Source organism: Bufo gargarizans, chromosome 2 (genome assembly GCF_014858855.1).
Source record: "Bufo gargarizans isolate SCDJY-AF-19 chromosome 2, ASM1485885v1, whole genome shotgun sequence".
NCBI classification, from domain to species: Eukaryota; Metazoa; Chordata; class Amphibia; order Anura; family Bufonidae; genus Bufo; species Bufo gargarizans.
Genome location: NC_058081.1, coordinates 181404757 through 181524467, shown reverse-complemented (window position 1 = coordinate 181524467; position 119711 = coordinate 181404757). Strand labels below are relative to the sequence as shown.

The following is a 119711-nucleotide window of genomic DNA, read 5'->3' as shown; positions in this document are numbered from 1 at the left end:
GACTTAACTAAAGCTTAACTTGTGGCGGCTGTTAGACCATCGTGTACATAAGCTTGCTAACACATTGTGATGGACTGGGTGTCAGCCAGTAGCTGTGACCGCACTGTTTGTCAACCGATAAATGCAAATTCTTCAATCTACTAAAAATGGTAACTGCACGTGACATTGCACAAAGCACTGCTTGTAGGACATACATGCTGTGATTGTGCCGCATGTTGCCTAACTGCTGCAGCCCCTTCTGTCAAGCATGCAGTTTCATCTTCACCATGTTACTGTTCCTCCTGTCATTCTGGTAGATGAATGAGCAGCTGGAACCTAAGATCACGGTTTTCATAAGATGTTGTATCGAAACAGGACATGTCCACATCGTAAATGGAGTTCTTTGGACATGTCATAAATGGTTATTTATTGGAAAAGATTCAGTGAAACTTGAAATTTACATCTCTGCTTTTTCTGCATTCAGTAGTACACAGGGGTGTCCTAACAATGACTGCCCCCTGTATAAGTGTATATTCAGAGATAGCCGTCAGTCACTGATAATTGTACACAGGAGCTGTCTTTAACCACTTCAGCCCCGCTAGGTGAAACCCCCTTCATGACCAGAGCACTTTTTACACTTCGGCACTACACTCCTTTCACCGTTTATCGCTCGGTCATGCAACTTACCACCCAAATGAATTTTACCTCCTTTTCTTCTCACTAATGGAGCTTTTATTTGGTGGTATTTTATTGCTGCTGACATTTTTACTTTTTTTGTTATTAATCAAAATGTAACGATTTTTTTTGCAAAAAAATGACATTTTTCACTTTCAGCTGTAAAATTTTGCAAAAAAAACGACATCCATATATACATTTTTCGCCAAATTTATTGTTCTACATGTCTTTGATAAAAAAAAAATGTTTGGGCAAAAAAAAAAAATGGTTTGGGTAAAAGTTATAGCATTTACAAACTATGGTACAAAAATGTGAATTTCCGCTTTTTGAAACAGCTCTGACTTTCTGAGCACCTGTCATGATTCCTGAGGTTCTACAATGCCCAAACAGTAGAAAACCCCCACAAATGACCCCATTTCGGAAAGTAGACACCCTAAGGTATTCGCTGATGGGCATAGTGAGTTCATAGAACTTTTTATTTTTTGTCACAAGTTAGCGGAAAATGATGATGATTATTTTTTTTTTCTTACAAAGTCTCATATTCCACTAACTTGCGACAAAAAATAAAAAATTCTAGGAACTCGCCATGCCCCTCACGGAATACCTTGGGGTGTCTTCTTTCCAAAATGGGGTCACTTGTGGCGTAGTTATACTGCCCTGGCAATTTAGGGGCCCAAATGTGTGAGAAGAACTTTGCAATCAAAATGTGTAAAAAATGACCGGTGAAATCCAAAAGGTGCACTTTGGAATATGTGCCCCTTTGCCCACCTTGGCAGCAAAAAAGTGTCACACATCTGGTATCGCCAGAATGCCAACTTTGTATAAAAAAATGGGAAAAGTTGCCTTTTGCCAAGATATTTTTCTCACCCAGCATGGGTATATGTAAAATGACACCCCAAAACACATTCCCCAACTTCTCCTGAGTACGGCGATACCAGATGTGTCACACTTTTTTGCTGCCAAGGTGGGCAAAGGGGCACATATTCCAAAGTGCACCTTTCAGATTTTGCAGGCCATTTTTTACACATTTTGATTGCAAGGTACTTCTCACACATTTGGGCCCCTAAATTGCCAGGGCAGTATACCTACGCCACAAGTGACCCCATTTTGGAAAGAAGACACCCCAAGGTATTCAGTGAGGGGCATGGCGAGTTCCTAGAATTTTTTATTTTTTTGTCACAAGTTAGCGGAAAATGATGATTTTTTTTTTTTTCTCTTTTTTCCTTACAAAGTCTCATATTCCACTAACTTGCGACAGAAAATAAAAAATTCTAGGAACTCGCCATGCCCCTCACGGAATACCTTGGGGTGTCTTCTTTCCAAAATGGGGTTACTTGTGGCGTAGTTATACTGCCCTGGCAATTTAGGGGCCCAAATGTGTGAGAAGTACCTTGCAATCAAAATGTGTAAAAAATGGCCTGCAAAATCTGAAAGGTGCACTTTGGAATATGTGCCCCTTTGCCCACCTTGGCAGCAAAAAAGTGTCACACATCTGGTATCGCCAGAATGCCAACTTTGTATAAAAAAATGGGAAAAGTTGCCTTTTGCCAAGATATTTTTCTCACCCAGCATGGGTATATGTAAAATGACACCCCAAAACACATTCCCCAACTTCTCCTGAGTACGGCGATACCAGATGTGTCACACTTTTTTGCTGCCAAGGTGGGCAAAGGGGCACATATTCCAAAGTGCACCTTTCAGATTTTGCAGGCCATTTTTTACACATTTTGATTGCAAGGTACTTCTCACACATTTGGGCCCCTAAATTGCCAGGGCAGTATAACTACGCCACAAGTGACCCCATTTTGGAAAGAAGACACCCCAAGGTATTCAGTGAGGGGCATGGCGAGTTCCTAGAATTTTTTATTTTTTTGTCACAAGTTAGCGGAAAATGATGATTTTTTTTTTTTCTCTTTTTTCCTTACAAAGTCTCATATTCCACTAACTTGCGACAGAAAATAAAAAATTCTAGGAACTCGCCATGCCCCTCACGGAATACCTTGGGGTGTCTTCTTTCCAAAATGGGGTTACTTGTGGCGTAGTTATACTGCCCTGGCAATTTAGGGGCCCAAATGTGTGAGAAGTACCTTGCAATCAAAATGTGTAAAAAATGGCCTGCAAAATCTGAAAGGTGCACTTTGGAATATGTGCCCCTTTGCCCACCTTGGCAGCAAAAAAGTGTGACACATCTGGTATCGCCGTACTCAGGAGAAGTTGGGGAATGTGTTTTGGGGTGCCATTTTACATATAACCATGCTGGGTGAGAGAAATATCTTGGCAAAAGACAACTTTTCCTATTTTTTTATACAAAGTTGGCATTTGACCAAGATATTTTTCTCACCCAGCATGCGTATATGTAAAATGACACCCCAAAACACATTCCCCAACTTCTCCTGAGTACGGCGATACCAGATGTGTGACACTTTTTTGCAGCCTAGATGCGCAAAGGGGCCCAAATTCCTTTTAGGAGGGCATTTTTAGACATTTGGATCCCAGACTTCTTCTCACACTTTCGGGCCCCTAAAAAGCCAGGGCAGTATAAATACCCCACATGTGACCCCACTTTGGAAAGAAGACACCCCAAGGTATTCAATGAGGGGCCTGGCGAGTTCCTAGAAATTTTTTATTTTTTGCATAAGTTAGCGGAAATTGATTTTTTTGTTTTTTTTCACAAATTCTCACTTTCCGCTAACTTAGGACAAAAATTTCAATCTTTCATGGACTCAATATGCCCCTCAGCGAATACCTTGGGGTGTCTTCTTTCCGAAATGGGGTCACATGTGGGGTATTTATACTGCCCTGGCTTTTTAGGGGCCCTAAAGCGTGAGAAGTCGTCTGGAATATAAATGTCTAAAAATGTTTACGCATTTGGATTCCGTGAGGGGTATGGTGCGTCCATGTGAGATTTTATTTTTTGACACAAGTTAGTAGAATATGAGACTTAGTAAGAAAAAACAAAAACAAACAAAAAATTCCGCTAACTTGTGCCAAAAAAAATGTCTGAATGGAGCCTTACAGGGGGGGGGGGGGGGGGGGGTGATCAATGACAGGGGGGTGATCAGGGAGTTTATATGGGGTGATCAGGGGTTTATAAGGGGTTAATAAGTGACGGGGGGGGGGGGGGGGTGTAGTGTAGTGTGGTGTTTGGTGCGACTGTACTGACCTACCTGAGTCCTCTGGTGGTCGATCCTAACAAGAGGGACCACCAGAGGACCAGGTAGGAGGTATATTAGACGCTGTTATGAAAACAGCGTCTAATATACCTGTTAGGGGTTAAAAAATTCGGATCGCCGCTGGCAGGCTGGAGATCCACTCGATAACCTTCCGTTCCTGTGTGCGCGCGTTCACAGGAAATCTCGCGTCTCGCGAGATGACGCATATATGCGTGACTGTGCGCAGGGCTGCCACCTCCGGAACGCGAATCTGCGTTAGGCGGTCCGGAGGTGGTTAAAAAGGAGTTTATTCTTTTTTCTTCAGATTCCGGTTTCATCTCTTCACCAGTAACACTATAGGTCCCAGGTCTCCCCACATCAACATCTAGTTGGACGCAGGGCATGTGACTACTGTGGCCAGTGAGCAGCTGCAGCAGTCATGCACACTGCTTCAATCGGGTTGTTGGCAAGGGGAGACCTGGGCAATGGAGCTGAAACCCAGATACTGGGATTGGATCAGACCCACAGTGTGTAGAAAGAAAAAAAAAACATAAAAAGGTGAACACCTTTAAAAGGGGTATTCTGGTTATTCCCTATCCACAGTATAGGGGAAACTTTAAGATTGGTGGGGGGGGTCTTACAGCTGGAACCCTCAACGATCACAAGAACAGAGGGCTCCCTGAAAAAAATAAAGCGGCTGGTCAGGCATGTGCCCGGCTGCTCTATTAATTTCTGTGAGAGTTCCGGAGACTGCAGAGTAGAGCGCCCAGCTATTTCCGACAGGTCCTATAGAGAGAAATGGAGAGGCCCTGTTCTCGTGAGGGTCCCAGCCACAGGACCCTCACTGATCTAATAAGTTATCCTTTATTCACAGGATGGGGATAACTAACATAACTGGAATGCCCATTTTAAGTTTTGTTGAATCTTTTCCGAAAACAAACTATATCTCAATCTGTTCAGCTCATCCTGCTCTATATACCTGCAGATTGCACTGCATTTTGTGATAAGAGGATAGGTCATCAATATAAAAACCCCTTTAAAGAGAATCCTAGCAAGTGAATAGGAAGGAGCCATCCCATTGAAGGGACCAGTGGAGCTGCGGTTGTGACAGCGAGCAAGTAAACAGTGAAGAGAAGGCAACCCTCGTACAAGTGCTTTTCAAACAGCTGGTCGGTGGGGTCCGATCTAATATGTATAATCTATCCTTAAAAAAAAAAAAAAAAAAACACCTTTAAGTATACTCTAGAACAGGGGTAGGCAACCTCCGGCACTCCAGCTGTTGTGAAACTACAACTCCCAGCATGCATACTTGCTCTGCTCTTCTAAGAACTCAAATAGAAATGAATGGAGCATGCTGGGAATTGAAGTTTCACAACAGCTGGAGTGCCAAAGGTTGCCGATCCCTGCTATAGATTATCAGTTTGGTACCAGTCCAGAGTAAAGTTATATGAGAGTGAAGAGTGCTGGCCTAATAACTCCAGCTGCATCTGCATTCTACGTGGTTCTGTTTTATGTGCGTTCACTTTTTAGTTACTCTGTTGTTGGTGCAGCTGTTATATGCAGCCCAGTGTCATGGACAGACGGGATTTTTTTTCCCTCACTCTTGTCATTGGATGTAAAACACTGGACAGCACTACTGCATATCCGATCCAAAGACACAAGATGTACACCTCTTATGGTCAAGAACACAAGCAGGAGGCCTGAGGCTAGAAGATAAGTGCCTTCTAATCCAAGTCAGGATGGGAAAGAAACAACCTACATAAGATAGCCAGAATGGTACACCTGTCCAAAAGAAAATCTGTAATGAAAATGGCAACGTCACAGCATTTTCATTGTAAATGGGGGTCTTGTATGTAATAACTGCACAGGAAGCTCAATAAATGAGGCACAAATTATAGAGTCCATACACAGGTTCGAACGAACAGGAGACAGAAGTGTGCTTGGATCTAGAGACATTCAATCAATATCTAGAACAAGGGATGCAAGCCAGCCGCCACCAAATAAAACTTCTGACATGGTTCTATGAAATATCAAGTTTTCTTTTTGTTTTAACAGAAGATTCCTGCTTTTTGCATTACATTTTCACAATTATCTAACTTAGTACTGCAGTACTATAGGTGGCACACATTGGCGCTTGTGTATAGGAACTAGGCTAAGGATACTTTCATTTGGTATTAAGATCCGGCAGAGGATCCCAACACCGGAGTTAAACAGATCCGTTTTCAATTTTGCACATCAGGATGCATCCGTTCTGTTAGGATGCGCTTGTGTGAAATCAAAACTGTAAAAAAAAATGCATCTCTGACTAAATAAATTTTTTAGGCTCTGTCATCATTGACTTATTTATGAACGGACGCAAAACGGAATGCTGCCAGAATGGAAGACATACTGATGCATCATGAACGGGTCTCTTTCCATTCATTCAGAATGCATGAGGACTAAACCAAAACGTTTTTTTTTTTCTGGTATTGAGATACAGCAGAGGATCAAAACAAAACATCAACCCAAGTGTGAACGTAGCCTAAGAAAAAAAGAGATGTTGATCTTGTCAGATAATGTTATCTTGCATTAGGACAGGGCTTAAAGGGAACCTGTCATCAGGATTTTGCGCATAGAGCTGGGGACATGGGCTGCTAGATGGCCACTAGCACATCTGCAATACCCAGTCCCCATAGCTCTCTGCGCTTTTATTGTGTTAAAAAACAGTTTTGATCGATCTGCAAATCACCTGATATGTGTCCTGTAGCCAGAGATGAGTTAAGCGGAAAGGAGCCCAGCACAGCCCCACGTCCTCCGAATCTCCTCCTTGCTGGCGGACGTCACAGAGCTGGAGCGCCGAAGTCTCGCGATGCGCAAGCGTATTTCGTTCCCTGTGCTGATGCCAGCATAGGGAATGAACATGATGCCGACACTGCGCATGCGCTAGCTCGCGCATCGCGAGATTTCAGCGCTCCAGCTCTGTGACGTCAGCCAGCAAGGAGGAGATTCGGAGGACGCGGGGCGGTGCTGGGCTCCTTTCCGCTTGACTCATCTCCGGATACAGGACTCATCAGGTAATTTGCATATCGCTCAAAACTGTTTTTTAACACAATAAAAGCGCAGAGAGCTATGGGGACTGGGTATTGCAGATGTGCTAGTGGCCATCTAGCAGCCCATGTGCCCAGCTCTATGGCCAAAATCCTGGTGACAGGTTTCCTTTAAACTGACAGCTACTGTGTCACACCTTGATTCACCATAGCCTGATGTAACAGAGCATGCACTGCCGTCACAGTCTGATCAATCATGGGCACACAAGACGACCGCTGGTTACTTTCTTGCATGGCATACACCACTCTAGGTCCTAATCAACAGGGTCCAAACCTAAATGCTAGCACCTTTTATTTATGTTCACATGGTTTACATTTAAAGGTGGATTTTGGCATGTATTCCACACCATTGTGTCCAATGTTAATCCACATTGTTGCTCATACAGATTGGTATTTTTCCCCAAGGAAACTAGGCCAGGTAGCCAGACATGGACTAGCCCCATTGAATGGGGCTAATCTGCAGTTAGATCCACGACATGACAAACTATAATCTTCTGTCTCAGATTCTGCGACAAATACATGTTGGATGTTTCTTGTGTACTTTAAGCCGAATGAAATAGGTGTGGATAGTTTTCTTGTAGGCATGCATATATTTGCAGTGGTGTGGAATGTGTTGCTCATTCTATGATTGCCCTCTTTTGTAAGGCAAAGTGTTGTGATGTGCACAGGGCCAAAGGACAATGAGCAAATGGATTCATTCATTTCTTAGAAGAATTACTTACAGTTCATGCACAATTTGAAATAATTGCCTTTCAGTCAGAGCTGCCATTGATCAACTAAGTCTTTAATAAAAACAAGGAATCCGTTTCTAACTGGCATTTTAAATAAGTCACATCTATCCTTTAGTAAGCAGTCAATGCAGAGAGTACCAAAATTAAAACTCCTGTTAACTAACATTCGGAACTATATACAACTTTTAATTTAAAAATGTAAAGGCACTTCTACACTTCTCTACAATTAACAGTGCACATCATGTTCATTTTACTCCTGAATCGGATGCAAGCAATGGCGATGATGTGGGCCAAAGATCTTTTGGAGAAAGTAAGTTAAGCTGCAGGATTCCTTCCGCAATTACATTACACTCTCCCAGAGAAAAGCAAAGTCTTTGTAGAAAGTAACTTGTAAATTGTCCTTCCCTTAAAGAAAAAAATAACGGAACAGAAGTGTAACATAGTGCAGATATTCCTACGGCAAGAAATCTACAAAAATACAAATTAATAATAGTGATCCTATCCCTAAGCGCATAGACTAGCTTTTTTTTTTTTAAGAAATGGATCTGTTAGATACTGTACGATTATACTGCTTTATCCACGGAATTGTGCGTAAATCTGAAACCTGTCATTTTAGAATATGTGCGCAAAAAAAAAAGTCAGTGTATGGCTAGATAAACAAATTGCAGCATATTGGACTTCCTGTTACCCCTTAAATAACCCTCAATCTTCATTGGCAAGAGTTTCAGTGGACAACCAAATTTTGGCACCATTTAAAAATTTGCTTAACGGTGTGCCTAGTATACTGCGGCGACAGAGATTCCCAACAGGTGAAAAAGGGAAAGAGGAGGAAAGAAAGTCCAAATTCTCGTAACTACTTTGTAAGTCGTCAGCTCGGAAAAACATTCTGCCTTGTTCACTTTCGGGAGATGTGGCATGCGACAGCGGGAAGCGCCGGTACTGACGCAGACTTGCTTGCAGCATTTCAATCTCATCAGCTAGCAGGGAGATTTTGTGAAAGGCAGTGATGAAACCACCATGGTTAATCTGTGCCTCGGGAATCCAGCGAAGGTATAAGAGTTTCCACAGTTTAATGTGAGGACTATTCAGCCTTGGTACGATCACTCCATGCAAGTCCACTGGCTTAGAAAAAATGTTTGTGATATACAGCTGTAGTCCATTGTTCTGGATTGCTGGAGCCTGATGCACCAATTCGGGTCGTAATCTCAGTATCAGAGAGTTCCTGCGTGGCATTACCTCTGGTTGACTGATGATCCCATTCTTCAAAGAAGCAGGCATTCCCCGCAAGGTAGAACTATAGCTTTTCTGTAGAGAGAAGGGAAAGTATGATCACACAAGACTTCTATCTACTTGCTCCTTAAAAGTATATTCCAGATAGAAAACCGTAGTTTGGTGAGGGCAGCCGTTACCAAGGTGTTCTAGCTTTCATACATTTGCAGAACTGATGGCTAGCTTATTGGATTCAAGGGACCTCATATGCAGCCTCCAGCAACTTTACTGAGGCAAAAAAAGCCACTAGCTCTTCCAATACAACAGAACATAGCAATAAAATAGTACTTAAAAACCTGGGCAAATTTCCATAATTATTAAAATGGAGCTACCCGAGTTACTGAACATACCAGAGCTGTAAAATATTTAACGGTGCAATGCAAGTTTTCAAGTTGCCCAAGCAAATAAAAATGGCTGCATGTCCAGGAGATATTGCCAAAACAGTGCCCTCATCTATGACATCACCCGGTGCTCTGCAGCTTTACCTCATACTTGCTGTTCTGACGCCCCTTCTGCTCCATTTTAGCTGCCTGAACCTGCATTTGGACCAGAAACAAATGAAATTAAAGAGAGTTGAGGTCCAACTTCAGCTAGTAGCTGCAGAGCACTGAATGATGTCAGAGAAAAGCCTATAGTGTACAGAGCCCCTTGGATTCTAGCATTTGGGGGATCAGAGTGATACAATTAAAGGGGTTCTCTGGCATTTATTATTTACCCCCCTCTTCCTGAATATGAGAGCTTTGTAAAAGGACATGAGAAACAAGTCGCAACTGGCGCAGCAGCTTCATAAATATGGCGTTTGATCCCAGCCACAAGAAAACTGGTGAAAATACACTGACAAACCGCCCCCTGGTTTTGGTTGGAGTAACAAGAGGTTTTCTCTTTACCAAGAGATCATTTCTTACAGGGGATGGCTTTTCAGAGGTAGAAGATAGCCAACAGTAGTTGCTATTCATTGCATCTTCATTTTACCTTTGTTCTCTTGAAACTTTTTGTAATTCCATTCTGCATGCTGGGCACACTCTTCCCAATATACAAGGGGTTATTAAATAGCGCACGATCCTTCACCGAAAACTGCAGCGACCAATTCCACACAGATGGAAATTTCAGTCCCTTTTCGTCTCCTAATTGAATATTTTTACTAATTGCAAATTCCTAAGGAAGAGAAGAATAAAAAGCAAAGTGGAAAATATAATAGAGATGAAAAAAAATGAATCCAGCCAGCAAAGGAGGCAATATGGACAATCAGAATACATTAGTAAGTGCCTTGGATTAACGTTATCTACATGATAAATGCCACTTGCTGAGGCAAGACAACCCCTTTAAAGGCATCTGGCAATTTAAACAATATAGGTTAGTTTTCTGGTTGCCACAAATACATCCATGACAGATCTCTGTGGCCATATATTAAATACTGCAGTTTTTATGATACTTTTGCTTACAAAACAGGAAAAAATGCCAATATCTCTGTAACAATAGCTGCTTTTGCAAAAATGACAACAGGAAGCGTAGCGATGTTTGTGGTCAGATGAATCAGCTTCTTGGAAATTCCTCAGGGTTTTTTTTTTTTAACATACTCACAAAACTACAGTTATCTTTTATTTTTAATAAGTGCTTTGCCAAATCACTAAGGGTTTCTGAAGAAATGGCACAAACTCAGCAATGTACATACCCCAGGTAAAGCGCAACTTGTATACCTATATGGACCCACTAGGCTACCCACATTTTGGCCACCAGTCATGCTAATATCAATACTTAGATGGCTGGGTTGGACTAGACAATCACGGTGATTATGGCAAGATCAGATCTGTATGAGCGAGATTCATTTGACCACATTACCATTTAGATGCAGCAATACAGAATCATCTATGCACTTCACATAATTTTGAAGCTGCCCATATAAAACAGACTGTTATTGCGCCAGACTGACACAATCATGCATGCTTGGCTCAGACAAAGATGCATTTTCAAGGGAATGGTAGAGGGGCCTCCATACACATGGCCAGCTTTAGACATCTTGGCTTTGCTGCTCAAGTAGAAAGCAGCCCTATTTTTTGTTAAAAGGCAAACTACACAAACTGTACTGCAATGCACACTGGTATCCTCGGCACAACCCCGGTATCACACCGAGCCATCTGAGAAATCCCAGATATGGTGTATACTTACAGTGCTCTGCTGAACGCGCTGGTGGGGACAGTTGAACAGAAATGTCCCAAACAGTGAAATGCAAGTGCTGTCATGTAGCACAGCTAAGTAGGTTTCGGTAAACTGGAAAGCTGCCGGGTATTGCTTCAGGAGCTGCCACACGCAGTCCAGGAACAGCACAAACAGTGGGCACTGGGGAAGAGAAACACATGTTCAAGAACATGGCAAGAAAGCCTGACAAAGCAGTGCACATCTAGGCTAGTAAACGGAGGTAGTTTTTATCCGCTAACCTGTCACTGCTATCGTTACATGCCATACAACTGCTATGTATGCACACAGCCATATTACAGTCATAAGACTGCATTCTAGTGCATGGGGCCTTTATGGTACCTCGTATGCCTTCCTTTCAGATTCCATACATATTACTACTACAAATATATGTATAGACGTATTCTCCTTCTAAGGTAGAAAAACTCACTAACAAGACACCTGATGGAGCCTGTTTGCCAGCAAAGTCCATATGACAGCCATGTCCCAGCATACAGGCTAAGTGCACATGGCTGTGTGCGGGCCTCAGGTCTCCCATTGTGTACTAAGTAGTCACTTTACAGTATAAGATCTAATGCACACGAATATGTGTCGGCTGGGCCGGTACTGCAGCCCACAAAAGCCACGTCCACAATATACGGGCCCTGGCTCTTTGTGCCCCACATCACGGATGTAGACTCATTCACTTTATTGGGTCCGCAATCCGGAAGGTGTGGTGCGGAACAGAGGCAAGGAAAACCCACAGAAGCACTACAGAGTGCTTCCGCAGGGTTTCTCTTCATGCCTCCGAACCGCAAAAAAAATAAATCGCGTTGAATGGGTCTGCATCAGTCTGTGGAAGCCGTACAGATTGCGGTCCCCAATGCACGGAACAGCCGACCTGACATGGCCACACTCTCAGTGCTTCCTTGCATTGTTCTCTGTAGATGGATGATTCCTTGAGAACATAAAGTTAAGTGGCTCTTAGGTGGTCACGGATAACAGAAGCGAGAACCATTCTAAAATAACCAGCTCTTTACTACCTTCATTTCAGTTTTGACCGATTTGTCCTTTACAAAACTGGGAACACAAATTCACAAGAATACTTTTGCACAAGGAAAAGACTCACAGTGCACAGGCCAGCACAGTGCACACTGCTATCTCTGCTTGCACCATTTTTTATGTACATGAAAGTACAGAAATGCTTTTCGACAGCTACAACCTTGCAGATATGCCATGTGTGCCTGTGGGTCTCATGTCTGCAGTGCTGCCATTACACAGAGCACAATGTGCAGGACAAAGCCAAACTAAATATTTATGGACATGTCAAAGCAATAATGAGCAGGAATAAAGCTTCTGTAAGAAATGCTTGTGTGTTCGAGAGAATGTAACAGTGTTAGTGCTGGGAAAAGAGCTGGTTATAACCCTGGATGAAGAAGCAGAGGCCTGAGACGAGAACACTGCATTGATCTGGTCCAGACAGTCAGACTCCCCTCTATTTGTGCTAACGCTTAGCATTTAAAATTCAGAAGTGCAGTAATTTATGACATGTAATTAACATGTGTATTGGATATTATTAATAGAGCCAGATTTATATTATAGCACTTAAGCGGGCAACTTGAGACAATGATCGCCCACATAGCGGACATTCAGACACCAGTGGAATCATTTGTCAGTAAATGATTAGCCAAATTTGGGCAATTATGCAATAAACATGCAGGTTCAGCCAACAACAGCCAAATTTTTTGGCAGATAAAGAGTCGGCCATAGCAAACTGTTGCTCTAGTTTTAAAAGTCAGCCCAAATCTGTCCCACTTTTCTCTCGAGTATGGACAGCTCTAAGGGTCCATTCACACATCCGGATCCGCAAAACACGGACAGCGGCAATGTGCATTCCGAATTTTGCAGACCGCACATTGCCGGCACTAATAGAATATGCCTATTCTTGTCCGCAATTGAATAGGACATGTTCTATTTTTTTTCAGGAACGGAATTGTGGACCCGGAAGTGCAGGTCCGCAATTCCGTATCCAGGCAGCACATTGTGCTGCCCCATAAAAATGAATGGGTCCGTAATTCCGTTCCTCAAAATACAGAACTAAATTGCGGACGTGTGAATGGACCCTAAAGCTGACAACTAGAGTTAAGCGAACCTGCCTTTTGGCAGGTTCAAGTTTGGGTTTAAGTGAATTACACAATGGATTCCGTTCTCACAGAATCCATAACGTAATTCAATGCTGACATGCCAAACAGAAAGCCTTTAGAGAGACATTCCGTTTTGCATTCAGTCATAATACAACTGAACCCTCGGAGCTGGCCATACACTTGTATTATGTGGCATGCCGGCATTGAATTACGTGATGGATTCGGTGAGAACGGTATCCATAACGCAATTCACTTAAACACTGAACCCGCTCAACTCTACTGACAACCATGGATTGTGACTACAGTCGGACATATATGTCAAGTACTGTAGGCTGAATACTGCCTCACGCTACAGTACATTATTCAATACCATAAATGCCCCATAAAATATTAGATGTATAGCTCAAACATGGTTGTCATTGCCTGTGTGCACATCAATAAGTTAGCAGGGGCCAGAACCAAAGATAATTCAATAGTAACACTGGTACTTTACCTCCTTCTCAGATTTCCTCAAGTGGTTGCACCGATCAAGAAATGGATATCCAGCCATAACCCACTCCTTCTGGATCAGACTCTGAAATCCGACAATAGTCCTGAAGTGCGGGTCCAACATCAATTGAACAAGAGAAGCCACAAGGCAGCTGAGATCCCTGCCGTCCTCCTCTATGAACACAAGATGAATATTTATACTACTAAATTTATGTAGAATATTTAAGCATACATAACACCTATACAGTAAACTGTTGAATTAAAAAAGGAGCTGTCTAGTGAATACAACATCTATATTCCATAATAGGGCATATAGACTATCATAGGTGAGGTTCTTTCACTCACAACAACCCCTCTGAGCTAGAATGGAGAGTCCCTCTGAAGGGCAGCTCACATTCTGGTGGCATCAAGCCATTCATGTTTGTGAACAGACTAAGGCCAACCCAATGAGATGATCACAGAGGTGGCTCCAAACAAAAAGGGGTTGTGTCTTATAAGACAACACCTTTAAAAGTATTGTATAAAGGGAAGGACACTGGGGTGAGGACACCATAGACCCTACAGTTTATACTGCTTGAGATGGGCCTAGGTTCAAAATTAAAGGTGCCCATAAAACTTCAGTAGCTGTCGGCTGACAACTATGTTACTCCCAACTCTCCCATGGTACAGTTCATCCATGTTCTGTAAATAGTGAGAGGGACACATGCCACAAATAAATTATTGGCTATTTAAATGCAAAATTCCAGATCCTTCCTTCACTGAAGACATCTTTTGGAGGAGAATCAGAAAGTTCACATAGACATAAGATAGTTTACCACTCCTACAGAAATTGTCAAGTTCGGCCAACTTATGTGTATGGGAGCCTACCGCCTACCAAAAGACATTTTGACGGCTGGGGGCCTACCAAAAGACATTTTGACGGCTGGGGGCCTACCAAAAGACATTTTGACGGCTGGGGGCCTACCAAAAGACATTTTGACGGCTGGGGGCCTACCAAAAGACATTTTGACGGCTGGGGGCCTACCAAAAGACATTTTGACGGCTGGGGGCCTACCAAAAGACATTTTGACGGCTGGGGGCCTACCAAAAGACATTTTGACGGCTGGGGGCCTACCAAAAGACATTTTGACGGCTGGGGGCCTACCAAAAGACATTTTGACGGCTGGGGGCCTACCAAAAGACAATTTGACGACTGGGGTCCTACCAGAAGACATTTTGACAACTGTGGTCCTACAGAAGACATTTTGATAACTGTGGTCCTACAGAAGACATTTTGATGACTAGTGACAACTGCTATAAGTAGTCACTTAGTAAATATATAAATGTGTAACTGCTGAGTGAGTATGAGCTAGTTAAAAAGAGCGATAATTCTGGAAAAAAAACCTTTAAGGGCTAAATAAATATAAGTACAGATCTCTGGGAAGCACTGTATGTATATCACTGTAAAAGTACCCAGGGGGCAACACCCTTATAATTAAGACACACAGTTCCATAATCAAGTCCATCCCTCAGTTACGGGCAGACATAACGGCAGCTTGGAAGGGAGCTGGAATTTAAATGATTTGGCTGGAGATGCAAAACACTTTCACCAAAATAGTCATTTTCTGACTCAACAGCTGGAAAACCCGCACTAGTCAGCTGACTTGGCATGTGGAGGGGATGAGTCACCAAGACTATCAGCAGTTCTAAGGGGAATCCCTCTTTATTCAGCACGGAGGTCTGATTCCCTTCACTGCAGTATCAGATGCTCTCCTAGTTAATACCACTAAAGCCATACCTATGTACATATGAGATTATAATTTTTTTTTAAATTAAAACTGCAGGGGGAGCATTATAGTGAGGGGGGTCACTTAGCGGGCATTACTAACGCGAGGGGGGTCACTTAGGGTGCATTACTAACGCGAGGGGGATCACTTAGGGTGCATTACTAACGCGAGGGGGCACTAAGAGGGCAAACATACTGAGTAAGGGCACTAAAGGGGCATAACTACTGTGTAGAGAAAGGATTAGCAACCTCCTGCACTCAAACGTGTTCAGAAACTACAACTTCCAGAATGCTTCATTCACTTCTCTGGAAGTTGGAAGAATCCCCAAGCACATTTGCATGCTGGGAGTTGTAGTTTCCCAGCAGCTAGACTGCCAAAGGTTGCTGATCCCTGGTGTAGGGGTTCTAATGCAGCATTCTACCATGTTGGGGCACCTAGGGGGCATAACCACTGTGTGGGGAGTCCACTCATGAGATTTGCACTAGGCCCATTAATATATTAACCACTTCAGCCCCGCTAGCTAAAACCCCCTTAATGACCAGGCCACTTTTTACACTCCTGCACTACACTACTTTCACCGTTTATCGCTCGGTCATGCAACTTACCACCCAAATGAATTTTACCTCCTTTTCTTCTCACTAATAGAGCTTTCATTTGGTGGTATTTCATTGCTGCTGACATTTTTACTTTTTTTGTTATTAATCGAAATTTAACTATTTTTTTGCAAAAAAATGACATTTTTCACTTTCAGCTGTAAAATTTTGCAAAAAAAACGACATCCATATATAATTTTTTCGCTAAATTTATTGTTCTACATGTCTTTGATAAAAAAAAAAATGGTTTGGGTAAAAGTTATAGCGTTTACAAACTATGGTACAAAAATGGGAATTTCCGCTTTTTGAAGCAGCTCTGACTTTCTGAGCACCTATCATGTTTCCTGAGGTTCTACAATGCCCAGACAGTAGAAAACCCCCACAAATGACCCCATTTCGGAAAGTAGACACCCTAAGGTATTCGCTGATGGGCATAGTGAGTTCATAGAACTTTTTATTTTTTGTCACAAGTTAGCGGAAAATGATGATTTTATTTTAATTTTTTTTTTTTCTTACAAAGTCTCATATTCCACTAACTTGCGACAAAAAATAAAAAATTCTAGGAACTCGCCATGCCCCTCACGGAATACCTTGGGGTGTCTTCTTTCCAAAATGGGGTCACTTGTGGCGTAGTTATACTGCCCTGGCAATTTAGGGGCCCAAATGTGTGAGAAGTACTTTGCAATCAAAATGTGTAAAAAAAAATGGCCTGTGAAATCCAAAAGGTGCACTTTGGAATATGTGCCCCTTTGCCCACCTTGGCTGCAAAAAAGTGTCACACATCTGGTATCGCCGTACTCAGGAGAAGTTGGGGAATGTGTTTTGGGGTGTCATTTTACATATACCCATGCTGGGGGAGAGAAATATCTTGGCAAACGACAACGTTTCCAATTTTTTTATACAAAGTTGGCCTTTGACCAAGATATTTTTCTCACCCAGCATGGGTATATGTAAAATGACACCCCAAAACACATTCCCCAACTTCTCCTGAGTACGCGATACCAGATGTGACACTTTTTTGCAGCCAAGGTGGGCAAAGGGGCACATATTCCAAAGTGCACCTTTCGGATTTCGCAGGCCATTTTTTACACATTTTGATTGCAAAGTTCTTCTCACACATTTGGGCCCCTAAATTGCCAGGGCAGTATATCTACGCCACAAGTGACCCCATTTTGGAAAGAAGACACCCCAAGGTATTCCGTGAGGGGCACGGTGAGTTCCTAGAATTTTTTATTTTATGTCGCAAGTTAGTGGAATATGAGACTTTGTAAGGAAAAAAGAAAAAAAAAAGAAAAAAAAAATCATTTTCCGCTAACTTGTGACTGTAACGGCACCGTTTCAGCAGACAAGGGGTTAAAATCCGTTTAGGCGATATGCCCCTTTCCGAGAGACAGGCACAGCTACTGCAAAACACCAACCTCCCGAACTGGATACAAAATAGCACTCCAAGCTGGAACCTCGCGGATAGCTGCCGGCAGACGAACAGGAAAAGCGTATCCGTCAGCTTACACTCCTGGCAATCAGGGAATCCCCCCAATAACGAGACAAGGCTCTGTCTTGAGGGTCAGCAGTGATCTGACTGTACTTCAAGTACAGCCTCTTTTATTGATAAAAACCAAACAAACATAGTACTGCCCACAGGGTTTTGAAATCCAACCAATCAGTAATTCACAACACACACAATGTAAATACAGCAACCAATCGTTCCCGCCCCCTAGAGGACCAGAAGGGAGACTGCGACACAGGACAGATACAACATATCCCCACAATGCATCATGGTTTCCTCCTCTCGGCCTGGGAGACGACCAAAGACAATCTAATTATCTCTCAGGACAAAGGGGAGATCACCAATACACATGTGGAGACAACAGGACAGACATCACCATTTAAACACACAATGGGACAATGGGACAATAGAACCACACCCAGCATATTCCTCCCAAGCTGACAAGTTACACTTATTATAAGTTGTTACAACTTTGTGAGGTTACATTGTCCATACATATAACTTAAATCTATTTAAACAGTATAACTTGGGGGACAAACCTATCCAAAATTCACTGGAATAGGTTCAGGGGTTCAAAAGTTAGCATGGGCCATAATCCTGAGGCAAGAGGCCTTCAAACAGCCCCCTCCAAAATCCAGTGGCGAGGTTGGTTTCGCCACACATTCCTCCCCCTCCTCCCCCCCCCCCCCCCCCCCCTCCCAGGGAAGACTAACCAGATACCTGACCTCACGCCGGTCGGTACCTGAGTTAGTCTGGCAGCCCACCCACAACCAAATACTGGACCTGCTGAATTTCGTAGCCTGTCTCTGTCCAGTGAATCCACCAAGATTATATTGGTAGCTGGTACTCCCGGTCTCTGAGTTGCTCCCTGGCTTGGAGTGGAGGTTGCTTTGTGGGCAGGGATCAGCGGTACTCTGCCCTGGTGCCAGCGTTACCACGGAAGAAGCCTGGTTGGAGTCTGGTTGTTGGAGGGGGAAACCGACTGTCTCCCCTTTGGCTAAACAGCCCTGTTGCTGGGGGACAGGACCGACTGTCCCTACCCCCTGTGCTGTAAGTGCAGAGACCACGGTCCCATCTGCACTGTTGTGGGGCTTACTGTCTCCCCCTGGTGCGTTAAGCTGCCGCTGGGAAGAGGGGGTAACGTGCTCCTCTCCCATACATACTTCCAGCCGCTGGGGAGGGCGACCGACCGCCTCCGCTCCCAATACAGTGTCCTGCTGCTGGGGAAAGGAGACTGGGCTCTCTATTCCCTGTAGGACACTCTGCCTCTGGGGGACAGGACCGACTGTCTCTGCCCCCTGTAACTCCGCCTGCCGCTGGGGAGGGAGGACGTTGCTCTCCTCTCCCTCCACTTCACACTGCCTTCCCGGCATATCACTCTGCTGCTGGGGGGCAGGAACAACTACCTCTGCCCCCTGTAACTCAGCCTGCCGCTGGGGAGGGAGGCCGCTGCTCTCCCCTCCCTGCACTTCACACTGCCGCTGGGGAATGGAGACTAGGCTCCCAATTCCCAAAAAATTATGCTGCTGCTGGGGGGCAGGAACAACTACCTCTGCCCCCTGTAACTCAGCCTGCCGCTGGGGAGGGAGGCCGTTGCTCTCCTCTCCCTGAATTTCACACTGCCTTCCCAGCATATCACTCTGCTGCTGGGGGGCAGGAACAACTACCTCTGCCCCCTGTAACTCAGCCTGCCGCTGGGGAGGGAGGCCGCTGCTCTCCTCTCCCTGCACTTCACACTGCCGCTGGGGAATGGAGACTGGGCTCCCACTGTCCCGCAACCGTAACTTCCGATGGAGGTCCACCCAACGTGGCAGCTGACCGTCACCTTCTGCCCGGTATAGTAGGGTCTTAGACACTAGACTCCTCACGAACTTCACATACTTCTCAGCTGGATTGGGTCCGAAGAAGTTCAGCCGCAACCACATCATACGGTCAAATTCCTCAACAGAGTATCTGTACTCCACTGCTGGTTCCATCCTGGTGCTTTTAGGGTCGCTGTACTGAGACTGTCTCCTGTAGCTGTCCTTCTGGCTGTAGGAACGATCCCGCTGCTTGCCACCAATGTAACGGCACCGTTTCAGCAGACAAGGGGTTAAAATCCGTTTAGGCGATATGCCCCTTTCCGAGAGACAGGCACAGCTACTGCAGAACACCAACCTCCCGAACTGGATACAAAATAGCACTCCAAACTGGAACCTCGCAAGTAGCTGCCAGCAGACGAACAGGAAAAGCGTATCAGTCAGCTTACACTCCTGGCAATCAGTCTCCAACAGCATACAGGGAATCCCCCCAATAACGAGACAAGGCTCCATCTTGAGGGTCTAGCAGTGGTCTGACTGTACTTCAAGTACAGTCTCTTTTATTGATAAAAACCAAACATAGTACTGCACACAGGGTTTTGAAATCCAACCAATCAGTAATTCACAACACACACAATGTAAATACAGCAACCAATCGTTCCCGCCCCCTAGAGGACCAGAAGGGAGACTGCGACACAGGACAGATACAACATATCCCCACAATGCATCATGGTTTCCTCCTCTCTGCCAGGGAGACGACCGAAGACAATCTAATTATCTCTCAGGACAAAGGGGAGATCACCAATACACATGTGGAGACAACAGGACAGACATCACCATTTAAACACACAATGGGACAATAGAACCACACCCAGCATATTCCTCCCAAGCTGACAAGTTACACTTATTATAAGTTGTTACAACTTTGTGAGGTTACATTGTCCATACATATAACTTAAATCAATTTAAACAGTATAACTTGGGGGACAAACCTATCCAAAATTCACTGGAATAGGTTCAGGGGTTCAAAAGTTAGCATGGGCCATAATCCTGAGGCAAGAGGCCTTCAAACAGCCCCCTCCAAAATCCAGTGGCGAGGTTGGTTTCGCCACAGTGACAAAAAATAAAAAATTGTGGCGTAGTTATACACTTGTGGCGTAGTTATACTGCCCTGGCAATTTAGGGGCCCAAATGTGTGAGAAGTACTTTGCAATCAAAATGTGTAAAAAATGGCCTGCGAAATCCGAAAGGTGCACTTTGGAATATGTGCCCCTTTGCCCACCTTGTCTGCAAAAAAGTGTCACACACCTGGTATCGCCGTACTCAGGAGAAGTTGGGGAATGTGTTTTAGGGTGTCATTTTACATATACCCATGCTGGGTGAGAGAAATATCCTGGCAAAAGACAACTTTTCCAATTTTTTTATACAAAGTTGGCATTTGATCAAGATGTTTATCTCACCCAGCATGGGTATATGTAAAATGACACCCCAAAACACATTGCCCAACTTCTCCTGAGTACGCGATACCAGATGTGTGACACTTTTTTGCAGCCTAGATGCGCAAAGGGGCCCAAATTCCTTTTAGGAGGGCATTTTTAGACATTGGGATCCCAGACTTCTTCTCATGCTTTAGGGCCCCTAAAAAGCCAGGGCAGTATAAATACCCGACATGTGACCCCACTTTGGAAAGAAGACACCCCAAGGTATCCAATGAGGGGCCTGGCAAGTTCATAGAATTTTTTTTTTTTGCATAAGTTAGCGGAAATTGATTTTTTTTTTTTTTCTCACAAAGTCTCACTTTCCGCTAACTTAGGACAAAAATTTAAATCTTTCATGGACTCAATATGCCCCTCAGCAAATACCTTGGGGTGTCTTCTTTCCAAAATGGGGTCAGTTGTGGGGTGTTTGTACTGCCCTGGCATTTGAGGGTCCTCGCAATCATTACATGTATGGCCAGCATTAGGAGTTTCTGCTATTCTCCTTATATTGAGCATACAGGTAATGAGATTTTTTTTTCCGTTCAGCCTCTGGGCTGAAAGAAAAAAATGAACGGCACAGATTTCTTCATTCGCATCGATCAATGTGGATGAAAAAATCTCTGCCAAAAAAAAAAAAATGGAGGGGAAAGGCGTCTGCCAGGACGATACGGCGATACCAGATGTGTCACACTTTTTTGCAGCCTAGATGCGCAAAGGTGCCCAAATTCCTTTTAGGAGGGCATTTTTAGACATTTGGATCCCAGACTTCTTCTCACACTTTCGGGCCCCTAAAAAGCCAGGGCAGTATAAATACCCCACATGTGACCCCACTTTGGAAAGAAGACACCCCAAGGTATTCAATGAGGGGCCTGGCGAGTTCATAGAATTTTTTTATTTTTTTTGCATAAGTTAGCGGAAATTGATTTTTTGTTTGTTTTTTTCTCACAAAGTCTCACTTTCCGCTAACTTAGGACAAAAATTTCAATCTTTCATGGACTCAATATGCCCCTCACGGAATACCTTGGGGTGTCTTCTTTCCGAAATGGGGTCACATGTGGGGTATTTATACTGCCCTGGCTTTTTAGGGGCCCTAAACCGTGAGAAGAAGTCTGGAATATAAATGTCTAAAAATGTTTACGCATTTGGATTCCGTGAGGGGTATGGTGAGTTCATGTGAGATTTTATTTTTTGACACAAGTTAGTGGAATATGAGACTTAGTAAGAAAAAATAAACAAAAAAATATATATATATTTCCGCTAACTTGGGCCAAAAAAATGTCTGAATGGAGCCTTACAGGGGGGGTGATCAATGACAGGGGGGTGATCACCCATATACACTCCCTGATCACCCCCCTGTCATTGATCACCCCCCTGGTAAGGCTCCATTCAGACGTCCGTATGATTTTTACGGATCCATGGATACATGGATCGGATTCGCAAAACACATGCGGACGTCTGAATGGAGCCTTACAGGGGGGTGATCAATGACAGGGGGTGATCAGGGAGTGTATATGGGTGATCACCCCCTGTCATTGATCACCCCCCTGTAAGGCTCCATTCAGACGTCCGAATGATTTTTACGGATCCATGGATCGGATCCGCAAAACACATGTGGACGTCTGAATGGAGCCTTACAGGGGGGTGATCAATGACAGTGGGGTGATCAATGACAGGTGGTGATCAATGACAGGTGGTGATCAGGGAATATATATGGGTGATCACCCGCCTGTCATTGATCACCCCCCTGTAAGGCTCCATTCAGACGTCCGCATGTGTTTTGCGGATCCGATCCATGTATCCATGTATCCGTAAAAATCATACGGACGTCTGAATGGAGCCTTACAGGGGGGTGATCAATGACAGGGGGGTGATCATGGGTGATCAGGGGTTTATAAGGGGTTAATAAGTGACGGGGGGGGGGGGGGGGTGTAGTGTAGTGTGGTGTGGTGTTTGGTGCGACTTTACTGAGCTACCTGTGTCCTCTGGTGGTCGATCCAAACATTGGGACCACCAGAGGACCAGGTAGCAGGTATATTAGACGCTGTTATCAAAACAGCGTCTAATATACCTGTTAGGGGTTAAAAAAAAAAAAAAATCACATCTCCAGTCTGCCAGCGAGCGATCGCCGCTGGCAGGCTGGAGATCCACTCGCTTACCTTCCGCTCCTGTGAGCGCGCGCGCCTGCGTGCGTTCACAGGAAATCTCGGGTATCGCGAGATGACGCGCCGATGCGTCCAGGAGGAGTAAATTAACCACCTCCCGGACGCATCGGTGCGTTAGGCGGTCGGGAGGTGGTTAAAGGGAGTCTGTCACCTCCATATGGCCATATACAGCGCTTACATGGCTCTGTAGCACACCTATACAGGATTGTATAGGTGCAAATGAGCACTCGCAAGTGCCCAGGGGCGGCTTTCAGTGTGTAAGTGCCCAGTCTGTTCTGCCTTCTTTTCACTTTACTCCTCCCCAGTCTCTGCCTTTGCCCTATCGAAGAGACAAGAGACTTGGAGGGCGGCACAAAGGCAGAGACTGGGGAGGAGTAAAGAGAAAAGAAGGCAGGGTAGCCTGGGCACCTACACACTGAACACTCCCCTGGGCACTTGCGAGTGCTCATTTGCATATGAATTAAACGTCGTCTTTCCTGCTGGTGAAAGTCTAAAGACAAAGGTACCGTTACAATCCTGTATAGTCGTGCTACAGAGCCATGTAAGCGCTGTATATGGCCATATGGAGGTGACAGACTCCCTTTAACACAGTCCTGCCAGTCTATTATAAAGTGAAATAATATGAAAATGAGAGACACAGAGGAAAATACAATTATATCAGGTCACCTTGTATGACAACCGAGAGATGCTTGGAATCCATGACGTAAACAAGTTCCACTGCTTGCTTCAAAAACACCCTGCAAAAGGAAAAAAATTACCTACTGGGTTTATTTTATAATTACGTTTCTACCATCGCCATGTAGTGATATTGCTTTAGGCCACTGTCACAGTCAGTTTTTTTCGTCAATATTTGATATTTGTAAGGCAAAACCAGGAGTGGAACTTACAGTATAAGTAATAATGGAAAGATTTCTGATGCAATACACTGACCATGTGAAAATGCCCTTTGACAGAATTGTATTACATAAATATATCAATGGCAGGAAAATATTGCATCATATTAACACCTATTCACATAAGACACTATGGCAAATTGTTTATGCGTCATTTTTTTGTTTTAAAGTCCAAAAAAAACACAATTGCAGCACAGCTTCCATTTTTAAGAGCACCATAAACACATAAAAGCTGTGCTGTGATCAGTTGCTACAGGCAAGAAAGACAGTTTTTGTTTTAGACATCTTCACAAATCTACATGTGTTTCATCTCAGGATCATAATTCTACCTTTAAAGGGTAACTCATGTTTTCAGTGCCCTGAAGGCTGTAGAGGGCAAATGGCTGAAAAGGTTTACTAAAAAACAATTGCAAAATGATCCACCGTCTTTAAACAGAGACAATAATGAGTGCAGTTCCTGGGAGGGTATAGGTGCACAAGCCCTCCGCCTCTTCCCATGTGGCGGCAGTCCCCAGCCGCCTGGCACAGCTGGCGTTAGAGTCCTGCAGCCTGCAATTAGCCTCTGAGAAAGTACAGTTTTAGTCTTTACACATTAAATATTTTGAAAGCTTGTTCCTTCACATAGTTCTGTTACTAGCTGGCTCTCTTAACCTTTAGCTACTGGTAAATGCCAATCATGTAAAAAAAAAAAAATCGTACCTGACAAACTCCAGCCAGCGTGTGCTTTCGAGGGATGAAAACCATCGCTCTTCTGTTTCATCAAACGTTTCTATAGAGAAGACATAGTAATGGTATTTTATTACTATTCATATATAATGGGTCTGATATCGGTATGACCGGTGAATTGCTGCTGTACTCTAAGCAGACCAATGAGGTCTAATGAACAACACACGTAAAATAGGTACAATGTTTCCATCAGTGACATCTCTGTACGACCGCCGCTTGTCTGCACTACATTCTACCGGACGCACAGGAAACTGCCATGTGCTTATTACTGGATCCATTAAGATCTGGAAAATCTTATCATGAAATGTAAAATCTTGAAAATTAAAGTTGCCCATAAACCTTAATTAACAATTGCTGAATCTGACAATGTTGATGGAACCCCGTTTATGAGAGTGATCCCACTCCCCCCTGATGGCAGAAGTCAGGGTTAGGAGAGGTTTGAGCAAGTTGGACATTTCATGGACGATAAGTCGCTGCCAGGTGTCTAGCGGCAGCTTATTCCAATGTTCTCACCGACAACACATGCCTGCCCGGCATGAATCGAGCATGTATGTGTACTGTGTAGTCAGAGGATATAGCCATCATCCAAAAAGGCAACTCATTGGCCAGCCACCTGACGAAGATACGTTGTAAGAAAAAAGAAAATCTGCAGGTGCTGATTCTACAAAGATGAGCTTTATGCGGCAGATTTTTCCACAACAGAACAGGACGGTAATTTATTTGGGAATTATGAATGGCGACATTCTGCTACATGAAATCCGTATAAAAACATTTTTTGCGTTATGTTCCCCTGCAGATTTAATATTCTTCAATGTAACAGAACGCAGATATTGACATTTCATCCTTATAGGATAACAAAGAGGATGTCTTTAGGGTGCAGAAAATTCTGCAACGTGTGAGGGCATCCTAAAGGGGTTGTGCCAAGTTTTAAATTTATCCCCTATTTGCTGGGACCCCCACTAATCCCAAGGATGGGATTCCTGTTCCCCCGATCTGATGGAGCAGTGGGACGGCCTGAGATAAAGAACACTGCTCGCCTAATTCTGGCGTTCTCCGAGAGAATGAATGTAGCAGCAGGGAGAATGCCAGACTTGCTGCTCCATCAGATCGGGGAAACAGGACTCCTATTCTCAGGATTAGTGGGGGTCCTATCGGTCAGAACCCCACCAATCAGTTATACCCTATCTTGTGGATAGTGGATAACTTCTAAACTAGGCACAACCGCTTTAACCCCTGCGTTCTCTTCAAGATTTCTACAAGACTGATGAAAGGTGACGACAACTATATTATTTGCATCCTTTTAATCATTCATTTCAAGGTTTAGAGTTCCTTTATGGCTCCTTTCACACTTGCATTTGGTACGAATCCTTCATGGATCTGCACAGGCGGATCCGTTCAGATAATAAAACAGTCTGCATCCGTTCAGAACGGATCCGTTTGTATTATCTTTAACATAGCCAAGACTGATCCGTCTTGAACACCATTGAAAGTCAATGGAGGACGGGTCCGTTTTCTATTGTACCAAATTGTCAGTGAAAACGGATCCGTCCCCATTGACTTACATTGTGTGTCAGAACGGATTAATTTGGCTCAGTTTCATCAGACGGACACCAAAACTTCCATCTTCAAAAGCAGAATGGAGACTGAACTGATGCATTCTGAGCGGATCCTTTTCCATTCAGAATGCATTAGAATGCAAACGGATCTGTTTTGGACCGCTTGTGAGAGCCCTGAACGGATCTCACAAACACCCGTCAACTATTCATATTCGTTTGTAGAAGGTAAACTGTGTACTAAGAATAGTTTTGTAGAGGGCAGCTGTCTACATCTAGCAGACAAGGTAGTCTAAGTCATGACATGCTAGGTTTTACTTTAGGCCGAGTTCACATCACCGCACTTTTTTTCAACTGTTCTGCTCTGTTAGAGGAGAAGAACAGAAATCATGGAAGTGCTGAATATAGTACATAGCTCCTTAGACTACATTGACTACAATAGAGCCCATTTACTTTACTTTCGGAATCCTGTTTTCTTACAGAGCCAAAAAGTCCTGCACACAGGAATGTTTCATTCAGTCTTCAACCGAATCTGCGGCAGAGGCTCGAACTCGCCTTCAATGCATCAATATTGAGAGTCTTGATCTATTTTGCAACAACATAGCAATGGCTAAAACACAAAATGAACACTTCCGCCACTGTAAAGAAACACCCATCTCGTGGTATGAGCTACTTTGCCAACTCTTTTTCCCATGGAGCATTGCCTAAAATTAGTCACCATACAGCTATTTGTGTCTTTACTATGAAATAGTGGCCCCCTGAGCAAACACTGCGATTAGCTAATGTATGCCCAGCATGAAGCTCTATCCCAGGGCCTCCTCCTGTCCTCAGTGCTGTGGATCATCACATCACCAGGGTGAGTTTCATCCTCTGGGAGCAAACAATGAAGGGTCTTACTGAATAACTACAAGTTAAACAAGTTCTAACAAAGAGGAACTGATGCAAAAACGTCATTACAAAATTACATAACTTTCCGTTATACAATGAATGACTTTATCAGCCGAAGCCGGAAAACCCCTTAAATCCGATTAAATAATTGTTCTGCCTTTACCGAGCACTCAATAACTATGTGGCAATGTCCTAGAACCGGTTCATTCTTGACTGCACTTAATACATCATTCCCCAATGTGTAATTATACTGACATTTACAGCCATTGATATGACAAGCGCCCATACAATGAATCCTATAAATGTCACTATAATTAGCTGTATAATCCAGAAACATCAACCTGTAAATGGTCAATAATTATGTTCAGAGCTGTGGATCTGCCTAGCCGCTAGACATGAATAGTCATGTCGGCACCTGATATTTTCCTGATCACTGGTGGCAAACTTAAAGGGGTTATCCAAACCTCTAACTGGTCTCCCTGTCCCAGCCTCGGCCTACTTTCCACAGCCCTGCCTTCCTAAATGTGCAACACAGCTTACTAAGGTTAATGTTAAATGCTTCCCTGTAGTTTATCTGCTGCCAGTACTAGCAGCCATGCATTCCTCTATGTTCCCAGCACCTCTCTGGTTAGTGCAGGTAAGACAATGAGAGGAGCAGGGCTGCGGCATTTAGCGCCAACAGTAAGTGTACTATGCTCCTGCATACTTACTGTCAGCACTGAGAGATGCAGCCCCACTCCTCTCCGTCTTCTCAGTGCGTCTCTGGTTAGCGCAGGTAAGACAATGAGAGGAGCAGGGATGCAGCATTTAGCGCCAACAGTAAGTGTACTATGCTCCTGCATACTTACTGTCAGCACTGAGAGATGCAGCCCCACTCCTCTCCGTCTTCTCAGTGCGTCTCTGGTTAGCGCAGGTAAGACAATGAGAGGAGCAGGGATGCAGCATTTAGCGCCAACAGTAAGTGTACTATGCTCCTGCATACTTACTGTCAGCACTGAGAGATGCAGCCCCACTCCTCTCCGTCTTCTCAGTGCGTCTCTGGTTAGCGCAGGTAAGACAATGAGAGGAGCAGGGATGCAGCATTTAGCGCCAACAGTAAGTGTACTATGCTCCTGCATACTTACTGTCAGCACTGAGAGATGCAGCCCCACTCCTCTCCGTCTTCTCAGTGCGTCTCTGGTTAGCGCAGGTAAGACAATGAGAGGAGCAGGGATGCAGCGTTTAGCGCCAACAGTAAGTGTACTATGCTCCTGCATACTTACTGTCAGCACTGAGAGATGCAGCCCCACTCCTCTCAGTCTTCTCAGTGCGTCTCTGGTTAGCGCAGGTAAGACAATGAGAGGAGCAGGGATGCAGCGTTTAGCGCCAACAGTAAGTGTACTATGCTCCTGCATACTTACTGTCAGCACTGAGAGATGCAGCCCCACTCCTCTCCGTCTTCTCAGTGCGTCTCTGGTTAGCGCAGGTAAGACAATGAGAGGAGCAGGGATGCAGCGTTTAGCGCCAACAGTAAGTGTACTATGCTCCTGCATACTTACTGTCAGCACTGAGAGATGCAGCCCCACTCCTCTCAGTCTTCTCAGTGCGTCTCTGGTTAGCGCAGGTAAGACAATGAGAGGAGCAGGGATGCAGCGTTTAGCGCCAACAGTAAGTGTACTATGCTCCTGCATACTTACTGTCAGCACTGAGAGATGCAGCCCCACTCCTCTCCGTCTTCTCAGTGCGTCTCTGGTTAGCGCAGGTAAGACAATGAGAGGAGCAGGGATGCAGCGTTTAGCGCCAACAGTAAGTGTACTATGCTCCTGCATACTTACTGTCAGCACTGAGAGATGCAGCCCCACTCCTCTCAGTCTTCTCAGTGCGTCTCTGGTTAGTGCAGGTAAGACAATGAGAGGAGCAGGGCTGCAGCATTTGGCGCCAACAGTAAGTGTACTATGCTCCTGCATACTTACTGTCAGCACTGAAAGCTGCAGCCCCACTCCTCTCCTACTTAAAGTCAGCAGCCCGCCTTCCCTCTCTCTTACCTGTGCTAACTAGAGACACACGGGGATGATAGAAGGGAACGCTGGCTGGCCGTGATTGGCACTGACGGCAGATAAATGGCAGGGTCACATTAGCCCTGGTAAGCTCAGTTACACGTTTAGAAAGGCAGGGCCCAGTCCAGCTGAGAAGCCTCTGCATCATACAGTTATCCTGCATCCTTAACATTCAGTAGAAAGCTGAAGACAGATTCTGCTTTGCTAATAGCAGACTTTACATACAGTTTTCTACTACAAGTATTACCTACCATATTTCCCTGATAAAACATATTCTAAAAAACACTAACACTCACCGTCGCTACAAATTAAAAAAAACATGAAATTACACTTTAGACCCCAAAAAAATAAAAATAAATGTATTTATGCCAAGTGCAAAGGGACATTTTAAAATGACCAGTTTCAGATCCTTTTTCTTTGTATGTTCTTCCCTTTCCATTTACTTCCGATTTGCTTCTTCTCCCTTTAAGCTAAACCATTGCCTACAACATCTTAAGGCACGCATCATGCATAGGACAGCAGAAGATCAAGGGTATTGTAGTCTTTGGTTAGAATATTACTACCAAGCACGCTCTGGAGCAGGATCAGGTTGCCCAGGGCCTCTACTGTCCGATTCCATCTACTCAGCAGATTGCTGTGCGGTGAAACAAGTCACGCTGAACAAACCTGTGTATAGTATTGCAACTGAATAGAGGAGCTAAATGCCCTGATGAAAACAACCTGGCACAGCCACTTGTGAGGCTTTACAGCAATAAAACACTAACAATCAACCTCTCTGTGACCACCCTGCAATCGATATACATCCATGCATGCTCCACCGGAGGACAAATTATGTTCTACCCCCCAGGACATTCTCACTCTAAATACACAAGTAGTGGGAACTACACTGCCGCCATAATAAAGCACATAATGCTGTATAAATATTTGCTCTACCCTCAAAGACAACATATAAATAGGCTTTTAGGAAGAATTACTGGCACTTAGAAGCGGTAATTCCAAGAAAGTACTGCTGAGGACAGCTGGGGAAGAACACAGCAGCACACAGAGATAACAGCTCTTGCAGATGAGGAAGCTAAAAACTTGTCAGTGTACCAGCCGCAAAAAAAATAAAGGATGATTTTTTTTATTTTAAATAGCTAGCACAGGGATGTGCTGCTTTTATCACACCGATTCACTTTAAAAGGGCCAATTTTGCAGAAAAATCTAAATTAAATAATGCAGGTTGCATTTTTTCTGTGTGGAAAACAGCATTTATGAATTGGTCCCATGACTACAAAGCCCCACCAATCTCAGCTTACCAGAGCAGCTTGGGCACTTCTGCTACTGCTCTACGGCTTCTGTATTTAGAGGGACCAAAAAGTAGAGGAAAAGTGAAGTGCTTTTGAGGTATTATTTATTTTATTAATTTACATAATTTTGAGCCTTTTTTTAATGTAATCAGCTGGACAACCACTTAAACAAGCTTTTCCAACTTTTAGATATTAATGACTTCTCTTTTGGATAAGTCATCAATATCAGATCGTGGGGGTTTGACGTCTGGCACCCACACAATCAGCTGTTTTGGGCAGCCTCCAGCACCAGATGGCAGAAGGCTCTGTCCACTGTGTAGTGGTCATGATGGCCTATTGCATCTTAGCTCCCATGCCCTTGAATGGGAGCTAAGCTGAAGTATGCCAGCAAGGCAACAAGGGGTGAAGCCACCTGCTTCTAGCTCCGTCCAGTTACGTTTCTGGTGAAGGCTTCAAACAGCTGATCGGTGGGGATGCCAGGTGTCAGACCCTCACCGATCTGATAACCTATCCGGAGGAACTACATTTCTAAGATTTATCTGCAAAATTTGCTTGCGCCTGTAGCCAGATCAGAGCAGTGAATATGAAAACAAAACCCTTGGCAGTCTGTCATCTGGCTTAAAGAGGACCTTTCACCGCCCCCAACATGCCTGTTTAATAGCTTTGTGCATTCCCCATGTAGTAATTCTGGAACATTTATTCTTATGGCTCTATGTTGTGCTATTCCTTTATTATTTCTACTAGAAGTTATTAATGAATTGCTAGCAGTCTGCAGTAAGGGTACAGAGGGGAGGTAACAAGTTGGAGGGGTGTACCTGCACAGACTCACTCTATCCAATTAGTACTGCCATTTTTAGACTGTGCAGGTACACCCCCCCCCCCCCCCTAACTGGTTACCTCCCCTCTGCCCCCTTACTGCAGACTGCTAGAAATTCATTCATAGCTTCTAGTAGAAATAATAAAGGAATGGCACAACATAGAACAATAAGAATAGATGCTGCAGAATTCTTATTACATGGGGAATGCATAAAGCTATTAAAACAGGGATGTCAGGAGTGGTGACAGGTCCTCTTTAAGGCTATTTAACTGTAGTCTGTAAAATAAGCTCAATAAGCAAACTAGAGACTGTCAGAAATAGATGTCTATCCAATAGAAAGTCAACTAGTGTATGTATATTGAGGAATATCAAACATCATTAAAATAAAATTATAAAAGCTTTGCTCACCATTCACACACAGCTGTTTGAGTTTTGCAAAAGCAGTCTGAATATCTTGAAGAGATGGGAGACCATGATCCAAGTCACATTTGTAAACATCGCTCCTTAAAGGGTGACTACGAGTGATTCCACCACATATTCTATGCAAGAAAGGTAAAATATTTTAGAAAATAATGAAGTGTACGTGTAACAGAGTGGGATGTAGCTGCGCAAGTCTGGTTCCACTCACCTCTGGTCAATCTTGCGTTGCTGTAACAGGTCCTTGATGCAGGACATCCTAACCAGTGCACTGCCATTAGAGTGATTCCAGCACCACATCTGTAGAAAACAAAAGTTGCATAATGTCAACATATCTTCCGGTAGGAAGCTGGAGTCAATAACTTATTTTAAAGATTACTTTTACTTTTTAAATTTAATGGTTATAAAATAGGTTCACGTTCTTGCCGGAAATAGGTGTCAATTGGTACATACTTACTGGCATACGTCTTCCAAAAAATGAATATGAATACTGCTTAAGATCAGTGTCCGCTAGAGACGAAGGGACGACAAAATATTCTGGAAGGCTACAATGAGATACAAATATTCCAAAATTAGCTGCTATTAAATAGGATCTCGATCAATTCCAAAACCCCAGAAATTCTGTTATTAGATGTCATTAAATGTTTTAAAGCAATTGGCAGTGCTTCTAGCATAAAAACACCTCATTTTTTGTTTCCATGTGTTCCCCCTTAGTGGCGATGCTGCTGCTAATCTGTGCTGCTGGGGTGGGCTCTGGACAGAATTAGTTTCCTCCCCCCTATGGAACCTGACAACATAGTCCCTACTTACTTTTCCCTGTAGTCTTCTCAACTATACAGCCATGACACTTCAGAAGCTCTGGTCCTTCCCAAACAAGTAGGACAGAAATCTATTTCTACTGGTAGCTCACTATGCTCTGGGGAGAGGGACTGTGCATGCGTGTCCCCCAGAACTCAGCTTTGTGCACATTGCTATACACTATGAACACCAGGTGGCGCCACACTATATACGTACATGTCCTCTCTTTTCACAGGAAAGCTTTTACACAGTGTGTTTCAGTTTTTATGACCTATACAATTAATACAAAATGTAATAATGAGAAGACCACTTTAACAACCGAAATTGTAAGCTGAACCATGTACATAAAGCCTATATTTGTCAGCGAGATACCACATCTCCATGAAATGGTTTCACAGGACCGACTGATAACTTAGGCTCCTTATCTCTCAATGAAAAGTCATGACTGAAGCAAAACTACAAACCTCTGCATATTAAAGTCTTTATACAGTATAATTTACTTGTACATTAGCCCCTAATAATACAGGTATATGAAGGCTGCACCTTAAGATATCAGCTCTGGGTTTGCTTTGGCGTTGTACTATAATTAATGCAGAAAGTTTCAGAAAGATAAGACGATGAGATCACCGTTTAATGTCGTATTACTATTTGCAAGAGGGTGTAGCTGTATTTGGGAGAGACTCCCACACAACAGGACTGGTGGCTTTACTAGTGTGGCAGGAAAGGGTACATTCACACGACTATTTTGCAGTCCGCAAATTGTGGATCTACAAAATACGGATTTGGTCCATGTGGCATTAACATTTTTGCAAACCTATTTCTTCAACCGTTTTAGGCTTCTTGCCACTTTGGAAAAAGGGCAAGGCTTAGCAGGAGGGGCAGGACTTCTCATGGTCCATCAGATTTATTATGGTGGAAGCTATAGCTGAAATCCACGCCAGTCCCCGAGTGGCATAGACATCAGTTTTTGGTGCATGGTGGAGGGCAGCTGTGCCTAATTTATTAAGAAGCTTTAGCCTGTTAAAGGGGTATTCCAGTTTTGCCATTTTCAGCATCAGTTTACAGGAAAGAACACATGTTATCACTTACTAATAGAGATTGTTTATCTGTAATGCCCCATTTAGTTCCCATAAAGTAACATGTCAAATTTCTAAATTTGGCAGGGCAGAAAGGTGAATAATCGCCGTGTCAGAAAGGGTTTAAGCACAGAAAATTCAGCCCTTCCAACAGAGCAGGTAGTGCAATGGTAACTCTTCTGTCTGCAATGCAGTCGTTTAGAGGTTTGAATCCTGACGAAGAGCTATTTAGGGTACGGCGACACTGGTCGTGCGGCAGCTGAGTAGCGGTCATCCTATAGAAGTGAATGGGATTGTGGCATCCATCGCACAAAAATCCAGAAGTTGGATTTCTTGCAATGGGCTCGGGGATCTCATTCACTTCTATAAGACCTCCACCACCCAGCGACCCTGGCTGCAATGGCTGTCATGTGACCAGGGTCACCATGTAGCCATACCCTAAATCATTTCTTTAGTAAAAGTTGGAAGAGAGCCTCTGCCCCAACTCATATACAACACAGCTTCATTGGTATTCATTAGTGAATACTAATGATACTGCCAGGCCCTGCTTGGATCTGTGATGTTCCAGCAGGAAGCGAGAGGCAGAGACCAGAGTCGTGCCTGGGGATGTAAACACAGGGTGCAGCTCACAGATTGCAATTACGCTGGAGTAGTAAAAATACATCATCTCATTTGTATAATGTATTAAGGTTCAATGCCGATGCTTTTTTTGTTTTTTTTGTTATGTAACCAGAAAACCCCTTTAATAAATTAGGCTCATGCCAGCGCATGGAATTCAAAACTGGCATATGGGTACACCAGTCTTGCATGTTCTATCGTTTTCAGAATGCACATATGGATGCAGACCGCACACGTTCATGTGAATGCACCCGAACACTGCAGAACACTGAAGAAACCATGCAGAATATATGACAACATTAAAATATAATACTCAGGAGAATGCAAAGAGCTCAATTTGGAAAGGTTTGCCATTTAGTACATGAAATCGGGTCAGCTCTGATGACAATAAAACAGGTGGGAAGAAGACATCATAGCCATATGTTGTGCCATGACGTCTCCTATGACAATCACTGCAATTGGGATTCATCTTGAGCACCGCAGACTGACAGAACGAAGCTGCTAATTAACACCTTCACAAAGAAAGCAGACTAATCCTGGAAATAAGATTGTGTAGTGTGCTGCATGGTTATGTGATGGTAAGGCATAGAGCAGGCATCCTTAAACTGTGGCCCTCAAGCTCTTGCAAAACTACAACTCCCAGCATGCCCGAACAGCCTACAGGTATCGGCCTACAGCAGGGCATTGTGGGAGTTGTAGTTCTACAACAGCTGGAGGGCCGCAGTTTGAGGATGCCTGGCAGAGGCTGGAAGCTGCTCTGTATACCTTCACGTATTCATATAAAGGAGCATATGGTATAAACCAAGGCGCTTAAAATAGACATCTCTAAATGGCTTAGCTTTAATCTGCCCTGCAGAGCAGCCTGCATAGACCTGGAGACCAGCCGAGGCACACCGAGGCAGCACTGCACCATTTTTTTTTAGAAATACAAAGACCACCATTTCCTCCCCCCCAGTATGAACCTAGACATCCAAACTGGGTTCCAGAGAATATTCCATCAGCAAGGTTCAGTGCCATTATTCCTTAAGAGGGAAGTCCCAACATGTGTCCTCATGACAGAGGTACCCGTGGCATTTAGAGAAAACATCATTTTAAAACCAAATCAGGCACAGGGAGGGTCAACCATGTGCCTCCTCCCCACCCCCCTCGGCTTGATTGACATGTCTGTCCTTACGCTCAAATAGTGAACTCTTCTCTTAGTGTCCAGCTCATTTTTAAAACTATGGGGCAGATTTATCAAAACTGGTTTAGAGGTAAACTGGATTAATTGCCCATAGCAACCAATCAGATTGATCTTTTCATTTTCCAACAGAGCTCTGAAAAATGAAAGCCTCAATCTGATTGGTAGCTATGGGCACCTAAGCCAGGTTAGGCTACTTTCACACTAGTGTTTTTGCTGGATCCGGCAGGGCTCTGCAAAAATGCTTATGTCACGGATAATAAAACCATCTGCATCTATTGTGTCAGAGAAAACTGATCCGTCCCCATTGACTTGCATCCCATGACGGAAAGAAAACTACCGCTTGCTGCGGTTTGTTCTCCGGTATGAGAACGCAACCAAATGGAACAGAATGCATTTTGGAGCATTCCGTTCTGTTCAGTTCCGTTTTGTCCCTATTGACAATGAATGGGGACAAAACGGAAGCAGTTTTCTGGTATTGACACCCTATGACGGATCTCAATGCCGGAAAACTAACACACTAGTGTGAAAGTAGCTTTACCTTTACACCAGTTTTGATAACTCTCCCCAGTGTTTTCTCTGAAATGCAGTAGCAATTCACAGCTCTCTGGAAAGATGGAAGCTTGGATGACAGGTTCTCTTTAATTTTTATACCAAGATAAGGAATAACTGTCCGAAAGTGAAGATTCGTCAGTCGCCCATAACACTCATCATCCAATAGTGTGGGTAGGAGAGATTGTGGATGCCTCTTCAGCTTTACATGCAGCTACTCTATACATAATACAGAACCTATCTACAGATCTGTAATATGAAGTCCATAGACTGCTCTGCCAATCACATGACAAAGTAAGACCACCACTCATCTTCTTGTAGAAAACTATATTTAGACCCGAAAATAAAAGATTTTCCCTGTACCACTGTTTGGGGGAGGCAACCACTCCACATGGAAGACATGGTTGCAGCTCTTCTTAAGGAGAAAACAGGAATATTAGTTCTGTAGAAATGTAAAACAGCAACTAGGAAATCTAAATGACTTTGATGATGCCTTCATACCATCAAGAAACTTTATTTTTACATAGTCACATACCTCTTTGAAATCATATACCCCTCATTAACCGAGCAAACTCTCCATTCAGAGGCTCCGGTTCGTTTGACCTCTCGGTCCCAATCAGAATATGTTTCAAACAAGGGGGTCTTTGGACCTGTATCTCCTCCTCCAGGATCTATTCCATTAATCCTGTCTCCTGCAAAGAGAATTTGGCAGTTTATCTCAGCCTGCTCAGCCAGTCACTGGTCTTAGCGGCTACCCGCCTCGAGCCTTGATTGGCGGAGACTGAAGCGGATCGGTGGAGTTAGGTACAGTAAGGTTTCTTTGTTATTTTTAAACCTTTCTGACGCTTTTTTAAACACAATTATCTCCCTGGAAATCAACTTTAAAATCAGTTTGGTAAATTTATCAATAATGGTTCACCAGTCTATTTCTCCCAGGACAGTGTGAGCGATACCCTAATGACGACTACTACTTGGCACTGTTTTCTGACACTTCTACTCACCCACTTACTCTTATACGTTCATATTACTGTTAGAATTGGCTATGCTGTAGTTACAGAAATTAGGGGTACCTGATCTTACCAGCTGAACGTTCATTGCTTATGAGCTCATGGCAGGATTTCGTCCAATCAGAATGATTACAGACACGGCATGAAATTATCTACGTTTATAACAGATTACTGTCCCCGACTACTATATGGCTGACTGGCAAAACCTAATGAGATTGTGCTAACTTTTGATAATTAATATAAGGCTGAGATATTAAGTGTACTTTTAAGTAGCCAACACAGTAAAATTAGATACACAAATGGCATCTGCTGGCACATCAGCTTGCAGTGGCCTTTATTTATATGGAGGGCTTAGGGCTATATTAACATAACCATGGCCATGAAAAATGGACACACTGTCTGTTTTTCATGGCCATTTTCAACAATTTTCTGGCCATCTGTTTGCTTTTATCGACCATTAAAAATTGATAAATTCAATTAGCTTTTTTTTTTTTTTTTTTTATCACAGCCCTGCAGTGCCCTCGTTATACATAATGTCCCCAATACCTCCCCCAGGACATTAAATTCCCCACCCATAGTGCCACAAGTATGATTAATGCCCCCTTTAGTGGACCCCCTAAGATATAATTAATTCTCCCATTAGTGCCCCATAATATTTATGAATGTCCACTTAATGGCCCCCAGTATTATGAATGCTCCCCTCAGTGGCCCCCAGTATTATGAATGCCCCCCCCCCCTTAGTGGCCCCCAGTATTATCAATGTCCCCCTATCCTTAGTGGCCCCCAGTATTATGAACGTTACCCTTATTGGATCCCAGCATTTCCCCACTTTGGACTCTAATTTAGCTTGTGTAAAAAAAAATATATATATATATATATATATATATATATATATATATATATATATATATATATAATCCACTTGTACACGCAGAGACACTCGCTCTTCACTGGATGCGGCAGGAAAGGACCTGCGATCCTAGTACGAGGACATTAAACTGGGAAGGTCAGGTCCTGCTGAATCTAGTGAAGAGCAATCTAGTGACGAGCGAGCGGCAGGAAAGGACCTGCGATCCCAGTATGATGACATCAAACTTGGAAGGTCAGGTCCTGCTGAATCTAGTGACGAGCGAGCTTCCCTGCGTGTGCAAGTGGATGAGGTGTTATTTTTTTTTAATTAACCCCTGAAAGACCAAGTGTACCCGTTTTTAACGGCCATTAGACGGAGCCACTTCAATGGGGTCCTTCTAAACATGCTCAATTTTTTTCAAATTGCTGCTATTTACTGGCCGTTTAAAACCCATCCATGTGCATAGCCCCACTGACTTCAATTGGTTCTAAAATCAGCTGTGTGATGGTCATTTTTCACCATCATGTGAATGTACCTGAAGGCTCTGTTCACGCTAGTATTGTAGCCTCTATTTTAGAGTAATGACAGCTATGTTGTATCCGTTTTCCTACAGATACCACCAATTCATGATGGACTGATCTATTTAAGTCCATTAGGGTTTTGGCATTAAGAATATTGCTTTTCTAGACTGCTTTGTCCATGAAATCAGAAACAGCAAAAGGCAGGCAGTAACCTCAAAAGCAAGTATGAACACAAGCTAATGATATAGCTGCTAAACTCTAACCAAATAACCGCTACAGTCACAGACGCTACAATACAACCTACCTTGATTATGATACATCTTGGAAACATACTCAAAGGCAAAAAGGAGCTGAAGATCTGTTGGCTGTGAGTAGTGTGCCAAGGCAAGACAAACCTAGGACAATATACACAAAAATAAATAAACTTTCAGTAATGTGCAAACCTTGAAGAATAAAACCATACATACAGCGGAACAGAAAGGAACGGACATGGTGTCCTGTCACCTCAAGTTGTTATGTAGCTATTGGCTATGCATCAACTAAAATAAAACACACACACACATTTCCAAAAGTCCTAATGACTGCTGGTATGGAAAATGAGGGTTGCTGTTCACTTTGCCACATAAGGACATGAAAACTGCACATAATAGTACAGCATGTCACCCAAATTACATTTATACAGAGCACTATTAGTGAAATACCCATTGCGCCTAGCTTTCCACTAGGGCGTGGTTTCATAGAAACAGAGGTGGCCTCAGATGTGACACTTTGCCCCAACTATGCCACAGTTCTGGCACAAAATTCTGTCTGAAAGTAAAGCAGCAAATAGCTGGTATAAAGTTAGATGAGTGTCTAGCCATGCACTGAATTTATTATCCAGCCTGAGCCACCATGATAATCTACAAGATCAGGAAATCTGCACCACCGGGTATGCCACTGGAAATGCCCCTGGCACATTTGCCGAATCAGTCCATGGACCACTATGGGCCCAGCTGATGCTGAACAGGTGTCTTTTGGCATATGCCAGGCTTAGTTCTGGGTACCTTTTGTTTGCAGTACCCTGCTGCTATTTAATATACAGTCAGCAATCACTTGTAATAACACTCCATACACTGGATACACCCATGTAGCATACAGCTGCATACGTCCAAGCCATTTGTGATGTATATGTCAAAAGAATGCTGAAACACAATGTGAACAGAGCCCTAGAGAAACCAAACTGTAAATTCAATGACCAACTTTTTCCTGCAGTAAAGAGAAGGACTGTTCTAATGTTAGAAGGCTGTGAGTGACTACTACGTGATCCGGCTCGGAAGGCTCGGGCCCGCGCTGCAGTCGATGCCAGGAGTCACTGGTGACAAATAGTAGGCATTCTATCCAGATCGGTTCTGGAAGTCCTGGCTATCTGGTGATTCAGTGCACTCGAGCCGTGTTTTTAGGAAGTGCAGATGACTCATTGTGTTGTTCACCCTTTCCTGAACTCCAAAACACCAGTTTGGCAGGTTGGACTGTGCAAGGGAACGGCATTCCACTGCCAGAGGAAATCTTCTCCTGCAGACGAATGCAGGTTTTACTAATCAGTGAATGTGCCTTGTATGTAGCTGAGAACACAAGAGAGGTCTAGAAGGGGGTTGGCAGGTACAAGGCTTTTCACATTACGTTCAGCATGCTCTAAGCATGTACCCACAGGACGGCATATACATAATTCTAATACAGAAGAGAGGAGTTTATCAAGACGGGCATTTCATACACTTCCCTGTGTGCTGGAGTGAGATCCCTGACCCGCTATGCAGCTGCAAGTCAAATCTTAGGCAGCCAGGAGCTGTTGTAGCTTTCAGATACACTGTTTCTGCTGTAAATGTTAGTAACCTGCTGGGCTTAAATTTGGACAGCAGTGGTTTGCATGGCCATGTGATTTTCAGCCATGTCTTGACTATTGCCAGTCCTTGTTGGCGCACACCTGACCATAGAGGGTTCCATTAGTTTGAGGCCTCATTCGCACGACCGTAATTGTTGGTCCGCATCCTATACACATTTTTTGCAGCTAGGATGTGGACCCATTTTATATCTCCGCAAAAACTATAGGACATGTCCTATTCTTGTCAGTTTTGTGGACAAGACTAGGCATTGTTACAATGGATCCGCAACATAAATGGATGCAATACAGACGTCACATGGACATCATCCGTATTTTTTGTGGATCAACATTTTATAGACCGCAAAATACATAGTCGTGTGAATGCACCCTAAACGAGAGCAGCATTCAGCATCCATTCAGTACAAGGATTTAACTGGATCATCAGGAATCTGGGAAGTCTTGTCGGCTTATGTTTGATCGAATGGGGACCGTGTGCTCGTCAGTACAAAATGACAATATACATAATGCAGAAAAATCTAATTTATATATGACAAGAAAAATGTAATTGCATGTTTAGTTGGAATTGCTATTCTCTTCATCACATTGGGAACATCTTTTAGCTGCTTCATCCTTCAATGTCCCTCATGAGAAGGGTTACCCAGGATAAGGCTATGTTCACATCTGTTTCAAAGGCGGTTATGACTGCCAGGAAAAACAGCACTACATCCTAAAACAAGGGACCCTTTGGCAGAATCTGACAGAGCCCATTATAAGTCCATACAGCTTAGGCATGTTGGCACCATTCGTCCTGGATTTCTATCTGGTTATCCAGCGCAGACCCCTTCAATACATACGGCCCACTGAAAAAAGTTATGCTGTTTCTGGAAATCTATAAACCCTTCTTTCTAATCCTGAATAACCTGAAGATAGAGGGTAACTATTAGATTGGTGGGTGTCCTACCTCTGGGACTGCCACCAATCACAAGAATGGGGTCCTGTACTCCAAACGGCACGCCAAAATGAATGGAGAGGTAAGTGAAGCATGCGCACTGCTGCTCCATTCACCTATATGGGACCTGCTGGAAATAGCACTGTACTCAGCCTCTCAGATGCATGGAGCGGCAGTGCGTATGCTTAACCCGTTTCATTCATTTCAGGGTGCCCTTTGGCGTACTAAGCCCCCTTCCTGTGATCAGTGGGGGTCCGAGAAGTAGGACCCCCACCAATCTAATTGTTTTCGCCTATCCTGTGGATACGTATTAGTTAACATTGTTGCTATTATTCAGGCTTTAGTGGCGATCACCCCTCTGTTCTGTGGGGTTTCCCCATAATGCACCTTGGCACAATAGGCAAAGACTGATTCATTTGTCTTTGGCCACTCCATTATGGCCATCAGTCTTTGAACTAAGGTAAGAAAGGTGCATATCCAGGTTTCCCTCCAGCGTCAGCTGGGGATAAAGATGTATGTGGTGTATAGAAGCAGGATAGCTCACTATAAAATATAGAAGGTTATTTTCCATGCAGGACAGCAAGGTTTTCTGCCAAGAAACCCTCTACAGTTACAGCAACCTATTATAGAGTAAACGTACCTTTTTTGCACTTTCTGGGGCGGATTCATCAAAGCGAAATCGAAGTATACGGAAATCTTTACAGTAAATTATCAGCTCAGTTGGGTTGAATTTCAGTTTCTTGTTGAAGGTGAGGATCTTCTGCTTTCTCTTGGTGTCATTTACTAAAATAAACAGCAAACAATGCAGATTTGTACCTGTCTATAATGAATCACGCCACGTGCAAGCTCTGAATACAGGGATGTGAAGGCCTCAACTTTGTGCTCAGTTCTCATTGAAACCCAAAGCCAGAAATATATACAATTTTACTGGACTATCAGAGGGCCAGGGAGGAGAAAGGCCCCTTGCAGATAAGCGTTCCTCCCACAGCGAGTCCACATCGAGGCACCCGGGCCTGACCTCCCACGGTGGCTGCCGGGGGTCACATAGCATTATATTGATTTATGATGCTATGTAACCGTTACAGTAATGGAATGTACCGTTACAGTTCTGGAGTGTCAGCATTATGCCAGTGTTATCCAATACATTCCAGAACTGTAATGCTATGTAACCCCAGGGCTGGGAGGTCAGGCCGGGTGCTGCCATGTGGACTCGCTGCGGGAGGAACGCTCGTCTGCAAGGTGCCAAAATGCTATGGCCTCACATACACACAGCTAATCCAAAATGCATAGCTGCAAACATCCAACCAGGGAACATTCTAGCCCCCAATATGCCCCTATAAAGCAGCCACTCAGGGGTAAATCTGTACAATCCCTGCCCCCTTCCCCCCACCCCTTGGCAACTATGCATTTTTAGTCTATGAGAGTTACTGAAACTGTAGCGTTTTTACGGCTTTCATAAACTGGATATTAATGACATACCCTGTGGATATAACATGTCAACCTCATATGAGAATACCCATTTGATAGATCACTCCGGGTAAAAGTCACATTACGCCTAGTGCTGGGCCTGATGTGGATGTGCACGGCTCAAGGATTCAAAGAAGGTCAATGACACAGTGCCAGTCATGGTCTGCACGAGGGATAATATGCTTCAAATAGAACTCATACCAGCACACCGGTCCGCCATAACAGTGCCAGCCCACAGGGCCACCTATTACAATGCAAGTCACAGAGTGCCCCTATAACAGTGCTAGCCTGACAACAGCACCACGGGTCTAGATATTCATTGCCCAGTAGAAAAAGGGAAGTGACAGAACGCATTTCTTGTACCTGCCCTTTAAGTCTGTAAATGTAATACAGACTACACACTATTACTTTTCCACTTTTGTAGGCATGCTAAAGATAATCTTATTTAAACTATTGTATGCGAAGTGCTGTCCCAGTTCTTATGACCTGAGTATTGGATAGCTTTATGGGAAAACTGGTAGGAACGCCGAGAGGAGCCATGTTTGTCATCTGCCCTCATTCAATCACCATTGCCGAGAATAAATCAGGCTATGGTGACTGGTTGAGAGCAGCTGAAAGGCTAAATCCCAAATGTCCATTTCAGTGTGATCTCAGACACAGTATACAGCTCCTTTATAGTGAATTCCATGAATTTTTGGCTGCACGGCATCTACAGGTAAGAGAAGTGCTTTCAACTTGTTTTTCTTGTAGAAGTCATGCAGCCAAAAGCCTCATTGCAAAACCTTGGCATCGGTCCACTAAACGTGGAACCTATCCTTAGACTGACCTTATAGGACATCTTATTGATACTCTAACATTAAAGAGATGCTAGTGGCCTCAGCCTAGTGTACATACTGCATTATACTAATAACGGTACCTGACCCTGTCAGCTGTGGAATGACTTATGGCTGTAGGTCATGTTCCAGAGGGTCGCACAACAGCAGCCTCTCATCATTATGGCAGATGGGATATACAGAAAACGGTTCTCTACCAGTTGTGAAGCCACATTTCCAGCAATACTACATACCTACAACAATCTGCTCAATACAAGTCAGTGGGACGTCATGCTCACCGAGGAGGTGATTTTTATAGTGGAATTTCTGGAAAACAAGAAGAGATCATTTCATTGCGTTTGTAATGCAGCTGTAATACATATATTCTCTTGGGAGATCCAGAATGCTATAAGTTCAACCATGATACTACTCAAAACAGAATATATTTTGTTTTGGAAGGAGTTGCCAAAATGCCCCCTGGTATATGTACTGTATTTAATGGAACCTGTCGCCACATTTAGGGTGTCCTCAATTCCAGCGTTCTGCCTGGTGTGTGCGTGGGAGGGGGCATAGATCAGACCACCCTACCCTCATCTCCTGATTGACAGCTTTCTCCCCATCACTGTGCACAGGGAGAAAGTGATCAGAGACTGAAGAGCAAGTGAAACTATATGCCAAGCACACAACAGTATGCTGGAATCAGTGAGTCAATAACTCATTCCGCCCTCAGAGATCCACGGAAGGAGCATGACAGGTTCCCTTTAACATTTAAATGTCTGGTGAATATGATGGGTAGTGAAACACTACCCATCACAGGCACACATTGTTCTGCTCATTCATATACATTGGCTAAATGACGTAAGGGGATCACAGAGGCCCTCATACTTTACTCTACTGATCACTGATTGGGCCAGTGCACACTTCTAGCCATGTAACCAACACTGAAATTACTGAAGATATTTTTTTCATACAATGAACACTTGCCTTTTATTCTCAACAGTTTATGATCTGGTCCTAAAGAGTATCGGGAACCACATACTGTTGGTAGATCACCCAATGTACTTTTTTTTAACCAGGGGGTAGGTAAAGAAGCCTACACACTTACATAAAGGAATTAGGCATTCGGATCAGAAACATAAGACAACAGAACATGAAACTAGATTAGAACCTGATAAACAGAAATACCTTCCCATCAACAGTGAAAGTCACCATCCATAAGGACATTAACCTTCATGGAGAGATGAAAAGGGAGCATTTAGAGCAACTGCCTTGGGTAATGAACCAAGATGATAGGCTGCACTACTGAATGGAGGGGCACACAGTGAATGCTACAAGACAGACATCCAGACAGCTGGTTCCTGAATGGCAGCATGCACTGGATAAAGGTTATCAGTCTATATCTTGAAAATCACATGGAACAGAGGTGTTCAACAAGTTCACATGTAGCCTATAATGGAATTGTGAGTGGCCCAGCTAAAAACATTTCTAAAACGTTCATGTAAAGTAGACAGATCTTACCTGAAAGGGCACAGGAGTATCCGTAATAAATGAAAGCTTAAAGTTGGTGCAGGTCAACTTCCCCCACAGGTCATAGACGCTTGTGTCTGACGCGATGCACTTTCTGACAAAGTTCACTTCATTTACCACAATTTCACCTAGAAAGGTAAAACAGCAACACACCATTAGGCTCGTCTGAAAAATTCTTATTCATTTGACACATGGTCATTTGCTTTTACATTATGTACAATCTTGCACTGAAGAAACTTGGACATGATGTTGAGTGTAAGGTCAAACACAGAGCAGTTGGGTAATGGGCAGTCACAGGCACCACAGGAGGATCATATGAGCAAGTAAGGGGTCTATGCTGAATGTCTGAACTCAACTATAACAGACTTTTGTCACACAACAGAATAAGTGGCATCTGCCCAGAACCTCATTATTGAGACATTGCTTGTGCTTTTCATTACCCTCATGACTTTCATATCCATATATTTACTGCATGACAGCCACATGAAAGATGTACTTGAGACCTTCTCACGACTCATTGTACTCCTATGGACTGCAGCTGTCAGGTTTAACCAGAGTTTAAAGAGACCTGCTCGAAGGAACAGAGGCCCAGTTGCCCAGTCATTAACATTTGCCACTTTCATCTTCCAAACGGGAATGAGATCGCCTGCAATAAACAACTGCTCCACTTTTCATTACACTGTCTTCTACAAGGAATGAGCCCTTCTTCCTCCATCAGGTTGTGTTCTGTTCCCATTCAGAAAATTAAACCAGTCTAAATCAGCCCATGCACAGACCGCTTCATCTTTGGTCAAATCAGTTGTGAGGAAAGAATGGAACGACTGATCAGTATGGACTTATCGGCCAACAGGTCAATCATTCTGGCAACCACAGGCGTTTGTAGCTAGAGATGTGTGTGCTATGTAACACAGACCATGCTGTCCACAGTCGCCAGATCATTCTGACTCCCTGCCGTCAGAATACAAAGGCTATGGACAATTAGTGGCAGTTCCATGAATTTTGGAAGAGGTTCATCAATGCTGTGGTTTCACTGGAAACATGTGGCTTGAGCAGCCCCCATATCTATGAAGCCATTGTTCTAATCAGAATATCATTCTAATTCTGGGGTAAGTGGCATGATGTGTCAGACCTGGGCTGGCATTGGGGAGTGGAGCACCACCTGGACAGTGTCCAAGTATCGTTGTGAGAGTCAGATGCCCTGGTTGACCATCTCCTTCTCTCTGCCTGCTCCTGTTAGACATACACATATATGTCAGTCCTTTCGGGATGTGTTTACACCCTCGGATTTGGCTGCCAGACAGTTAACTCTGCTGCATTGTTTCTGCATTATACAGAATCTTCCCAAACACTACCCATCACAGGCACACATTGTTCTGCTCAAGTAAAAAATGGTTACAATGTGTCCCAGACACTAGGCTGCCGTCATGACATGTGACGGTAACAGCATCAGATCAATTGCTGTGCTCTCCAAACAGACCGAGGCTCAGTTCACACTTCAGTTTTTTGGTCAGTTATTGTGAGCAAAAAACGGTAGTGAAGCCTTCTCAGAGGACTACAACGGACCAAATAACTAAAAGGGGTTTCCTAGACATCCTCAGGAAAGGTCATCGGTATCTGATTGGTAGGGGTCCGGGAAGGCACCAGCCCTCCGATGAGAACCGCAGCCTTCTCTCAGCTTTCCATAGGCAGTGACAACACGTTTATCGGTCACATGGCCTAGGTGCAGCTCAGCCCCATTTAAATTAATGGTGCTGAGCATGATACCAAGCACAGCCGCTATACAATGTACAGCACTAAGCTTGATGAGCAGGTCCCGGGTGTTGGACCCCCACTGATCAGATCCTGAGGATAAGTCATCTGTATTAGAGCTCATGCACACAAACATTTTCTTTCTGTGTCTGTTCCGGTTTTTTGTGTGCATTCTGTTTCACTGTCAGTTCCACAACCACAACAACAACAACAACAACAACAACAACAACAACAAAAAAGAAAGAAAGAAGAGTCCTATTATTGTCCACATAACGGACAAGGATAGTACTGTTCTATTAGGGGCCAGCTGTTCCGTTCCGCAAAATACGGAATGCACACGGACGTCATCCGTATTTAAATACATAGGTCAGTTACACTATGGGCTAGTTCCCACAGGGGATTTTGCAAAAGAAAAATCCACAGCATATTCAATGGCAGAAGCTGCCACAATTTTTTTGGTGTGAACCCGCATGCAATTTTGCCCCACTGAATGAGCTAAATTGTGAAGGGACAACCGCAACCAAGGTTTCCAGCCGAGTCCAGACACTGCACCAAGAAAAAAAAAAAAACATGTCCTTTCGTCAGGTGCAGCTATGAACCGCAGTCGAATCAAGTGCAGTGTGGCCTCCCAAAGAAAACAATGGCAGGCAGATTCAGCATTGCTAAACAGAGGCGCTTTGGAGCAGATTCCATGACAGATTTCACTGGCAAAAAACAAACAAACATACGTCTGAACAGGGCCTTAAAGGGATTCTGTCACCTCCCCTCAGCCAAAAAACGATTTTAAAGCAGCCATGAAGCACAGCTTACCTGGATTAGGCTGTGCTCTTTTATCTTGCAATCCGTCCAGCAGTTATGCATATCAATAAAAGTCGTTTTTTGCAGTAACTGCTGGACGGATTGCAAGATAAAAGAGCACAGCCTAATCCAGGTAAGCTGTGCTTCATGGCTGCTTTAAAATCGTTTTTTGGCTGAGGGGAGGTGACAGAATCCCTTTAAATGGCACATGATAACTAACCGGGCTGTGAAGGTAATCCTGGTACTAAGTACAGAACAAGTAAACTCTGGACATAAGGTTTAATTCACACACAGTATTTGGTGTCTGCAGCACTTCCGCGGCTTTACTTTCAACACTTATATTTGCACTTGTGTTTTTGCAGAAAAAAATGCCAACGCCATATGTTAGTTGAAAGTACAGTATATTGCAGAAATGAAATGCAGGACGCATTTTTTTTTTTTTGCTACCAGTGAGTTTTTTTTTCCAATTTGGTGTTTTTTGTATCTGACTATTTAGCACATCATGCTGGCCCATAGACCAAATAGCCATTCTGTCCTACAGGGATGAGGAAGAAAGTGGTGGTCAAAACAGAGGCACAAGCAGACTGACCTATCATCTATTTCATTTAATGTTTGTATGTTGTTAAAAGATATTGACAATATCCACTACAACAGTGACATCTATAGTACCCCGCCCCTTAAGTGACCTCCACAGCCCCCCACCCCTTAACACTGACTCTGCCTGGCCCTGTCAATCTAGTGTAGCAGGGCGTGGCCAGACGTGGGAGAACGGAGCCTCTAGAAGCAGGGACAATGCCCTGCCCCCCCCCCCCCCCCCCTGCCCCTAGAGGCTAATTAGCATATTATAAAAGTTATATTTCTGGAGTAACGGGGGCAGATAAAAGTAAAAAAAAAGACTAGTTAGGTTCAGCAGACATTAGCACATCGCTAATTCTGGTGACAGAAACCCTTTAACACTGACCATCGGTTATAGTCCCCTTAACTGTGATCGCCATTTCCAGGAACGGATGACATACGTAATGACATACGAATGTCTTCAGTTTTTTGCGGAACCGTTGACTTTGTATTGTACCAGGATCCGATTTTTGCGGAAAAGAATAGGACAAGTTTTATATTTAATCGGACATGCGGAACGGAACAACGGAAACTGACAGCACACATTGTGTTGTCCGATTTTTTCCAGAACCCATTGAAAATGAATGGGTCCAGAACTGGTCCTGATCTGTTCCGCAAAAAAAACCTGAACAGATCAGGAAAGAAAAAACGGACGTGTGAATGGACCCTTAAAAGAGACCTTCACAGCAACGGCCTCTTTAACAGTGACCTCCGACAGAAGCGCGGCGTGATGACGTGAACACGTCACGTCTCGTTCTCCCCTCTCACTGGCCTCCTCCGTCCGAGCTCCCGGCTCCATCCGAACAGCTGCGCTGCGCTGACGCCGAACAGCTGATGCCTTGAGCCGCGGCGCTGCGCTGGTCTGCTTGCTGGTTCTCCTGCTTTGTTTCATGCTGTTGGGTGCCGCGTCTCTGCCTCTGATCCTGCTTGGTGATCCTCCTAACCTCTCTCTCCGCTGCCTGCTCTGCTCTCCTTTCCTCCCCTGGACTTGTTTGCCGCGTGGATCTCCTTGAAGTTTTCCCTCCATTGGTGTGCGACGGCCTGACGCCTGGACTGTTTGCTGCCCTGGGGATTGGGGAGGACACTGTCTTCGTGTACAACTTTAATATCCGACACGGCTGCAGTGCACACCAGGATTGAGATTTCTTCTGGACACGTGAGATTAGCTTATTGTTCGCCTCTTTCTTCTCCATATGATTTGCTCTCTTTTTTTTTGTGCTGGACTGCCGGTTTCCCTGCTGCTTTGCACTGCTGCACTGCTCACTGAGGAGATACACTTCTGTTTTCTTATGTAATTTTTTATTTATTTATTTTTTCGGTGCCCGGCGAAGGGAAAAGAGGAAGAAGGAAGGGAAGAGGGGGGAAAGAAAGAGAGAAGGAGAAAGGAGAAAAAAAAAAAAAAAGAGAAGGGGGAAAAAGAAAAAGGAAAAGGGGAAGGAAAGGAGGGAAAAAAAAAAAAAGGGGAGAAGATAACAAGAGAGAGTGGGGTTAAAAGGAGGAAGAACAGAAAAGGGGGGAAAAAAAAAAAGGAAAAAAAAAAAAAATAAAAATAAAAGAAGTAAACGGTGATACAAAGGGCAAAATAGAGGAACAGGAAGAAGGGAAAAGAATGGCCCCTAAGCGACGGTCTGTTGACTCTACTGCAACTAAACTGGGGGTTAAGACTCCAGAGAACAAGATCGATAAGTTCTTGAAATCACCTTTCTTAAACGAAAAAAATCCAGCTAAAATTAAATCCTCTGCTAATTTGAGGAAATTTGCTAAAATTCCCCAAACTGCTGACCCCTTTGAGGATGGATCAGGGGTGGTGGATCCGGAGGCAGGAGAGGAAGGTCTCTCTGCACAAATGCAAACTGAATACGATCCATCTGTTCTGGATAGAATCCTTGGCGCGGTGGAAAACAACGGCATTGTAGTGCAAGGGATGTCCACTCAACTGGGGTCGGTACAGAGTGATATTTCTCTAATAAGAGAAGATCTGTTAAAAATCCGTGACCGAGTCCTTAATGTGGAAAAAACAGTCGACCTTCTGCAAACCGACATGGACATGATAAAATCTAAACTTCTCCTTCTTACTACAGAAAATCTAGCTCTACAAAATAAGCTAGAGGACCTGGAAAATAGGTCTAGGCGAAACAATGTACGCATAATTGGTTTCCCAGAAGGAGCTGAAGGCCGACTCTTGGAGGCACAACTCAAAGAGGTGGTCATGCACAACCTTGGCAGCGATAATTTTTCCTCCATGTTTCAAATAGAAAGAGCCCATCGAATCCCAGGAGGGAAACCCACCCCAGGGCGGCCGCCGCGTGCGATTCTAATGAAGCTATTACTGTCCGCAGACAGAGATATGATACTGAGAAGAGCAAGAGAATGCACTCCCATTGAACATCAGGGTTCTAAACTGCTCTTCTTCCCTGATTTTGCGCGGCAGACTCAGGAAAAAAGAAGAAAGTTTATGGAGATAAAGAAACGCTTGGCGGCTAAGGAGATTAAATATTCTTTACAGTATCCAGCGAAATTAAGAGTGATCCATAGTGGGACTTCTTTTTTTTTTGAGACACCACAACAAGCGTTAGATTGGATGGAGCAAAGGGATATTTAAATCTGTTTACTACTATAATTGAAGGGATGGATGGGAGGCGGGGCCAGGACGGGGAGAACGGCCGGAAGTTAGAGGCTCGCCGACGAGATCGGGCGGACCAATAGAGAGGGGGGGTGGGAGGATAGGGGTGGGAGGGAACCCACCTTGCAGGAAGGGGTTTTTTTTTTTTTTTTTTTTTTTTTTTTTTTGGTGATTGATGTCCACTAGAATTGTATCCTGGAATGTCAGAGGGCTCGGGGAAAGGGTAAAAAGGCAAGCTATTATGGATGCATTAAAAAGATATCTCCCAGCAATTATCTGCATAGTAGAAACTCACCTCACTAAGGAAACCTTGTCCCGCTTGACAACGGGATGGAATGCTCAATCCTACCACTCCACTTTTAGCGGCTCTTCTAGGGGTGTCTCAGTTCTGATTCATAACTCTGTAGATTTCATCCTTATAAAATCCCATATAGATGATCAGGGCAGATTTATTTTTCTGCATGGTAAGCTGTATGGATACAGTTACATCCTTGCTTTTTTTTATATACCTCCGCCATTTTCAATGTACCCACTTATCCAGTTAACGCTTTTTTTTGAACAGAGACCAGAATGTCGGTTAATCCTGATGGGGGATTTTAACGCGGTTATGGATCCCAAAAAAGACAGATTTAGATCAGATGCAGCACGGGAAAGGAACCTTTGTAATTCGTCGCTGCCCCAGTTCTGCTTGGAAGTAGGAGTGGTGGATATATGGGAACACCTGGGCGGAGGAAAGAGAGTATACTCTTGTGTTAGTAGGAGTGGCAGAGCAATGTCCAGGATCGATCTAGCATTCACTAATGAGAGCAATCTGAGTAACATTCGGAAGATAAGATATGGAGTAAGAACAGTCTCGGACCACTCACCCGTACTAATTGAGGTGCGCACTGGGGAGAATAAGGATGGTGGGGGGTTGGGATTCAAGTTGAATCCATACTGGCTCACTATTCTGGACAATCCACAGTCCATCAGGACACTGATATCCTCCTTTTTGGAGGTGAATTTACCCTCTGCTAACATTAATATAGTGTGGGACTCCATGAAAGCATACCTGAGGGGGGTTTTTATAAGTGAGATCTCGGCAGTAAAGAGAACATTTAGGAAAAAAGAGGAGGAACTGGTCAAGACTGTCGCACTTACAACTGAGCGATTTATCAGTCAACCCACTGAGTACAACAGGGAAGAGCTTCAGAAGGCCAGTTGTTCTCTGGAGAAATATGTAACTGAGAAAGCAAACCATAGAGTATTTTTTAAGGGGATTAAATATTTTTCAGAGTCTGGACGCCCTGGTAAGCTCTTAGCCAGAATTATTACACAACAAGATAAGAAAAAACAATCTATTACTTTGATTCGCAACACAGAGGGGGTAATTATAACAGATTTAGAAGGAGTGAGAGATACTTTTTTACAATACTTTACTCAGATATATAGATCCTCACCTGGTTTGTCATCCGAACTGGCGATGCGGTTCTTGGAGAAAATTCCTCTCTCTACTTTAAATAAAGCTCAAATAGAATGTCTGGAAGAGGAGTTGTCTCTCTCGGAGCTGCAGGAGGCCCTGGGGTCTATCTCGGGGAACTCATCGCCAGGACTGGATGGCCTTCCATATGAGGTTTATCGCAAGTACAGTGAGGTGACTCTCCCTCAGATGCTAGAGGTTTTTACTCAGGCATTAAAGGGAGGGGGACTACCATGCTCTATGATGGAGGCTCTCATTGTTTTAATCCCAAAAAAGGATAAGGACCCGGCAGAATTGAGCTCCTACAGGCCAATCTCCTTATTAAATACTGATGTTAAGTTACTATCAAAAGTTTTGGCTAGGAGGCTTTCGCGAGTAATATCTACTATCATTCATCCAGATCAAAATGGCTTTATGCCAAAAAGAGGCACCCAGCATAATCTCCATAGGCTATTTATGAATATTCAGTCCCCGGAGTGTGGCACTCGCTCCATCCTGTCGCTGGACGCTACTAAAGCCTTCGACAGGGTGGAGTGGACTTTCCTCTGGGAGGTGATGAAAAAAATGGGCTTTGGCCCAAGATTTATGGCGATGGTTCAGCTATTATATAACTCTCCAGTAGCTAGGATTAGGATCAATGATATGACGACAGAGAGCTTCGCTCTAGAAAGAGGTACCCGTCAAGGCTGTCCCCTCTCCCCCCTTTTATTTAATATTTACATCGAACCCCTAGCGGCTAGTATAAGGCAGGATCCGAAGGTGGTCGGCTTCGGTATAATGGGGAAGCACGATCGGGTATCCCTCTATGCAGACGATATTCTGCTCTTTATTCACCAAACAGATACCACTCTCCCTCGTATAATGGACCTGGTTGGTCTCTTTTCTGATCCATCTGGTCTGGAGATCAACTGGGACAAGACCGTTCTTCTCCCTATAGACGAGTTGCGGGGCGAATGGGATAACCAGTTAACGATCTCGGACTCAATAAAGTACCTGGGGATAATAGTTTCTGCTAAACCACAGGAATATTTACAACTCAATTTGATCCCTTTGCTGATAAAACTGAGGGCTAAAATTAAGATATGGCAAAAAATTCTGTTTGCAAGAGCGGACAGAATTTCCTTAATAAAAATGGTAGTGCTTCCCCAGGTTCTTTACGTCCTGCGTAACTCACCTGTTTGGATTGCAGATAAATACTTTAGATTGATAGAGCGGATGCTTAACGACTTAGTATGGGGGAGGAAGCGCGTGAGACTGAAGGCACTTTATTTTTCTATGCCCTATAATCGGGGAGGTCTTAACCTCCCCTATTTTAAGGGCTACTTTGTGGCTTCCCAACTCTGCCTTTTCAATGATTGGGAAAATAGCCATTTCTGCAGCAGAGTGGTGAAGGACTCAGGTTTTTCGGATTTTTTTACCGTATTGGAATCTGACTACTTATTAAACATACTGGGTGGTTATACACTTTTCTGCAGAATGGCTACAAAGACTTGGGCGGCCATAAGGAGTTGGTGCGGAGTCAAGGCATCACTCGTTTGTACCCCATTGTGGCATAATTCAAAGCTTATGAACCTGAGAGATCTGAGCTGTAGCCAGTACTGGAGGACCAAAAATATTCAGTATTTACATCAAGTGGTTAGTGGTGGACAAATCCTGCCCCTTAAGGAACTAAAGCAAAGGGCAAATTTAGATGAGGTGGCTTGGTATGCATACTTTCAATTGAGGTCAGCACTCTCTAGCACTACGAATAGTCACGTCTTTATTATAGACACTCCTGAATTTTTACACGATTTAATTTGTAAGAAAACTGTCACGAGAATTAAAATATCACATTGTTATAGTCACTTAATGAAGAATTTTTTTTTAGATGTTCTCTCTCCAGGACAGAAATCCTGGTCTTCTTTGCTCTCAGAGGTGGGCCCTCCAAATTGGGAGAATATAGGGGAAAGTTTAAAGTTGGTTTCACATAATTTTAATCACACGGTTGTACAATTTAATATTATGCATAAAATCTATGTGACACCTGTATGGTTATATAGGAGGGGACTTAGAGCCTCCTCTGACTGCCCACGCTGTGGTGACTCCGAGGCAGATCACTTACATCTGTTTTGGGACTGCCCAATGGTGAGCAGCTATTGGAGACAGGTCCAATCCAATCTGGCTCGTAAACTCGGTATTGTGGTTCCTTTGTCTCCCAGGATATGGGTCCTGGGAGACCTATCGGAGGTGGATTACCAGCCTATAAAACGCTGTTTGTTGATCAAGGTGATGTTTTTGGCTAGGCTTCTCATCTCCAGATCATGGTTTTGCTCTTCTACTCCAGACTGCAGTAATTGGCTGGGTCTGGTTGAGAAAGTGAGAAACTATGAGAGGATTCTGTACAAACAAAGAGGATCCTGCGCAAAGTGGAGTCAGCTGTGGGAAGATTGGGACACGGATAATTAATTGGGAATTATTATTTTTTTTTTTTTTTTTTTTTTTTTTTTTTTCCTGCAAGGTGGGGGGTTTGGGGGGCGGGATGGGGAAGATCTCATAAGTCCGGTCTTTTCTACTTGTCTGTATCGGCAAAGAATGTGCAGTTGTTCTGGAGTATTGCAGAAGCTGTAGAGATGCTGGGGGATGGCAGGTCCCTCAGGCATTAAATGATGGATGCTGGGGGATTCTGGCCTCTCCCCCAGAGGGTGGGATCTCCATTTGATTTTCAATACTCATATGGTTATGGGCATTTGTCTTTATGTAATTATTGCCGAGTATGCTCAGGGTTGGAATAGACGGACTTGTGGATTTTATAGTACTACAAATGTTGTATTGATCTGTATTTTTTTGTATTATAATTAATAAAATATTTAAAGTTAAAAAAAAACAGTGACCTCCACCGTACCTCGCTGCCTTAACAGTGACCGGGGGTGGCTTAGCGGGATCGGGGGTGATGTTTTTAAGTCAGTCTTTTGAGGGTGGCCTGAATGGCCACCCTACCTGCCCCTGAACTGTGACCTCCACACCACTCGGCTCCCTTAACCACTTCAACCCCGCTAGCTAAAACCCCCTTAATGACCAGGCCACTTTTTACACTTCGGCACTACACTCCTTTCACCGTTTATCGCTCGGTCATGCAACTTACCACCCAAATGAATTTTACCTCCTTTTCTTCTCACTAATAGAGCTTTCATTTGGTGGTATTTCATTGCTGCTGACATTTTTACTTTTTTTGTTATTAATCAAAATTTAACAATTTTTTTTGCAAAAAAAAAATGACATTTTTCACTTTCAGTTGTAAAATTTTGCAAAAAAAACGACATCCATATATAAATTTTTCGCTAAATTTATTGTTCTACATGTCTTTGAAAAAAAAAAAGTTTGGGTAAAAAAAAAAAAAAAATGGTTTGGGTAAAAGTTATAGCATTTACAAACTATGGTACAAAAATGTGAATTTCCGCTTTTTGAAGCAGCTCTGACTTTCTGAGCACCTGTCATGTTTCCTGAGGTTCTACAATGCCCAGACAGTAGAAAAACCCCACAAATGACCCCATTTCGGAAAGTAGACACCCTAAGGTATTCGCTGATGGGCATAGTGAGTTCATAGAACTTTTTATTTTTTGTCACAAGTTAGCGGAAAATTATGATTTTTTTTTCTTACAAAGTCTCATATTCCACTAACTTGTGACAAAAAATAAAAACTTCCATGAACTCACTATGCCCATCACAAAATACCTTGGGGTGTCTTCTTTCCAAAATGGGGTCACTTGTGGGGTAGTTTTACTGGCCTGGCAATTTAGGGGCCCAAATGTGTGAGAAGAAGTTTGCAATCAAAATCTGCAAAAAATGACCGGTGAAATCCGAAAGGTGCACTTTGGAATGTGTGCCCCTTTGCCCACCTTGGCTGCAAAAAAGTGTCACACATCTGGTATCGCCGTACTCAGGAGAAGTTGGGGAATGTGTTTTGAGGTGTCATTTTACATATACCCATGCTGGGTGAGAGAAATATCTTGGTCAAATGCCAACTTTGTATAAAAAAAAAAAGGGAAAAGTTGTCTTTTGCCGAGATATTTCTCTCACCCAGCATGGGTATATGTAAAATCACACCCCAAAACACATTCCCCAACTTCTCCTGAGTACGGCGATACCAGATGTGTGACACTTTTTTGCAGCCAAGGTGGCCAAAGGGGCACATATTCCAAAGTGCACCTTTCGGATTTCGCATGCCATTTTTTACACATTTTGATTGCAAAGTACTTCTCACACATTTGGGCCCCTAAATTGCCAGGGCAGTATAACTACGCCACAAGTGACCCCATTTTGGAAAGAAGACACCCCAAGGTAATCCGTGAGGTGCATGGCGAGTTCCTAGAATTTTTATTTTTTTTTGTCACAAGTTAGCGGAAAATGATGATTTTTTATTTTTTTTCTTACAAAGTCTCATATTCCACTAACTTGTGACAAAAAATAAAAACTTCCATGAACTCACTATGCCCATCACAAAATACCTTGGGGTGTCTTCTTTCCAAAATGGGGTCACTTGTGGGGTAGTTATACTGCCCTGGCATTCTAGGGGCCCAAATGCGTGAGAAGTACTTTGCAATCAAAATGTGTAAAAAAAATGGCATGCGAAATCCAAAAGGTGCACTTTGGAATATGTGCCCCTTTGCCCACCTTGGCTGCAAAAAAGTGTCACACATGTGGTATCGCCGTACTCAGGAGAAGTTGGGGAATGTGTTTTGGGGTGTGATTTTACATATACCCATGCTGGGTGAGAGAAATATCTCGGCAAAAGACAACTTTTCCCATTTTTTTATACAAAGTTGGCATTTGACCAAGATATTTATCTCACCCAGCATGGGTATATGTAAAATGACACCCCAAAACACATTGCCCAACTTCTCCTGAGTACGGCGATACCAGATGTGTCACACTTTTTTGCAGACTAGATGCGCAAAGCGGCCCAAATTTCTTTTAGGAGGGCATTTTTAGACATTTGGATCCCAGACTTCTTCTCACGCTTTAGGGCCCCTAAAAAGCCAGGGCAGTATAAATACCCCACATGTGACCCCATTTTGGAAAGAAGACACCCCAAGTTATTCAATGAGGGGCATGGCGAGTTCATAGAATTTTTTTTTTTTTGCATAAGTTAGCGGAAATTGATTTTTATTTTCTCACAAAGTCTCACTTTCCGCTAACTTGGGACAAAAATTTCAATCTTTCATGGACTCAATATGCCCCTCACGGAATACCTTGGGGTGTCTTCTTTCCAAAATGGGGTCACATGTGGGGTATTTATACTGCCCTGGCTTTTTAGGGGCCCTAAAGCGTGAGAAGAAGTCTGGAATATAAATGTCCAAAAAAAATTACGCATTTGGATTCCGTGAGGGGTATGGCGAGTTCATGTGAGATTTTATTTTTTGACACAAGTTAGTGGAATATGAGACTTTGTAAGAAAAAACAAACAAAAAAAAAATATTTCCGCTAACTTGGGCCAAAAAAATGTCTGAATGGAGCCTTACAGGGGGGGGGGGATGATCAATGACAGGGGGGTGATCACCCAAATAGACTCCCTGATCACCCCCCCTGTCATTGATCACCCCCCTGTAAGGCTTTATTCAGACGTCCGTATGCGTTTTGCGGATCCGATCCATGTATCCGTGGATCCGTAAAAATCATACGGACGTCTGAATGGAGCCTTACAGGGGGGTGATCAATGACAGGGGGTGATCAGGGAGTGTATATGGGTGATCACCCCTCTGTCATTGATCACCCCCCTGTAAGGCTCCATTCAGACGTCCGCATGTGTTTTGCGGATCCGATCCATGTATCCATGGATCCGTAAAAATCATACGGACGTCTGAATGGAGCCTTACAGGGGGGTGATCAATGACAGGGGGGTGATCAGGGAGTCTGTATGGGGTGATCAGGGGTGATCAGTGGTTCATAAAGGGTTAATAAGTGACAGGGGGGGTGTAGTGTAGTGGTGTTTGGTGCTACTTTACTGAGCTACCTGTGTCCTCTGGTGGTCGATCCAAACAAAAGGGACCACCAGAGGACCAGGTAGCAGGTATATTAGACGCTGTTATCAAAACAGCGTCTAATATACCTGTTAGGGGTTAAAAAAAAAAATCACATCTCCAGTCTGCCAGCGAGCGATCGCCGCTGGCAGGCTGGAGATCCACTCGATAACCTTCCGTTCCTGTGAGCGCGCGTTCACAGGAAATCTCGGCTCTCGCGGGAGGACGCGTATATGCGTCCACCCAGAAGAGCAGGGCCGCCGCCAGGACGCAATCCTGCGTACGGCGGTCCTGAGGTGGTTAACAGTGTCATCAACAGCGCCCTGCCCCTTTAAAAGCGGACCTACAGCAGTGAAGAAAAATGGCTCAGTTGTTATGGAAACCTGGTTCAAACTGTGCGTATGTGGAGACTAAGGGCCTACAAGCTTCTATTGACTGATAAGGGTCATGTGACCAGGCTTCTATTGGTTAATGCATTTTTTGGGAATATTTCAGGAACGGTACGTGCTAGAGAGCAGAGACCCGGTCTAAACCCTTCCCAGACACCCGATGTACCTGTCTGCCAAATTTTATGATTGTAAATGCGACGGTGCGGATTCCTTTAGCGAACATACACACACACACACACACTCAGCTTTATATATTAGATAGGCACTACACTTTCAAAAACTGTTTTTTCAGAGAAAAAAAAGCCCTGTTCTCCAGTTATGACCATCTACTTCTTTCCTCTTGCCTCCTGAACTAATCATTCATAGCTAAAACCCATTTTGAGAGACCATGCTGTGGATTCACAGTTACACTGCTCATTAAAACTGTATAATGTTCTCCATGCTGCTGCTTCTGATGGGTGTTACAATGAAAGCAAGATCTCTTCTGTTTGTGCAGTGTATTGGAGACATCATAGCAGCTAGTCTACCCACTAGCTCAGGGAAAACTGACAACTAGAGATTAGGGCTGAAACGATTACTCGAATTAATCGATTAACTCAACACAAAAAAATCCTTGATTGATTTGTTTGTGCCATGTGACCATGGAGTGTGAGTGAAGAGCTTGCTATTACTCACACTCCATAGTCAACCCACCTGCCCGCACAGGGCTGCACTGGATCCGGACATACACACATCGTCAGGACACACAGCACGCAAGGGCACACTATGACCTGATGATATGTGGCGTCAGGTCCCAGTGCAGAGCGTGAAGAAGAGGATGGAAGATCTCTGGAGTGTCATCAGTGCCCCTAAAGGAAAGGCAAGTATTTTAGTTCACTGGCACTGTGGTCAGGAGGGGGAGTGAGGGAACTGATGGCACTGGGGGCGAGCCGGTAGCATTCAGGGAGGAGCTGGTGGCATTGGGAGGTGGAGCAACTGATGACATGGGGAAGCTGGTGACACTGGAGGGGGAACTGATGGCAGGGGAGCTGATGAGTTTTTATCAAAAATATTCTTTTAATTAGCTTTTTCTTATAAGAGTACTCTATTAATCGTTAGAATACTTTATTACTAAAATAATCAATAGCTTCAGCCCTACTAGAGAGATAGAGTCTCCACGGGAAACTGGTGAAGAATGCTGGAATAAAGTCATATAATGGCCTGAAATAGTTGTACTCCTCATGTACGCACACAACAGCTTAGTCTGAAAACTCACCAGAAACAACAGACATGCTTTCAGAATCATGAACTTGATAATTGAACTGCGGCATATGAAGTTGCCCCATCATAGATAATGGGGGCATATCTCTAGGCCAGTGTTTCCCAACCAGTGTGCCTCCAGCTGTTGCAAAACTACAACTCCCAGCATGCCCGCACAGCCAAAGGCTTTCCGGGCATGCTGGGAGTTGTAGTTTTGCAACAGCTGGAGGCACATTGGTTGGGAAACACTGCTCTAGGCTATGCCCCCATTGTCTGATAGGTGTGGGTCTGGCACCTACACTGAGAAAAGAGCGGGAAAGGTTGTGGAGGACGCACTGCGCATGTGCAGCTGGTGGCTCGGCCGTTTCCGTTGGCCCCATAGAAATGAAAGGGAGCGGTGGCTGGGCAAGCGCGGTGCACTCCCATTCACTTGTATGTAACCCCTTTAATAATACAAATAATTTATTATCAACACCAGAAGCCAATCCCCACTAACACTAACATTAATGGAACATGGACTAATTTTGTCTTAAAAAAGTTTTAGGGGGACATTTGCTAATCTATTTATGCCACTTTTGTGGCGTAAATAGGTTGCAAATTTTGTTGCACGCCATTTGTGCAGTAAAATTTGCCACTTTCCCCGGGCATGCCACTATGTCAAAGTGGCAAGAAAAGTGGGCGTGGCACGGGCAGGGTAGCAGCTCATTTATTATTTTCCATATCGGTTGTTGGCATGGAAAATGGCTTAAATCCACACAAGCAAGGGAGCTGGCATAGAGTTAAGTCTGTCGCACAGCCTGCTGGACAAAGCGCCAAACCTATGAAGAGGCCTGCTCCTGTACATAACTTTGGCGCTTCCTCCAGCAGTGCAGAGGGCTTGAGACTGGCCTGGAGAACACTTCTTAATAAATCCCCCCTTTAATTTTTTTTATCTATGTTACTTATACTGAAATGTTCCCACCTACAATCTGCTAAAACAAATATGAGCCGTGCTAAAATATAACAGTGGGGAAACAAACCCAAGTCTTGTTAAAGGATCTGACTTGGAATTCCTTGCAGCTTGGCAGGCAGAACGGCTGACACATGCATGAATTCTTAGTCATCCTTACAAGACTGTGCCAGCAACATTCCACTTTGCGAAAGGTCCAGGAACACACAATTCAATTTCTGACCTTGGCTAAGAGAACAGGATCCCAGAACAAAATAAGTGATTAATTCAATGAGGCAATTGGATCAGCAAGTTACATCTTCCTGTATAGACCACATATGGAAGCAAGCACGGGATCAACAAAATAAATCGCCGGTAAACCACTGTTACTATTATTATTATTTAACCATTACCTAATGTGAAGGAGTCCCAATGCCAATGACTACTACACTGACCCAAAGAGCAGCAAAATGAGTAAGCCCTGAAAGGACGATGAATCATCTCTTACAACACAGTCCCATGACATACCAGACATGAAATTAAAGAGCCTCCAGACTTTACCAAGCTCCAAGGCAACAATGAAATCCACAGACCTCAGGAGCAAGAGACGTGGTGGACAAGCTACAAACATGTATTTGGAACCACCATTCAGGGCCGTCTTTACCAAGGGGCAAAAGGGGGAGCTGCCCCGGGCCCAGTTGCTCCTGGGGGGCCCAAGGCAGCTGCCTCTTGAGCCCTGCTAGCCACTGCCCCGGGTGTCAGGCTGTCAGCTACACAGGCATCGTACTGTTAGAGCTGTGAATGTGATCTAGGACCTTAGATGACATCATCACCATGTGACCAGTAACCTAGCAATATTACTGGTCACATGGCTATGAGGTAATCACAGGTCCTAACAGGAGTGTTGCAGGAGAAGTTTGGAGCTTTTTTTGTGAAGATTATATCAGAAAAAGGTGACAGGGGCTGTTATGCTAATATACTGTAAACTACTGTATAGTGGGGTGCTGTATACTGTGGGGGGCCTGTATAGTGTGGGGGGGGGGGGGGCGCCTGTATAGTGTAGAGTGCTATACTGTATAGTGTGGGGTGCTGTATCGTGTATAATTTGGGGTGCTGTATACGGTGAGGTGCTATACTGCTCTACTGTATACTGTGAGGTGTTGTATACTGTGGGGTGCTATACTGCATACTGTGTGGTGCTGTATACTATAGGGTGCTATACTGCATACTGTGGGGTGCTGGGGTGCACTGTTACACTAGGGTGAGCCGACCCCTGGTCTCCTTCCTGCAGAGCGGTGCCCACTTCCAGCCTGAGCCCAGCTGCCCAGAGCACTGATCCTGAGCCGCTGGAGTCTTCAGAACTGGAAATATTTACAGTCATTCACTGTACTCTACCAGATGTGTGGATTTTTGTGTGTGTGTGTTGTGGTGGAGGGCGCGATTGCCTGCTAAGGTGTGGGAAGGCGGGATCCAGGGGGCCCAAGTAAATTTTTGCCCATGGTCCAATCAATATTAAAGACGGCCCTGTCACCATTACATCGTTTTGTGATAAAGACAAGATTACGGAGCTCCTCATCTTGGAAAGAAACCCACTACACCGGATATACCAGTGCAGATTTAAATACCGTTTTCCAGGTTTAGGGCTGCATCTGAGTGCCCACCTCCAAACAGCCTCCAGCAGCGCTAGAGACCACCCATCTGTGCCGGTAACGTCACTATGCTCAGTACTAGGTGGAAGTCTCTGCTTAGCATAGTGATGTGAAGACCGGTATGTCACCAGCACAAAATAAACAGAGCCTTCTGCTGCATGGTGCAGTGTGACATGGGGTAGCCTCGAAGCAAGGTAATGCTCCTAAGCTCCACTAATATCTACTCTACAAATAAAGAATAGCTTATACCCAGGTTCTGACCTGAACCCAGAAGACCCCTTTAAAAAGGGCAATTAAATGTTTATCTATACCAAAATCTCATCTGCATTTCTCCAAATATGTTTTCACCTTATGCCAATTGGGACACATTTCTTTCAAGAAAAATTTAAAGGTTCAATACCAGATCATTACAGGGGGTTCTTCAAGCTGGTAAAAACAACTTATCGATTCCAAAAACAGACTAAACAAGAAGGTCTTCTGGCCTCATCTCACGTCCAAAAGGACTAGCTTCTTGACAGAAATTATACAGAAATATGCGAGCTTCAAAAGGATGACTTGGCAGGCAGATGAACAGCCATACTCTAGTCCAGTGTCCACGGCTATGATCATAGATGCCTATTAAAGGGAGTCTGTCAGCAGTTATGTCCTTAGAGGGTCAAAACTGCTGCCATACAACCTTTAAAAACTGCACAGACAGATTGTATAAGAAACCTCTAGAGACATGGCTTGTACCCCTAGGTTAGGCTACTTTCACACTTGCGTTCGGAGCGGTTCCGTCTGGTATCTGCACAGACGGATCTGCTCCTATAATGCAAACTATGGTATCCGTTCAGAACGGATCAGTCTGCATTATATTTCAGAGAAAAGTCTAATTGTTAGTCAGACGGATCCGTCCAGACTTTACATTGAAAGTCAATATGGGAAGGATCCATTTGAAATTGCACCATATTGTGTCAACGTCAAACGGATCCGTCCCCATTGACTTACATTGTAAGTCTGGACGGATCCGTTTGGCTTCGCACGGCCAGGCAGACACGAAAACGCTGCAAGCAGCGTTCGGGTGTCCGCCTGCTGAGCGGAACGGAGGCGAAACGGAGCCATACTGATGCATTCTGAGCGGACCTGCATCCACTCAGAATGCATTGGGGCCGTACGGATCCGTTCGGGGCCGCTTGTGAGAGCCTTCAAACGGAACTCACAAGCGGAACCCCGAACGCAAGTGTGAAAGTAGCCTTACATGTAACGCATGGTGAAAACCTACTGTAGGCTATAGTCCACTGAACGTCTGGTAACTTTTCAATACGGTAACATACATATGAGCACTACTCAGATATTACATATTTAGGCAAGACATTTACTGAAACACCAAGGGAGCTCATTATTCTAATATCTCAATTAAGCACGTGCAAACTTTATGCACAAGGCTTGTAGGAGAGAAAAGCTCCACAACATAGCGGCCTTTGGAATACCTATAATTCTCCACATGACAATCGGGGGTACATAGAGTCACAGAAGACTATATTCATCCTATTAAAGCTCCTTACACTCTTGAGCACCGGGCGTAAAGTCATAGATACACATTGTAAATAGGTCATTTCACAGTAAACAGGCTCAGTATACCGTGGAGTAAATGGTCACGTACAAAGGATACCAGCACAAAATGGGATGTAGAAATAATTTTCAGACATACACATAGGTTCCACTTTAAACGTCCCACTTACAGTGGATATAGGAAGTGTAAGGCATCTATTTTTCTTATGATGAATCAGACGCCACAGATCAGTAGCATATCCTCTTCACTGGACATGAGGCCATCAGCAGAACAACAGAGCCCTGCAGATGTTCATCTTATCCAAGCACAAACCCCAAAACGTCTTCCCATCTAACACATGTTTTATGTAATACACAACTTTCTGGCATCAACTGCAATATACACAGTAGTAAACAAACTTGTGTTCACATAGATTAGTATTTCTAGGAAGAAGCCCCCTTCATACACATGTCACCCAGCAAGCAGTCAGGCTATCAAAGCAGAAAAGAAAAACTTCTACAGAGGAACTTCTCTGTAAGATCATACACCAACACCTAACGTAAAGGGCATCTGTCAGCAGATCTGTACCTATGAAACTGTTACATGCACGCTTGGCAGCAGAAGGCATCTGTGTTGGTCCTATATTAAAATGTGCCCCCACTGCTGAAAAATAAACTAAAAATGAAGTTTTAATATATGCAAATGAGCCTCTAGGGGCAATGGAGGAGGTACCATTACACCTAGAGGTTCTGCACTCTCTGCAACTGTCATGCCCTCTGCACTTTAATCAACAGGGCCAGGTGTGATGATATTTACATTGTCTGGTCCTGTCAATCACCAGACAGCACATAACTTAAACTTGGCAAAACCCCTTTAATGTTATAAAAAAAAAAAGAAGAAAAAAAAATCCACTTTGTATAAAAATTGTTAGGTTTTTTCAGTAGCCGATTTGACATGTTACTTCTTGGAAGCAGATTTGATTGTGGATTTCATAGACGTCAATGGGGGAAGTAGAGAAACCTCAACCAAATACTCTAATACTCCTCTAAAAACTCCACCAAGTTACAAATCTGCCGCCAAAAAAAAATAAAGAATTTAAAAAAACCTGCTGTTACTCTAGATGACTTTATGTTGATAGTAGTGTTAATAGAGTCTCAAAGGTCTATAAAAGTAGGGTACCTGCTCGTTTAGCACTACACGGCAGCTGATACTGGCAGCCCCCTCCCTAATAACAAAGCTCTGTACTGTACGGAGCTGTTATTGGAGCTTTCCGGCACCAGAGGTATTGCTGTGCTGCCTGTGCCGTTCACAGCGCTCATGAATGGCAGTGAAATTATCGTGCGTATTCATTCGCATTAGACATTTTTGGGGGAGTAAAAACTGCCTGGACAGCCATCTATGAAGCTTGTACAGGCGTTATTGTGACCTCTGGCTGGTATAGACTTGAGCTAGATTTAGGGTACTTTCACACTTGCGTTTTTCTTTTCCGGCATAGAGTTCCGTCACAGGGGCTCTATACCGGAAAAGAACTGATCAGTTTTATCCCCATGCATTCTGAATGGAGAGTAATCCGTTCAGTTTGCATCAGGATGTCTTCAGTTCAGTCATTTTGACTGATCAGGCAAAAGAGAAAACCGTAGCATGCTACGGTTTTCTCTCCGGCGAAAAAAAAACTGAAGACTTGCCTGAACGCCGGATCCGGCATTTTTTCCCATAGGAATGTATTAGCGCCGGATCCAGCATTCAGAATACCGGATCCGTCGTTCCGGCATGCGCATGCGCAGATCGGTAAAAATGAGAAAAATGTACAAGACGGATCCGTCGGTCCGCATGACAAGCGGAGAGACGGATCCATCCTTGCAATGCATTTGTGAGACGGATCCGCATCCGGATCAGTCTCACAAATGCTTTCAGTCAGTGGCAGATCGGCGGATCCGGCGGCCAGTTCCGACTATGGAACTGCCCGCCGGATCACACTGCCTCAAGTGTGAAAGTAGCCTTAGACGGGCAGCAGATTGAGGAGGAAGCGTTCATTCCGAACAGTTGGCTGCTCATTCAGTGAAGGAGACCGCCATATTTACATGCAGTGATCACCTCCACAGTATGAAGATGAGGCATCGCTACAGCGATTACTTGTCCTCATACATCTGCATTGTTTCTGGGCAGAAGATCGCCGTTTAGATCACACAATCTGCTGGCCAGAAATGATAATGCATGTGCCTGCACAAACATTTCACCTGATGAACAAGCGTTTCGCAGTCACAGGAAATCTGGTGCAGGTCTAGATAATATGCCCAAGGTTACACCACTTACAGGATTAGTAAATCTGGGAAAAAGTGCCAGAATACCAAAATGCTGAATTAAAGGAGTACTGCTGCAGATATAACTATCCATAATTGCATTATTTGCGTAATAAAAAAGGACAGACAACTAAGCCATGAAGTACATAGTAAACAGAGCTGCCAACACCTCGGGATGAGGCCCGCTAATCTCCACTAACCTGTGTTTATCCCTGCGTCAAGGAAGTACAGTCTTCAGACCATAGGTTTTTAAAGCCACCGTGTTTACTGAGGGGAAAGATAATTTACACGTACTTTTATTTATATTTGGTTACATACTAAACTGGGAGCAAAGCAAATAGACACAGCCCAAGGAGCAACCGCAGATCCACACCCTCTGACTGAAATAGGCCCAACGCTGGAATAACATCTGGACCTTTTAACCAAAAGTCTGCTCCAACTGCCAAGACCTTCCTCTCCACATTTCCAAACCTCCCACAGACAGATTTTTGGCCACAAGCCAATTAGGAGCTCTGCAAACCAGCAAGAACTACACATTCAAGGACTTCTGAAAGGAATGATACTAGATTCCATGCATATTATAATATTAGGGTACTTTCACACGTGCGGCAGAGGATTCCGGAAGGCAGCTCCGTCGCTGGAACTGCCTGCCGAATCCAGCAACCCGGACGCAAACTGATGGCATTTGTCAGACGGATCCGATCCGTCTGACAAATGCATTGAAATACTGGATCCGTCTCTCCGGTGTCATCCGGAAAAACTGACCCGTATTATTATTTTTTGCATTTTTAAAGGTCTGCGCATGTGCAGACCAGAAAGCCGGATCCGTTTTGCCAGAACACTGAATGCCGGATCCGGCAAGTGATCCGTATTTTTGGCCAGAGAGAAAACTGCAGCGTGCTGCGGTATTTTCTCCGTCCCAAAAAAACATAAGAGGGACTGAACTGATGCATCCTGAACGGAATGCTCTCCATTCAGAATGCATTAGGATAAAACTGATCAGTTGTTTTCCGATATTGAGCTACTGTGAAAGTACCCTTAGTTCCATCAGAAGATACCAAGAACAGTCCATAACTTCACAGCTTTGCGATTCAGGTCCACCATTTCACAGCAGGTCAAAGTATCTGTTTGCGCACATAACACTACTGTATGCCAAAAATACTTCTCCGACATGCAAACTACTTACGTTTCAAGGTGGAGGTCAAACAACCTGAGAACACACGTCCTCGTACAGCTAGTCCCACTTAGAGATTTGCTAAACATCAAGCTAAGAATCTCTTCACATCTTGTTCAGGGTGTATGTCGTAGGTATGTACGAAGAGTATTCTGATGTGGTATATATGTGCAGGGGGGAGTGTAACTGCTGCCGGGTTCAGAAAATACATCGAGCTGCCCTATGTGACCTAGGATTAACATTGCTTTACTGACTAGTCAAAAATAACCATGAAGATGGGTGAACTATCCAGTTTAGCACTACCCATACCCACCTCAGAGGCCTTCAGGTGACTTTTCAGAAAAGCCAACGTGTGGAATAACACCATCATGTTTGGTCATTATGTGACTTCTATGGTGCATTTTTAACAGTTGTACTCTCTGCAGGCTCCATCTCTAAAATGTCATTTTTTCCTAGTGGGCAGATACTTAAAGCTAGTTTCACACTAGCAGCAAGGGACTCCGGATCCGTCCTGCCGCTAGTGCAAGCGTGCCCCCGTACTACCGCTCCGGCCCCATTGACTATAATGGGTCCCTTTCTGCCCAGCGAAGCTGCTTCTTCCGCTTCGCAGGGAGCACGGTGACGTCACCATTAGCCACAGTGATTATGCAGAGCCCTCGGAGGGACAGTAACTAGGCGGCAACAGATTGTGCTAAGCCACGCCCCTCCTGTCCGGTCATGTAACCTGGCAGGGCGTTTTCTTCTTAATGAAGGAGGCGATATGTGCGGGAGGATGTGGGATATGATTAGGTGGGGGTTAGGGTAGTAGTTATGGCGGAGATGATAGCCATCTGAAACCACGTGATGCCGCGCTGCGCTGGGACCAACAGGGCAGTGCGGCAGGAATTTAGGAAAGCAAACAGATGACAAAACTTGCCATTTTCTTAATAGCACTGCACAGAACAGATAAATAAAATAGAATAAATAAAAGAACATTTGTTCATTAAAATAACGACTTGCCTCCAGCCCCTACTCCCTCCCCATACTGTAACTGATGTATCGCCGGCCGCGCTGTGCAGCATAGCGGCCGGCAATACATCCGTGTCAACCACGTAAAAAGTCAATCCTCGCTTTATAAGGCGCACTGCCATTTTCCCCCCACTTGTCTTATAAAGCAAAAAATATGGTAATATAATTGCAGCATTTTTGGGTCGGCCAATTGGCGATTGCGATATGGCGATTAATTGCGATTGCTTTGGTGATATATTGTGCATATATCTATATATCATTTTGATCCCGGACAAGGGGATATCTCATCTCGCCGTTACTAAAGCAAGATGAGACAATTCCGACAACCTCCTGGCCAGGAAACAGCAGAGCCCTCTGACACTCTGCTGTTTCAGTGGCTTTCGTTGCCATGCACGAGAGCTACTGAATCAGCGTAGCACAACTATAATATTTTAATAGAGTTAGGGAAAGACCATAGCTTGTTGTGCTACACTGTTACAGTAGCTCCCATGGAGGTGGTCAAAACTGTGTCTCATCTCGTCTCAGTAATGGCGAGATGAGACAACCCCCTGATATAATGTCTCCCATTTATAAACACACAAGGAAGAAGAGATCCTGCTCCTCTCCCTCTGAAGTGCACTGTCAGAGGCAGCAGCATGGAGGACATTATAAAGTAGTATTTTGCAATGTAGCTGTTAATCCAGCACTAGAGTGAGATAGAAAATGTACAACAGCGTTCAGCAGCATTTCTGTACATCTGTGCCTCTTTCCACCACCTCCTCCCCTCTCCACAGAATGTTATGTACGTAACCTGATTGTGTCTTGTCTCTCAAGATGAATTTAGCAGTGAATTGAGAGTAAGGGCCGATTCAGATGTTCGGATCCGCACAACTACAATAAAATAAAAATGTTTTTTCTTGTCCGCGATAGGACAAGCTCTATATTTTCCACAGAACCAAGGATGCGGACAGCACACGGTTTGCTGTCCGCATCTTTTATGGCCCCCTTAAAATGAATGGGTCTGCACCCATTTCGCAAAATCGCGTAATAGATGTGGACTAATTCATACGGCCACCTGAATGAGCTCTAAATGTGTAGATTAGGAGTTAAAAAATAAAGGGGGGGGTCTCATAAGTGGATAAAGTAGTATAATATGATATATTACATAATAGGATATATGATATATTAATAATATGATATATTACAAAGTTTATGTGTACTGATTTAGGGTAAGTGATTTTCCATTTTGTGTTTCCACGCAAAATTTGCATCAGAATACGCATGCACTGAAAATCCACACGAACAAATGACATCCTGCGGTTTTCAAAATATGCAACACAGGTCAATTTCTGCATGCAAAATTGCCATACAGTCAAGGTAAGATTTTGGAATTCTCATCTACTTAGGCCATTTTCACACTTGCGGCAGTATGATCTGGCAATCAGTTCCGTCGCCGGAACTGCCTGCCAGATCCGCCGATCTGGATGTGACTGAAAGCATTTGCGAGACGCGTCCGGATGCGGATCCGTCTCACAAATGCATTTCAAGAACGGATCCGTCTCTCCGCTTGTCATGTATCTTTTTTCACATTTTTACCGGCCTGCGCATGCCGGAAGGACGGATCTGGCATTCCGGTATTTTGAATGCCGGATCCAGCACTAATACATTCCTATGGGGAAAAATGCTGGATCCGGCATTTAGGCAAGTCTTCAGTTTTTTCCGCCGGAGATAAAACCGTAGCATGCTGCTGTTTTATCTTTTGCCTGATCAGTCAAAATGACTGAACTGAAGACATCCTGATGCATCCTGAACGGATTACAATTCAGAATGCATGGGGATATACCGGATCAGTTATTTTCCGGTATTGAGCCCCTGTGACGGAACTCTATGCCGGAAAAGAAAAACGCTAGTGTGAAAGTACCCTTAGCTGGTACTGAATTAGGATTCAGAATTTCCACACAAAAATCTGCGCAAAACAAGCACCATGCAGCCTTACAAATCCAAAGTACATAAAAAAAAAAATTTTGCAAAGTTTAGCATTTTTACACCACTTACACCAGCTTTGAAAAGTGGATTGTGAAGAGGACTTGGTTATCTATGTTAATTAGCTTACTTATCACAAAAAAGCCTCAGTTTATTATAATTTATAAGCACATTAGAAAACCGAGTAGCATTAGCCAGCTTAACCCCTTAACAACCGTCAACTGTCTTTTGACAATGGGCGGTGCAGGTTCGCAGTCTGCAACAATGTCATTTGGCATCAATGCAGCCGGGAGGGGTTACTGACCGAACACTGACGTGTGAATGAGGCACAAAGCAGAGCTCCAGGAACAGCTGCACCAGATCAATAGACGTCTCAAAAGTGAGGATACCGCCATATAAAATGAAAACCGTTTGCAGACGGTGCTCCAGTTTCAGACACAAGCCGTGTGCGAAGAGTGAAAACAGTCTGGCCACGTCATGAACCTTGCAGCCATCTTGGATTCATCTTCAGTTTTTCAAATAGGAAGCAAGAGTGTGAAATCATCAGGAATACAATGTTGTGCTTCATCTTAATGTAACTTCATTCTTTGAAACCAAGATTTCAGTTCTGTAGAAGGAATTTGAAGGATGGCGTTATGCCAAGCTAGGCGAGGTCACCTTCATGTCCAGTGAACGAAGCACATGGGTCACTGCGGAGGATTTCAACCACCACCCCCCAAACAGACACTCGCCTTTACCCAGGCTGCAGTTGCCAAAATTTATTGGTTTGGCAACTGCACTGTAGGTAATATGAAGCCTGTTTGGGTGTCAATTAAGGTAATCTCTTTTGACAAGATGGTCATCATGTTGGTGACATGGCCTACCAGGTTGTCCCCTTCCCGCATAGCTTGCGTCTAAAAGTGGAACACCGTTTTCATTTTATATTTGTTTCTTTACTTTTGAGATGCTCTGTATTATGAAAAAAAAATATTGATTTACCAAAATGCCGGGTTCCCACAGTGGCCAATGGCCACACAAATTTGGAGGTATAACCTATTATGACCATTGGCTGGCAAAGGTGCACCGCAATGCCACTGCCCAAGGTAACCCAGCCAAACAGACATGTCTAGGCAGCGGACAGCTCCTCTTTCATCATTAAAAGGTCTAAAAGGTCAAACCAATAATAAAACCAATGGGAAGTTCCAGTTTTCATCAGTTATGCTAGAATGATGCCAGCAGCCAGGCTGGCAAGTCCATGTGTTTGTAGTGGCATCAGGCTCACTAGGACGTCGCTGACAGTTTATCTTCACACATTCTCGCTTATCACAGTGGAACAAGCGATTACCACCACAGCACGCAGCGCTCGGACAAACTAATAGACAATCGGAGACCATGAAATAAACAGCAGCATGCAAAATCCCAAGCCACGTGCCAAATGCCTCTAACTGTATATGAGCTGAATATTAAAGGGGTTGTCTCACTTCAGAAAACAGCATTTATCATGTAGAGAAAGTTAATACAAGGCACTTCCTAATGTATTGTGATTCTCCATATTGCCTGCTATGCTGGCTGGATTCATTTTTCCATCACATTATACACTTCTTGTTCCTAGGGATTATGACCACCCTGCAATCCAGCAGTGGTGGTTGTGCTTGCACTCTATACTATAAAGCACCGCCCTCTCTGGTGGCTGGGACCACGGGAGTGCAGCAGCTCCTGTCCTAGCCACCTCATGCAGTGGTGGCTCCTCGAAACGAGCAGTGTATAATGTGATGGGGAAAAAAATGAAGCCAGCAAAGGAGGCAACATGGATAATGATAATACATTAGTAAGTGTGTTGTGTTCACTTTCTCCTCATCAGGGGTCAGCAACCTCTGGCACTCCAGCTGTTGTAAAAGTACAACCCCCAGCATGCTCCATTTACCTCTGTGGGAGTTCCGAGAACAGCCAAGCAAGTGTGCATGCTGGGAGTCGTAGTTTCACCACAGCTGGAGTGCCAAAGGTTGCTGATCCCTGCTCTACATGATAAATGCCATTTCCTGAAGACAGAAACCCTTGAAAGGGGTTGTCTCACACCCCAATTTTTGCTATTAAACAGGCTGACATTATACATGTGCAAATTTAACTCTGCTATTCTTTTTAATTTTTTTTTTAAGTATGACCCTGTTTTTGTGTAATTATAACTTATCATATGCAAAATTTGTCTCCAGGAGCAGACAGGGGCTCATCCCACGCCCTGTCTGCTGGGAAAAATCTCACGCCTGTGCCGTCCCATTCAGTATTCGGCACAGGCATAGTGAGTGAAGGACGCTCGCCGGCTGCCAGCCTCCTCACTGCGCCTGCGCCGAATACTGAACGGGACGGCACAGGTGTGAGATTTCCCCGGCAGACAGGGCTGGCAGGACTCAGGAGGAGACTTAACGCTGACCTGACCCTGTCAATCAAGAGTAGAAGGGTGTGGAATGAGGTGGGCAAACGGAGCTAATTTGCATATAATAAAAGTTATAATTGCACAAAAACAGGGGCATTTGCAAATATATAATGTCAGCCTGTTTAATAGCGAAAATCGTGGTGACAGAAACCCTTTACTGAGAAGTGTTAACAACACGCAGCATCAGTGAATATTTAGGAGGACTGGGGCAACAATGGATCAAGGCTACACGTCTATTCACCTCATGTGTGTAATGTTTGCCATTACACTTCTACAGGGTGGGCCAGGAGTAGCCCGCCTCCAGTATCTCCAAATCAAACTAAACCTAAATAGTAAAGCTGTCTTAGTTGTCCATAGCAACCAATCAGAGCTCAGCTTTTATTTTTTTAGAGCCCCGTTGAAACTGAAAGCTGAACTCTGATTGTTTGCTATGGACAACTAAGTTTGATTTGGAGATACTGGAGATGGGCAACTTTTTCACATTACACCAGAAATCTATTCCAGCTCCCGGCTGGAGCACAGAAGATTTCAGTTCTGGTTTCCGGACAGAGGAAGATGCAACAAAATGTATAAGGAGGTGTGTGCCTCCTAATAAAGTGGTCTGGACTGCAAAATGTTAGGCCCCTTTCACACGGGCAAGAATTCCGTATGGGTGCAATGCGTGAGGTGAACGCATTGCACCCGCACTGAATACAGACCCATTCACTCCAATGGGGCTGTGCACATGAGCGGTGATTTTCACGCATCACTTGTGCATTGCGTGAAAATCACAGCATGCTCTATATTGTGCGTTTTTCATGCAACGCAGGCCCCATATAAGTGAATAGGGCTGCGTGAAAATCGCAAGCATCCGTAAGCAAGTGCGGATGTGGTGCGATTTTCACACATGGTTGCTAGGTGGCGATCGGGATGGGGACCAGATCTTTATTATTTCTCCTTATAACATGGTTATAAAAGGGAAATATTAGCATTCTTAATACAGATTGAGGAGTTAAAAAAAAAAAAAAAAAAAATTTTTTTTTTTAAATCACCTCATTCACTTGTTCGCGAAGCCCGACTCGTCGTCTTTCTTCTTCTTTGAAGACCTGGGAGGAAAAGGACCTTTGGTGACGTCACTGTGCTCATCACATGGTCAATCACCACGGTGATGGACCATGTGATGAGCGCAGTGACATCAAAGGTCCTTTAGCCAGGTCCTGAAGAAAGTAGAAAGAAGAGGAGATCCGCTACACGTGATGAGCGCAGTGACATCAAAGGTCCTTTAGCCAGGTCCTGAAGAAAGTAGAAAGAAGAGGAGATCCGCTACACGTGATGAGCGCAGTGACATCAAAGGTCCTTTAGCCAGGTCCTGAAGAAAGTAGAAAGAAGAGGAGATCCGCTACACGATCAAGTGGATGGGGCAAGTTAAATTTGACGATTATTTTTAACCCCTCAATGGACATTTTACTAAGCATTCTGTATTAAGAATGCTATTATTTCCCCTTATAACCATGTTATAAAGGGAAAATAAAATCTAGACAACACAGATCCCAAACACAAACTTCTGTGAAGAAGTCCGGGTTCGGGTCTGGGTACCCAAACATGCCGATTTTTCTCACGGGCGTGCAAAACGCATTAAAACGCTTTACACTCACGCTGAAAAATCTAGCATTTTCCCGCAACACACCAGCATCTTGTCCGGCCCTTACACGCAACGCCAGTGTGAAAGAGGCCCTAGTCTGTAGTAAATGACCCCCATTACGTAATATTTCACAGAGGACAAAACTGTCAGCCAGCCATTAGCCAACAGCAGCGGCGAGCGGTCAGACTATAGGAGGATATGACAACATATACATTTATAACTAATCTTATGTAAGCGCACTTACCTTCATTTTTCCCACACTCCCTCTCAATGGCTCATGTATAACGATTAGAGATAACATATCAGACTTTTCAATGTTTACCTCATGTAATATTTTATTTTTAAGCTGCAGTGGCAGCTCCCCCGCCCTGGCACTCTCTGCATACAGATTACAGGTAATGAGTAATGATGCTCAGACACCAACTGCATGAATGATTATTGGGCCCAGACCATTAGGCCGCATCCATACGGCATGCGGCATGTCCGCAGTACACGTGCACCGGCCATGTGCACCCTGCATCACAGATGCGAACACAAGATGCGTTGTGGAACGGAAGCACGGATCGGAACTAAGGAAGTACGACAGAGTGGCGTTTGTCTGTGCCTCGACACCACAAAAAAATTTAACGTGTTCTATTTTTTTACGGTGCGGATGGATCACGGACCCATTCAAGTTGAATGGTTCTTGATCCGGAACGGCCGCACAACGACCGTGTGTATGAGGCCTAAGGCTGCATGCACACAACAGTGAAAAATTGACATGTGATGTACATTTTTTTAACGGCCATCACACGTCCTTTTTAAGACCAATGGTAGTCTATGGGGTTATTCACACGGCAGTTTTTTTTTTTGTCTGTGAAAAACGGACGCAAAAAAAAAAATATAGAACATGTTCTATCTTATCAGTTTTTCACTGACAGACTGCCTCCATACAATGGAATGTTTTTAACGTCCGTTTCTCAGAAAGGCATCAGTGAAAAAAATATCAGTTTTTAACTGACTTTTGTTTTCACTGTCATGTACATGTAGCTTAAAGAGGACCTTTCACCGGATTTTATTAATCGAGATAAGTACCTGTACTTGCTGATGCTGCCACCCTGCCCGTTTTGTTAAAATAGCGCTCCTACGCCGCGCCCCCCGGTATTTTCCCGCTCAGTATGCTAATACTGAGCATCGGAGCAATGGGGAGGAGACGCAGTCTCTCTCTGTGGGCATCTCCTTCTCCCCTGGCTGTAGCGCTGTCCAATCATATCGGAGAGCGTCACAACCAGCTGGCCCTGCTGGTAGGCACCAGATCATCAGGAGCCTCAGATATGGCTAGGCAACACTAAAGTCTGATATTATGAATTACCTAATTAGCAACTGATACAATGTGTTAGTTGTTAACACACCTTGTATCAAAATGATGCGTTCTTTCCCCATGTGTTCCAACATCCCACACTCCCTGGTCTTGGGAGATCGCGCATGTACCCCATGTTCAAATACCAAACAGATATAACCCCTAAAATCGCGCGCCTGTGTTCATTGGGCTCAGGCGCTCTGAGATGAGGAGGCTTGTCTCCTCAGCACTCCCTCAGTGCGCCTGCGCCAATGACGTCTTCTCTTTCGATGATGTCATTGGCGCAGGCGCACTGAGGGAGTTCTGAGGAGGCGAGCCTCCTCTTCTCAGAGCGCCTGCGCTGAATGAACACAGGCGCGCGATTTTTGAAATGCTGACAGGGCCAGCCGCGATCTCCTCCGGCCGGCCCTGTCAATCAACACGACGAGGGGGCGTTTTTTTGCGGCAGCTACCAGCAAGTAGACGCCCTACTTTCTGGTAGAGACCTAATTTACATATTATAAAAGTTCGTTTTTAAAAGAAACTGCTGAAGGAAAGTAAGTAAGAGCATTATATTTTCATATATCGCAGTATAAGGAACTTAACTAGCCCCCCCCAAAAAAAAAAAAAAAAAAAAAAAAAAAAAAAAGACTTTAGTGGGGCGACAGAAGCCCTTTAATATCGTTATTGTGGGAATATTTTTGATATCGTCCAACCCTATGTGCAAGATGTGTCATAAATACATAGATCTAGCCCCGGTACACCGACTGCATTGTTGTACACACCGTGTAGCCCCTCTTACAAATATCAGGGGACTTAACTGTTAACAGGTTAGAGCCTGTGATACAAGGGCACCTGCCCATCAAAAAGTTTTTAAAGGGCTCCTGTCACCCCATTAAACCGTTTTTTTTTTCTTTCTTTACTAATAATCCCTACACTGCGATCTCATCATACATAAGCTAATTAATGATTTTCGTTCAGTAGAATTTGTTAAAAATCGATTTTTGAAAAATGTAAATTACCTTGCTAACAGCAAGTAGGGCGGCTACTTGCTGGTAGCAGCCGCGTCCTCCGATGGTAATGACGCCCCCTCTGCTTGTTGATTGACAGATCCCGTCCGCTGGCCCTTTCTCTGCTGGCCCTGCCTGTTTTGATTCAATATCTGGCGCCTGCGCCGCGGCCGTACCTCTCTTCAATCTGCGCAGGCGCACTGAGAGGCGGCAACTCGCTCGGCCGCTCCATCCTCAATGCGCCTGCGCAGATTGAAGAGAGGTACGGCCGCGGCGCAGGCGCCAGATATTGAATCAAAACAGGCAGGGCCAGCAGAGAAAGGGCCAGCGGACGGGATCTGTCACTCAACAAGCAGAGCGGGCGTCATTACCATCGGAGGACGCGGCTGCTACCAGCAAGTAGCCGCCCTACTTGCTGTTAGCAAGGTAATTTACATATTTCAAAAATCGATTTTTAACAAATTCTACTGAACGAAAATCATTAATTAGCTTATGTATGATGAGATCGCAGTGTAGGGATTATTAGTAAAGAAAAAAAAAAAAAACGGTTTAATGGGGTGACAGAAGCCCTTTAAATAATCTATGTTTAATAATAAAGATTTTTTTATTTTAGTATCTATACAGGCAGTGAATTGTTATAGACTCTCAGATACGTTATCAATCATATTGTCTCATTGATCAGTGGTTTTCTGATTTATACTGGGCCAGACTTCTGGAGCACAGACCTCACATGTTTATTAAAGGCGTTATCCAAGACTATATAATGCCCTCCATGTGCCCGGGCTCCTCACAATGAATCTACTTACCTGGCTCCCTGCGCCACACCTGGTCCCCGCACCGCTGCAGCTGCTTTTCCCCGCAAGCAATGACAGGCAGGAACGGGGACGAGCCTCCCTAGCATTGCGGGTGATGCTAGGGAGACTTGCCCCCGTCCCTGCCTGCCAGTGGCTGCACAAACAGCTGCAGGGACCAGAAGTGCATGGGGAGCCAGGTAAGTATATTCATTGTGAGGGGCCCAGCATATAGGGGGCATTTAATAGTCTTGGGTAACCCCTTTAAGGGTTTTAGATACTTTTTACCACTATGCACGAAGGGATGTGTCTTGGCTTATCTGGTAAAGAGATCTGGCTGATTCTGGCACAAAGTAAGGCAACTAATAGGTGGTATTGGAATAGGCGGTCTATAGATGTGCCCGATTTATCATCCACCATCAGCCCCTGTGATATATCTGGCACATTTTTAGACTGTGTAGTCTAAGTTTGCCAAATATTAGTCAAATTTTGTCTAAATATTAGACGTTATTAGTAAATCTTCTCAGTGTCCAGGACGTGCCACTGGCATCTGAGCAGGATATGATAGGGGAGAGAAGCTAAGCTGTATGATTTGGAGTAGGATGTCGGAGTAAAAATAAATCCTGACAGGACTCCTGGGAAGACAGTGAGAGTCCAGGTAACGCCTCAATGGGGGAGATTTATCAAACTGGTATAAAGGAAAACGTGTTGCCCATATCAACCTATCAGATTCCACATTACAATGTGCAGAGCTCCTTTGAAAAATGAAAGATGAAATCTGGTTGCTATGGGCAACAAAGTAAGTTTTTGTTTACCCCAGTTTGAGTTCTCCCTGTATCAGTCTGTCACACTGTGTGGGAGGGGTAATCAGGACTCTCACTGTCTCTCCTAGGAGTCCTGTCCTATTTACCCCAGAGCTCAGCTTCTCTCCCTCTGCCATTTCTCTGTAAGTTACACATATCTGTCATCCTGTGGTCCAGGTACATAATCATTATTCCTGGAAGTCCCTGGCAGAGATGCCCTGCAGTATTTCTCATCCTGGCATGTTAGATCCCATAGGTACAATGTAGGCACCTTTGCCAGTCTTCATATTAATATGAAGAGCAGGTTGCACTTGCTATGTTTGGCATCCTGTAGGATCCCCTGCTGGTAGTCAATTAATTAAGGAGATTAGCAGCTAAGTGGATATGATTTATTAGTCTGCACGTGCAGAAAAGCCTCATCCCAAACCGTACCCGCCACATTTCTTGGTCTGGAAGTCTGCTTCACAAGGGTTTTGGATTGTGGAAGTCGGACAGAAATTCTGTCAGTCTGTACACCATTTACAGTATCTGAAGTGTGTGACGAACTAAAGGCCTCTTTCACTCGAGCGAGGTTTCCATCAGGATACAATCCGTGTAGTGAACGCACAGCATCCGGACTGACTCCTGACCCGTCTGCGAGCATCATTTTTCACACCTCATCTTTGCATTCATGAAAAATCACAGCATGTTCTATATTCTGCGTTTTTCTCACAGCACTGGTTCCATAGAAGTGAATGGGGCTCTAATATGAGCTAGGTCTGCAGCACTTTTAGGACACCAAACAGTATGCTTGTGACGTGGCCGTTCTGTGTTCAATTACCGCATGGCTGTCTGGGCCATAGAGGGCTCTAGTTAAACTATTGAAGACAGCATTGTTTAGGTGGTTTGCATTGTTAATTGGGGGGGGGGGGGGGGGGGGGGCAGAGGCATTGGAGTAGTAGTGTCTTTTTCCCCCCAGTAATTGGGGGGAGCAGACCAGGGCTGCTAATAAAGGAATCTGTTAAGCTATGTCACACATTATAACAGAGTCATCCACAGATCCCCCATAACAAAGTGCATTTGCAGCAATATCTCCATTCACTGCTATGGAATTCCCAGTGATCAGCTATTTTCAGAACACTATTAGCATAATTGAGGATGACCATGCATGCACATTGTGCTCTCCCTTCACTTCAGGGGCCTGGATGGGACAACCCTTTTTTTTTTTCTGCTTATAAACTGCACCATGGAAAAAAAATAATTAAGTGCCCTGGCCATTCTTCATGTGGGTTCCATGTCCAGAATTCCCTTTGAAAATGGGCATTAATGAACATCACACAGCAAAACCATTAAAAGGTGTGTTATAAAATGCATCAGAAAAAAAAAAATCTGATGCAGATTCTGCATTAAGTTTTTTTAAGCACAGAAAATACTCTGTGTGAACATACCCAAAGAGGCTGCAGGATCAGCAGCTTACAGTGGAAAGGCTAAAGAGAGATAATGAGGCATTCTGCAACCAGCTGCTGTGGTTGTAACCTCTGTCCGTGCCTGCAAAGTCCTGTGTGGCCCAATATTTCAGGATTTGGGGCCCCACTTTCAATTTTGCCCAGGGCCACACTGACTAAAACCAGCACTGCCTACCAGAGAAATGTGTTGAGCTCTATAGATATATTGCTTAAGCGACAATTTTTATACACATACTTTTGGATGCATATACCGTGGGCAATAGATTATAATTACCATTAGAGATCCACTATTCCACCAACTCTGTTGAATGTGCAAGATTTGTCATCAGTACATAGATCTAGTGCCGGTACTTATTTATCTACACCTCTAAACTTACACCGACTGCATTGTTGTACACACTGTGTAGCCCCTCTTACAAATATCAGGGGACTTAACTGTTTACAGGTTAGAGTCTGTGATTCAAGGGCACCTGCCCATCAAAAAGTTATTAATATTCTATGCGTAATAATAAAAGTTTTTTTATTTTTATGTTAGTATCTATACAGGCAGTGAATTCTTTTTTTCTTAGTATACAGTGAAGAACAGAAGTATTTGAACACCCTGCGATTTTGCAAGTTCTCCCACTTATAAATCATGGAGGGGTCTGAAATTCACATTTGTAGGTGCATTCCCACTCTTAGAGACAGAAAAAAAATATATAATAATTCAGGAAATTACATTGTAAGATTTTTAAAGAATGTATTTGTCTGGCACTGCTGAACATAAGTATTTGAACACCTGAGAAAACCAGTGTCAATATTTGGTACAGAAGCCTTTGTTTGCAATTACAGAGGTCAAACGTTTCCTGTAGTTCTTGACCAGGTTTGCACACACTGCAACAGGGATATTAGCCCACTCCTCCACACAGATCTCCTCTAGATTTGTCAGGTTTCAGGCTATTGCTGAGCAACACAGAGTTTTAGCTCCCTCCAAAGATGTTCTATTGGATTTTGGTCTGGAGACTGGCTAGCAGTGATGGTCAGTTCGCAGTGTTCGCCAGTGAACACATGCGGGCTGCCATCTTTAGTAAGGTAGACTCAACCGTCCGGCGAGGTAAGCCCTTGCCTGTGCCTGTGCCTGGAGCCGGTCTGAAATCAAATGCTGGCGAACACTGCAAACTGACCATCGCTGCTGGCTAGGCCACTCCAGAACCTTGATATGCTTCTTACGGAGCAACTCCTTGGTTATCCTGGCTGTGTGCTTCGGGTCATTGTCATGTTGAAAGACCCAGCCACGACCATCTTCAATGCTCTGACTGAGGGAAGGAGGTTGTTGCTCAAAATTGCACAATAAATGGCCCTATTCATCCTCTCCTTAATACAGTGCAGTCGTCCTGTCGCCTTCGCAGAAAAGCACCCCCAAAGCATGATGTTACCACCCCCATGCTTCACAGTAGGGATGGTGTTCTTGGGATGCAACACATCCTTCTTTTTCCTCCAAACACGACGAGTGAAGTTTAGACCAAAAAGTTATACTTTGATCTCATCTGACCACATGACTTTCTCCTATGCCTCCTCTGGATCATCCAGATGGTCATTGGCAAACTTCAGACGGCCTGGACATGTGATGACTTGAGCAGGGGAACCTTCCATGTTCTACCGACAGTGACCTTTGAAACTGTGGTCCCAGCTCTCTTCATGTCATTGACCAGCTCCTCCCTTGTAGTTCTGGGCTGATTTCTCACTTTTCTTATCATCAGTGATACCCCACGAGGTGAGATCTTGCATGGAGCCCCAGTCCGAGGGAGACTGACAGTCGTCTTTAGCATCTTCCATTTTCTAACAATTGCTCCAATAGTTGATCTATTTTCACCAAGCTGCTTAGCAATTGCCCCGTAGCCCTTTCCAGCCTTGTGGAGGTCCACAAGGTCTGGTGTCTTTTGACAGCTCTTTGGTCTTGCCCATGGTAGTAGTTGGCGTCTGACTGACTGTGGGGTGGACAGGGGTCTTTAAAGAGCTCAGACAGGTGCTACTAAGTTAGATTAATGATTGGAGTAGAGGTGGACTTTTAGAGGCACAGTAACAGGTATTTTGAGAGCCAGAATTCTTGCTGTTTCTCATGTGTTCAAATACTTATGTTCAGCAGTGCAAGACAAATAAATTCTTTCAAAATCATACAATGTGCATTTTTTTAAAATTCTGTCTCTCAGAGTGGGAATGCACCTACAATGTGAATTTCAGACCCCTCCATGATTTCTAAGTGGGAGAACTTGCAAAATCGCAGGGTGTTCAAATACTTCTGTTCCTCACTGTAAGGCCGAATGCACACGGCCGTGAGCGGTCCGTGGAACCACGGGCTGGATTCCTGCTAAGAGCAGGAGCGCACGGCGTCATTGGTTGCTATGACGCCGTGCGCTTCCTGCTGCCGCCGCAGTACATTAATACACTGGTATAGATCATACCAGTGTATTACTGTATGGCGGCGACAGCAGGAAGCGCACGGCGTCATAGCAACCAATGACGCCATGCGCTCCTGCTCTCAGCAGGAATCTAGCCCGCGGTTCCACGGACCGCTCACGGCCGTGTGCATTCGGCCTAAATCAGTAGAAATCCTCTGCAGCGAGTTAGAAAGGACAAGGCAGAGTTACATTGTCTGGTCACATTCTCCTCCAGTTGTTGTTGTATCATGGATAGGAGCAGTGCACAAGCAATAGACACCAATGTCATAAGGGGCTGTGGCCTCTCTAGCAACATAAATACCACAAAACTAATAAAGATGTATTACTAAGTTTATTACAATTACATTTGTTAATACTGTCCTAAAGTGACCAATCACTTTGAGGAGTCGGGGGGAGGTCAAGGGAGGAGGAAAAGGAGACTAAGTGGAGAAAGAAGCATTCTTTTCTAAGAAGATATTACAATGCTTCAGTACAAATCTTCGCTTGTACCACTGATTTATAGTAAGAGATATACTTTAATAGGGAGATGCCTGGAGATTAATGACATTTTGGCGTCCCCCTATGGTGGTTTCACACTGGCCCCCTCCCCTTCCTCTCAGAAAAAGGAGACTCCTAGATAATGCACGCAAACATTTTCTTTCCATGTTCATTCCGTTTTTTGTGGATCATATGAGGAACCAATTATTTCAATAGGTCCGCAAAAAAATGAAAAAAAGACTCTAAAAAGTGACTTTACGTGCATTCCATTTCCATATGTCCGTTCCGCAAAAAAATTAGAACATATCCTATTGTCCGCATAGCAGACAAGGATAGGACTGTTCTATTAGGGGCCAGCTGTTCCGTTCCACAAACGGAATGCACACGGACGTCATACGGTAGTGTGCATGAGCCCTAAGTGTTGATGGCAGATGTATCACCCATTGAACAAAGGCACATACTCACTGATGTGGATATGGTAAAGGTGATCCATGTCAGTATAATCAGAAACCTCACACACATCCCCAGACAAGGACATATAGTAACTGCTGGTGCAGAAGATGATATCATCATGAGATTAACCATTCAGAGCACACACTGCCTTCCTCAGCAGACTCCCAGCATGCACAGGGTGAACCGGCCATCTATTCAGCATGCCTTCTACCCTGGTAACAGCCATGGGAGGTGGCGTTGCCTGGCAATCCAGTGTCCTGACAAATGAAAGGTATTTTAAGCCAATCTGCAGCACAAAAAGGACCATTTAAACTCATCTGAGTTCCCAGGAGGGGGGATTTTGAAGTCAGTTTGGTTTGTGTCTGTGATGCTGTCATTTGTGCTAAATTTATCAAACATAATTTTAAAAAAATTTAATCTAGAGATGTAACTCCAGATGTTTCACTACCCCCTGCTGAAGCGAAATTGAGTTTTTTTTTTTCTAGGTAAAAAGCTGCATTTGATAAATATGGCAATTACTCACCTACCTAATCTCATACATTTTCCCACCAACTTCTCAAAAATGGCGAGTGAAATAAAAAAATAAATAATTGCAAATGTGTGTGCAAAAATGACGTGCCAAAATTTGCATTTTTTTTTTGCAGCAGAAAACCAGGGTTGGGAACTTCCCCCAATGTCTTCTCACATGAAATTCACTCAAAGAAAATCTGCCATCATGCAATACCTTCTGATTACCAAGATCACTGTATGATGAGTAGTGGGTCCTGGATGGCCAAACATGAAGAGGTTTCTCAGGGGTGAACTATTTTGATGAGGACAGGTCATCAATATGAAATCAGTGGGGGGGCAACTGCCGACACCCCCGCCGATCAGCTGTTTGAACAGGAGGTAGCGCTCCATGCGAGTGCTGCCTTTCCTTCATTGTATAACTGCTCACCGTCGCAACCGCATCGGTGAGCAGGTGCAATTGCAACTCCTCCGACCTCTATGGAACGAACGAGGACTGCTTTCTACTCAAACAGCTGACCGGCAGGGAGTGCCGGCAGTCGGCCCCACATCAGATACTGAGGACCTATCCTGAGGAGAGGTCATCAATATTAAAAAAAATATAATTGAAATGACAACCCCTTTAGGGCCCCTTGGGGCAATTATCGGGTAGGAGTGTTTCTAGGAACACTCGCACTCAATAAATACATAGTGTAAAGATGCCGCCAATAACTGGACGAATGAGCAAACATTGATCAGGTAAAAGTACTGCTGATGCGGTAATAGTTTCTGGGCAAACAACCATCTGCTGCCCAAAGCATTGATTTTTTTATGGATATGAGCAATTGCAGAAACAATCCCTCGTAGTCATACAGAAAAAATGATTGCTGCATGTAAATGCAGCTCTCACCTTCTCCACACACTCATACGAGACATAGTGGGGGTGATTTATCAACCTGGTGTAAAGCAAAACTTAAACTTAGGTCGGATTCATATCACCATTTAGCTGAATCGTCAGAATAACTGAAAAATGTTGGGGAGAAAAAAAAAACGGATTCTTTATTTTGAGCTGCAACTACTACCTGACAGAAGGTATAAGCCGATATAACTACAATTTCATGATGAAGAAACAAGATATGTTTATTGTGTAAACTGCTTCTTAGTGACCTTCTGCTTAGGAACGAGTGGTGAGATGTCCGCTATATGACAGCTATGTACTGGGACAATGTTATAGGGCTCTGTTCACATCTGAGTTATACATTCCTATTTATAATGGAAGACAGAGCGCTGTGCCTATTCTGTTACACCAAGGACGCCAATAGCAACCTATGGAGACATCTGCGATCAGTCAGGTCCAGTTAAAAATATCCATAACTTTTTCCACCAAAGGCTTTATGCACAGGGCCATGTCCGCATCTCTGTCTGCTTCTGTGTGAATTTTCTCAATTCTCTCAGTAGAAGGGGCTATTCTCTTCCACACATAGAATCTACTCTATAAATGGCAGAAAAGACACAAAATATGGCTGTGCAAATAGAGATATCCACACTAAAAATGTGGATAGCACTCTGAGGAAACGTATGGTAGCATGCATAAGGTATCCGCAATGGGGCCTAATCTGAACGCAGCCTAACCAACTGTCACAAGTCAACCCATTTCTATTGGCCGTGGCCGTGCTACCTGGTCATATATTATGGCAGGCGATACACAGCCTGATCCAGTCAAGAATTGCCGAAATGTAGCATTTGTAGCCATCCTAGACATTGATTTCAGAGGGAGATCAGCTTGCCAGACTGTAATGCATGTGAATAGAGTATGGAAAAAAATAAAACCTTGTGTAATCATATACATAGCGCAGCCACAGGAAAAAGTCCATGCAGTGAACACAGGTTAAAATCCCTCTACCCACTAACACCAGAGGAGGCCAGTTTGTGTGCTGGCAATCATTACCTAATGCCTGGGGTTTCCAGCCACATGGGCACACCCAGACGACTGTGTAAAGTGTAATGTGCTTGGCACAACAGCCCTGCACCACTCCAGTCTCACTCCAAACGGAAACTCTGCAACATGAAAAAGTTGTAGCCAAAAGGTAACATTGATCAAGTGTTGCTGCGACATCCATTTACACATCGTCCAGGGTGCATGCCCACACCTGCCACCAGTCCATGCATCATCGGTTGCTGAGGTCACTGTGCAGACCAGCCAGGCCAAACACATCCATCATCACTCCTGACAGTGCAGGGGGATCAGTCCATTGCTGATGAGCTGTGACCAATTTAAAGGGTTACTCCTCGCCCAGCATGTGCCTCAAATGTCTAATAGGTGCGGGCATTCGGTTATTTTCATAAATGCCGAAAGAAGCGAACTGAAAGAGCAATGCCTGTGCAGCCGTCCCTCCATTCATGGCACCTGCATCTCCTATCTCAAGACAGGTGCAAGTCCCAGTGGTGGGACCGTACATAATAGCTACACGCCTTCAAGGGATTCTGTTACCGGGTTTCACCCCTGTCAGCTAAACATATGCTGATGTTCAGGGCCTCATCAGGATTCCTAATGTGGGCTTCTAAATGTGAATTGTAGCCTTATTTTGCTAAAAAAACTGCTTTTACTAACCTGTCACTCAAAGAAATAAGGTGCCCAAGGGGATGTCAATGGATGCAAGCTGCCGGCCGCACCCGCCGCCGCCTTTTCAGACTTCTGCGCCTCCTCCTAATCCTCTGTGCCGCCTCTCGCTCTCCCTCCCTCCCCCCTCCTCCTGCTGCAAGATCTTGCGTGCGGGGGGAATTGAGCGAAGTGCCGGCGCCTGCGCACTTCACTTTAAGAAGCCAAATCAAGAAGTCTGCACGGGCGCATCAGGCAGAGCCCTGTGTGCACGCGGGAGATCTTACAGCAGGAGGAGGGGGGAGGGAGGGAGGGAGAGCGAGAGGCGGCACAGAGGATTAGGAGGCGGCACAGAAGTCTGGAAAGGCGGCGCTGGGCGCGAACGGTGGCGGGTGCGGCCGGCAGCTTGCATCCCTTGACATCCCCTTGGGCACCTTATTTCTTTGAGTGACAGGTTAGTAAAAGCGGTTTTTTTAGCAAAATAAGGCTACAGATCACATTTAGAAGCCCACATTAGGAATCCTGATAAGGCCCTGAACATCAGCATATGTTTAGCTGACAGGGGTGAAACCTGGTGACAGAATCCCTTTAAGGCTTCGTTTACACTTCAGTGATTCGGTCAGCGATTGTGAGCCAAAACTAGGAGTGGATGCTACACAGAGAGAAGGTGTAAGGGAAAGATCTGCTCCTGTTCTGTGTTTTTGACCCCCACCTGGTTTTGGATCACAATCACTGATTGAAATCACTGAAGTGTGATCTTGGCCTAAGTTTAACCCATCAAAATTGGGTGTATGAGGTGAGACGTTGGGGACTGCCATTTCTTCATGCATACAGCTGATTCTAACAACAAGTCACGTGCATCTTAAAGGGGCTGTCCCATGAACCGCAGCTCCGGATTGCGGACCCATTCAAGTGAATGGGTCCGCATCCATGAGGCTGGGAGCACACGGCCGGTGCCCGCATATTGCGCGCCGCAATACGGCCACGGCCGTGTGCATGAGACCTTATACTGTAAACCAACACACACTGGGGCACATTTACAAAGACCTGCGTTTTCACGCCGGTCTATGATTAGCCTAATTTATGATGAGGCACACTTCGTGATAAATTTGGCTAATCCTCCGGCAATCGTGTGCCTGATGGAAAAACGATGCCAGCCCACGTGTTAGTAAGTTTGCCATCCTATTATTGTCCGCATTATGGACAAGGATAGGACTGTTCTATTATGGGCGGGAGTTCCAAAATGCAGAATGCACACGGCCGGTATCAGTGATTTGCAGATTCGTAATTTGCGGACTGCAAAACTTCCAATGGTCGCGTGCCTAAGCCCTAGAGCATTGGGTGAAATTTGCAGAAAATCTACAGAAAAATCCACATTTCTGCTGCAAAAAACGTGCTGCACCCTAAGGCCACCTCTGCACACGTTGCGGAATATGTACCGAAAAAACACAGCATATTACAGTACCAGCAAATTGTATGAGATTACACAAATCTCATGTGCACTTTGCGGATTTTTTCCATGTGGAAACTGACCTGCCGCTCAGATTTCAGTGTCTTCATCCGCGCCCGTCTGCTGGTGGCCTAAGGGTGCCTTCACGTGCTTGCAGAAAATCAGTTCCATTCACCTGAATGGGTCTTGCAGAAATCCATGCCCCATTCAAATGAATGGAAATTGTTTTCAATAGCAGAAACTTCTGCAACGTGTGAATGCGCCCTAACAGTGCAATCCCAAAGTCTGGAGATCCCGGCATTGCGATATCATATTTATCGTCAGTGGCCCCTAAATAGAGGGCCACAGAACCCAATGATGAGGAGACCTCTTCTCCCGTCTCACCAGCGCTTGATCCGGGTATGAGAATGACCCCCCTGAACACCTGTGTGAGGGCTGGAGAACCCCTTTAACTCCACCTGACCTGGAACAGATTCAGCGGTCTTACAGTGACAACTTCCAGCAGCTATTAGGCAGATTTCGGAACGTCTCCCAAGTTGTCAGCCCATGATGAAATCCAGCATTACACTTGACAAGGTGACGGGCACATAAATATACAGAGCTGGCGAAGGAGCACTTACCTGGCAGCAGCACTGCTTTCAGCTTTTTAATTTTGGTTTCAGGGCTGAGTTTGTCTTCGTGCTGGAAAACATGGAATAAATATGTGAGCAAAACATGTGCAATACCGACACTCAGTGGGACTACAATGCCCAGCAGGCCTAGGCCGTGGACCTGCTGGGAGTTGTAGTCCCCCACTACAATAGTTGTATATGAAGAAGTGACACTTGACTTGCAGGAAGTACCCCCCTATACTGAGGGCTCCCCGCCATCACATACCTGAGGTGGCAGCAGATAAGACCTGAAGCTAGGTTTAGGCTGCTTAATGGAGAACATTGCGGATGTCCGAACAAGTGCTCCGGGCAGAAGGCGTACACGGCGGCTCCTAATCCCTGCCGGGGCTGCACTTATCCTGCGCAGCCTGCTGCATGGCTGCAGTCCTCTGGCTTTTGTTGTGGCTCAGGCCAGACATTTCCCTCAGTGGGTCTCACTCCCACACGCACTTTGTATTTGCATTCTCACTGATTTCCTGTGAGTCTGTCCCTTTCTTTTCAGTCTGTGCACATGTGCAGAAAACCCATTCAGGGGACGCGGCCTCTGGCGCCCGGCACTGCCACCTAGTGTCCATGTGGTGGAACACGAATTCGCCTCGTCATGGCTTACAATGTGCTCTGAGGTAAAATATTACTTAACGGATGACAAAAATCATTCTGACTTGGGACAAGTGCAGCAGAGGGGAATTATTGCTCAGCTTTGGTTATATCCAGGGGTGCACCTAGCCTTTCTGCTGCCTGAGGCGAAAACTGAAACGGTGCCCCACTGCCCCCTCTTTCCAATGCCAATTTCTTAACCTAACCCCTTCCCTTCAGCCCATGGCCATTCGGTTGCCCCTACCTGGTGCTGTCTGAGGCGATCGCCTCACCTGGCCTCATTGGTGGTGCACCCCTGGTTATATCATAGGGGTGCAGAGGTAGCAGTCGCTATCGGGCCCAGGAGCCTGAGGGGGCCCAAAGACCCTTGTGCCACATAAGACACTGGCATTATAGAAAATGCATGCTGGTCAATTTACACCTCTGGCTGGAGGAAAGGGGTTAGGTTAAGAATTTGGCATGAGGGGGTGCCCTTTGACGCTGGGTTCAGACCTGAGCGTTCTGAAAGGAGCGCTCTGTATGCGCAATTGTACCGGCGTTTGCAGTCGCGCATACAGAGACAAGCGAACGCCCATCGTCGCGCGTTCCCGAAAGTCTATGTACGGGAACGCGCGACAAGACGCCCCAAAGAAGCTCATGTACTTCTTGGGACTGTCGGGCGTTTTACAGCGCGATCGTAAGCGCTGTAAAACGCCCAGGTGAGAACCATTCCCATAGGGAAGCATTGGTTTCTCCTTATTGAGCGTTTTACAGCGCGTAGGAACGCGCTGTAAAACGCTCAGGTGTGAACCCAGCCTCAATGTTTGCCTCAGGCAGCAGGAAGGCTATGTGCTCCCCTGCCCCTTGCCAACAAGCACTAAGGGACGGGGGCCCAAGCTGAACTCTTGCACCAGGGCCCATGAGCTTTTAGCTACGCCCCTGGTACAGACATAATATAAATAAACCTGCCCTCCAACGCTCCCTGGATAAGGATGCCTTCACACGTGGCGGAAAATTCCGCCAGAAAGTCCACGTGTGAATTATGGTGTGGATTTTTTTGCAGATTTCCTGTTTGAGAATCTCTCCATTCAATTTAATGGCTGATTCTGCAGTGGAAATCCCCGCGGATTGCGTTGCGGAATCGGTTTCCCATTGAAACGAAAGGATAGATTCTCATACAAGAAATCTGCAGCAGGACGTTATTTACTCTGCGAAACACAGTATAACATGGGAGAAGTCGTGATTTTTGCAGATTTTCCGGTGGTTTTCTTTTGGTTATCCCAGGTGTTGCTCTATGCGCCTTTTGTGTAATTTTTCAAATATTTCGAAAATGAAAGAAATGACAGAGATGCAGCCTGCTTCATTTTTGAAAAGAAAGCACAAAGACAAAAAAATATCACCTATCTGACAAAAACGGTAGCAAAAAAAAAAAAAAGCTTCATATTTTAGCTATCTTCTTGAGCTGGCATTTTTACGGAAGAAAAAAAAAAGGTGTAAGAAATCGCCATTGCAATACGGCAGGAAAAACCTATGTCTGACAGAAGCCTAAGACCTCACTCACACGAATGTGTGCCAGCCGGGCCCATGCTGTGGACCTCAAATTGCGATCTGCAATGCACAAGCACCGACCATAGGGCCACCGCATGCGGACGCAGACCCATTCACTACTTTTTTGCGGTGCGGAGGCACGGACAGAAACCCCACGGAAGGACTTCATGAATGGGTCCGCATCCTTTATGCGGGGTGCACGCGGCCGGTGCCAGTGTATTGCGTACCCGCAATACAGCCACGGCCAGGGAACGGCTGTGTGCATGAGGCCTTAGGGTAAATGCACACGTTTAGGAATTATGTGCATTCCGCACTGAAATTTGAAGGTGTTCGCAGGGAAATCCGTGCGGTCAATCCACAACAATTGGTGCGGATGTGCATGCAGATTTGGTGCAGATTTTCCGCGTGCAGATTTTACTGTCCCCATTGAAGTGAATGGAGAAAATCTGGACAGGAAAAATAAAATAAATTGACATGCTTCGGATTTTAAAATCCGCACCATAGGTCAAAATCCACGCGGAAATCATCCACATCGCGTGCATGAGAATTTTAAATTCTCATAGAATACAATGTAGATGATCTACGTTGTGGATTTTCCGCACACAAATCCACGCAGAAAATACGCACGCAATCCTGATCATGTACATTTAGCCTTAGGATATCACATTAGCGGCAGCCTTCCGACATGCTGTTCCGGTGGGTGAATAGCCTGCCGGATCCATGCTGCCGCTAGTGCCAGAGCGGACCTCCGGCAGCACTAGCGGCATCACGGATCAGCTTGACGCTAATGTGAAAGTAGCCTTAGAGTGGGTTCACACATAGGTTTTTGCAAGTGTTTTTCCGTTTTAGTGTCTGTTTATACTTGTATTCCTCAAGAAATAGCAGTTCCGGAGCATCTTTTTCTCATAACTTGGTGTTATGTTCCTCTTTTATTCCTCCAGAATATGCAGAATTTACAACTGAATTCTACCATTTTCCTTGTCAGAAAGGTGTGTCTGTACAGTCAGGTGCTGTCAGCACAGATTGAACAGTACCCGACTGTGTACAGACAAACCCCCAATTCATAAATGTCTAGGCATTGTTGGACTGAGGTGTCAAGAGCCCACCATTATAGCTCTTCCCTTGCAGTTACCGGGTGGGCCAAACCTGCCTCCAGCTGTCCTTTCCCGGGCAGTCCCAGCCACCGGGTATTCTCTGTTCGCTCTCACAGACTGCGTCCTGCTTGATGGCCAGGGCTGTACTCCTGCACCCATAGAACACACGCATGCTCCCTCTGGAGCTTAAAGGGCCAGCATGCGTCCTATTCTTCATCAGCCAATGGCTGTCAATCCTGGGGTAATTCAGGCACCTTTCCTAGCAGGAGGGTGCCTGAGCAATAGGTATCTTAGCTTGCTAAGTTCCCGTTAGGTGTGCTGTACCTTGTTTTCTCCCGTGTACAGAACTTTGCAGTTTATCTGTATTTGATCCTTTGCTGCCTGACCTTACGTGTATTCATCCTACTCTGCCTGCCCTGACCTCGCACCTGTCACCATATTGCACGACCTGCCCCTGACTATGAGTCCGTCTGCCCTACACCAGTGTCTCTGACCCCCACAGGTCAGCTGTTAGCCACACAGAGACTGCTCCAGAAGGTATTTTCCTGGTGGCTCCCCTGCAGCAAAGTCCAGATCCCTGTATAGAGGTTAAAGGGTGAATACCAAGAGACTTTCAGGATAACGCCCTTAGGTTTAGCCCAAAGCCAAATCTGTTAGTTAAGGCCTCTTGCACACGAACGTGTGCTGGCCATGCTCGTGCTGCGGACCGCAAATTGCGGTCCGCAATAGGGCCACGGGGGACACACGGTCGTGTGCAAGAGGCCTAACACAGTGGTTCAATACCCTCACCAGTAACATTTCTTACTGTACTGCCATATGCAAATGTTATCTAATTTCCATTCACCTCCTGTCCACAGCATTCTCTGTATATTTCAGTGGGAAGGTAGTTCTATTTGCATGTGGCTATGGAGAAGGAGATGGAGATCTTATGTGCACTACTCAAACACATTTACCCACAGCTCAGGTACTGTATATTACAGTATCCTCTTACTCTGTTTACTGCTTCTCTTCTCATTGTTGCAGCTGTCTACCTTCAAACACATCCACAACTTCCACCCTCTGTCCCTTCTCTCCACATCAGTCCCTCCCTCCTTCCCTCATCCATGTTCGGTTCACATACACTTTTTACCCTCATACATCACCCTGACCCATCTTCCTCCATGGTGTAGTTTAACCCCTTAGTGACCACCCATATGTGTTTTAAGGGGCCTTAGGCTGGGCCTCCGCTTTTTATGGCGGCCCAGTCTAAGCGCTGCACGGTTCCCCCGTGCAGCGGGGACCCAGCTCTTACATGAGAGCCGCTACACTGCTCTAACAGCCCAAACCGGCAGGAGTGCCAATCCGGGCTGTTTAATACTTTGCATGCCGTGGGAAATGGCGCCCGCTGCATGTAAAGTGCTGACAGAGGGAGCGGACTCCCTCTGTCTCCCATCGTCCCCCCCTGCAAATACGATCGCGGGGTGCCGATGTGTGTGAAGGCTACCTGGGAACTGATGTAGGCCCCAGACCAGCCTTCAGTAATTTCCAGCAGACTGGAAGTTAATCAGAAAGTTATGTGTACCCCAAAATGGCACCTTTAAAAACGACCACTTGTCTCGCAGAAAACAAGCCCTCAGCTATGTAGACAGAAAAATAAAAAAGTTATAGCTCTTGGTCAGTAAGGCCCAAAACATGCTGGTCACTAAGGGGTTAAAAAACACCCTTACAAATCATTCAACCACTTTCTGTCTCTTTCTGTTCTCCTGCTACTAGCTGCAGGGGATATTTTACAAAACCTTGGCCATTGCTAACTTCAGCTTCTCATCTGCCATATATAGAAACCCCAAAAATCTAATTACTATTCACTGTACATCTTCTCTAGTCTCTTTTAACTGTGCGCTCTGGAACACGTTGTCAGTTTGTAACAAACTCCCCACAATCCATGACTTCTTTTTCTTAAAATCTCTGAACTTGCTGGCCCTTACAGAAACCTGTACCAGCTGATGGATGTGTCATCATGGGTCAAAGTTCTTCACAATGTAAAAGAATATGGCCGGCACAAATATTGCCATATGTTCGCCCGTTCAGCGAACAAGCAAAGTTCGCTGCGAAACCACCACCGGGCGAACCGCAAGGCTATCTCTACTGCCCTTTTCTTACAGTGGAAACAGCCAAAACTCTTGTTGCATTGATTTATTCTCGTCTTGACTACTGTAATTAATTACCAATTGGTCTTCCTCTCACTAAACTTTCCCCCTTCAGTCTGTCCCAAATGCTGCAGCCAAAATAACCTATCTGTCCACCCGCTACACTGATGAATCTAGCCTGTGCCACTTCACTGGTTGCCCATCCACCACAGAATACAGTTCAAACGTCTCACCCACAAAGCTCTCCACAGTGCTGCACCTCCATACATATCCTCACCTCCATCTACCACCCTACTCGTGCTCTCCGTTCTGCCAGTGAACTAAGATTAACATCCTTCATAATTCATAACTCTCACTCACGTCTTCAATACTTTTCTCGAGCTGCACCTATTCTCTGGAATGCACTGCCCCGGAATATCAGGTCAATTCCCAACTTCCCTACCCTCAAATGTGCCTTAAATTTTTTTTTTTCAGGCAGGCTTATAATGCTACCTAAACTGACTCTTGCCCTAGTAACTCCTCTCCCCCCATACAAACTCTTCAGACGTGAACACTAGTGTTGGGTGCAAATATTCGAATCGCGAATTTTTATTGCGAATATCGCCACCTCGAGAAGTCGCGAAGATTTAGAATATAGTGCTTTATATTCGTATTCTCGAATATTCTAGATTTTTTTTTGGATCAGTAACCTTCCTTCTTGCTTGTGGGCCAATAAGAAGGCTGCAATGTCTTTGTCTGAGCAACATCCCTAGCAACCAATAGGAAAGTTGCCTACCCCTTACTACAAACAGGATTCCAAAAAAGTTGGGACACTATACAAATCGTGAATAAAAACTGAATGCAATGATGTGGAGGTGCCAACTTCTAATATTTTATTCAGAATAGAACATAAATCACAGAACAAAAGTTTATTTCACTAATTTTTTATTTGAAAATTAGAGCATACAACATCTTCCATAGTGTTACATTACCGTAAATTACAGTATTGTTTGCTCAACATATTACAAGTATTCAGGATAGAAGATATCATATGAAAAGCTTTCATTTACATCAAAAAAAGGAAACAAGGCCGTGAAAGACGACCAACAAACAAACAATAATAAACACTGCACCACAGTTAAAATCAAGCAATAGAATTGAGGTATACATTTTTATACTGGTAGATTTGGCAAAGATGGGTAATGTTTAGATATATAAGACGCCCAGTCACGCCACCTGACACTGACACTTGATAACCGGCAAAGTTGTTTTGCAATCAGTAGTTCCATGCCGTAATTATAGTGAACTTTAGCAATGATTTCTGGTATGGTTGGGATATCCCTACTCTTCCACCGTTTGGCTATCGCCACTCTTGTTACTGTTAGTATATGAAAAGCAATAGTGAGGTCCTTCAAATCTAAACATTCCAGCCCCAAGGAGAGCAATGCTATTTCCGGGGATGCGGGAAGTGTCTTCCCTATTACAGCACCTATAAGTGACAATATCTTGGACCAGAAACGGTTGACAGCAGGGCACACAGAACAAAAGTTTAAACTGAGAAAATGTACCATTTTAAGGGAAAAATATATTGAATCAGAATTTCATGGTGTCAACAAATCCCCAAAAAGTTGGGACAAGGCCATTTTTACCACTGTGTGGCATCTCCCCTTCTTCTTACAACACTCAACAGACGTCTGGGGACAGAGGAGACCAGTTTCTCAAGTTTAGAAATAGGAATGCTCTCCCATTCTTGTCTAATACAGGCCTCTAACTGTTCAATCGTCTTGGGCCTTCTTTGTTGCACCTTCCTCTTTATGATGTGCCAAATGTTCTCTAGGTGAAAGATCTGGACTGCAGACTGGCCATTTCAGTACCCAGATCCTTCTCCTACGCAGCCATGATGTTGTGATTGATGCAGAATGTGGTCTGGCATTGTCTTGTTGAAAAATGCAGGGTCTTCCCTGAAAGAGATGACGTCTGGATGGGAGCATATGTTGTTCTAAAACCTGAATATATTTTTCTGCATTGATGGTGCCTTTCCAGACATGCAAGCTGCCCATGCCACACGCACTCATGCAACCTCATACCATCAGAGATGCAGGCTTCTGAACTGAGCGTTGATAACAACTTGGGTTGTCCTTGTCCTCTTTGGTCCAGATGACATGGCGTCCCAGATTTCCAAAAAGAACTTCGAATAGTGACTCGTCTGACCAGAGAACAGTCTTCCATTTTGCCACACTCCATTTTAAATGATCCCTGGCCCAGTGAAAACGCCCGAGTTTGTGGATCTTGCTTAGAAATGGCTTCTTCTTTGCACTGTAGAGTTTCAGCTGGCAACGGCGGATGGCACGGTGGATTGTGTTCACTGACAATGGTTTCTGGAAGGATTCCTGAGCCCATTCTGTGATTTCCTTTACAGTAGCATTCCTGTTTGTGGTGCAGTGTTGTTTAAGGGCCCGGAGATCACGGGCATCCAGTATGGTTTTATGGCCTTGACCCTTACGCACAGAGATTGTTCCAGATTCTCTGAATCTTCGGATGATGTTATGAACAGTTGATGATGATAGATGCAAAGTCTTTGAAATTTTTCGCTGGGTAACACCTTTCTGATATTGCTCCACTATCTTTCTGCGCAACATTGTGGGAATTGGTGATCCTCTACCCATCTTGGCTTCTGAGAGACACTGCCACTCTGAGAAGCTCTTTTTATACCCAATCATGTTGCGAATTGACCTAATTAGTGTTAATTGGTCTTCCAGCGCTTCGTTATGCTCAAATTTACTTTTTCCAGCCTCTTATTGCTACTTGTCACAACTTTTTGGGAATTTGTTGACACCGTGAAAATTTGAATCAACGTATTTTTCCTTTAAAATTATACATTTACTCGGATTAAACGTTTGATCTGTCATCTACGTTCTATTACAAATAAAATATTGACATTTGCCATTTCCACACCATTGCATTCAGTTTTTATTCACAATTTGTTTAGTATCCCAACTTTTATGGAATCCGGTTTGTATATAAGAACCTCCCCAGCAGCCACTTTCTACAGTATTTTGCAGATCTGAGATAGATAGCAGTGTCATTGCTGTGCTCTGTGCTTTTCACACTACAGTAGATAGTTAGATAGCTTATATACAGTGGTGGCCAAAAGTTTTGAGAATGACACAAATATTAGTTTTCACAAAGTTTGGTGCTAAACTACTTTTAGATCTTTGTTTCAGTTGTTTCTGTGATGTAGTAAAATATAATTACACGCACTTCATACGTTTCAAAGGCTTTTATCGACAATTACATGACATTTATGCAAAGATTTAGTATTTGCAGTGTTGGCCCTTCTTTTTCAGGACCTCTGCAATTCGACTGGGCATGCTCTCAATCAACTTCTGGGCCAATTCCTGACTGATAGCAACCTATTCTTTCACAATCACTTCTTGGAGTTTGTCAGAATTAGTGGGTTTTTGTTTGTCCACCCGCCTCTTAAGGATTGACCACAAGTTCTCAATGGGATTAAGATCTGAGGAGTTTCCAGGCCATGGACCCAAAATGTCAACGTGCTCCATCGTGCTGGAAAATGCATTGTTCTTCACCAAACTGTTGTTGGATTGTTGGAAGAAGTTGCTGTTGGAGGGTGTTTTGGTACCATTCTTTATTCATGGCTGTGTTTTGGGGCAAAATTGTGAGTGAGCCCACTCCCTTGGATGAGAAGCAACCCCACACATGAATAGTCTCAGGATGCTTTACTGTTGGCATGACACAGGACTGATGGTAGCGCTCACCTTTTCTTCTCTGGACAAGCCTTTTTCCTGATGCCCCAAACAGGCTTCATTGGAGAATATGACTTTGCCCCAGTCCTCAGCAGTCCATTCACCATATTTTCTGCAGAAGATCAATCTGTCTGTGATGTTTTTTTTGGAGAGAAGTGGCTTCTTTACTGCCCTTCTTGACACCAGGCCATCTTCCAAAAGTCTTCGCCTCACTGTGCGTGCAGATGCGCTCACACCTGCCTGCTGCCATTCCTGAGCAAGCTCTGCACTGGTGGCACTCCGATCCCGCAGCTGAATCCTCTTTAGGAGACGATCCTGGCACTTGCTGGACTTTCTTGGACGCCCTGAAGCCTTCTTAACAAGAATTGAACCTCTTTCCTTGAAGTTCTTGATGATCCTATAAATTGTTGATTGAGATGCAATCTTAGTAGCCACAATATCCTTGCCTGTGAAGCCATTTTTATGCAACGCAATGATGGCTGCACGCGTTTTTTTGCAGGTCACCATGGTTAACAATGGAAGAACAATGATTTCAAGCATCACCCTCCTTTTAACAGGTCAAGTCTGCCATTTCAACCCAATCAGCCTGACATAATGATCTCCAGCCTTGTGCTCGTCAACATTCTCACCTGAGTTAACAAGGCGATTACTGAAATGATCTCAGCAGGTCCTTTAACCCCTTAGGGACACAGCCTTATTTCACTTTAAGGACCAGGCCATTTTTTGCAAATCTGACCAGTGTCAATTTAAGTGCTGATAACTTTAAAACGCTTTGACTTATCCAGGCCATTCTGAGATTGTTTTTTCGTCACATATTGTACTTCATAACACTGGTAAAATGAAGTAAAAAAAATACCTAATTTACCCAAAATTTGGAAAAATTAGCAAATTTCAAAGTTTCAGTTTCTCTACTTCTGTAATACATAGTAATACCCCCCAAAAATGTGATGACTTTACATTCCCCATATGTCTTCTTCATGTTTGAATAATTTTGGGAATGATATTTTATTTTTTGGGGATGTTACAAGGCTTAGAAGTTTAGAAGCAAATCTTGAAATGTTTCAGAAATTTACAAAAACTAAATTTTTAGGGACTAGTTCAGGTCTGAAGTCACTTTGCGAGGCTTACATAATAGAAACCACCCAAAAATGACCCCATCTAAGAAACGACACCCCTCAAGGTATTCAAAACTAATTTTACATACGTCGTTAACCCTTTAGGTGTTGCACAAGAGTTATTGGCAAATGGGGATGAAATTTGATAATTTCATTTTTTTGTCTAATTTTCCATTTTAACCCATTTTTTCCACTAACAAAGCAAGGGTTAACAGCCAAACAAGACTGTATTTTTATTGCCCTGACTCTGCTGTTTACAAAAACACCCAATATGTGGCTATTAACTACTGTACGGCCATACAGCGGGGCGTAGAGTGAAAGGTGCGCCGTTTGGTTTTTGGAAGGCTGATTTTTATGGACCAGTTTATTTACACCATGTCCCATTTGAAGCCCCCCGTGATGCACCCCTAGAGTAGAAACTCCCTAAAAGTGACCCCATCTAAGAAACTACACCCCTCAAGGTATTCAAAACTGATTATACATACATCGTTAACCCTTTAGGTGTTGCACAAGAGTTATTGTCAAATAGGGATAAAATTTGAAAATTTCATTTTTTTTGCCTAATTTTCCATTTTAACCCATTTTTTCCACTAACAAAGCAAGGGTTAACGGCCAAACAAGACTGTATCTTTATTGCCCTGACTCTGCCGTTTACAGAAACACCCAATATGTGGCCGTAAACTACTGTATGGCCACATAGCGGGGCGTAGCGTGAAAGGTGCGCCGTTTGGTTTTTGGAAGGCTGATTTTTATGGATTGGTTTATTTACACCATGTCCCATTTGAAGCCCCCCTGATGCACCCCTAGAGTAGAAACTCCCTAAAAGTGACCCCATCTAAGAAACTACACCCCTCAAGGTATTCAAAATTGATTTTACATACGTCGTTAACCCTTTAGGTGTTGCACAAGAGTTATTGGCAAATGGGGATGAAATTTGAAATTTTTTTTGCCTAATTTTCCATTTTAACCCATTTTTCCCACTAAGGCCACTTTCACACTTGCGGCAGTGTGATCCGGCGGTCAGTTCTGTCGCTGGAACTGGCCGCCGGATCCGCCGATCTGCCGCTGACTGAAAGCATTTGTGAGACGGATCCGGATGCGGATCCGTCTCACAAATGCATTGCAAGGACGGATCCGTCTCTCCGCTTGTCATGCGGACCGACGGATCCGTCTTGTACATTTTTTCTCATTTTTACCGATCTGCGCATGCGCATGCCGGAACTACGGATCCGGAATTCCGGTATTCTGAATGCCGGACCCGGCGCTAATACATTCCTATGGGAAAAAATGCCGGATCCGGCGTTCAGGCAAGTCTTCAGTTTTTTTCGCTGGAGAGAAAACCGTAGCATGCTGCGGTTTTCTCTTTTGGCTGATCAGTCAAAACGACTGAACTGAAGACATCCTGATGCAAACTGAACGGATTACTCTCTATTCAGAATGCATGGGGATAAAACTGATCAGTTAACTCTATGCCGGAAAAGAAAAACGCAAGTGTAAAAGTACCCTAACAAAGTAAGGGTTAACAGCCAAACAAGACTGTATCTTTATTGCCCTCACTCTGCCATTTACAGAAACACCCAATATGTGGCCGTAAACTACTGTACGGCCACACAGCGCGGCGTAGAGTGAAAGGTGCGCCGTTTGGTTTTTGGAGGGCTGATTTTTATGGACCAGTTTATTTACACCGTGTCCTGTTTCAACCCCCCTGATGCACCCCTGGAGTAGAAACTCCCTAAAAGTGACCCCATTTTGGAAACTACGGGATAATGTGCCATTTTTGGGGGGACTATTTTTAGGGTAAATATGATTTTTGGTTGCTCTATATTACATTTTTTTGAGGCAAGGTTACAAAAAATTGAAATTCTGAAATTTCATCTCCATTAGCCATTAACTGTTGAGGAACACCTAAAGGGTTAATAAAGTTTGTATAATCAGTTTTGAATACCTTGAGGGGTGTAGTTTCTTAGATGGGGTCACTTTTAGGGAGTGTTTACTCTAGGGGGGCATCAGGGGGGCTTCAAAAGGGACATGGTGTCAATAAAAAAGGCCATCAAAATTGGCCTTCCAGAAACCATGTCGGTCCTTTCCTTTTGCGGCCTCCCTTTTACTGATACAGCAGTTTACGACCACAAATGTGGTGTTTCTGTAAACTGCAGTATCAGGGTAATAAATGTTTACTTTTGTTTGGTTATTAACCCTTGTTTTGTTACCGTAAAAAACGGATTGAAATGGAAAAGTGCCAAAAATAATCTGGGGGGTTAGGTCATGGGATATTTTTATAGAGGAGATTCTTACGGACGCGGCGATACCTAATGACTATTTTATCCTTTTTGATACAAATTTTTGTAAAGTCTAAGTGTCATTTTTTTTATTTATTTTTTATCCGATTATCTTATGTAGGGGCTCATTTTTTGCGGGATGAGCGGACGGTTTTATTGGCACTATTTTAGGGGCTATATGACTTTTTTATCGCTTGCTATTAAACTTTTTGTTATGTAAGGTGACAAAAAAAACACTTTTTTTACACTTTTTTTTTTGGGTGTCTCAAGTCTGAGAACCAGTTTTTTTTATCCGATGTCAGTGCTAAATTGGGATATAAATTTAGTACTCCATGGAAGTGTGATACTCCCTGAAGCAACCGTTAATGCAGAGGCCTGGATGATCGGGGCACGTGTCGCACTGAGTAGTGGTGTCCTTCCGTATCCCCCTCCTGCGACGCACTCTGCACTTTTTTTGGGTTCGGGCGCACCTTTCACTCTACGATCCGGGCGCCTACAGTTCCTGAGGTACTCCGGCCTGCTCTTTCCCGGTCCGAAAAGATCAGGGCCTTGAGGACTGCTTCATAGAACTGGAGGAATGCCAGCGCTCCGGGACAGCACACAAGAGTTGTACATGGCAACCTGTACCAAGTAGACTGAAAACTTTTTTGTACCATGCCCGGGTTTTGCGCATGGCGTTATATGGCTTGAGTACTTGATCAGAGAGATCAACTCCTCCCATATACCGATTGTAGTCGACGATACAATCGGGCTTGAGGACCGTTGTCGCAGTACCTCGCACAGGGACAGAGGTGATGCCGTTACCATGAATTGTGGACAGCATAAGGACATCCCTCTTGTCCTTATACCTGACCAGCAACAGGTTTCCAGTGGTAAGGGCACGGGTCTCACCCCTGGGGATAGGTACCTGGAGGGGGTGGGCAGGGAGGCCGTGTTGATTTTTCCGCACGGTCCCACAAGCGGATGTGGATCTGGCGGCAAGGGACTGGAACAAGGGGATACTGGTATAAAAGTTATCCACGTAAAGGTGGTAACCCTTATCCAGCAGTGGGTACATAAGGTCCCACACAAGTTTCCCGGTAACACCCAGAGTGGGGGGACATTCTGATGGTTGAATCCGGGAATCTCGCCCCTGGTATACACAAAATTTGTAAGTGTACCCTGAGGTACTCTCACAAATTTTGTATAGCTTCACGCCATACCTCGCCCGCTTGGAGGGCACATCCTAGCGGAAAATGAGTCTCCCCTTGAACGCAATGAGAGACTCATCAATCACGACCTCCCTTCCAGGTACATAGGCCTCCATGAATTTGGCCCCAAAGTGATCGATGACCGGCCGTATCTTATACACCTTTGTTTCATTGTGCAAAAGTACAATTTTTCCTTCATATCTATACAGTTCAATCAAAAATAATCTAAATATAGGAACTTCTAAAATTCCAATTGCATCAAATAATGAAATAATATACAAGATGTGCTCTAATACAGGTCCTTCTAAAAAAATTAGCATATTGTGATAAAGTTCATTATTTTCTGTAATGTACTGATAAACATTAGACTTTCATATATTTTAGATTCATTACACACAACTGAAGTAGTTCAAGCCTTTTATTGTTTTAATATTGATGATTTTGGCATACAGCTCATGAAAACCCCAAATTCCTATCTAAAAAAATTAGCATATTTCATCCGTCCAATAAAAGAAAAGTGTTTTTAATACAAAAAAAGTCAACCTTCAAATAATTATGTTCAGTTATGCACTCAATACTTGGTCGGGAATCCTTTTGCAGAAATGACTGCTTCAATGCGGAGTGACATGGAGGCAATCAGCCTGTGGCACTGCTGAGGTGTTATGGAGGCCCAGGATGCTTCGATAGCGGCCTTAAGCTCATCCAGAGTGTTGGGTCTTGCGTCTCTCAACTTTCTCTTCCCAATATCCCACAGATTCTCTATGGGGTTCAGGTCAGGAGAGTTGGCAGGCCAATTGAGCACAGTAATACCATGGTCAGTAAACCATTTACCAGTGGTTTTGGCACTGTGAGCAGGTGCCAAGTCGTGCTGAAAAATGAAATCTTCATCTCCATAAAGCTTTTCAGCAGATGGAAGCATGAAGTGCTCCAAAATCTCCTGATAGCTAGCTGCATTGACCCTGCCCTTGATAAAACACAGTGGACCAACACCAGCAGCTGACATGGCACCCCACACCATCACTGACTGTGGGTACTTGACACTGGACTTCAGGCATTTTGGCATTTCCCTCTCCCCAGTCTTCCTCCAGACTCTGGCACCTTGATTTCCGAATGACATGCAAAATTTGCTTTCATTCGAAAAAAGTACTTTGGACCACTGAGCAACAGTCCAGTGCTGCTTCTCTGTAGCCCAGGTCAGGCGCTTCTGCCACTGTTTCTGGTTCAAAAGTGGCTTGACCTGGGGAATGCGGCACCTGTAGCCCATTTCCTGTACACGGTGGCTCTGGATGTTTCTAATCCAGACTCAGTCCACTGCTTCCGCTGGTCCCCCAAGGTCTGGAATCGGTCCTTCTCCACAATCTTCCTCAGGGTCCGGTCACCTCTTCTCGTTGTGAAGCGTTTTCTGCCACACTTTTTCCTTCCCACAGACTTCCCACTGAGGTGCCTTGATAAAGCACTCTGGGAACAGCCTATTCGTTCAGAAATTTCTTTCTGTATCTTACCCTCTTGCTTGAGGGTGTCAATGATGGCCTTCTGGACAGCAGTCAGGTCAGCAGTCTTACCCATGATTGCGGTTTTGAGTAATGAACCAGGCTGGGAGTTTTTAAAAGTCTCAGGAATCTTTTGCAGGTGTTTAGAGTTAATTAGTTGATTCAGATGATTAGGTTAATAGCTCGTTTAGAGAACCTTTTCATGATATGCTAATTTTTTTAGATAGGAATTCTGGGTTTTCATGAGCTGTATGCCAAAATCATCAATATTAAAACAATAAAAGGCTTGAACTACTTCAGTTGTGTGTAATGAATCTAAAATATATGAAAGTCTAATGTTTATCAGTACATTACAGAAAATAATGAACTTTATCACAATATGCAAATTTTTTGAGAAGGACCTGTATACAGAGAGGAACCAGAGAAACACTTTCTGGGTCACTATTGTGAATGTAATAATGAACATCTATATCTCAGATCAAAAAGAGGGACATTTAAGGAGCAAAGAGAGACAGAGGGATTTGGGTCAAAAATAGGGACTGCCCCTCTAAAAGAGGGACACTTGGGAGGTCTGGTAGCGGCCACCAGGCCTCCATGTAGCTTTTCCACTGTGTGGTCTTGTAGGTAAACAGCAGTTTTAACCATAAAATAATGCGGTTATTTATAAAGCAACCAGTGCAATTTTCAGCCCCATTGTGGTTGTTACATGTGATCTCAACTTTAAGATGGTTCGTTGTGAAATATGGTCTGTGGGGGAAACTACAATTCCCAGCAAGTCCTGAAGGTCTGCTGCTGTCATGAAATGCAGGGAGTTTTAGTACCCCATGGAAATGAAAGGGGTAATAGGAATCTAAGGAAAAAAATATTTTAATTACCTTAGTAGGTGAGGGCACAAACATATACACTTTTTTTCAGTAATGGTCTGCTGCCTGGCCTTTACCTCAACCTAAGACTTCTGCCTGCTTTTGCCTTGAGTTCTGGGCCCACGTCATTCTGTGAGCTGCCAATACATGCCAACATGGTGGCAGGCTGTAAGCAGCAGTAAGTTTTTTGGTGATAGGGGCCTCCACATTATTATTGATAAAGCTGGGTCCAGGGTCTGCGGTCTGTTTTTCATTGATTTCATTAGATGTGATGTACTTTGTTTTATTAAGGCTAGTTGCACTCTAGCATTGCCAGAAGCTTGAACGTCCCCGTACAGCCCCATTTACTATAATAGGGACCGGTGGAGATCTGGCTGCAACCCGGCAAATATGCTGAGAATTGGCCGGAAGAAAACCTTTGTGTCCCTCACAGTAATGGTTCTCCCTTATTTCTCCTCACAAGAGGAGGGCAACTAAAGTAATTACAGGAATGAGGGAATTACAGTACCCTGAAAGATTATCAAAATTAGGGTTATTCACTTTAGAAAAAAGACGACTGCGGGGAGATCTAATTACTATGTATAAATATATCAGGGGTCAGTACAGAGATCTCTCTCATCATCTATTTATCCCCAGGACTGTGACTGTGATGAGGGGACATCCTCTGCGTCTGGAGGAAAGAAGGTTTGTACACAAACATAGAAGAGGATTCTTTACGGTAAGAGCAGTGAGACTATGGAACTTTCTGCCTAAGGAGGTGGTGATGGGGAGTTCACTAAAAGAGTTCAAGAGGGGCCTGGATGTATTGTTGGAGTGTAATAATATTACAGGCTATAGCTACTAGAGAGGGGTCGTTGATCCAGGGAGTTGTTCTGATTGCCTGATTGGAGTCGGGAGGGAAAATTGGCTTCTACCTCACAGTTTTTTTTGCCTTCCTCTGGATTAACTTGCAGGATAACAGGCCAAACTGGATGGACATATGTCTTGTTTTGGCCTTATATACTATGTTACTATTTTACTATGTAAGGCTACTTTCACACTTACATTCGGGTTCCGCTTGTGAGTTCTGTTTGAAGGCTCTCACAAGCGGCCCCGAGCGGATCCGTACGGCCCCAATGCATTCTGAGTGGATGCGGATCCGCTCAGAATGCCTCAGTCTGGCACCATTTGACCTCCGTTACGCTCAGCAGGCGGACACCCGAACGCAGCTTTCAGCGTTCGGGTGTCCGCCTGGCCGTGCGGAGGCAAACAGATCCGTCCAGACTTACAATGTAAGTCAATGGGGACGGATCAGTTTGAAGTTGACACAATATGGTGCAATTTCAAACGGATCCGTCCCCCATTGACTTTCAATGTAAAGTCTGGACGGATCCGTCTGACTAACTTTCAGACTTAGAATTTTTTCTGAAAGATAATGCAAACGGATCCGTTCTGAACGGATCCTATCGTTTGCATTATAGGAGCGGATCCGTCTGTGCAGACACCAGACGGATCCGCTCCGAACGCAAGTGTGAAAGTAGCCTTAAACTATTGCTCCAACTCAGTATTTGTCATGCAGTATTTGTGCAAACATAGTACCTTCCACACAGTAATAGTGCCTCCCAAACATTAATTTTGTACCCTTAGTACCCTCATGTAGTAAAGATTTCTGTCATGTTTGCAATGGGCAGAGGGTATGGAATCGCTGTACCAACAAACCGGTTTGGCTTTGGGCTAGTTCTAACAGAGACGGGTCTTCTATGTAGGCCACCAGGCTGCTGTCTCGTGGAATAGTCCCAGTGTAGTTGGCAGCTGACCCACGAGGGTCGGAGACATCAGTAAAAAGCACAGAGGGATCAGACAATACTCATAGAGAAAGAAAAAGGAGGCCAGTCAGCACATCCCAATCTGCAGGTGCACACTGCCATGGCTAGAAACACAAAGAAAAAAAACAATGCAACAGCACTCTGCAAACAAAATAAAGTACAATCATGTCATAGTAATAGAAAATATTCTGGTGCTAATGCTACACTTATTTTGTAAATTTGAGATTCTTGGCAAATACATATTGTACAAAATTATTTGGGCCCGTCTGCCACACGTCAAGGCGACCTCTGTAATACGGGAACCTAACACTAAATGCTACCTGTTATGTGCCATAACAGCCACCATAAAATTCAGGGAGTGCAGGTTCCACATGCATGCTGGGTCCAGTCTGCTTTTTATCATTTTTGGCGCCAAAATAGCCTCCATTAAATTTAGGGGATGCACATACCAACATGCATGATGAGCCCACTCTATACCTCTCCTGGTGCCAGATGGCTTCCAATGAATGCAATGAGAATCCACTCTATACCTCTCCTGGTGCCAAAAGGCTTCCAGTGAGTGCAGGGAGAGCAGTCTATAGCTTTATACTTACACAAATTAAAATCAGCCTACGGGGCAGACAGGCTGGTCAGGGGTGCAAGACTAAATGGAGTCAGCAACAACTCCAGTACAAACTGCAAAGAAAAAGGAGGTTAGTCAGCACATCCCAATGTGCAGGTGCGCGCTGCCATGGCTAGAATACTATACTCATAGTCAGTCAACAGGCTAAGGTCAGGGCATGCAGCAGAATATCAGATTTGGTTAACAGGCAGAGGTTCAGTACATGGGCAGACAAACAGGATAGTAACATGGCATGGCATTGACTGCCATTGTAACAATGTTCCATGACTTATGATTTTTTATTCACTGTCTTATTGCTGTTTTTGCAGTTTGTATTGTCAATTTGTCCCTACTAGCTCCCTGTAGCCTGGCTCCAATGAAACCAACCCCACCCTTATTTTTATCCCTGGTAGTAATTTTTATCTAGGCTTTGTTGTGTTCAGATATCTCCTCTTGACCTCTGGCAAAGTACCTTTTCACCTGCTGTTTGTGCATACAAGGATTGAGCCTGAAAATAAAACTCACCTGGAATTTTCACACGTGCCTGTTCTGGTCTGACACTGTCTAACAAAGTTCTTTGGTGTAAGTACTGGTGCTGACATACCCAGACTGTGTCTTGAGCCTTACGCTTGCAGGCTAGCTATTGAGTTAGAACAGTAAAAAGATGGTAAACAGCCAGGCATAACTGTAATGCCAGTTTGCAGCTTCTACAGAGATAGTTATATAATACAACAGTGTTCATACAGTGTCAGAAGAAATATTAGCAGTTGCTGCTCAAAAACAACATAGATTCTTCTAGCAAGTTCTCAGCCTCGCATCAGCATTCTGATCCATAATGTCTGTGTGATGTCCAGGCTGAATGGTACAATATAAAGTCTTTACAGTCAGCAAGGAGATAAAATGGATCTCAATCTGCAGTGAGAAAGATAAATGCTCTGTAAATCCTACTTGGAAGGTTAGACGAAATATTGAAAGCATGAAAGATAAACTTTCTTCTAAAGTTTCAAACTTTTTCCAAAAATTGCTGAGCCATATCTATCAGCCTGCTTATAATGTGTTACTATTAGAAGGAGCAGTAGGACAACTTTGCACAGTACATTAAAAGCCAGGGACATGTTAGTATTATAGTTATACTCAAGATTATCTCAAAGAATTGGAAAGTATTAGGCCTGTTTCACATTTTTCGGCAGGAGTCCTGGCACGCTGATAGGGCAGAGAACAGCCTGCTGGAGCTCTTTGGATCTGGTATTGCCAGACTATACAGGTAACCAAGTGGGTTTGGACCCCCTTTACTACCGAATGTGTTTGACTTGGGGCTACTCCTTATGGCGATGTCCCGGTGGCTCTCTGGTATTCATACTTTCACCCCTGTACAGGAATCTGGATTTGATTTCAAGGGCCACCCAGCCTCTACCTCTAGGAGTAGTCTTAGTTCAGTGGCTGCTGAGCCCAAGCAAATCAAAGACACCAGGGTGTGGCACCAAGGGGATAGGCAGAAGTGTGGTCAAAGGAAAGCCAAGGTCAGTACAGGCAGAGTTCAAGCAATATGGTAAGCAGGTAATCTGTAAGGGCAGATGGCACAGGTCAATACAGCGATCAGGTAGAGGTCAGGCACGGGAGGTCAGAGTACATGATAAGCACACTATTTCAGGGCTTAGTTAAGTTAGGAACCCTTGGCTCAGTCACCCTCTCATAGAGAAATACACCATAAATTCCCCGGGGAATGCTGCCATAGGCTGGGGACAGATTAGTCTATGCACACACTGGCCCTTTAAAAGCAGGAAAAAGTGTGTGCATTCCCTAGGGGAGTGTGCACCAGCCAAAATAGGAGGACAGAGGTTCGGAAGGCTACAAACAGTGTGGTGAAGCGCAGTGGTTAAGTATTCAGGTGTTTGTGCCTGCTAGGTGAGAGTTGATGCCAGTGAATATGTATTGGCATTACACAATTCTTCCAACATCTTAATTCTGAACTAGACAGCTTAGTATGTGAAGCTAAGTATAAAACGGCATAAAAAATAAAATAACATCAGTACAATGCACTATCCTTTTGGTAACCTGACCCAAGCTTCACAAGGCAAGCTCATTACACAGTGTGACACAGTGAGAGGTTTGGTCTTGGAAAACAGGCATTTTCCTCCCAGCATGTGCTGCTGGGCTGATTTACAGCCAGGTGAGGTCAAATACCAAACCTGATTTTAAATGCCGGTCTGGGTTTTGGCAGCACCTGGCTGTCCTTAAATAGGAAGCTGGGCTCAGAAGCCATGTCTCTGTGTTGGGATCTGGGAGCCTTGTGTCTGGATGAAGGCTTGCTAACTGTTTGGCGTGAAAACAGGTTGGTGCTGCTATTAGTGATGGACGAACATCTGCCAGGACAGTTCGCGAACGCGATCGCGCAAACACTATCAAATGTTCGCGAACTGCAAGTTCACGGTGGGTCCCATTAATTTTAATGGCAGGCGAACCTGAAAAACCTTCAGCTCATATTTGCAGCTAAGAAATAATTACTAGAAGTGCACAAATAGTCCCACAACATGGACAGTGACATACCAGATGTATTATTCGAATTTGCGATCTCCATTCATAATTTATTTCAATGCGAAATATCGGCAATATAATTTTCGAGTACGCGCATGCGCAAATGCACCATACAGTACCTAAATGCACTATAAAGAAAGTATATTGGTATATAACACCCCACTTCAATCAGTTTATTTTGGGGGGGCGACTGGTATATCACACCAGTAGAAATTGTTTGTTCCAATATCCCTTGTCCCTCTATATACCTGCAGTATCGCAGCAGAACCGCACACAACTGCTGCACAATATAAATGCACTATAATATACTTTCTAACATAGAAAGTATATTATAACCTTGTACAAGGAAGGCAATCCATTAGAATATACATAAAAATAAAACATAAGCTTTAATAATGTTACTATGAGGGTCTATTCACATGTCCATAAGTGGATCCGGATGCGGATCCGCAAAACATGGACACCGGCAATGTGTATTCCGCAATTTGCGGACCGCACATCGCCGACACTATAATAGAAAATGCCTAATCTTGTCTGCAATTGCAGACAAGAATAGGACATGTTCTATTTTTTTGTGGAAAACAGAAGCACGGATGCGGAAGTGCGGATCCGCAAATGCGGATGCGGACAGCACATTCCGGCCACATTGAAAATGAATGGGTCTGCACCAGTTCCGCAAAATTGCGGAATGGATGCGGACCCATTTTGCGGACGTGTGAATGCAAAAGATATGCCTCAAAATGAAAACAAATTAAATTATTAAAGTTAAGCAAAAAGCATAGATGTGGTAGGCAATAACAAGTGCTCGGCGGCACTAAATCAGGTGCTCGGCAGCACCAAATCAGAAACTCTCAAGTTCTTCACAATGTAAAAGAATATGGCAGGCACGAATATCTCCATTTGTTTGCATGTTCGGCGAATGGCGAACACGCAAAGTTCGCTGCAAAACGACCGCTGGGCGAACCGTAGACGACATTGAAACCTACCTGGCGATGTACGAGAAAGTGGCCATCAGGGAAAAGCTACCCCGTGACCAGTGGGCTGAGATTGTAGCTCCATTCCTGGCATCCGATTCCCAGCAGGTGTATTTCGACTTGCCAGACGATCAAGCGGCCGACTACCAAAAAGTAAAGGGTGAGATTTTGGCAAGAATGGGGGTGAATGTGGACCCAGTATTCTAACTTACTCCACCTCTTGCAAAAGTGGCTACAGCCTGATGTGCTGAGTCCCCTGGCTATGCTGGATAGACTATTAGCCGATATGTTCTGGAGGGCTTTGCCATACTCTTTCCAGCACTGGATCGGTCAGGTGTCTCCTGGCAATGCCCTTGAGATGGTGGACCTGGTGGAACGCTATTAAGCTACCAGGTATCTAAAGGAGGTTTCTGATGGAAGGGGGGTTGGCAAACCCTGGAAATCTCCACCCCAGGACCGGAGATTTGAGCAGATAAAAGCCGCCCGGGATGTACCCACGGCAGACCTGGCTACGATAGTCTGCAGGCCGTGTCAGGAGCCTGGCCATGTAAGGGCTGACTGTCCCCATCGGGTTGAGCCCATGGACAACTAACTAGGGCTACCGTCAGTCGCTATATGCCAGGAGGCTGTGTGCAACAGGTACCCCAGAGTCTCTAGATCACTTGTGCAAGGTGGAAGTTAGAGACACTCCGGCAGAGGCTCTGCTGGATTGAGGGAGTATGGTGACCCTAGTAAGGGCTACCCTGGTGCGGTCCACTGAGTATACTGGCCGGAAAGTCAGGGTGATGTGCATCCACGGAGACTTAAAAAACTACCCCACCGCGCTGGCATCTCTAACCATGGTGGCCGGTAGATGGACCCACGAGGTGGCTGTCACCACAAATCTACATTTTGAACTCATAATAGGGAGAGACTTCCCGGCACTGTGGCCTGCTATGAGAGTGATACCCATGAGACAGGGGTAACCCTAGCAGAGTGGTCCGGCTCAGGGGGGAGACCAGAACCCTGGGAACCTAAGACCAAATGGCCAGGTTCCGCCACTTCGGTGTGATAATGGGAGACGTGGAGGACTTGCCGCCGGGTCCTGAATTGGCAGACCTCAATGTCTCTCCAGATAATTTTGGTACCACCCAACATCGTGACCCAACCCTATCCCGCGCCTGGTAAAATGTGTTAATAGTAGATGGTTAACCACAACAACCTGCGGCAGAGCCAGTGTTTCCCCGTTTTGTGGTTCATCAAGATATGTTGTATCGGGTAAACCAACTACGGGGTGAGCCTATTGAACAGTTGGTAGTCCCAAGGCTTATCGCAAGCTTGTGTTAGATCTACCCAACCAACAGGTTCTCGGCGGTCACCTGGGGCTGCAGAAAACTCAGGATCGTATTCTACAGCAGTTTTACTGGCCCAGCATATTCAAAGAAGTGAAAGAGTTTTGTAAGTCTTGCCCGACCTGCCAGATAACTAGCCCCCAGCCACATTTCCATAGTCCCCTAGTACCTCTCCCTATTATCGAAGTACCGTTGTACCGAATAGCTATGGACCTCATAGGCCCGTACCGAAGTCCGCCAGAGGGCATCAACACATCTTAGTCATTCTAGACTACGCCACTCGGTACCCGGAGATGGTGCCACTGCGACATACCTCGGCAAAACTCATAGCTATGGAGTTAATGGAGATGTTTTCCCGAGTAGGACTACCTAAAGAGGTACTGACTGACCAAGGGACCCCTTTTATGTCCAAGGTGATGAGGGAACTCTGTAAGTTGCGGCACACAACTTGCGGCACATAAAACGATCTGGTAGAAAGGTTTAACCAAACATTAAAAAATATGTTGAAATAGGTAATGTCTAAAGATGGGAAGGACTGGGACCTCCTTCTGCCCTATCTCATGTTAGCATTATGAGAGGTACCCTAGGCCTCTAATGGGTTCTCGCCCTTCGAACTGCTATATGGCAGAAAACCCTTGCGGTCTCTTGGACGTGGCCAAAGAGGCGTGGGAATGACAACGCACTCCATATAAAAGTGTCATTGTGTACGTTACCCAGATGTAAGATCGGATAGAGATAGTGTTGCCTCTTAGGGAGCATATGGAGGCAGCTCAGCGAGTCCAGAGTCGGGTCTATAATCGGCAGACTTGGGTCCGGATCTTTAGCCCGGGTGATCGGGTTTTGGTTCAGGTGCCAACCATGGACAGTAAGTTCCTGGCTAGGTGGCAGGAGCCCTACGTGGTACTCAAGAAAATTGGAGATATAAACTACAAGGTACACCAGCCAGGGCGGTGAAAGCTGGAGCAGGTTTACCATGTGAATTTACTCAAACCGTGGAAAGATAGGGAAACCTGTACAGAAGACAGCCCGCGGCCAGGTTTTTTAGGAGAAGAGGTACCGGCCCCTCTGTCTGATGCAAGAGAGACGGCTGCCACAGTAAAAATTGCTGACAGCCTCTCCTCTAAACAGACTCAGAAGGCCAGGGAGTTCGTTAGTCGGAACACAGATGTGTTCTTGGACCTCCCTGGACGCACTTCCATAATCCAGCATGACATTGTCACTGAGCCTCGGCAAAAGTCTGATTAAAACCATACCGGGTGCCCGAGGCTCGTCGACAAGCCATATCGGAGGAGGTTTAGCTAATGTTGCAGCTAGACGTCATTGAGGAGTCAAAAAGTGAGTGGGCCAGTCCTATAGTATTGATACCCAAGCCGGACGGGACGTTGCGGTTTTGTAACGACTTTCGAAAACTTAACGAGGTTTTCAAATTTGATGCATATCCCATGTCCCATGAGGAGGAGCTCATGGAGAGGTTAGGATAAGCCCGGCATTTTTCTGTTTTGGACCTCACGAAAGGGTACTGACAGGTGCCCTTAATGGAGGCTGCCAAATAAAATACTGCCTTCATCACGCCTGAGAGCCTGTATCAATATAAGGTATTACCCTTTGGTCTGCGTGGCGCCCCCGCCACTTTTCAGCGACTAAGGCTACTTTCACACTAGCGTTCGGGCGGATCCGTTCTGAACGGATCCGCTCATATTAATGCAGACGGAGGCTCCGTTCAGTACGGATCCGTCTGCATTAATAACTTTAAAAAAATTCGCAAGTGCGCAAGTAGCCTGCGCGGATCCGTTCAGACTTTCAATGTAAAGTCAATGGGGGACGGATCCGCTTGAAGATTGAGCCATATGGTGACATCTTCAAGCGGATCCGTTCCCATTGACTTACATTGTAAGTCTGAACGGATCCGCACGCCTCCGCACGGCCAGGCGGACACCCGAACGCTGCAAGCAGCGTTCAGCTGTCCGCCTGTCCGTGCGGAGGCGAGCGGAGCGGAGGCTGAACGCCGCCAGACTGATGCAGTCTGAGCGGATCCGCTCCATTCAGACTGCATCAGGGCTGGACGGCTGCGTTCGGGTCCGCTCGTGAGCTCCTTCAAACGGAGCTCACGAGCGGACCGACGAACGCTAGTGTGAAAGTAGCCTTATGGATATTGTGCTTCGTCCACATCATCGGTACGCTTCAGCTTACCTGGACGATATTGTCATAAACAGTATCGACTGGGAAAGTCACCTACCCAAAGTGCAGGCTGTAGTAGACTCCCTTCTGAAAGCTTGCCTAGCCACTAACCCCAAAAAATGTACGATAGGGTTATGAGACTAAGTACCTGGGGAATGTCATTGGGCATGGAGTCATCAAACCCCAAGTAAAATAGAGGCGATACGGAATTGGCGCTGACCTGTCACCACTAAGCAAATAAAGTCATTCCTGGGAATGGTGGGCTATTACATAAGGTTTGTTCCCCACCTTGCTACTCTAGCCACGCCCTTGACAGGACTCTTGAAGGAAAACAAGTCAATGATGGTTCGCTGGTTTGATCGGGCGGAAGAGACTTTCTCTGCTTTGAAGTCAGCCCTGTGTGGATCCCCGGTGTTGGTGATGGCTGACTAAAAAATTTAGTTTATAGTACAGAATGATGCCTCCAAAGTAGGCCTCGGTGCTGTACTGTTTTAGGAAGTCAACAGGGAGGAGCATGCCGTTGTCTTCCTCAGCCGTAAGCTCACTAGCCGAGACCCGGTAAAGTATAGTGGAGAGAGAGTGCCTGGCTATCAAGTGGGCACTAGAATCTCTCAGCTATTATTTATTCGGGAGAAAATTCCGCCTGGTGACTGACCACTTCCCTCTCAAGTGGATGAGCCAGGCCAAGGATGGAAATGCCCGGGTCACCCGATGGTTTCTCTCCCTACAAAACTTAAAGTTTTCGGTGGAACACAGGACAGGCCGGTTACAGGGAAACGCGGTTGCCCTGTCCCGGGTACACTGTCTGGCGTGTGTTCACCCCCTCAGGGTTGAACAAAAGGAAGGTATGTGACACAGTGAGAGGTTTGGTCTGGGAAAACAGGTATTTTCCTCCCAGCATGTGCTGCTGGGCTAATTTACAGCCAGGTGAGGTAAAATACCGGACCAGATTTTAAATGCCGGTCCGGGTTTAGGCAGCACCTGACAGTCCTGAAATAGGCAGCTGGGCTCAGAAGCCATGTCTCTGTGTTGGGATCTGGGAGCCTTGTGTCTGGATGAAGGCTTGCTACCTGTTTGGCGTGAAAACAGATTGGTGCTGCTATCAGCACGGACTCTTTGAGGCAGAATTGCCGCATAGTGTGAATTACCACCAACACTACAAGGTGACTTTTTGTTTTAATATGACTGCTTGTTTTGTCACTTGCCTAAAGTGTGAATAAAACACTGAACTGTTTGATCCAAAGAACTTCTTGGTGCCTCTATACTGCGTCCGCATATATAAGACCAATTAAAAAACATTTTAAATACAGAAATGTTGGCCTACTGAAAACTATATACAGTATATGTACTCAATACTTGGTAGGGCTCCTTTTGTATGAATTACTGCATGAATGCAGCTTGGCATGGAGGTGATCAGCCTGTGGCACTGCTGGAAGCCCAGGTTGCATTGATAGTGGCCTTCAGCTCGTCTGCATTTTTAGGTCTGGTGTCTCTCATCTTCTTCTTGACCATACCCCAAATATTCCTTATGAGGTTTGGGTCAGGCGAGTTTGCTGGCCAATCAAACACAGCGATACCATAGTTATTAAACCAAGTATTGTTAAGCTACTTTCACACTAGTGTTTTGGCTTTCCGTTTGTGATATCTGTTCAGGACTCTCAAAAACGGTCCAAAACGGATCAGTTTTTCCCTAATGCATTCTGAATGGAAAAGGATCTGCTCAGAATGCATTGGTTTGCCTCCGTTCAGTCACCATTCCGCTCTGGAGGCAGACACCAAAACGCTGCCAGAGAAAACTGATCCATCCCCATTGACTTACATTGTGTGCCCGGACGGATCCGTTTTCTCTGACACAATCTGGCACAATAGAAAACTGATCTGTCCCCCATTGACTTTTAATGGTGTTTAAGATGGATCCGTTTCCTATTGTGCCAGATTGTGTCAGAGAAAACGGATCCGTCCTGGCAGACAATGTAAGTCAATGGGGATGGATCGGTTTTCTCTGGCAGCGTTTTGGTGTCTGCCTCTAGAGCGGAATGGTGACTGAACGGAGGCAAAACCTATGCATTCTGAGCAGATCCTTTTCCATTCAGAATGCATTAGGGAAAAAGTGATCAGTTTTGGACCATTTTTGAGAGCCCTGAACAGATATCACAAACGGAAAGCCAAAACGCTAGTGTGAAAGTAGCCTAACAATACTTGGTTTAATAACTATGGTATCGCTGTGTTTGATTGGCCAGCAAACTCGCCTGACCCAAACATCATAAAGAATCTTTGGGGTATGGTCAAGAAAAAGATGAGAGACACCAGACCCAAAAATACAGATGAGCTGAAGGCCACTATCAATGCAACCTGGGCTATAGAAGACATAATACAACTGGATCCGTTCATGACGGATGCATGCATTTGTATTATTGTAACGGAAGCGTTTTTGCAGATCCATGACGGATCCTCAAGAAATGCTAGTGTGAAAGTAGCCTTACTTTTAGCAGTGTGGGAATGTGCCAAGTCCTGCTAGAAATTAAATGAATATAAAGCTTGTTAGCAGAGGGAAGCATGAAGTTCTCCTGGTAGACAGCTGTACTGACTTTGGACCATGTCCATGTCCTGGATAAATCTGTGTGTGTGGTGGCTTTTGAAGCACTGACTCCAGCTGTAGTCCACTACGTGAATGTCCCCCAAATTCTTGGATGGAATTTTCTGGACATACTTTTGAAGGCTGTGGTTATCCCTGTGATTCTGCACTTTTTTCTACCACACATTTTCCTTCTCCTCAACTTATCAATAATATGCCTGGATAAAGCACTATGTGAAAAGCTTACTCTTCTGGTGAAAGGTGTCAGTGACTGTCTTCTGGACAACTGTCACGTCAACAGTCTTCTCCATGATTGTGTAGCCTACTGAACCAGACTGAGGGGCCATTTGAAGGCTTAGGAAACCTTTGCAGGTGTTGATTAGCTGATTAGAGTGTGACACCATGAGTCTACAATATTAAGCTTTTTCACAATATTCAAATTTTTGGAGATACTGACTTTTGGGTTTTAATTCACTGTAAGCCATAATCATCAACATTGAAATAAATAAATGCTTGAAATAGATCATCTGTGTGTGATGAATTTATATAATATATGAGTTTTACTTTTTTAATTAAATTACTGAAGTACACAAATCACTGCAAAAAATGCACCAAAATTATACGCAACTGACAATACTAGCTAATTCCTCAAGCCAATGTTAAAAGCTGAGAACTTTGCCAATATATATTTTTTCATCTGCGCAATGTATCATTTTGTGTAAGATGTCCTTGTGGTGCATGTGGTCCATTTTTTGCTGGGGATTGCCGTTATCTGCGGACCGCATGCGGAGGAATTATAGAGTTATAGACACGCTACAGTGTTTGGGTTTGGAGCATTTCCACCCGTCTAGGCCACTTTTTTTCTGTGATTTTTTATATTTTTTATTACTGAAGTAAATTAACTTTTCTAACTTATTGAGATGTGCCTATAGTTGGATGCTGCTCACTAATCTAATGTGTATAATGTACATGTTTTCAACGTGTCTGATCCTTTGTTTTACTACTAAGTGGTATGAGGTGTCCACACATTAGCAACATACAGTACATGAATACTAGTTCTATGCAGTGGACAAATACTAAATGTAAATGTCTGCTTTTGAATGAAGATTCTTGTGCAAGGCATGGCCTGCGTGGAGGCATGAAGATGATAGGAGTGGTAGCTCTGGCAGTGAGGATGGTTGCAGTCCTCGTTGTGGCTAAATCCTGGATTTTGGGGTCTCTTGCCAGATGGTAGCTGGGGTTCCCTTGGTGTTAAATGAGTTGTGGGATTTAAGGCAGTGGAACAGGGCCTGTTTTGGATATGGAGGCAAATGACCATGCCAGTTATGTTAAAGGGTTTCTACCACATCGTTTTGACAAATTTAGCTGTCAGACACTAGCGATCCGCTAGAGTCTGCTCTACCAAACAATGCTATTATAATTGCTTTTTGTGCAGCCGTTTCCATAAAAAAGGAACTTTTATTGATATGCTAATGAGCCTCTAGGTGCTATGGGGGCGTCTTTTCAGCGCCTAGAGGCTCGGTCTACTTTCACAAAATGCCGCCCAGCGCGTCCCTCCAGCCCGCCCATCTCCTCTGGAATGCGATCCTACCTCTGAGTCAGCGGATTAATTCTCGCGCCTGCACCGTGCGCGTCTGTCTTGGGCGCAGGCACAGTGAATGTCTGACAGACACAGACATCTCGATCATCGGCGCACGCGCAGTGGAGATGTCTGTGCAGGGAGTGGTCAGACATTCACTGCGCCTGCGCCGATGACCGAGATGTCTGTGCAGACAGCGGTCAGACATTCACTGCGCCCAAGACAGACGCGCACGGCGCAGGTGTGAGAATTCGTCCGAGGTAGGATCGCATTCCCGAGGAGATGGGCGGGCTGGAGGGACGCTCTGGGCGGCATTTTGTGAAGGTAGACCGAGCCTCTAGGTGCTGAAAAGACGCCCGCATAGCACCTAGAGGCTCATTAGCATATCAATGAAAAACGATGTGGTAGAAACCCTTTAAAGTAAAATATAGTCTCACTTTTACTGAGTGTATGATGGGTCCCCTTAGACTTTAACTATGCAATGCAATCTCCCCAATTTACCAAAGGTGTGCACTTGCTCCCAATATTTTTCTGCAATGCCCATCTACGGGGTACAGTCCTAGAATGGATGTCCAGTCTGTCTCAGTATTGTGAAGGGTACCAGAAGCAATGTGCAGAAGCCTACAGCTATATTTGTTTATTACTTTTCATTTACTTTCTGTCCAAGCAGTGGACTCTTAATGGTCCTTAACCTTCTGTAAAAAGTCTGTTCTTCTCTCCCTCAGAAGTTGGATCTTGGCACGATTCCTTTTCTGTCAGATTTACTCTTGTAGAGATCATGTCACCCTGTGGAAGAATGCTTTTCTCCTGTCCTGCTTTAGCTTCAGTTTTGTCTGGCTTACACACCAGCAACTACATACAAGTCCTCTCTCTTGGCTTATTTGCCAGGAACTCTCTAGCCAGAGGACTATGACTAGCCCACTACCTGGCAACTATCATTAAGGACTGCCAGTTAACTAATACAGTTAACTAATAATAGTAAGGTCGCATTATATATTGTTATCAACTGAAGTGCATCCTAAGTGTACATTAACCCTTGTACAGTACCCAAGTACAGGGGGTATCTGCAAATGGTTTGTTCTTTGTTTAATGTCTGAAGTGTAATGTTATTCTGTGCCATGTATTGTACCAAGCATAGCTATGCATTGTGTAGGCACAGCCAGGGTTAACTGAAAAGGCCCGGCGTCATTGGAGCTTAACGTTGTGGGCTGGCTCCACCTACTCACATGCATTCATGTTGGTATGTCATCGGATTCTGTCAAGATATAGGCACAGAATCCACAATATATGTACATGGCCTTACACCCACCTTCTTCCTCATGATCTTGCACTGTTCCCAGCCTTGTTAATTTCAGACCCCTCCATGATTTCTAAGTAGGAGAACTTGCAAAATCGCAGGGTGTTCAAATACTTCTGTTCCTCACTGTATGTACCATCACTATAGGTGAGCATTATACTACAAGGGAGGAGAGCATATATATATATATATATATACATTACTACTAAAGGGGCCATTATACTACAGGGGGGAGGAAGCATTATATATACTACCACTACAGGGAGTCATTATACTACAGGGGGGCATTATACTGCATACAGGGCATTATATTACAGGGGGCACTACAGTAGACATTATACTACAAGGCGCACTATGGAGGGGACATTATACATAATGGCACTACAGGGGGACATTATAATACAGGTCGGAGTACTACAGGGGGCTGTAAAATACAGTTGTTCTACAGGTGGTGCATTATACATGTGGGCACTCCAGGGGGCATTATAGTTACTTGCACTGCAGGGGGCCTTATACATATGGGTACTACAGGGGGCATTATAATACAAGGAGCATTACAGGGGCTCATTATAACTACAGGGATCACTGCAGCAGTTTTATAA

General features: G+C 44.5%; 1 protein-coding gene across 2 annotated transcripts; it reads right to left on the bottom strand.

Annotated features, from left to right (window-relative positions):
* Nucleotides 1–7655: 7655 nt before the first annotated feature.
* MTMR10 (myotubularin related protein 10) lies at nt 7656–88694 on the bottom strand. Of its 2 annotated transcripts, XM_044279737.1 has the most exons (17): nt 88434–88694; nt 88178–88238; nt 44828–44964; nt 43564–43636; nt 41671–41813; nt 38528–38618; nt 36381–36537; nt 32079–32166; nt 31833–31921; nt 31613–31743; nt 24595–24664; nt 23669–23739; nt 13702–13871; nt 11059–11229; nt 9865–10047; nt 9378–9428; nt 7656–8928 (listed from the first exon to the last, which is right to left on the bottom strand). In XM_044279737.1, the coding sequence occupies exons 1-17, from the start codon at nt 88488–88490 to the stop codon at nt 8326–8328; spliced, it is 2346 nt and encodes a 781-aa protein (XP_044135672.1). In that variant the 5' UTR covers nt 88491–88694; the 3' UTR covers nt 7656–8325. The 2 variants fall into 2 exon arrangements, with proteins under 2 accessions (XP_044135672.1, XP_044135673.1); XM_044279738.1 differs by lacking the exon at nt 9378–9428.
* Between the last annotated feature and the right edge of the window lie 31017 nt (nt 88695–119711).

Excerpts from the sequence above, each read along its gene's own strand:
- MTMR10 (XM_044279737.1), bottom strand. The coding sequence starts at position 88,490 with ATGTTCTCCATTAAGCAGCCTAAACCTAGCTTCAGGTCTTATCTGCTG. Across the intron at positions 11,230-13,701 it reads TGAGGAAATCTGAGAAGGAG|TGCCCACTGTTTGTGCTGTT; the intron begins GTAAAGTACCAG and ends TCTCTTCCCCAG. Across the intron at positions 8,929-9,377 it reads GTCAGAACAGCAAGTATGAG|AAAAGCTATAGTTCTACCTT; the intron begins GTAAAGCTGCAG and ends TTCTCTCTACAG.